This window comes from Leptidea sinapis, chromosome 25, assembly GCF_905404315.1.
Source record: "Leptidea sinapis chromosome 25, ilLepSina1.1, whole genome shotgun sequence".
Lineage (NCBI taxonomy): Eukaryota > Metazoa > Arthropoda > Insecta > Lepidoptera > Pieridae > Leptidea > Leptidea sinapis.
In genome coordinates this window covers 13121454-13265632 of record NC_066289.1, presented here as the reverse complement: position 1 = coordinate 13265632, position 144179 = coordinate 13121454, and the positions used below count along the sequence as shown (strand labels likewise).

Sequence of the window (144179 nt, the reverse complement as noted above, 5' to 3'; positions counted from 1 at the left end):
GTATCGAACTTGGGTTGCGGCGCTGGGCTCAAAGGATCCGAACTGCAAAGTTCTGAAGAGGAAATATAACCGTGCCTCCAGATTTTTTAAGCGGCAAATCGCCCGTGCGAAATCAAAGCACGTCGTCAAAATTGGCGAGCAGCTTTCCAGTTACCCGACCGGAACACGCAAGTTCTGGTCGTTGTCGAAAGCTGCTCTTGGTAACTTCAACCAGCCGTCCATGCCGCCGTTGCACATGAGGAATGACACCCTGGCCCATACGGCAAAAGAGAAAGCCGATCTCCTGTGCACTCTTTTTGCCTCCAACTCGACTCTTGACGACAACGGAAAAACACCGCCGACCATCCCGCGGTGTCAGAGCTCCATGCCTGAAGTACAGTTCCGACAGAAAACTGTTAGGCGAGCTCTGTTTTCGTTGGACGTCAGGAAGTCGAGCGGGCCGGATGGCATTTCTCCAATCGTGCTTAGAACGTGTGCCCCTGAGTTGACGCCGGTGCTAACGCGTTTATTCCGGCACTCTTATTCAAAAGGCGTAGTCCCTGATTCATGGAAGTCAGCCCTTGTCCATCCGATCCCAAAAAAAGGAGACAGTTCGGATCCGGCAAACTACAGGCCTATTGCGATTACCTCCCTACTCTCCAAAATCATGGAGAGCATAATTAACCGCCAGCTCTTGGTATACTTTGAGGGTCACCAGTTGATCAACGACCGGCAGTACGGCTTTCGCAATGGTCGGTCGACTGGCGATCTTCTGGTATACCTAACACATAGATGGGCGGCGGCTATTGAAAGCAAGGGGGAAGGCCTGGCAGTTGGTCTGGATGTAGCGAAGGCCTTTGATCGTGTATGGCACAAGGCGCTCCTCGCAAAACTTCCATCATTTGGGCTTCCCGAGAGCTTATGCAAGTGGACCTCCAGCTTCCTCACTGGGCGCAGCATACAGGTCGTTATCGACGGTTATTGCTCGAATCCCAAGCCCGTGAACGCTGGAGTTCCCCAAGGCTGTGTGCTATCTCCCACGCTGTTTCTTCTGCATATCAATGATATGTTGGACACCGCCAACATGCATTGCTATGCAGACGACAGCACTGGTGATGCCGTATACACGGGCCATGCAGGTCTCTCTCGGGAAAACGTCGACCAGTGCCGGGAGAAACTTGTGTCTTCTATCGAGTCCTCTCTCGAGAAGGTCGCGGAATGGGGTAAGTTGAACCTTGTCCAATTTAACCCCCAGAAGACTCAAGTTTGCGCGTTTACCACTAAAAAAACCCCATTTGCCGTATCACCGCTCTTCGAGAACACTTCCCTTAAAGCCTCGCCTAGTATCGGAATACTGGGTCTCGAAATCTCGAGCAATTGCCAATTCCGTGGCCATCTGGAGGGCAAAGCCAAACTGGCTTCAAAGAAACTGGGCGTCATAAATAGAGCACGGCAATACTTCAAGCCGGCCCACATTCTAGCGCTCTACAAAGCGCAGGTCCGGCCTCACATGGAGTATTGCTGTCATCTCTGGTCTGGCGCACCCCAGTATCAGCTCGATCCATTTGACCGCGTGCAACGCAGAGCAGCTCGAATTGTCGGGAACCCAGTACTCTGTGAACGGCTGGATCATTTGGCGTTGCGTAGAGACGTCGCTTCATTGTGTGTTTTCTACCGCATCTATCACGGGGAGTGTTCCGAAGAGCTGTTCAACCTGATTCCTGCCGCCGAATTCCACCTTCGCACGACACGCCACAAGTTAGGATTTCATCCCCACCATCTGGATGTGTGGCGGTCCTCCACAGTGCGGTTTTCAAGGAGCTTTCTTCCTCGTACCACGAAGCTGTGGAATGAGCTTCCGTGTGCGGTGTTTCCGGGACGATACGACATGGGTACCTTCAAGAAAAGCGCGTACACCTTCCTTAAAGGCCGGCAACGCTCTTGTGATTCCTCTGGTGTTGCAGGAGAGTGTGGGCGGCGGTGATCACTTAACACCAGGTGACCCGTACGCTCGTTTGTCCTCCTATTCCATAAAAAAAAAAAAAAAAAAAAAAGTTCGAAAGCCGCCAAATCCGAGTGGAAAGAGTGTCGGCCATAACCGCCCCCGAGGACATCGAAAACGTTGTCCTCGAATACCAGGAGGCGGTCCGACAAGCGACGCATACGCTGCGCGGCCCCAACAAGGAGGGAATTCGTCATTCGACAGTACCTAGAAGCTAGGGAGAAATATGAGTCTGCCGCGCAAGCGGCGCAGACCCATAGCTGGAAGGAGTACTGTACCGCGCAAACAGGCGAAAGCCTGTGGGACGGAATCTACAGAGTCCTCCGTCAAAGCTCGAAAAAGCAAGAAGACAAACTTCTTGTGAGAGACGGAGTGACTCTTGATCCCAAGCAAAGTGCAGAACTCCTTGCAGCTACGTTCTTCCCGGACGACAGGCTGGAGGATGACACTCCCGTACATTCTGCAATAAGGAGGGGAGCGGACCGTCCGCTGTGCGAGTTAGCCTGTGCAGCGGATGATCCGCCCTTCACCATTGCGGAACTCAGGGAGGCGGTTCATGACTTCAGTGCTCGCAAAGCTCCTGGATCGGATGCGTTTACGGCAGACATCAGTGCAAAAAGCATTGAGGCAGATGAACGGCTCTTCCTAGAGATAGCCAACAGGTGCCTCGCTGTGGGATACTTCCCGAAGCCCTGGAAGCGTGCGGCAGTCGTGACACTTCCCAAACCGGGGAAATCCGACTACCATCATCCAAAGTCTTACCGTCCGATTGGACTTTTGTCAGTCCACGGTAAGACTTTGGAAAAGATGATGGTACGCCGGATAAAGTGGCACGTACTGCCGACGATTAACCCGGGCCAATTCGGTTTTATGCCACAGCGGAGCACTGAAGATGCCCTCTTTGCCTTGATCGAGCACATCAGAGCTGAGGTCAGGGCAAAGAGGGTAGTATTGATGGTGTCTCTAGACATAGAGGGGGCATTCGACAGCGCCTGGTGGCCAGCTATTAAACATCAGCTGGCCGCCAGGAAATGCCCCCGGAATCTGTACTCCACCGTGTGCAGTTACCTCAATGACCGCGAGGTCATTATTCGTTATGCGGGCGCCGAGTGCGTGAGGCCCACAACCAAGGGGTGCGTTCAGGGATCGATTGGGGGGCCCATATTCTGGAACCTCCTGATTGATCCGTTGCTGGGCGCCCTCGAGGAAGAGGGCCTACGCGTGCAAGCCTTCGCCGACGACGTAGTGCTCGTCTTCTCGGGCTCCTCTCCGGAGACTATCGCGCGGACCGCTAACTCCGTCCTCCGGCGGGTCTACGACTGGGGCTTGGACAACAAGCTGCGATTTGCTCCACACAAGACCAACGCCATGGTGATTACCAAGAAACTGAAAGTAACACCTATTCAGATCACCATGGGCGGCGAAAGTATAAAGATGGTCACAGAAACCAAAATCCTGGGTCTTATTATTGACCACAGGTTGTCTTTTAAGCCGCACGTCGCCGACGTTTGCCGAAAGGCAACGGCCATTTATGGCCAATTGTCAAGGGCGGCCAAGACAACCTGGGGTCTGAACCCAGAGGTGGTGAGGACCATCTACATCGCCGCTGTGGAGCCAATCGTACTTTACGCTTCAAGCGTCTGGGTCCCAGCCGTAGATCAAGTCGGAGTGCGGAAATTGCTGGACGCAGTTCAGCGAGGGTTCGCGCGGAAGATCAGCCGGGCCTACAAAACCGCCAGTTTGAGTGCGGCGCTGATCCTGTCAGGTATCTTGCCACTCGACCTGAGGATCCGAGAGGCGGCAGAATTGTACCGATATAAAAGGGGTGAGGACATTGATGATATGGCAGACAGGAAGGCTGAACAGCGGGTTAGCTTCCTGGATGCTCCCCATCTAGCCCTCGCTCCTGAGGTAGAGTTCTGTTGTCTCGAGGAAACTCAGACCGAGACCGACGTGGTAGAGGTGCAGGATGACCCAGGAGAAGGAGAAGGTTACCTGCAAGTCTACACTGACGGCAGCAAGATACAGGGCAGGGTTGGAGCCGGCATCTCATACAGGCGGCGAGGCTTGGAAGTCAGAGCAAGAAAACTCAAATTGGAGAATTATTGCTCTGTCTTCCAAGCCGAAATGTGCGCAATTTCGAAGGCTATCGAGGACATCTTGAAGATGCCCGACATGAAGGTCGAGATCCTTAGTGACTCCAGGTCGTCGCTGGAGCTGCTAAGGGATCGATCTTCGTTCCACCCGATAGCCTTCGAAATCAAAAACTTGATCCGGCGGGCTCGAGAAATGGGTAAAACCATTCGGTTCCGCTGGGTTCGGGCGCATGTAGGTATTGAGGGGAACGAGAGGGCTGATCACTTGGCGAAGGACGCGGCGCTCCATTCGAAATTGAGGGCTGCATACGATGGAGTGCCGATTTCAACTCTTCGCCGTAAGATCCGAGCCAAGACCCTCGAGGTCTGGCAGGAGCGCTACACCACGGGTCAAACCGCGAGTGTCACAAAAGCGTTTCTGCCGGACGTCGTGGCGTCTTATAAGTTGGTTAGGGAGGACCCTTTCTCCGCTTTGATGGCCCAAATCATCACGGGCCATGGCGGCTTCTCGGCGTATCTCCACCGGTTTGGCCTGAAGGATAGCCCAGTGTGCATTTGCGACGGTCGTACCGACGAAAGCGCATTGCACCTGGTGCTCGAATGCCCCAGGTTCGGCCGGTGGAGATGCGACCTAGAGGTGGAAAGCGGAATGGCCGTTACTGAGGCAAACCTTCCAGCCCTTATGGTGAAGCCGTGGAGAAACGCTCTTGAAAAATTTTGTATAAAAATCCTAGCTGACGTGCTGCCACGAAATGGCAGTAATATAAAAATTAAAATAACCTAGTCCGTAAGTTGTATGTATAAAATGTTAAAAGTCTGTTAGTATAAGTCATGTAGTATTATAAGTATTTGTATAGTCTCATGTAGTATTTGTATAATCAATAAAATGTGTATAATGTATATAAAGGTTCCCTATATCAAGTATAGGGACCTGGATACAACCTTTGTCTGCAAAAAAAAAAAAAAATGTTATGTTAAGAAATTGTGTGTTAAATTATAGTTGTATATTTGAGTAGGTTAATAGTTATAATATGTGCACTTAAAATTTTTTGATTATTGTGTTTAGTCTTAAGTCTTAGTATGTAAGAATTATATAGTTTATAAATAAATGAAATGCCACCCCCAAACCCTGCAGCTCAATGGCAGGGAGGAAGTAGACGTAGCTAGTTCCTCGGCCCTGGGACGCAAGTCGCCAGGGATGGTAGGCCACTAGTTAGTTAAAAAAAAAAAAAAAAACCTAACCTAACCTAACCTAACCTAACCTAACCTAACCTAACCTTACCTAACCTAACCTAACCTAACCTAACCTAACCTAACCTAACCTAACCTAACCTAACCTAACCTAACCTAACCTAACCTAACCTAACCTAACCTAACCTAACCTAACCTAACCTAACCTAACCTTTTTTTTTTTTTTTTTTTTTTAACGAGGAGGAAATACATTTACGTACTACCCCTGTGCACTATGTGGCACAGGGAGTGTGGGACTCAACCACTTAGACCATCTTCTACGTAGCTAGAAGTTGGCCAAGTTTGGTAATACCCACTAAAACCTCCTCGAAAGCAGAGAGTTCCCCTTTTTGAGAGGTTCTCCGGGATCTTTGCAGGGCATTTCACCGGAGAACCTCGGGGAAGAGGCCATCAGTGGCCCTCTACTGGCTGCTAGGGGCTGGGGTTGAGAGGTCTTCTTGGACCCCTCTCACCCTCCTGCCCCGCCCTGCTGCCCTCTGAAGGGCAACTGATGCCCTCTCTCTGTTTCTTTCGGCTTCCTCCTTCTGTAGCATTACGTGCTCGCAGAAGGAGAAAGCCGCCTTCCAGGACTCCTCGCTGTCCAGCATGCTCTTGACCATGCCAGGCAGCGAGAGGTCCTGGCCGATCACTGTCCTCAGGTCTTGACGCCTCGTTTCCCACGCGGCGCAAATCCGGAGGGTGTGATCGGCCGTATCCTCCTCGGTGTCATCACAGTGATGACACCGAGGCGATACCTCCTTCCTCACAACCCGGCACAGATATCGTCCAAAGCAGCCATGGCCCGACAACACCTGTGCCAGGCGGAAGGAGATCTCTCCCTTTCGTCTTTTCTTCCAGTCACTTAGGACTGGAAGAATGGCGCCTATAGTGCGCGCGCCCACTTGGGAGGACTCAAGTTCCTCCCACCACTGCCGCATAATGGCAGCGTCAGCCGCGCGCCTTATAGACGCCTCGCGCTCCCTCCACATTTCGCCGCCCATTTCCGCCTTAAGGCGATATAGGGCGGCGCTCATGCGAGCCTCCAAGGCCCAGGGCGGAGTGCCCGCAATAACGCAAGCCGCATCAAATGATACCGTCCGGTAGCACCTGGCTATGCGGTTCGCTATCACTCGCTGCGGCCTGCGGAGGAGTGACCCATTGCCTTTTCTGTTTAAGGCATCTGCCCAGATGGGGGCCCCATACAGAGCCATGCTCTTCAGGACCCCGCTATACAGCCTCCTGACGCTTTGGGACGGCCCCCCCGCGTTTGGTAATAAACGCGCGAGAGCTCCAGCCGCCCCAATCAATCTCTCTCCGAGGTGCCTGAAGTGCGCCTCAAAGCCCCAACGGCCATCCAGCACAATGCCTAGGTACCTCATGCAGGGGGCCACCGGGACACGCACTCCGTTCACCTCGATGAAAGCGCCAGGGGGTGGGCCAACCTAACCTAACCTAACCTAACCTAACCTAACCTAACCTAACCTAACCTAACCTAACCTGAAAACAATAAAAACAGCACTCAACAAAATAGGGACCAAGGACATAATATTAGGCGGGGATGTTAACGCTTGGAATACATGGTGGGGAAGTAAAGACGTGGACAGCAGAGGTGAAGAGCTGACCGGGTTTCTGGATGAAATAGGATTTACATCCTGAATCGGGGCTCTTAGCCTACCTTCGATGAAATCAGAGGCGACCGAAGATATAGTAGCTGTGTCGATATCACCACCTGCTCGGGGAGTATGCTGAGGCGATTGGAGAACTGGAGATTGGATGACAGCATCTCCTTCTCCGACCACAAGGCAATCCTATTCGAAATAAAATATGAAAAATCCAAAGGTATAGACATTCAACGCACTACAAGAATTTATAATACGAAGAAGGCAAATTGGTCCTCCTTCCGAGATAGACTAAACGAAATTTGGCAAGAAAGGAAACTAAATTTAAACAAAATAGAAATAGTAGAAACAGAATATGTTAATTTTTATTAATAATTTACTTTACTATTTTTTTAACTCCTCCTTCTTTTGCATTTACCGCTTTCCTTATCTTTTCTATCACTTGCTCTCCAGTTTCCATTTCCTCCTTTGATGTTATAATTACTGAGTGTAGTGTCCTCGGCGCCGAAGTTTGTATCTTGGGCGTCGACGCCACCACACTCGCGTAGCTCATTTTGTTCATGTCTTCTTTATGTCTCTCTATTTCTTGTCTGAGTTTTGCCATTTCTTCTTTATTTTCTTTTAGTAGGATGCCATGTTCTTGCATTTTCTTTACTAACTCTACTTCTTCATTTTCCCTAACCATTCTTCTCGCAGTCCTATCTTCAAGCTCCTCCGCGTCCTGTGCTTTTTTCTGTCCTTTCTCCGCTTCTCCTTTATTCATTTTTTGTGATTTTTCTGACTCCTTTACAAGTTCGAAGAGGCGTAATGCTTCTTGTAAGATTACGTTTTTAAGTCCGTCTTAAGGTTGCGCGACTCCTTTATACAAGCCTTTAACCTAATATAGCTCTGGCGAGCGTCGTCTACTATATTTATTAAATCGTCTACTATATTTTATAAAAGAAGAGACAAGTAAATTTGTTGAAGTTGTATAAGTTAAGAATGTATACGTTTGAGTTTTATATATATATGTATGTATAAGTCAAAAACGAGAAGTAACTTAACTAATTTTGTAAAACACGAGTGTCTCCTGTCAGGTTCCTGGAACGTACTTCCAGTTGTCCTGGTTTAAAAGTATCCTAATAGCGGGGTACAATTGCTACAGAGTAAAACTTAAAAATTAAATAAAATAAATTTTTAGACAGTTGTGAGAGGTTGTAAAGATCCTCTCACAATGTATAGCAGCCTTCGCCGAGCCTAACGGTAAAAACCGCACTTCTCTGCGACGCCTAGCAGCTGAGCTAGAACGATTTTTATAATTCCAAAATGGCGGCCAATATGGCGGCGACAAGTCAATTATGCTCGTAAGTCACGTTCCAGACGCCGCACGAAGTCGTGCGATGGCTCACAGAGCTCGGCTCGACTAGCTCTACACACCTGTAATGTGGTCTCTATCTAGTAGAGCTGTCAAATTTTTTAGGTAATTAGCGCATATACCGTATAGAGCGGGCTTGGGGAAGGTCAACACAAAAAACCTCGTCTCTGTACGACCACTGGTTACTGAGTTATGGATGTTTTTACAATTTCAAAATGGCGGCCAATATGGCCGACCTCGTCTTTATTTTTGTTAACTTTTCACCTGGTTGCGCTAATTTACCCGTGATTGGGCTCGTATAATAGATCTTTTAATGACCAGTTCAAATATATACAATTTAATATTATTCCGCTGTTCCCCGATTTTTAATTTAACAAAAACACCTATTTTTAGTCTAAAAAAATTAATTAAAAACTAAAGTATAAAGCAAAAATTTTGAAAAAATTTGATTAGGTAATATTAATGCCAATCTAATTTTTGAAATAGTTTTCATTTATCTAAAACCCTTATTTCTAACCCCTCGTGTTCACCCCGAAATTTCAAAAATTCATGACTCCTAAAATATAACTGCGATAATTTTGAAATTTAAGGCGTTTATAAAGTTAATTAATATCTATTTAAAAATGTAAATAAAAGGGGGGGTCACCGATCGTTTTGATTTTTTGTGAATTTTTGAAATTTCATCTAATTTTTAAAATTTTATAACTTTTGATCCAATAATAATTTTCGAGTTTTCTAAACGGCGGGTGTCTTCTCTTCTTAAGGTTCTTCTTAAAGGGTAGATAGATGCAGTCCAGCATACACGGATCCACGACCTCCACGACCACAGAATAGAACTCGTTAAGGCGCTTCCGGCAACACAAAGAAAGTAATACCTTACAGCGCTTATTCGCGCAGCGTAATTTTTTGAAGTTTTTTAATTTTCACTTTTAGCACTTTTCTGCACTTTGTACTTTCAGAAAATGTATTTAAGAGCTGAAGTTAACACCGTTATATAAAGCGTAAAATTACGCACACTTTGATATGCAGCACTTTGACATTGGTGAAACTTTTACCACTTCTTATAATTTTTCAAAGTTTAAATGTAACAATTTTTGCACGGAGCTCACTTGTACACGAATTCTCGCTTCTGCGGGGGGCAGCGGAGGGTTAGGTTAGGTTAGGTTTTTTTTTTTTATTTTTTTTTTTCTTGTACCTCCGCCATATATGGCGCAGTCTTTTTATAACCTTATATCATTCATTCCAGTTCTCGCGTTTATTCCTCTCGCATACTCATACCTCATACTTTGTCTTTCTCTCATTCGTCATCTTTTGTTCTACGGGTGGGACTCCCGTTTCCTATTCTATTTCTAACTATTTATTCAGGTGTCTTATGTTTGGGGTACAATAATTTCTAGACCGTCGCTGTTTTTTAATTTCATAATCATTTCGCACCTTATAACTTATCTGTTTTACTTATTTCTGCAATGGTTCTTATATTCTATACAGGTTATTTCTTACAGCTATAGGTTTGTTAAGTCTCTTACATACTACATATTTCTTACATTTATTACATTTTTTATTCACTAAGTATATACATTTTTGTTTTTAATTATCTATTTAGTTTTTTAGCATATGTTTCACTAAATATTCATACCATATTTGGTAAACATATTTTTCTTAAACTCTATTCTTATTAACAACTATTTGTGCTATTTGTTTACAGTAATTCAAAAATATATCTCTATCTTTACTTTGCATTATTGATGGTATATTTTCAGTTATTATATCTAATCCGATTTTGTTCTCTAATTCAAACCTATATCTGGCGTATATAGGACACGTTATGAGTATATGTTGAAGGGTCTCAGGTTGATCGGAGTCACAGGGGCACGATGGATTGTCCTTGCATCCAAAACGATGGAGATATTCAGAGAATCCCCCGTGCCCTGTTAGCACTTGGGTTAGTATACTTGATGGTTCAATCTTCCTAACTACCCTATAGGCAGTCGCTACATCGGGGAAGAATATTTTGGTTGTGCCCGCAGTTTCTCCGTTCTTGTATCTTTCATCCCACTCCTCCAGGGTTCTCAGCCTCAAACAGCGTTTTACATAGGATATGGGGCACCTATCGTAAATAGGTCTAGTTTTGCAGTTTAGGGCCGCCTCCTTAGCTAGTTGGTCTGCTCTCTCATTACCCTGCATGCCAACATGTGCCTTAATCCAAAACAAACACACATTTTTGTTCTGTAGCATTAAGGATCTTATGTTTCTTCTGGTGTTGATGGCAAGGCAATGAGAGCTGTTTATATTCGTGACCGTTCATAGTGCCGCCATAGAATCGCTGTAGATAGCGAAAGACTTCTCTCTCCTCTGCAGAATTTCCTCACTCGCTTTTTGAATAGCTAGGAGTTCTGCCTGGTAGACGGTACAGTAGTTCGGTAGAGTAAGCTTGACGGCCCTGGTCTCAGCTCCGCCATCCCAGAGAGATAGCGAGGCCCCGACCCTGCCGTCAATCTTACTGCCGTCAGTGAATATGCGGATGTTGTAGTCACTGTTACTGTCTAACTGTTCCTGGTCTACTACGGCTTTGAACTCCAAGTGGATCTGTTCTGCAGGGTGGGGATTTTCTACGGCGGCAACCCTACGCTCTACCTCCCTATCACCTAGTTCGGGCAGGGGTACCCCTCTCCTAGCTTCATACAAATGAGCTACTTCTCGGACTCTGAGATCAAGTGGGAGTATCCCTGTTAGAACCAGCGCTGAATTCAAGGAGACAGTCCTATAGGCCTTACATATTTTTTGTACAAAACTCCGTTGTACCGCGTTCAGTTTTTTACGTACGCAAATGTTGTTAGCCGCAGGCGCCCAGGCGCTGGCAGCATACAAGATTATTGGCTCTACTGTGGCCGTGTATATGGTCCGTATCACTTCGGGATGTAGTCCCCAAGTTACCTTAGCAGCTCTATTTAGCATCTTGTATACTGCCACCGCCTTTTGGCACACGTTGTTGATGTGGGCATTAAAGGTTAGTGCGTCGTCTATCGTAACGCCTAGTAGTTTGATTTGCCGAGTGGGTGCTATATCTACTCCCCCCATGTTCAGGCGTGGGGTGTCGTATTTTAGTTTTCTTGTAATTGTCATACTATGAGTTTTGTGTGGTGCAAATTTGAGCTTATTTGCGACACCCTAAGCCCGGACATATTCCAGAGCAGTGTTAGCCTTCCGTTCGATTTCATTTGCCGTGTCGCCGTCGAAAACTAGTACGACGTCATCGGCAAATGCTTGTACGTACTCTGATCTGCCCTCAAGGCCTTTTAGTAGTGGGTCTAAAAGCACGTTCCAGAGAATGGGGCCGCCGATTGAACCTTGGACACAACCTTTGTTCGCTGTCTTCCGGAATTCTTCGCCACAGTACCTGATGTTCACATGTCTGTTGCTAAGGTAACTGTCTATGACCCTACGGATGTTAATGGGACATTTCTCTTCCGCAAGGCGTACTCGAATTCTAGGCCACCAAGCGCTGTCGAAGGCTCCCTCTATGTTTAGTGATACAACCGATATTATTTTCCTCTCGTTAAGCTTACTTGTAATGTGCTTCATCAGGACATAGAGGGAGTCTTCCGTGCTCCTTTGGGGCATAAAACCATACTGATTGGTGCTGACTCTAGGTAGTATGTGGTGTTTTAACCTGCCTACTAACATTTTTTCGAAGATTTTGCCAAAAAGTGGTAGAAGCCCTATAGGTCGGTATGATTTCGGGTTTGTGTACGTTTCGCGGCCAGGTTTTCTCAGTATTACCACAGTTGCCTCCTTCCAGATAGACGGGAAGTGGTGCAGTTCGAGACATTTATTGAAAATCGCCAAGAAGAGTTCGGGGTCAACTTGGACGGCACGAGAGCAGATGTCCGCTGTGAAGCCGTCAAGTCCGGGTGCTTTTTTAGGGTTAAATGAGCAAGCAGCTGCACTTAGTTCTGTCATGGTGAATGGCGGGTCAATGTTGCTTTCATCTGTATCCTTCGAGTTTATTTCATCCGCCAGAATCCGTACAGCCACATGCTCATCGTTATCCTCATCCTCATGATCTTCTGGGTAAAATGTCTCCGCCAGCATTTTTACCGATTCCTTCCCATCCAATACTTTCCCGTTCCTCTCCAGTGGCAAGTCCTCCTCACGATTCTTTATCCTTCCAATTACCCTATATATGCCTTCCCACATACTCTCACGGTCCTGCTTTTCACAGAAAGCCTTCCAACTCACTATCTGTGCTTTTTTTACTTCATTTTCATATTGGTCTTTCTTTTCTAGATACTCATCCACTACCTTCTTAGTAACTGCATCGCGCTTCAGGGCCCGAAGTTCGGAGGTCATCCACGGAGGTTCACATTTCAGTACTCGCTTCAGCTTTGGGATTGCGGTCTCACACGCTTGGCGAACCGCCTCCTGATACTCGAGGACAACGTTTTCGATGTCCTCGGGGGCGGTTACGGCCGACACTCTTTCCACTCGGATCTGGCGCTTTTGGAGCTGTAAGATTAGTTCCTTTCGGAACTTATCCCAGTCTGCCTTGCGTGTATTATATATCCGAGTGGTTGGTGCTGGCCCGGGTGCTTTTGCACGGCCAGCGTGGAGTCCTATCCTTAGAGCGTTGTGATCGGAACTGACCATGTCGGGGTCCACCCTCCAGGACTCCATCCTTGACAAGATACTTCGGCTGCACACCGTAATGTCGACTCTGCTTGTACAGAGCCGACCTCCCCGAACCACTTGGAATGTTGGCTCGGTACCGGTGTTGAGGATGTGCAGCTGGTTGTCGTCGAAGTATCCTGCCAATTCGGCTCCCCGGTGGTCCTCGTCTGCGCTTCCCCACCATGGGCTCCACGCATTGAAGTCACCTCCGATCACAACACTTAAAGTTCCCAACTTGGATCGGACGCTGGACAGACGTTCCAGGTATGGATCCAGGGGCTTATCCCCTTCCAGGTAGGCGGACACTATTCCAAGTGTCCAGTCGGAGAACTCTATGGTAATTGCCACTATGTTCTCCGACTGGAGGCTCGGGTCACACCTACCCTGGAGGTCTTTATCAAAGACCGCTATTGCGGCCTTTGCGGGATTGATCTTACTAATCCCCTGGTCCATCTGAAAGACGCGGACCCCCGGATACCGCTTCAAGGCACCTTGATTACCTGTGTAGGGTTCCTGCAGCAGTGCCAGGCTCACCTTCTGACTGACAGCTTCCGCCATCAGTTCATCGGTTGCCAATCGCTTCCGCTGCAGGTTTACCTGTATCATGTGCCTCGAAGCAGCGTCCCTGGGCCCGCGACCACCTGGATTTATGACCGCGGTGCCCTCAGCAGTAACTCACGCCGAGGCGGGCAATGGCATCCCATTTCCGCCTCACTGGACAGTCGCCGCTGAATGCACCGTGATCCGTCGTGTCCAGCTTAGCGTGTCGACAGTTGACACAGCTGGGTGGCTCTCCCGTGACATAATCGGGGCATTCTGCTCTCACGTGTGGCCCCCCGCAGTGGCTGCAAAGGTCCGAAGACTCTTTGCAGTGGCGCCGCCCGTGTCCGAAGGCTAAACACTTCGAACACTGGATGAGCGGCGAGAAATCCTCCACCCTTGACCGTTTTAGATCGAGGTGGACGGACCCCCCGTCGACCATGCGGCGCCACAGCGGAGGGGCCACCCGCAAGACGAGATGCATGAGGTGCGGGTTGCGGCACCTTCGACGGAAGCATGCCTCCGCCGTTTGGTGGTCTTTATGGAGGCCAGTGAAGAGCTCCTTGTTCTGAGCTCTTAGGGCCGCTATGGCCTCCTCATCCTTGAGGCAAGAGAGGACGTCCCTGATGATAATCATCGGGTTTTTCCCTCTCGCCTCTTGGAACTTGAGGCCCGAAGCAACCCCGAGCCGCATTTTCACGGCCTCCACCTCACCCTTTGTGCCGCATGTCAGCACCACCTTCCTATTCCGTACCATGCGTACGCTGTCTACTTTGGCGCCGGTCTTTGTTGCGTCAACGGCCTTTCTGATTTTGGTGACCACATTATCGCTCGTGTGTTCTGGTGACTCACTGGTCACCACAATCGAATGGCCGGACTTGACCGGTGCCTTAGCAGCCATCGCTGCGTAGGAAGGCAGCGCTTGAGTCCGTGCGGGCTCCTCTAGGAGCTTGGACGTTTTCGCTCCTAGGTTGCGCACCTCATCTAGCATCTTGACAGCTTCCTTGTGCATGCCTTTTAGTTCTTCAAGAAGGGGGCCCATTTTTGCAGCGGGTGGAGGGGGGAGCTTGATCTTACCCATTTCCGCGATAACATCAAATTCGACTACCCGGCGGAGTGCCTCCAACTCCTTACGCAACTCCGCCGTCTGTCCCCCAACATCGGCTTTCTCCAGCCGCTGCGTTAGAAGCACAATTTGCTCCGCATGTTTGGACTCCCTTCTTGCGACGTCCTCTGCGTGTTGTCGCTGTAAGTGCTCGACCTGCAGTAGGACGTCACGTCGCGCGCTATTTACTTGGAGGGTGGCCTCGTACAGATAATTGAGGCCATCCAACACTGTCGCCCTTATGGAGCCTTTCAAATTACCAGATTTCTCCAGTTCCCCCTTCGCTCGCTGGTACACTCCGTTAGCAGTCTTCAACAGGGTCGCGGTCGGGCTCTCAGGTCCCCCGATTCTACCACAACGCCCCTCGGATGGCGGAGTACGGAAAGCCGCATCTGCTTCTCTTTGGAGCGCCTGCACCAGGGTGCTACTTTCTGTTAGCCGAGAACCCGATCCCGCCCCAGACTCGCTCCCGGAGATGGAAGAACCCTCCTCCGCCTTAATTCGGCGACACGGTACTACTTTGACCCTTCCGGGCTCCGAAGATGGCCGCCTCGCTGTCGCCGCGGAGATAGCTTCCCGATCAGTGTTTCGGAGCGTTCGTGTTGGTCTGCTCATAGACGACATAGTTGTGCTGGTGAAACGGCAGCAAAATTAGAGTTGATTTGCAATAAAAATATGAGAATATATATTAAATTATTTAGTATGTATCTATTGCTAATTAATCGTATAGTTTTAGGGATTTTTTGAAGTTTTTGGGGGAGGGGAAGGTGGGAGGGGAAGTTTGTTGCGGCCAAAGTGTTCCTCGTGAGAGTACAGACAGTTTGAGCCCAAACTCGGGGGGTCTAGGATAAGGGGGACGAAAGTTAAGGATTTTTTTGGGATTTTAGGGGAGGGGGAGGTCTGAGGGGAAATTTGTCGGGGCCAAACTGTTCCTTTTGAAAGGACAGACAGTTTGAGCCCAAACTCGGGGGGTATAGGATGAAGGGGACAAAAGTTAGGCCCTGAGGGGGTGAGGTCGAAAATTTGTGGGGGGGGGGGAAGGTTTCGGGAGTCGGCCTATGGAAGTGTTTTAAGGGTTTATTGGGATTTTAGGGGAGGGGGGGGGGGTTGGAGGTTGATTCTGCCGATGCCGATCTGTTCCCCTTGAGGAGTGAAACAGTTCAAGCCCAAGCTCGGGGTGTCTAACTGTAGGGACTCCAAAGTTATCCTGATTTTTCTATTTTTTGTCAGTCTGTATGTGTGAAGGTAATGTCTAAAATTATTTAAAATTTAATATTATTTTATTCACTTAATCGTGTCACCCTTAGCCGCTTTTGAGGAGAATCTTCTAAATTCACAAAGTTTCACAAATTATTGGTAACATTCCGAAAACATTTTACTTATGTTTGGAGCCTTATTTATACTACTTGCGGTTAACTTAAAATTATGAAATTAGTGTCTTATAAAAGATTGAAGCTTAAATATTGTTTTTTTGTAATAATAGTTTAATAATTTATTGGGGTTCGGGCCCGAGGGTGTACCAAGTTAACCCTTCCTAATTTAGAAAATTTTGAATTGAGAAGTTAAATTTTGAGCAATTGACTAAGGATTTTGAAATTTTAAAAAGCGATTATATATAATAAGAGTAATGTCCAGAAGGGACTTATTTTAATTTTTTGAAAAACAGGCAGAATTAGGGGTTGGAAGAAGTTACCAACTTAATTTTGCTGTTACTAACGGTAAAGGTTAACTTGGTAACTGATACAAAGTTTATAATAGCTATAAGAAAATTTTCCAAAAATTACTCTATGTAGGGTGATATGGTATGTTCCTTTTTCCGCCTTCTCACTTGTGCAGCTGCAGGGGTCCTGGAATACCGGTCTTTACCAAGATAGTCTTTTACAAGACTAGCCGCAGCAGATATTCCCGACGGCCTAGCTTCACGTGGCGGCGTCCGATTTGAATGCTCGAAACGGCAGCTTGTTTGGCGTCTTGAGGCCTATCCACCGACGTATCGCACGTTGAGCTATTCCTGCTGGATCCCCGACCTCTTGCCACACGGTTTGGTGTTTTTCGGGAATAACTTCGCCGCAGGTGATGGGAAAAATCCAGTTAGGGTATCACTAGATAGATCTCGGTGAGACCTAACGTTTGAAGCACTTAAAAGTTTGTGTCACCGCTTTACTTTTGCGGTAAAATTCGTTTGAACGCTGCCTTTTTAAGGTTTAGGTGGTTTCCCCTAAATAACTTTTTTTCCCCACATAAGATTTTAAGGTGCGATGTGTCGTTTAATGGATCTTTTAACGGCGCATCTATTGGTGTATAGCACGTTGTGGGGCGGCTTCGTTTAATGGTAGCGAGGGCAACGCCCTATTTCAGTATTTTCCGGTTTTCTCACGAACCCGTAGTCGGAAAAATCCAGAAGTAGGCTTTAAGTGTGCACCTCGCTAAGGCGCACCCAGCGCAATCCAGAAATCAATGTGGAATAGATCTCGTTTAGGCAGCGTTCGCACTTTTATATTCATAACACGGTTTTTACACTTTTTTAAGACGGATCCAAACTAAATTTACACTATTGGATTCGCCGTCGCAAAACGCTTCGTTTGATATGTAACACTTATGAATTTGTAACAAAAAAACTATTTATTGGATTTTCCTTCTGCGGAGCAATACGATTTCGCTGCTTACTCTTTAGAGGTGCGACAGAGACTGGGTTAGGTTATATGAGGAATGCATCATGAGGACCTGCGTATTGCATATATACTTTACTCGAAAAATAAATGCAAAGCGTCGTGGAATGTGATTAAAAACAAAACTAACTCTAATGTAGGAAGTATTGATGAAATTAATTATGAAAATAAAATTATAAATAATCCAACTCAGATTGCTACTATTTTTAATAATTAGTTTATAAATACAGTCATAAAAAGTCAAGGTCAAAATGTAAAAAATAAAAAACCTGCATATAAATTAAAGCATAACAATTCAAATATTTTCTTAATGCCAACTGATGAAATGGAGATAATAACCGTTATTTAGTCACTTAATCATTCTAATTCCACGGGCTGTGATGAAATAGCAACAAAGGTATGTGCAAAGGAACTAGCTCCAGTCCTAGCCTACTTAATAAATCTATCTTTTGAAGAAGGTAAGTTCTCATCAAATTTAAAAAAGTCAAAAGTAACACCTTTTCTCAAAGCGGGAGATAAAAGGATGTTAACAAGCGATTAACATCTTTTTTAACAAAACATAATATCATTTTGGAGGAACAAAATGGTTTCCAAAAAGGAAAATCAACAACTTTAGCGTGTTTTTCGCTAATAAAAGAAATATCGGAATGCATGGACACAAAAATTCCAGTAACATTAGTATTTTTTGATATGAGCAAAGCTTTTGATAATGTTTCTCATGAAAAACTATTAGATAAATGTGCTCAACATGGTATTCGAGGTCTAGCAAATGACTGGCTTAAAAGTTATCTTTCAAACCGCACCCAATACGTTGAAATTGCTAAATTAAATAATAAAGAAGAAGTAATACCTTATCGATCAGAACTTAGACTTATAAAAAAGGTGTGCCACAAGGAAGTATATTGGGTCCACTTCTATTCATAATCTACATAAACGACTTACCTAGCATTACTACTTATAACTGTACACTTTTTGCTGATGACATCTCTATTGTAATTAAATGTAACAATTAATGGACATATGATATAGAAATTAATAAAACAATAAAGGACACAATTGAATGGCTTACTGAAAATAACCTGACTGTAAATATAAAAAAAATAATGTATATGCAGTATTATAATAAGAATGGGAAAGGAAAAGACATTAATGTTAATTATCATAATGAGAATATTAAAGAAGCACAACTTGTCAATTTTCTTGGTATTACTTTAGACAGCAACTTGTCCTTCAAGTCACATGTTGACAAAATTAGCAAAAAAATTAACCAACATGTATTTGTCCTCAAACGCGTATCAAAAACATATCATGCATTCGTGGTTTCATCTTTAAGATATGGATTGGTCATATGGGGCAACTCAGTGAACATAGGGCATTTATTTATTGGACAGAAGAAGTGTATCAGGGCGGTTTGTGGAGCCGGTCCCGGTCCCGGTTAAAAAATTGAAAAGTCTATCGCTGCCATGCCTATACATTTATGAGATAAGCCTATTTGTTCAAAAACATATGTGTGATTTATATACAAAAAAAAGCAAGAAGGTTTTAATGAAATGAAATGAAATGAAATGATTTATTTGTATGAATCGTTGGAACATAGTTGTTAACAATTAATTAGTGTACAGCACAATTCGCAATATATCGGCATACATAAATATAATATAAAATAAAAAATAAAATAATGTTTTAGGCATCTCTCTAATATTCTTTGGAAGGTGGTTAAATACCCTAATACACATAACATTTGCGTTATTTTGATGAAGCGCTGTTCTACAGTATGGCATCAGAAGGCGAGTTGGATCTCTTAATCCTAATATGGAATAGTCCTTTGCTGGTTTAAAAAGTTCTCCATGTTTTTAATGAACATACAAATTTCTAATATATATAGACCAGTAAGCGTTAACAGATGGTGCTTTTTGAATAATGGTATTTAAAATTTAAACACAAGGTATCCAAATAAACTCATAATGCCCTTCTGTAGAACTGCATCTTTTAGTAGAAATTGTTACAGCATGTCTGTGAAAATACATATTAAATTGCCCAATGAATTGAAAGATTTACCTTTCAAAGTTTTTAAAAGAAGACTGCATCTGTGGTTAATAAATAAGTGCTTCTATAGATTAAATGAATTTTTCAATACAAAATGAATTAGTCTATTTGATAATAATATACGTAAATTAGTATACTTTTATGACTAAATGAATAATTAAGTTATTTACGTCTCATATTACAATATCTAAAAAAAATTATTTTATAAATGCATTGTGAAATCCGACATGTTTCGGTATAACAGTACTGTTTAGACAATTTTGTAACATATTTTGCATGTCAATTGACGAAACATATTGTATTATCAATAATATTATGTTAACATCTTAAGTACAATGTTTCCTGCGAATAAAATTTCATTTCATTTTTCGTTTCATTTCATTTCGCTTTTAGTTTCTTAACATTTATATTGCTGCCATTCTTCGGCAGCACGTCCACCAATATTTTGAGGCAAAATGCCTCAAATAATCGACTGATCGACTACGCTCTGAGGTGACAGTCTCTACACCTACCACTAAACAATCTCAACTAATCTGATGTCACCTACATATTGTAGTTCTGTTGTGGTGGACGTCGAGATTGTAACTGTAAGTACCCATGATAATGAGCAATTGAGGAGGGCTTTGGAAGATTCGATTCTTGAGTTCAGACAAATACCAGCTTCTGGGAAACCGCGACTTCCCCGTTTTTCCACGCATAACGTTAGTTGTGGCTCTGGATCGTATACTTGATGCTTATTTTCAATCTAGCCAAGACCTTGCTGATACACACCTATGGCGCCTGTTGTTATTAGCCCACTTGATGTCACAAACACAATTAGTTTAACCCACAACTGGAAAAGCCCAGGGCCAGATGGGTTACAAAATTTTTGGTTGAAATGGTTGCGGTCTTCACACGGGTGCTAAACGCTAAACAATATCAGGAAGCCATTAAGTCGGAATCCCTCCCTTCTTTTATGACTACAGGTATCACCTTTCTGCTCCATAAATCGGGTAGTACCATGGAACCTAGAAACTTTCGACCAGTAACATGCTCACCCACCCACAATCTATAAGCTCCTTACATCCATATTAAACATGAATTATTAATAAAAATTAACATGAATAAAATTTTTTGTAAAATTAATAAAATTTAAGACCGTGCTCAAAATGGATATAAGGTTGGGTCCCGTGGTACAAAGGAGCTCCTCCTCATTTACATGGCTGTTAACAAACAGGATCGTCGAAATAAGAAGAACCTCCCTGCCGCTTGGATTGACTATAACAAGGCCTATGGTTCGGTGGTTGAGACGAGTACTTGAACTGTACAAAGTTGATTATGGTCTATGAACCTTTCTTGGGTCATGTATGAGGCAGTGGACCACAACTCTGTCTCCATGATGCGGCGGGGAATCTTAACATTTCGGAACCTATAAGGATTGAGCGGGGTATCTATTAGGGTGTTTGCGGTTTTGTCTAGCTCTGAATCCCTAAGGTGTTCTACTGAGGAATACTAGGTGAGGGTTTCAGTTTCGTAAGGATACAGTTCGATCCAGGCAGGCAACGCGAGCACACGTGCCGCGTTATCTGTCCTTTTTCGAATATTTTATTACCTGCGTTATCGCACTATCTGCTCAGGCTACCCGAGCAAGTTATTGTTCAGGCCCGTCCGCCTGTCCTTCAGGCGTACTTTAACGCGCAGGCGCCCCCGGCGACACCTACGGTCGCCGCCGCAACCACCGACCGCACGGAAGCCCCTCAGGCTTCCGGTCCATCACAGGCCCAACCGATAGATACCGCTCTGCCGTCGAGAGCGGAGAGCATCGCGTCGGATGCTGACGGCTTCATCACCGTCAGTCGCTAGAAGAGGCGCGGTCGCAAGTCGCCTTCTTTAGATGACACGCCCGCTAAGAAAGCTGCGGCCACGACTGGCTCCACTCCCACGTCCGCGCCCGTTAAAGCCCGCGTACCGCCTCCGACCAAGCGCCCGCCTCCTATTTTTATAGGAGATCGAGGCCGCTGGATGGTCATCAAGAATAAGATCCCGAAGACGTTCTCCTTTCAGGCGAGAGCGTACCAATCTCTGATCAAATTAGAGACTAAAGAGGTAGCGGACCACCGCGCCTTGACATCTCTTCTTAGAGAGCTGAGTGTGGGTTTCCACACGTACGCCCTGCCTGAGGAAAAGCGTTTGAGGGTCGTGCTGAGGAACGTCCCCAGAGAGATAGACGAGGCCGACATTCTGTCGGACCTCAAAGAGGAGGGTTACCCAGCACACGAGGTGCACCGCATGCGCGGCACCATCACCAAACAAACATACAACATGGTTCTCGTCGTCCTCGACCTCACGCAAGAGGGAAAGGATATATTCAACATTAAATCGGTTTTTTCCCTTCAGGGCATCCGGGCCGAGGTTCCTCGCAACCGCGGGAGGCCCGGTCAGTGCCACAGATGCCAGTTATACGGGCACTCGGCACGCAACTTTTTTTTTTTATGGAATAGGAGGACAAAAGAGCGTACGGGTCACCTGTTGTTAAGTGATCACCGCCGCCCATACTCTCTTGCAACACCAGAGGAATTACAGGAGCGTTGCCGGCCTTTAAGGAAGGTGTACGCGCTTTTTTTGAAGGTACCCATGTCGTATCGTCCCGGAAACACCGCACAAGGAAGTTCATTCCACAGCTTTGTAATACGTGGAAGAAAGCTCCTTGTAAACCGCACTGTGGAGGACCGCCACACATCCAGATGGTGAGGATGATATCCTAACTTGTGGCGTGTCGTGCGAAGGTGGAATTCGGCAGCAGGAATTAGGTAAAACAGCTCTTCGGAACACTCCCCGTGATAAATGCGGTAGAAGACACACAATGAAGCGACGTCTCTACGGAACGCCAAGTGATCCAGCCGTTCACAGAGCACTGAGTCCCCGACAATTCGAGCTGCTCTACGATGCACGCGGTAAAATGGATCGAGCAGATACTGGGGTGCGCCAGACCAGAGATGACAGCAATACTCCATGTTTGGCCGGACCTGCGCTTTGTAGAGAGCTAGAATGTGGGCCGGCTTGAAGTATTGCCGTGCTCTATCGATGAGGCCTAGTTTCTTCGAAGCCAATTTGGCTTTGCCCTCCATATGGCCACGGTATTGGCAATCGCTCGAGATTTCGAGACCCAGTATTCCGATACTAGGCGCGGCTTTAAGAGAAGTGTTCTCGAAGAGCGGTGATACTACAAATGGGGTATTTTTAGTGGTAAACGCGCAAACTTGTGTCTTCTGGGGGTTAAATTGGACAAGGTTCAATTAACCCCATTCCGCGACCTTCTCGAAAGAGGACTCAATAGAAGACACAAGTTTCTCCCGGCACTGGTCGACGATTTCCCGAGAGAGACCTGCATGGCCCGTGTATACGGCATCATCAGTGCTGTCATCTGCATAGCAATGCATGTTGAAGGTGTCCAACATATCATTGATATGCAGAAGAAATAGCGTAGGAGATAGCACACAGCCTTGGGGCACTCCAGCATTCACGGGCTTCGGGTTCGAGCAATATCCGTCGACAACGACCTGTATGCTACGCCCAGTGAGGAAGCTGGAGGTCCACTTGCACAAGCTCTCGGGAAGCCCAAATGATGGAAGTTTTGAGAAGAGCGCCTTGTATACACGATCAAAGGCCTTCGCTATAGCCATGCTAACTGCTAGGTCTTCCCCCTTGCTTTGAATAGCCGCCGCCCATCTATGTGTTAGGTATGCTAGAAGATCACCTGCCGACAGTCCATGGCAAAAGCCGTACTGTCGGTCGTTGATCAACTGGTGACCCTCTAGGTATACTAAAAGCTGGCGGCTAATTATGCTCTCCACGATTTTGGAGAGCAGGGAGGTGATATCAATAGGCCTGTAGTTTGCCGGATCCGAACTGTGTCCTTTTTTTTGGATCGGATGGACAAGGGCTGACTTCCATGAGTATATATATATTCCTTTGTAATAAGAGTGCCGGAATAAACGCATTAGTACCAGCGTCAACTCAGGGGCACGCGTTCTAAGCACGATTGGAGAAATGCCATCCGGCCCGCTCGACTTCCTGACGTCCAACGAAAACAGAGCATGCCTAACAGTTTTCTGTCTGAACTGTACTTCAGGCTCTGACACCGCGGGATGGTCGGCGGTGTTTTTCCGTTGTCGTTAAGAGTCGAGTTGGAGGCGAAAAGAGCGCACAGAAGCTCGGCTTTCTCTTTTGCCGCATGGGCCAGGGTGTCATTCCCATGTACAACGGCGGCATGAACGGCTGGTTGAAGTTACCAAGAGCAGCTTTCGATAACGACCAGAACTTGCGTGTTCCGCTCGGGTAACTGGAAAGCTGCTCGGCGATGTTGACGACGTGCTTAGACTTCGCACGGGCGATTTGCCGCTTAAAAAATCTGGAGGCACGGTTATATTTCCTCTTGAGAACTTTGCAGTTCGGATCCTTTGTGCCCAGCGCCGCAACCCAAGTTCGATACGCCTGTTTTTTGCAGTCAGACGCTGCTTTAACTGACGCATCGAACCAGGGCTGTGATCTGCCACCGATCGGTACTACAGAGCTTGGTATAAAAATATCCATGCCCTGCAGTATCACATCGGCTACTGCAACGGCGCAGGCACTAGGATCATCCGAAGGGAAACAAACCTTGCCCCAAGGGTAGGATGCGAAAAAGGAACGCATCCTATCCGAATCTGCTGACTTGTAGTGCCAAACGCGGCGGGTCGCTGGTGGTCTTCGACGTTGGCATAGGATAGGCACTACACTCCTGACCAGGCAATGGTCGGACGTCCCGAGAGGGTCGTCGACAAAGTCCTGGTAACCATCGGGATGTATAGTCAGCAGAAGATCTAATAAGGACGGCATGTGGCTATCCACATCCGGGAGCCACGTTGGCGACTCAACCAATTGGGACAGACCATACGCCAATGCAAAATTATGTACAGATCGCCTTGCGTAGTCTCTGGTACGTGATCAAAGCCATTCGGCATTGTGCCCGTTGAAATCACCCAAGACTACGATTTCAGCGGAGGGGATCTGTGCAAGCACGGCGTCAATTGCCGCTTGAACGCAGCCCATGAGATGATCTGTTTCTGCGTTACCACTATGGGACTTGTAGACACACGCATAGATACGGACGCGGTCCTCTAAATCTACGCGGAACCAGAAATTAGACGGGTCCCTACCCTCAAAATTGCCGAGACGGCGACAGCAGATATCCTCCCTAACGTACACACATACCCCGGCGTGAGGCAAAAAATTGTGCTCAATTTTGTACCCGGGGTACGTTAAATATGACGTATCGCTAGGTCGAGATATCTGTGTCTTAGTAAGGAAACACAAGGCCGGCTGCGCCGTCTCAAGGTGGTGGTGGACGGTGTTTAAATTGGAGTGAATTCCCCTGATATTGCAAAAGTCCACATTGAGCGTGGAGCGGTGTGCCGTGTTACTGCATCGTTTGTCCTCGGTTATGCGCGGTTCTGTGCCCATCCCAGAATACGAAGGGCAGCCCGAGCGAGAGTGCTCGGGGAGGATACCGGTACCCTCCTGGAGTAATATCTTTTTACGGACCGCTCTCATATTTTGTTGGGGGGGGGGGGGGGGGTAAGGGATGGCCTCTGGTCCTCGACACTATCCTATGCGTATAGCGGCACTAGGCCGCTACTTCACGCCGGTATTCTGTGCGAGTGTGGTAATTAACCCGGACGAGTCTGGCCCGATTGTGCTGACGTTATAAGACGGCAGCGCGACTCTCCCACTTCTAAAACTTCTGTCTTGTGCAGGGAGAAGGGGCACCCCGCGAGCTATCGCGGGTGTCCCAAGGCACCCAAACACAAGCGTTACCCAGGGCGCAGCCAGCCGCAAGGCAGAGCCGAGAAGGTGGGGTTCACTCCGACCTTCAAACCTGCGCCGCCTCCTAAGGCAAACGCTTTGGCGAGGTCTCCTCCGGCTGCCAACGCTGCTACAGAGGCCACTCCCACCACTCCCATGGCCTTCGCGCCCCACCGGCCACCACTAGCCGCCCGGCGGCGTCAGTCCCACGACCGAGGCCACCGGCGCCCGAATCCGCGTCATCAGGCAACCTAGGCGGTACCGCCATCGCCTTCATGTTTGAGTTGTCGGAGCAGTTCAACATAGATGAAATTACGGCCCTGGCCAACAGGCTCGTGACTGTCCCGGACGACCCACAGTCGCTCCTCCAACTTATGTCAGACAACGCCAAAGTATTCCGCGCGATCACCGATATAAGCAGGAAATTTAATAAAAACATTCGCGATGCATAATAACATAAGCGGACGAGTCAAACCACATACGCTCCGTATAGCGTATTTTAACGCCCAAGGCCTTAAGCCTCAACTAGACTTGGTGAAGGAGTTCGCTCACGAACATCAAGTAGACCAATTCTTATTGCAAGAGACATTTCTAAAACCACGTATACGTGATCCGCGTATCGCTAATTATAACCTAGTGAGGAATTATCGCACCACCCTTATGGGTGGTACCCCCATTTATTTTAAAAGGTCTCCACACTGTATACCTATCGATCCTCCGGTCCTCACTAACATCTAGGCCTCTGCCATCCGAGTCAGTATGGCGAATCACCAGCCGATCACTGTTATTTCAGCTTATCTTCCGCCTAAAAAACAAATATTACACACAGATATCGAAGCATTACTCGGCCACGGGGCCACAGTCATAGTGGGCGGCGATCTTAACGCCAAACACTCCAGCTGGAACAGTAGAGCCACAAATAGAAACGGAATTTTATTAGATTCTCTTACAGACACGCTGAACTTTTCAGTAATAGCACCTGACGTACCAACACGATATCCGGATATCGTCGCGCACCGACCCGACATACTAGACGTTGCGTTACTTAAACACGTAACGCTCAATGTAAATTTAATCGAAGTTTTTCACGAACTAGAGTCAGACCACCAGCCCGTCGTCCTAAATCTAGGCCCACCGGTTAACTTTCAACCACCGATGAAAACAGTGATCGACTGGCAACGGCTGGAAATGGATCTCGAGACTATCAAGTCCAACGACCTTGACCTTATACTCAAGAACTGTACCGCTATAAAAGGGGCGAGGACATTGATGGTATGGCAGACAGGAAGGCTGAACATCGGGTTAGCTTCCTGGATGCTCCCCATCCAGCCCTCGCTCCTTAGGTAGAATTCTGTTGCCTCGAGGAGACACAGGCCGAAACCGGCGTGGCAGAAGTGCAGGATGACCAAAGAGAAGGAGAGGGTTATCTGCAGGTCTACACCGACGGCAGCAAGATACAGGGCAAGGTTGGAGCCGGAAATTCATACAGGCGGCGAGGCCTGGAAGTCAGAGCAAGGAAACTCAAATTAGAGAATTATTGCTCTGTCTTCCAAGCCTAAATGTGCGCTATTTCGAAGGCTATCGAGGACATCTTAACGATGCCCGATATGAAGGTCGAGATCCTTAGTGACTCCAGGTCGTCGCTGGAGCTGCTAAGGGATCGATCTTTGTTCCACCCGATAGCCTTCGAAATTAAAAACCTTATCCAGCGGGCCCGAAATATGCGTAAAACCATTCGGTTCCGCTGGGTTCGGGCGCATGTAGGTATTGAGGGGAACGAGAGGGCTGACCACTTGGCGAAGGACGCGGCGCTCCATTCGAAGTTGAGGTCTGCATGCGATGGAGAACCGGTCTCCACTCTTCGCCACAACATCCGAGGCAGGACCCTTGGAGTCTGGCAGGAGCGCTACACCGCGGGTCAAACTGCAAGTGTTACAAAAGCGTTCCTGCCAGACGTCAAGGTGTCTTATAAGCTGGTACGGGAGGAGCCCTTCTCCGCTTTTATGGCCTAGGACATCACGGGCCACGGCGGTTTTGCAGCGTATCTCCACCGGTTTGGCCTGAAGGATAGCCCAGTGTGTATATGCGATGGTCAAACGGACGAAAGCGCATTGCACCTGGTGCTCGACTGCCCTAGGTTTGGCCGGTGGAGGTTCGACTTGGAACTGCAGAGCGGAGTGGCTGTACTAGAGGCAAACCTACCCCACCTTATAACGCGACCCACTAGGCAGCTGTTCGAGTCGTTCTGCTATAAAATCCTAGCGGATGTGCTGCCTAGGAACGGCAGCAATATTAATATTAAGCAGCTTAAATTATAATTATATTAGTTTTGTGTTTTTTCTTATATTTATAATTAGTATTGAATAGGCTGTATAATGTAAATAATGTATACATCATACAAAAGCCACAATATAGTGTTAGGTCAAATTTATGTAATTTTATTATTAGAAGTAGCATTAATTGTATAAAACGGTTCCCTATGCATAAGTATAGGGGCTGTTATACAACCTTAGCCTTTACGTAGACGTGCCTAGAATAAGATAGTATTAAGTAATTAAAACTGTAAATATTTAAGATAATAGCAGATATGTATTAGATTCATAAGTGATAATGAAGGAATATGTTGAGTAGGTAAACTTGTAGCTGTAAGATCATATGTTTAGTAAATAAGGAAAATTAAAAAAAAAAAAAAAATATTGTTAGTTTGTAAGCGATAAAATATATAAAAACGTAATAAATTAGTAACCCACACACAACCCCTACCGATCAATGGGAGGGAGAAAGTAGAGTCTTAGTAGTTCCTTGGCCCTGGAGCGAAAGCTGCCAGGGAGGTAGGCCTACTAGGAATAAAAAAAAAAACCTAACCTAACCTAACCCGTAACATCGCAATCGCCAGTGGAAGTGTACGATTTTGAGTCGCTCCGTAGTTTTAAAATCCTATAAATAGGGTTTTTCGCGATATCATATCCGTGTTGTATATCGTTGGATGCGCGCTCGGAAGTGTTAGTGAATAGTAAAAGTGTGGTGAAAATCGGTCATAATTTGGACTTTTTATTTGGAAAAAACAAAAAACTGAAACTTTACCGTTAAATTGTGCCAAAACAAGATGGGTGACGTATTGTTTTCGAACTGCAGTTTTGTGCACCTTGTCTGCCCTCACTCTTGGAAAATATGGCCAGATTTTTCTGGGGAAGAACCGAAGAAGAGGAGAAAAAAATTTAATTTGCGACTGAAACAGACTACAAAACTACTCTTTTTGAACTGTAATGCTCTGCACTACATCTGCCTCCTTCGTTTAAGACCACTCCCAGATTTTTCTGGTGAGGCTACGAAGTAGGAGAAGGAAAAATTTAATTTGCGCCTAAACAGGTTCGTCCATCCAAAATTATTAATAACGATCCTGTGCCCCTCGTTAATACCCATCATTTGAGACCCCTCCCAGAATTTTCGGTCAAGGCCTCGAAGTAGGAGAGGCAAAAAAACAACATCCAGGTGTGAGCCATCAGCCATTTGAAGAGTCCGACGGGATCCACGGGTACCAGAAGATCGACCGCGACGAGTTCTTTACGAAGACACCAATCAACAGTAATTTTAATTATTTTATAACCATAAACAAGCCTTTTTTCGTTTTGTAAGTTAAAAATTTAAATTTGTAATTAATATAAAAATAGTAAAATTAACTCTTAAATTAATTGCGGGATACTGCTGAAAAGAGCTCTTTAAGCTCTTTTCAGGCATACCAAGCAAGCTGACGTACCTTAATATACTAAAGTATAAACATCATTACCAAGTTATATTTTGCGGCTTATAACTGCAAAATATAGGTTGGTAAAATTTTGTGTTCCGAAATAAGGCTAAGGGTGACACGTTTTAGTTTCAATTTAATTAAATTTATTAATTTTTAGACAATAGATTGCCACAAGCAAACATACAAAAAATCTTCAAATAGTCATAACACCCGTCCTGGTTGACTCAGACCCTTCGAGTTTGGGTTCCAACGGAACCTTCTCTCGAGGGGAACAGTTTGGAACAGGCGGATTTCCCTTCAGACACTCCCCCCCAAAATATTTTTTGACCTCACCCCCTTAAGTCTCAACTTTGATCACTGTGCTCCCAAACCCCCCGAGTTTGGGCTCAAACTGCCTCTCATTGAGAGGAACAGTTTGACTCCGACGGATTTCCCCCACGACCTCCCCCCCCCCTTAAAAAACTAACAAAATTATTTTAATACCGCCTTAGGCCGTCCCGTGAAACCTTCCCCCCCACCGCATTTTCGACCTCACCCCCTCTAGGGTAACTTTGGCCCCTGTGCTCCCAGACCCCCCAAGTTTGGGCTCAAACAAACCCTCTCATCGAGAGGAACAGTTTGGCCTCGACGGATTTTCCCTCAGACCCCCCCCCCCCTCTAAAACCACTAATCATAATTTTCAAATAAATCAGCTAAAAAACTTATTTTAAAAATATACAACCCCGAAATATGTTGAGGACCCCCAAATAAGCTTTCCCAGTAGGAGAGAGAGACTCCCTAAAGATTCAAGATAAGGCTGAGCCTTCACAGGGAAATAATGTCAGACAAAGCATCGGTGATAGTGAACCGGCAATACAAACAGAGACCATGAGCACCTCTCAAATAAATAAAACGTTTACAATCGATATAACACCCCAAAAGCGAGAAAGCAGCAAAAATTCTGAAAGAATAAAGGAAGCAATTGCATGTGTACAAAAAGGGAAAACTGTCTTAAACAACTCGGGCAACTTAAAAAGGGAATATAAAACAGACCTTCAAATTTTAGAGCGCCTCCTTAAGTTAGTGAAGGAAGTAGATTCAGTGAAGATAGCCAAAAAGAGCGGGAGTGAGGACGAAAACAAGGAGGAAGAGAAAATACAGAAAACAGAACCAAAAATTGATGACATACTGATGAAAATTCAAGAACAATCGAAAATTATTAAGGAAAACGGAGAGAAACTGGACCATCTCAAAGAATACATAGAGAGGAGGACATACGCAAATCTAGTGGCTGCACCCAGTAAACGACTCCCAGAACAGGCAGCATTGCATTTGGTCATCGTTACCTCAAATGACGAAACGGAAACAGGAGAAGGCGTTTTGAGTCGAATAAGGAAGGCTGTAAATGCAAAGGAAGGAGGGGTAGCCGTAGAACGTGTTAAGAAAGCAAAAGACAGGAAAATCATAATAGGATTTAAGACAGAAGAAGAGCGAATGAAAATAAAAGAAAGGATTAACAAAACAGGGGAAATGAAAGCAGAAGACATCAAAAATAAGGATCCTCTGATAATACTTAAAGACGTTTTAAATTATAACAACGATGAGGAGGTTCTGCGCGCGCCGAAAAACCAAGACAAAGGTATATTCAACAAAGAATGCAGTTGGCCTATAAAAAACGCACTAGAAACGCACTGACTAGTCATCTTATCATTAGAGTTTCTCCAAAAATTTGGAAGCGCCTGGTCGAAGCCGAGGTAGTACACGTAGATCTGCAGCGAGTAAGGGTAATGGACCAATCACCGTTAGTCCAATGCTCTATGTGTTTAGGCTACGGTCATGGTCGAAGATTCTGTAAAGAAACGCAAGAGAAATGCAGCCACTGCGGAGGCGACCACATAAAAAGCAAGTGTGAACATTGGATTACCGCAGACGCACCATCATGCATAAATTGTGTTACAACCAAAGCGGAAAAGGTCAACCACAATGCCTTCAGTAATGAGTGCCCGATAAGGAAAAAGTGGGATGCTCTGGCCTGGGCCACCATAGCCTACTGCTAAAGTTGTTCCAGGCGCACAAATAAGATATAAACCGTACATCGTAGCACCAGCCAATCTCCAGCGCAAGCAACTCGCCACCGATGAAATGATTATTGAGGCCATTAAAACAAAGATGGCATTCACGATGATTCAGGAGCCATACGTGGGCGGCTTGGGTAAAATGAGGCATTATAATGGCGTAAGGATTTTCCAATGCGCGGATCAAAACGACGGTGTTGTGAAAGCGGCCATTGCAGTATTCGACGATAATATTGAGGTTACCCAATACCCGGAGTTCACGAATCACAACATTGTTGTTCTAAAAATGAAGACTAAAGAGTGGGAGTTCACAGTAGCCTCATTTTATTTCGAACCCAAACCAAAACCTATAGAACCATATCTAGAACAACTTAAACGAATAACGAAAAATTTGGCCGAAATATGATCATCGGCGGCGACGTGAACGCAAAGAGCCTATGGTGGGGTAGCGCTGAAGGGGCAACGAATTGGCTGGGACACTGGAGGAAATGGGCTTACAGGTACTCAACGACGGCGATACTCCAACGTACGACACCGTCCGCGGTGGAAGATTTTACACCAGCAGCGTAGACATCACAGCGTGCACACAAGACCTGTGGAATAGAATTGAGGATTGGAGAGTCGACACACAGCTAACGAGTTCTGACCACAACACAATAATATTTAACATAACACTTACCAAATCTAAAGGCAGTACCATAAATAGGACCACTCGGAAGTTCAACAGCAAAAAAGCAAACTGGACCCGATTCCACGAAAAGTTGACCAATTGCTTATAGAAAATGAAATTAATATACATGAAATTAATAAAATTTACACAACAATACAACTAGAGCGAATATTAGAAAAACACATGAAAGTAATAATTGATGCGAGTAATGACAGTATACCACTAAAAACAAATAAAACCACACCCGCCTTTCCATGGTGGAATGAAGAACTCGCCAGACTGAAGTCAGAAGCGCTCACCAAGAGGCGCAGAATCCGATTCGCAGCACAGGTCCGAAGGGAAAAAGTCGTAGGAGAGTACCTGGAAGCAAAGGAAAGATACGAAGAAACGGCACAACAACACCGAATTGACAGCTGGAAGCAGTTTTGCGAGAAACAGGATAGAGAGGGGCTCTGGGAGGGAATTTACAGAGTCATCAAAAAAGTAGAAAAAAAGAGAAGAAGACCTACCACTTAAAAAAGAAGGCAAATATCTAGACCAAACAGAATCCGCGCAGTTGTTAGCCACAACATTTTTCCCGGTAGATGACGAAACCATTGAAAATGAAGATCACAGAAGCACAAGGATATAGGCTGCGCAAGTAAACACATCAGATGACAACGAATATTATGACCCACTGTTTACACGGACAGAACTTGCAGTAGCCACAATGAGTTTCAATCCCAAAAAAGCCCCAGGATCTGACGGACTAACAGCAGACATATGTCAACATGCCATAAATCATGACCCCGAAATCTTCCTCGCACTAGCAAACAGATGCCTGCAATTAAGCTACTTCCCAGTCATATGGATAAAGGCAACGATAGTAGCTCTCAGGAAACCCAGGTAGGAAAACTATACAGAGCCCAAATCCTACAGACCGATTGGACTTCTGCCAATAATGGGTAAGATTCTGGAAAAGATGACAGTAAACAGACTGAAATGGCACATTCTACCCCGATTAAGTGAACATCAGCATGGATTTATGCCCCAAAAAAGCACAGTCCTAATCAACCAAATACGATCAAAGCTAGCGCAACACAAAATAATCACAATAGTATCACTAGACATAGAGGGAGCCTTTGACAGCGCGTGGTGGCCGGCAATCAGAGTCCGTCTTGCCGAAGAAAAGTGCCCAATCAACCTAAGATGCATAATTGACAGATATTTACAGAATAGACAGGTGAATGTAAGATAAGGGGGGCAAGAAGTCACGAGATCAACAAACAAGGGATGCGTGCAAGGATCGATTGGAGGCCCTATTCTGTGGAACTTGCTCTTGGATCCGCTTCTTAAGGAACTTCAACGAAACGGTCACTATTGCCAAGCTTTTGCAGACGATGTCGTCCTCTTATTCGATGGAGATACCGCTAGTCAAATCCAAGGCCATGCTAATGCCGCTCTCGAATTAGTGCGGGCGTGGGGTGTCAGGAACAAGTTAAAATTTGCCCTGCAAAAAACTAAAGCTATGACTTTTACCAACAAACTCAAATACGATACCCCACGTCTACACATTGGAGGGATCGACATTTGCATGGTTAAGGAAGTCAAAATCTTAGGACTCACAATAGACAATAAACTCACTTTCAATAGTCATGTCGGAAATATATGTAAAAAAGCCTTAATCTTCTATAAGAAATTAGCAAAAACAGCCCGAATAAGTTGGGGACTTCATCCAGAAATAATAAGGACCATCTATATAGCAGTAGTAGAACCAGTCATCTTATATGCCGCAGGTGCGTGGGCGGAAGCAGCAGATAAAATGTGCGTTCAAAAGAACCTAAACGCTGTACAAAGAGGCTTCGCGCAAAAATTGTGCAAGGCATACCGGACCGTTTGCCTCAATGCAGCGCTGGTGCTGGCTGGGATACTCCCCCTAGACCTACGGATTCACGAAGCAGCCGTTCTGTATAGGGCAAAGAGGGGTGTTCCCCAGCCAGCACTCTGCGACAGGGAAGTAGAGCGGAGGGAGCCCTACACAAATCTTTCTCACCCAGCGGAACGTATGAGCCTGAAGTTCGTTTGCCTAGAAAGACAAAATGAGGTTGAAGCAAATAAACACCAACAAGTGCGCATATTTACGGATGGCAGCAAAATAGCGGACAAAGTCGGAGCAGCACTGTCCGAATGGAGTGATGACAATGAAATCAAAAGTAAAAAATTTAAGCTGTCATCCTATTGCACAGTATATCAGGCCGAGCTTTTTGCCATACGCGAAGCTATGAGAGAAATAGAGAGGAACCCGGGAAGCACCTTCGGCATATACAGTGACTCAAGATCAGCACTTGAGACTATCACAAGTCACCACACTACCCATCCTCTAGCCATAGAAATAAAGAAATACATAAACACTTTGCAAAAACACAACAAATCAGTTTCCTTTTTCTGGGTCAAAGCTCATGCAGTGCTACTGGAAAATGAGCGTGCTGACCAGCTAGCAAAAGAGGCAACTAATTCAAAAAAGAAACCTGAATACGACCTATGCCCAGTTTCATTTGTTAGGCGACAAATCCGATTAGAGTCGCTTGAAAAATGGAACTGGAGATATAAAAACAGTGACACTGCAGGCACGACGAGAATGTTCTTCCCGGACGCAATAATTGCATATAAATTTACTAGAAAAATAGAGACGACTGGAGTTTTAACCCAGACACTAACGGGTCACGGTGGGTTCGCTGCATATTTGCATAGACTCAAGTGTAAAGAGAACCCATCATGCCCATGCGAACCCGGAAAGGCCGAAAGCGTTGAACACGTCCCACTGGAGTGTCCAATTCACGCAAAAGAAAGATATGAGACGGAACAAAAACTAGAGATAGATATAAATTCAGAAAATATTTGTATTTTAATTAGCAATAAGAAATATCAGTGGATATTTATAGAGTTTTGTAAAAACATAGTCAATAAGGTAATAAAATAAAACTAGTTAAAAATTTATAGAAAACATGTAAATAAAGATAAGTTTAAGTTATATAATATCAGAAATATTAAGTTACGTTTAAAAGTACTGTACTACATTGCAAGAAAAAAAAAGGATATGAAAATGCTACAGTACAAAAGAAAGATATAAAAGATTAAAAGAAAGGTATAAAAAAAACAGTTAAGTTAAGTAGTTAAGTTGCTATACTATCAGTCGTATTAAGATAAGTTCATTAAAAGTTATGCATTACATTATAAGAAACAAAATAGGACAAGTCAAAATGTAAATATACTAGGATAAGACATTGTCAATAATTGAAGTTTGTACTACATAGATAATAAAGATACCGAAGGGCCCCGATACTAACATCGGGGGTTTAACTCGCGGGCCGGGACATGAAAACTCCCGGACAGGAAGAAAAAAAAAACCTAACCTAACCTAACCTTTTTTTTTTATACAGAACGGCTGCTTCGTGAATCCGTAGGTCTAGGGGGAGTATCCCAGCCAGCACCAGCGCTGCATTGAGGGAAACGGTCCGGTATGCCTTGCACAATTTTTGCGCGAAGCCTCTTTGTACAGCGTTTAGGTTCTTTTGAACGCACATTTTATCTGCTGCTTCCGCCCACGCACCTGCGGCATATAAGATGACTGGTTCTACTACTGCTATATAGATGGTCCTTATTATTTCTGGATGAAGTCCCCAACTTATTCGGGCTGTTTTTGCTAATTTCTTATAGAAGATTAAGGCTTTTTTACATATATTTCCGACATGACTATTGAAAGTGAGTTTATTGTCTATTGTGAGTCCTAAGATTTTGACTTCCTTAACCATGCAAATGTCGATCCCTCCAATGTGTAGACGTGGGGTATCGTATTTGAGTTTGTTGGTAAAAGTCATAGCTTTAGTTTTTTGCAGGGCAAATTTTAACTTGTTCCTGACACCCCACGCCCGCACTAATTCGAGAGCGGCATTAGCATGGCCTTGGATTTGACTAGCGGTATCTCCATCGAATAAGAGGACGACATCGTCTGCAAAAGCTTGGCAATAGTGACCGTTTCGTTGAAGTTCCTTAAGAAGCGGATCCAAGAGCAAGTTCCACAGAATAGGGCCTCCAATCGATCCTTGCACGCATCCCTTGTTTGTTGATCTCGTGACTTCTTGCCCCCCTTATCTTACATTCACCTGTCTATTCTGTAAATATCTGTCAATTATGCATCTTAGGTTGATTGGGCACTTTTCTTCGGCAAGACGGACTCTGATTGCCGGCCACCACGCGCTGTCAAAGGCTCCCTCTATGTCTAGTGATACTATTGTGATTATTTTGTGTTGCGCTAGCTTTGATCGTATTTGGTTGATTAGGACTGTGCTTTTTTGGGGCATAAATCCATGCTGATGTTCACTTAATCGGGGTAGAATGTGCCATTCAGTCTGTTTACTGTCATCTTTTCCAGAATCTTACCCATTATTGGCAGAAGTCCAATCGGTCTGTAGGATTTGGGCTCTGTATAGTTTTCCTACCTGGGTTTCCTGAGAGCTACTATCGTTGCCTTTATCCATATGACTGGGAAGTAGCTTAATTGCAGGCATCTGTTTGCTAGTGCGAGGAAGATTTCGGGGTCATGATTTATGGCATGTTGACATATGTCTGCTGTTAGTCCGTCAGATCCTGGGGCTTTTTTGGGATTGAAACTCATTGTGGCTACTGCAAGTTCTGTCCGTGTAAACAGTGGGTCATAATATTCGTTGTCATCTGATGTGTTTACTTGCGCAGCCTATATCCTTGTGCTTCTGTGATCTTCATTTTCAATGGTTTCGTCATCTACCGGGAAAAATGTTGTGGCTAACAACTGCGCGGATTCTGTTTGGTCTAGATATTTGCCTTCTTTTTTAAGTGGTAGGTCTTCTTCTCTTTTTTTTCTACTTTTTTGATGACTCTGTAAATTCCCTCCCAGAGCCCCTCTCTATCCTGTTTCTCGCAAAACTGCTTCCAGCTGTCAATTCGGTGTTGTTGTGCCGTTTCTTCGTATCTTTCCTTTGCTTCCAGGTACTCTCCTACGACTTTTTCCCTTCGGACCTGTGCTGCGAATCGGATTCTGCGCCTCTTGGTGAGCGCTTCTGACTTCAGTCTGGCGAGTTCTTCATTCCACCATGGAAAGGCGGGTGTGGTTTTATTTGTTTTAGTGGTATACTGTCATTACTCGCATCAATTATTACTTTCATGTGTTTTTCTAATATTCGCTCTAGTTGTATTGTTGTGTAAATTTTATTAATTTCATGTATATTAATTTCATTTTCTATAAGCAATTGGTCAACTTTTCGTGGAATCGGGTCCAGTTTGCTTTTTTGCTGTTGAACTTCCGAGTGGTCCTATTTATGGTACTGCCTTTAGATTTGGTAAGTGTTATGTTAAATATTATTGTGTTGTGGTCAGAACTCGTTAGCTGTGTGTCGACTCTCCAATCCTCAATTCTATTCCACAGGTCTTGTGTGCACGCTGTGATGTCTACGCTGCTGGTGTAAAATCTTCCACCGCGGACGGTGTCGTACGTTGGAGTATCGCCGTCGTTGAGTACCTGTAAGCCCATTTCCTCCAGTGTCCCAGCCAATTCGTTGCCCCTTCAGCGCTACCCCACCATAGGCTCTTTGCGTTCACGTCGCCGCCGATGATCATATTTCGGCCAAATTTTTCGTTATTCGTTTAAGTTGTTCTAGATATGGTTCTATAGGTTTTGGTTTGGGTTCGAAATAAAATGAGGCTACTGTGAACTCCCACTCTTTAGTCTTCATTTTTAGAACAACAATGTTGTGATTCGTGAACTCCGGGTATTGGGTAACCTCAATATTATCGTCGAATACTGCAATGGCCGCTTTCACAACACCGTCGTTTTGATCCGCGCATTGGAAAATCCTTACGCCATTATAATGCCTCATTTTACCCAAGCCGCCCACGTATGGCTCCTGAATCATCGTGAATGCCATCTTTGTTTTAATGGCCTCAATAATCATTTCATCGGTGGCGAGTTGCTTGCGCTGGAGATTGGCTGGTGCTACGATGTACGGTTTATATCTTATTTGTGCGCCTGGAACAACTTTAGCAGTAGGCTATGGTGGCCCAGGCCAGAGCATCCCACTTTTTCCTTATCGGGCACTCATTACTGAAGGCATTGTGGTTGACCTTTTCCGCTTTGGTTGTAACACAATTTATGCATGATGGTGCGTCTGCGGTAATCCAATGTTCACACTTGCTTTTTATGTGGTCGCCTCCGCAGTGGCTGCATTTCTCTTGCGTTTCTTTACAGAATCTTCGACCATGACCGTAGCCTAAACACATAGAGCATTGGACTAACGGTGATTGGTCCATTACCCTTACTCGCTGCAGATCTACGTGTACTACCTCGGCTTCGACCAGGCGCTTCCAAATTTTTTGGAGAAACTCTAATGATAAGATGACTAGTCAGTGCGTTTCTAGTGCGTTTTTTATAGGCCAACTGCATTCTTTGTTGAATATACCTTTGTCTTGGTTTTTCGGCGCGCGCAGAACCTCCTCATCATTGTTATAATTTAAAACGTCTTTAAGTATTATCAGAGGATCCTTATTTTTGATGTCTTCTGCTTTCATTTCCCCTGTTTTGTTAATCCTTTCTTTTATTTTCATTCGCTCTTCTTCTGTCTTAAATCCTATTATGATTTTCCTGTCTTTTGCTTTCTTAACACGTTCTACGGCTACCCCTCCTTCCTTTGCATTTACAGCCTTCCTTATTCGACTCAAAACGTCTTTTCCTGTTTCCGTTTCGTCATTTGAGGTAACGATGACCAAATGCAATGCTGCCTGTTCCGGGAGTCGTTTACTGGGTGCAGCCACTAGATTTGCGTATGTCCTCCTCTCTATGTATTCTTTGAGATGGTCCAGTTTCTCTCCGTTTTCCTTAATAATTTTCGATTGTTCTTGAATTTTCATCAGTATGTCATCAATTTTTGGTTCTGTTTTCTGTATTTTCTCTTCCTCCTTGTTTTCGTCCTCACTCCCGCTCTTTTTGGCTATCTTCACTGAATCTACTTCCTTCACTAACTTAAGGAGGCGCTCTAAAATTTGAAGGTCTGTTTTATATTCCCTTTTTAAGTTGCCCGAGTTGTTTAAGACAGTTTTCCCTTTTTGTACACATGCAATTGCTTCCTTTATTCTTTCAGAATTTTTGCTGCTTTCTCGCTTTTGGGGTGTTATATCGATTGTAAACGTTTTATTTATTTGAGAGGTGCTCATGGTCTCTGTTTGTATTGCCGGTTCACTATCACCGATGCTTTGTCTGACATTATTTCCCTGTGAAGGCTCAGCCTTATCTTGAATCTTTAGGGAGTCTCTCTCTCCTACTGGGAAAGCTTATTTGGGGGTCCTCAACATATTTCGGGGTTGTATATTTTTAAAATAAGTTTTTTAGCTGATTTATTTGAAAATTATGATTAGTGGTTTTAGAGGGGGGGGTCTGAGGGAAAATCCGTCCGAGGCCAAACTGTTCCTCTCGATGAGAGGGTTTGTTTGAGCCCAAACTTGGGGGGTCTGGGAGCACAGGGGCCAAAGTTACCCTAGAGGGGGTGAGGTCGAAAATGCGGTGGGGGGGGGGGAAGGTTTCACGGGACGGCCTAAGGCGGTATTAAAATAATTTTGTTAGTTTTTTAAGGGGGGGGGGGGGAGGTCGTGGGGGAAATCCGTCGGAGTCAAACTGTTCCTCTCAATGAGAGGCAGTTTGAGCCCAAACTCGGGGGGTTTGGGAGCACAGTGATCAAAGTTGAGACTTAAGGGGGTGAGGTCAAAAAATATTTTGGGGGGGAGTGTCTGAAGGGAAATCTGCCTGTTCCAAACTGTTCCCCTCGAGGAAAGGTTCCGTTGGAACCCAAACTCGAAGGGTCTGATTCAACCAGGACGGGTGTTATGACTATTTGAAGATTTTTTGTATATTTGCTTGTGGCAATCTATTGTCTAAAAATTAATAAATTTAATTAAATTGAAACTAAAACGTGTCACCCTTAGCCTTATTTCGGAACACAAAATTTTACCAACCTTTATTTTGCAGTTATAAGCCGCAAAATATAACTTGGTAATGATGTTTATACTTTAGTATATTAAGGTACGTCAGCTTGCTTGGTATGCCTGAAAAGAGCTTAAAGAGCTCTTTTCAGCAGTATCCCGCAATTAATTTAAGAGTTAATTTTACTATTTTTATATTAATTACAAATTTAAATTTTTAACTTACAAAACGAAAAAAGGCTTGTTTATGGTTATAAAATAATTAAAATTACTGTTGATTGGTGTCTTCGTAAAGAACTCGTCGCGGTCGATCTTCTGGTACCCGTGGATCCCGTCGGACTCTTCAAATGGCTGATGGCTCACACCTGGATGTTGTTTTTTTGCCTCTCCTACTTCGAGGCCTTGACCGAAAATTCTGGGAGGGGTCTCAAATGATGGGTATTAACGAGGGGCACAGGATCGTTATTAATAATTTTGGATGGACGAACCTGTTTAGGCGCAAATTAAATTTTTCCTTCTCCTACTTCGTAGCCTCACCAGAAAAATCTGGGAGTGGTCTTAAACGAAGGAGGCAGATGTAGTGCAGAGCATTACAGTTCAAAAAGAGTAGTTTTGTAGTCTGTTTCAGTCGCAAATTAAATTTTTTTCTCCTCTTCTTCGGTTCTTCCCCAGAAAAATCTGGCCATATTTTCCAAGAGTGAGGGCAGACAAGGTGCACAAAACTGCAGTTCGAAAACAATACGTCACCCATCTTGTTTTGGCACAATTTAACGGTAAAGTTTCAGTTTTTTGTTTTTTCCAAATAAAAAGTCCAAATTATGACCGATTTTCACCACACTTTTACTATTCACTAACACTTCCGAGCGCGCATCCAACGATATACAACACGGATATGATATCGCGAAAAAACCTATTTATAGGATTTTAAAACTACGGAGCGACTCAAAATCGTACACTTCCACTGGCGATTGCGATGTTACGGGTTAGGTTAGGTTAGGTTTTTTTTTTTTTTTCCTAGTAGGCCTACCTCCCTGGCAGCTTTCGCTCCAGGGCCGAGGAACTACTAAGACTCTACTTTCTCCCTCCCATTGATCGGTAGGGGTTGTGTGTGGGTTACTAATTTATTACGTTTTTATATATTTTATCGCTTACAAACTAACAATATTTTTTTTTTTTTTTTTTTAATTTTCCTTATTTACTAAACATATGATCTTACAGCTACAAGTTTACCTACTCAACATATTCCTTCATTATCACTTATGAATCTAATACATATCTGCTATTATCTTAAATATTTACAGTTTTAATTACTTAATACTATCTTATTCTAGGCACGTCTACGTAAAGGCTAAGGTTGTATAACAGCCCCTATACTTATGCATAGGGAACCGTTTTATACAATTAATGCTACTTCTAATAATAAAATTACATAAATTTGACCTAACACTATATTGTGGCTTTTGTATGATGTATACATTATTTACATTATACAGCCTATTCAATACTAATTATAAATATAAGAAAAAACACAAAACTAATATAATTATAATTTAAGCTGCTTAATATTAATATTGCTGCCGTTCCTAGGCAGCACATCCGCTAGGATTTTATAGCAGAACGACTCGAACAGCTGCCTAGTGGGTCGCGTTATAAGGTGGGGTAGGTTTGCCTCTAGTACAGCCACTCCGCTCTGCAGTTCCAAGTCGAACCTCCACCGGCCAAACCTAGGGCAGTCGAGCACCAGGTGCAATGCGCTTTCGTCCGTTTGACCATCGCATATACACACTGGGCTATCCTTCAGGCCAAACCGGTGGAGATACGCTGTAAAACCGCCGTGGCCCGTGATGTCCTGGGCCATAAAAGCGGAGAAGGGCTCCTCCCGTACCAGCTTATAAGACACCTTGACGTCTGGCAGGAACGCTTTTGTAACACTTGCAGTTTGACCCGCGGTGTAGCGCTCCTGCCAGACCCCAAGGGTCCTGCCTCGGATGTTGTGGCGAAGAGTGGAGACCGGTTCTCCATCGCATGCAGACCTCAACTTCGAATGGAGCGCCGCGTCCTTCGCCAAGTGGTCAGCCCTCTCGTTCCCCTCAATACCTACATGCGCCCGAACCCAGCGGAACCGAATGGTTTTACGCATATTTCGGGCCCGCTGGATAAGGTTTTTAATTTCGAATGCTATCGAGTGGAACAAAGATCGATCCCTTAGCAGCTCCAGCGACGACCTGGAGTCACTAAGGATCTCGACCTTCATATCGGGCATCGTTAAGATGTCCTCGATAGCCTTCGAAATAGCGCACATTTCGGCTTGGAAGACAGAGCAATAATTCTCTAATTTGAGTTTCCTTGCTCTGACTTCCAGGCCTCGCCGCCTGTATGAATTTCCGGCTCCAACCTTGCCCTGTATCTTGCTGCCGTCGGTGTAGACCTGCAGATAACCCTCTCCTTCTCTTTGGTCATCCTGCACTTCTGCCACGCCGGTTTCGGCCTGTGTCTCCTCGAGGCAACAGAATTCTACCTCAGGAGCGAGGGCTGGATGGGGAGCATCCAGGAAGCTAACCCGATGTTCAGCCTTCCTGTCTGCCATACCATCAATGTCCTCGCCCCTTTTATAGCGGTACAGTTCTGCTGCCTCTCGGATTCTGAGGTCGAGTGGCAAGATACCTGACAGAATCAGCGCCGCACTCAGACTTGCGGTTTTGTAGGTCCAGCTGATCTTTCGCGCGAACCCCCGCTGAACTGCGTCCACCAGCTTCCGCACTCCGACTTGATCTACGGCTGGGACCCAGACGCTTGAAGCGTAAAGTACGATTGGCTCCACAGCGGCAATGTAGATGGTCCTGACCACCTCTGGGTTCAGACCCCAGGTTGTCTTAGCCGCCCTTGACAATTGGCCATAGATGGCCGTTGCCTTTCGGCAAACGTCAATGACGTGCGGCTTAAAAGACAACCTGTGGTCAATTATAAGACCCAGGATCTTGGTTTCAGTGACCATCTTTATGCTTTCACCGCCCATGGTGATCTGAATTGGTATTAGTTTCAGTTTCTTGGTGATCACCATGGCGTTGGTTTTGTGTGGAGCAAATCGCAGCTTGTTGTCCAAGCCCCAGTCGTAGACCCGCCGGAGGACGGAGTTAGCGGTCCGCGGGATAGTCTCCGGAGAGGAGCCCGAGAAGACGAGCACTACGTCGTCGGCGAAGGCTTGCACGCGCAGGCCCTCTTCCTCGAGGGCGCCCAGCAACGGATCAATCAGGAGAGCGGCCTAGAGCAACGAGTGGAAGATCTGGAAAAGAGAGAGGCTGTAGAGGTGATTGAACTACGCCAGACCGTAACTCAATTAAAACAACAAATTAACGACCGAGATCAGGAGGCGTTGCTGAGTGATCTCGACATTGGCCTTTAAAATTATGATGAGGCTGAGGGATAAGGCTATGATGGATTTCCAAAAGACAAGGTTACCTTCAAAAAAGAGTATTATAAAATATTAAAATCATCTGTAAGTATAGCACTTTTCTTTGAAAAATCTGCATTTTTTAAACATCATATAAATAATAAGATAAATCAACCGAAACTACTATAGAAAAACTTAAAAAATGTTTTATAACCTAAAAAAATAATATTTAATTGCCAATGTACTTTAGTGACCCTGATATGATCAATAATCATTTTTTAAACATACCAGGTTCTTCAAATGTTAGTATTACGCAGTTGACATACTATGAATACCACAAATACAGTGATGCTGTATTTCACATTGAGATGGTTGATCTGGATGAAATTTACAAAATTATACAGAGCCTTAAGTCAAATGCCGAGGGTTGTGATAATATTACTCTGGAAATGCTTATTATGACATTTCCATACTCACTAGAGGTAATAAAAAACATTATATATAAGTCTTTTAGCACATCCACATGCCCAGATACATGGAAAACTGCAATTGTGAAGCCTATTCCAAAAAAACCAAACCCATGTGAGTTAAAAGATCTTAGGCCTATAAGTATATTGCCATGTTTATCAAAGGTTTTGGAGAAAGCTGTTTGTACACAATTAACGAAATATCTTGAAGATAATAATATTTTACCTGAAGTACAGTTAGGATTCAGAAAAGGTCGAAGTACAGTAACAGCTTTGCTTGATGTTACTGACAATATACTCCATGCACAAGACAATGGGATGTGTACACTTCTAGTGTTGTTAGATTTCTCTAGGGCATTTAACTCAATAAATACCACTTTGCTGCTTTCCAAACTTAGATACTATGGAGTTGATAACAGTGCTTTGAAATGGTTTAACAGTTACTTGAGCAATCACTCTCAATATGTGAAATTACAGAGAAATGATTGGACTACAATATTTTCAAATAAGGTTAGTGTAAATCGAGGAGTACCTCAGGGTTCTATATTGGGTCCAATTCTCTTCATTCTATATGCTGCCGCTATTAAAAGCCATATTCAGTACTGTAATTTTCACATTTATGCAGATGATATACAGGTGTATATCTCTTGCATACCTGCCGACATTGATCAAACCATTAAAAAACTTAATGAAGATCTAGCTAGGATAGCAATGTGGTCCAAAAAAAATGACCTTCTACTCAATGCAGATAAAACCAAGTATTTGATATGTGGTAGTAAGCAACTAGTAAATAAAATAAATACATTAGAAAAAGTAAGGCTTAACGGTGAATTAATTGAGCAAATATATGAAGTAAGAAATTTAGGGCTGATAATGAACACTGACTTGCGATTTGAGAAGCATGTTGCACAATCAGTTCAGAACTGCTTCTATAGGCTGAAAATTTTGTACCGATTAAGATCCTATGTAACTGACAGACTGTGTGTTAAATTAGCTGAGTCACTAATACTCTCAAAACTCAACTACATGGACACAGTAGTTGGACCCGTCTATTAGGGAAAACCCAAAATCTTATCCAACATGTTTAAAACGTGTGTGCTCGTTTTTGCTTTAACATTCCATTAAGGGCCCATGTGACAACATACCTTAATAAACACTGTATCCTAAAATTGAGACACAGGCGTAAGCTTCACTTAGCTAGCCTGCTCTTTGATGTAATAAAGTACAAGGTTCCTACTTATTTATATAAAAAGCTCTCCTGGTTTTCCAGTCATAGGTCCTGTGATACTCGAGAGGCTGTTATGCAAATCACAATACCACAACACAGTTCAGCAACCTTTCGAGGGAGTTTTAGCTATGCTGCTTCAAAGAGTTGGAACAATATTCCACCGCCACTGAGGAGCCTGAAATGCAAGAAATACAGTTTTAAATTAAAAATCAAACAGTTTATGCTAGATCATCAAATAAAGCAGGAAACACTGAGACATGAAACCAGTATTTTATAAAAGTATATTGCTTTCTATTTAATAATTATATTATAATATAAGGTGCAAGCATACTCACCAAGAGTGTCTTCTCCATTATCTATGTCCGGTAAAGTTTTATTTTACATCTCAGTCCATAAACATTAACCCATATTTAAGTAGTGCAATAATTATGAGTAGGTACAGTACTTTAGTCGTTTTTAGTTATATATAGCTGGTTACTTTTAATTAGTTAATATTTTTATGTATATTCTTTTTGTTTCACTCAAAAACAAACAATAATGAATAAATAATGTAAATTGTAAACTGATCTGTGATCACATATTATTACTTCTATTCTATTCTATTCTTCCTACTATGGCTCCTGTGGAAGGTATACCACAAGTTTGCCAATGTCACGTTAAGGTAGACCACCAAGCTTAGAGTATTCTTTTACTAATTTTAATGGTATTGATCGGTGCTTAAGATTGAAACAAGTTTTATTTTCTTATACCTGAAACAAATATACATGCTGTTAGGACTATAGACACACACAAATATTATTACTTAAATTATTTGATATAAGTACTTAGTGCTATTTACAACTTAATCTTATTTATTTTAATATATTTACACAAAATATATACAAAAGGAGTGAAAACTAGGGAGAGGAGACATTTAAAGGAAGTTGGGCGGGGAATTTCAGGAGGTATAAAATTGTATAAAGAAGGTTGTGTTAAAGGGCAATTGAAGAATAAATGATCCACGTTTCCCTCATCTAGACCACATTCACACAAGGAATTGTCCCTAATTCTTATTTTAGCCAAAAATACTGGGGTACAAGCATGATTAAAACGTAGACGACAAATAGTTGAAATTACTGACTTGTTGGGAATTTTAAATTTCGAGAACCAAGGTTTCTGAGGAATTACGGGTTGTAGATCTCCATAAAATTTGCCTTTAGAGTTTTTGGAAACTTGCCAAATACTGGACCAATTCTCATGCAATGTGGGTTTCAGGATGGTGCGCAAGTCATGGGAGAAAATTTTTGAGTATTGGAGGGAACCTGTTGCAATAGCTGTCTTCGCACAGGCATCTGCATTTTCGTTACCAAGAATGCCTGAGTGACCTGGAATCCATGCTAAAACGATGTTAATATTGAGGTCATAGCATTCTTTCAAAGATTCCCTTATTTTAAATATAATTGGAAAATGACTTTTAGACCTAAATGGATTTGACAGTATTGATTGAAGGCAACTTTTGGAGTCTGAAAGAATAATAGAGTTGTTCATGCCATGAGCCTTAACAAATAAAATTGCTTCAAGAATGGCAATTGATTCCCCAGTGAAAACAGAAGTGATAGATGGGCAGCTGTAACTGAGTATAATTCTTGTTGAAGGAATCCATGCTGCAGCACCAACAGGGCTCATGTCTGTTTTTGAAGCATCAGTGTAGATTTTATGCCAATTTTGAAAATACGAGTACATTATCTGAGAAAAAGTTTTATTGGCTTCTATGGAAAAGTTATCTATACCTAAGTTTAAAATTACAGATGGTTGGAAAGTGAGTGCACTAAAAGGCATAGTAAATAGAGGCAATTTAGAATATTGGAAGAGGGGGTAAGAGAGGTGAGAGAATAATAAGTAACTGTGGAGAATGCAGGGTCTTTTGTCTTCAGGAATATTATTATTATTGTATAAAGCAAATAGTTGGTCTAATTTTGGAATCAAGGGATGTCCACAACATTCAGCTAATTTGAGAAAAAATTTATTGGCAAGAAATTGACGGCGAAGTGAAAGGGGGGGTTCCAGACACTCTACTTGCATGGCATTAATCGGGCTAGATTTCATGGCTCCTAATATTATGCGCAAGCATTTAGCCTGAATTTTGTCCAGTTTATTCAGACCTGCTTTATTTCCTGGGATCAAAAACATAGTGCCGTAATCCATGTGGCTGCGAATGATTGCATTGTACAATAATTTTTGGGTGAAGGGGTGAGCTCCCCACCAGACACCAGATACAGAGCGCAGGATATTAATGTTTTTCTCACATTTCTGTGAGACATAATCAAAGTGCTTTATGCCTGATAATTTTTGATCTAACCAAATCCCTAGAAATTTAACATTGGTAACAACAGGTAACTCAACATTATAAATTTTAATTTTAATATGAGGAAAAAGTCTTTTATTTGTAAATAAAACTACTTTGCTTTTAGCAGTTGATAGTGACAACCCATGTTGCATTAAATAATCAGCAAGATATTCAAGTGCACAATTTAACTGATTGGATGAATCCTGTATGGACTTGTTGGAAGTATACAGAACAATATCATCTGCATATTGCAGTATTTGGCAGAAGGGGGATACAGAGCTATTGAGGTCATATGTATACAGATTGTAGAGAAGGGGACTAAGGACTGAGCCTTGAGGTAAGCCTTTCCAAACTGACTTAGGAGGGAGGTAAGAGGATGGACCTTTGATAGTGATTGTTCTTTCCATTAACATATTACATATGAAACGAGATAGCTTCACGGGGATACTCAGCTGGTTGAGTTTACTCCTGAGTAGAGGAAGTGATACGTTATCATATGCAGATTCTGTCAAGGAAAACTCCCAAAAGGTGTTCTTTACTGAGGAGTGCTATTCTTATGTCAGTTGTAAGGATGCCTAAGCTATCTAGGCAACTCTTGCCCTTTCTGAAACCATATTGAGAGTTGGAAAGGAGATTATTTTTTTCAACAAACCACTCAAGTCTGTGTTTTATCATGATTTCAGAAACTTTTGCAAGAGTAGAAGAGAGGGCAATTGGTCTATAACTTGTGGCTTCAGATGGATTCTGACCAGGTTTAAGAATTGGTATTATTACCTGATTTTTCCAGGGTGGAGGGATGACCCCAAAATCAAAAAGGTTATTTATAATATCTAGGTAATATTTCTTGGATGTAGTTGATGAGTTTTTGATGAAAGAATAGGGGATTCCATCTGCTCCAGGAGCAGAATCAGCTAGACCGTCTAAAGCGAGAAGGAATTCAGAAAAAGAGAAAGGAGACTCTAAACTATGAGTAGAGGCAAGAGGGCCTGGAGGGGATGGAAAATAGTCCATGTTTGGAGCTGAAGGGGGGGACATTCTATCTGAAAAGTATTCAAGCCACAAAGATGAATCCACACTTAAATCATGCTCTTGAGCACAAAATGAACCTCTAAATTTTTTAATTTGTTTCCAAACCATTGAGGATGAAGTGCTTGAAGACAAATTTTGGCAAAAGTTAATCCATCCTTGCTTTTTCTTTTTTTTAAATAAATATGTAGCTTTAGCTGCAACTTTTTTATAGTGAATAAAGTTAGAAAGTGACATGTTTCTGTTATAATTTTTTTCCGCTAACTTCCTTTCTTTGGCAGCAGCAGTGCACTCAGCATCCCACCAAGGAGTTGAAATTTTATTTAAAATAGGTTTCTTCAAAGGGAACTTATTGTCAGCACAAGTAATCATAGCGGTTGTAAATTTCATATAGTTATCTACTACATTAAGATGGTTAGTGACTGGCAACTCTGCAATTTTTTTATCTAGACAAGAAGAGTAATAAGGCCAATTTGCATCTACTAATTTATATTTAAAGGATGAGGAAGGGTTTTCGGGGGGGATTACTTTGTCAGGGATAAATATGGTTATAGGGAAATGGTCACTGCCATAGGAATTTTGTAAAATGTTCCAAGAAAGGAGAGGAGCCAGACATGGAGAACACAAGGTGAGGTCAACTGCACTTTTGGGATTTTGAGAAGGTGAAACCCTGCGGGTAGGAGAGCCATCATTGATAATACACAGATCACACTCATCAAATATGTCTAACAGAGAGAGGGCAAAATAATCACTGTGGCTTGAGCCCCATGAAGTGTGATGAGCATTAAAGTCTCCCATAATTATAATAGGAGGGGGAATAGATGAAATTAAAAAGAGGATATCAGCAATCATGGTTGACTGAGGTTGAGGTACATAGATTGAGACAAGAGAGATGTTCATAACCTTTGCTGCAACAATATTTATACCTGGATGAGGACTAGGAAGGGTAATCGAGGAGAAGGGAAGGGTGCGTCTTATTAATAAGGCGCAACCCGCACCAACACTTTCTGCTCGATCATCTCTAAGGCATACATAGCCGGGGACCCTGAAGTGTGAACCAGGGACCAGCCATGTCTCAGAGATGGCGATGGCAGAAGGAAGGTATTTATTTATGAGATGTGTAAGGCTGGGTTTTTTAGGACGTAGGCTTCTGGTGTTCCATTGCAGAATGGACACTGGGGCCATGGTTATTGACTAAGGACAGAATTTGTGAAAGTTGATGGGCAACGTTGGACGGTAAGCTTAGACTGTTTTTAGTTATCAGGGATAGAATGATGGACAGGAGAGCCTCCAAGAGGTTATCATCCTGCGCTGATGATGAAAAATTGGATTGATGGGATAGTGCAGAACCATTCGGGAAGGATGAAGGAACATCGGCAATGATGGCCTGATGAGCAGCACGATCATAGGACTTACTTAAAATGGGTCTGGAGCGTGAAGGGAGTGTTACAGTTTTCCTGTAACTGACAGTAGGAGAAATGGATGGCTGAGTGGTATGAGCTGGTTGAGAGGAAAAGGGGGGTAGTTAATTATGGGGTAATGAGGGATTAAGGAGAATTTCAGAGTAAGGCTTTACTGATTTCGGGCAACGGTTTGCTGCCTTCTCATAAGATAAGTTTTCCTGAGACATGATTGCTTTAATGGATTTTTGTCTACCATGTTCAGGACAAGCTTTGTTGGTGGCAAAATGTTGACCTGAGCAATTTATACAAGAAGCATCTTTATCAGTAACCTCACACGTATCACCAGCATGGGATTGGGCACATTTGAAGCACCTTGGCTTAGATCTACATACTGTTTTTATATGGCCAAAGCGGCAACAGTTCTGGCATTGGATAGTAGGGAACAGGTATGTTTCTATGGGGAGGGAATTGTGGAAGAGGAAGATTTTTCCCGGAAGCAATTGGCCTTGAAATGTTAATACAATGGTTTGGGTTGGTACCCAAGTCACTCTACCCTCCTCAATTACTTTCCTATTGAGTCTGCGAGCCTTTAAAATCTTTCCACAACCAGTGGGAAGATCAACCGACTCCACAAACTCATTCATAGACAGGTCCACTGGGACTTGACGAACTATACCCATCTTAGTGATGTTATAGTTGGGAATTGTTGCGGTATATTTATTAGCAGCTAAAAGTGGGTTATCCAGAAAACTGTTGGCATCTTTGGCTGTTTTAAATACTACTGAAATTTTATTTCTACCTACTTTTTTTATTCCGTCAGGGCAAATATTAGCAATTTTGTGCCTGTGGAGAAGCTGGCCGAATTTAATTGGCTTTATAGTGAGACCTGAGGCAGGGTCTTCTTCCGTGCGGGAGACGTGGATCAAAAAAGGTCCTTTATCAAATGTTGTATACTGTTTGATACCAATTATTAACGATGGATCACTATATACATTTTGGATAGAGGCAGAAGCCATGTCCGTATCGATAATTGTTTTTTTAGGCGCTGCGTTTCCTGAAGAACTATCTTCTAGCCGTCGTTTCGAGCCGGTTAGAGCAGGAATATCCGGTGGATCCGGAGGTTCCGGAGGAGAGATCTCCATAGTGTAGAAATTAGTTGCTGTTAGTTAGGTTAGATGTATTATGAACTAATATCTATATTAAAATGTTAAGACCACTCACCAAAATAAATGTATAATAACAGAAAAGAAAACTGCTGCAATCAATTTTACAATAGGCTGCAGTAGGTAAAGCCTTTTTAAAAAAAGTGGTAACTAAAACTCGACTCACGCGTGATAGCTACCCGTCCAACCAAATCCACGGAAATATTTTCTATTATTACTTTTATGTTTCGAACTCAGATTGACATTTAACAGAGTTGTCAACTTAGAAACATCAGAAATTGACAACTCAAATTGTTTACTCAGTCTACGCATTAGGTAGTTACTATATTAAAATAATTATCTTTAAGGCGATGTCACCAAATAGCCCAACGGAAGACCAGCGCTGGTTTTCAAACCAGCAAATATGCTGAGTTGGGACCACTTTGTGACGTATAGAAAATAATATTTCTCAATTTTGTTTTATGTTTTATTGTACTATCGTCATGAATAAACTTTTTCTTTATTTTCTTTCTTTCTTTCTCAGTCGCTTAGTACTGGAAGAATGGCGCCTATAGTGCGCGCGCCCACTCGGGAGGACTCAAGTTCCTCCTGCCACTGCCGCACAATGGCAGCGTCAGCCGCGCGCCTAATGCTCTCCTCCTGCTCCCTCCATATTTCACCGCCCATTGCCGCCTTATGGCGATATAAGGCGGCACTAATACGAGCCTCCAGGACCCAGGGCGGAGTGCCCGCAATAACGCAAGCCGCATCGAATGATACCGTCCGATAGCACCTAGCTATGCGGTTTGCTATTACTCTTTAAGGCATCTGCCCAGATGGGGGCCCCTAACCTAACCTAACCTAGGTCATTGTCGACGGATATTACTCGATCCCGAAGCCCGTGAAAGCTGGAATGCCCCAAGGTTGTGTGGTATCTCCCACGCTGTTTCTTCTGCATATCAATGATATGTTGGACACGTCCAACACATCATTCGTGATGATTCACGACAGCACTCGTGATGCAGGATACATGAGCCATGCAGGTTTCTCTCGGAGTTCGATTCAGGCAGGCAACGCGAGCACAGGTGCCGCGCTATCTGTCCTCCTTCAAATATTTTTATTACCTGCGTTATCGCACTATCTGCTCAGGCCACCTGGGCTAGCTATTGTTATCGCGCGCTATTGTTCGGGACTCTTTGAGTCTCGCACCTGTTACGTTCCTTCGCGGAACGTAGCTTAGTTATTATCAGTGTTAATTACCCGGTTTTACGATCGTAATATAATTTAATATTATAATATTTAGTAAGATAATTTTTGCATATTTTGTTATTACTAATATTATTTATTAATGTGCAAGTGTAAAACTTAACTATAGTTGTCCACTTAATTATTATATTCCCCCTCTGCCTGACTTGGGCAGCGGGGGTTGTTCCCCGCTCAACCTAGTTAATAAATATGACAACCATGGCTTCACCAATGGTTGCCGACGAGGGCCTTCTAAGCGCCCTACTAGATAGGTTATTCACGGAGAAGATCGCTCCGCTAATGAAAGAAACAATCAACGAGACAGTGGATGCCGCTATTAAAGCGAAATCCACAAACTATAACTCGTCGTCTAACGTTTCGGGTTCCGACGGGGAATCCGAAATGGAATTAGGCAACATCTCCGATGTTACTTCCGTGGCCTCGGTCAAACCGAGGAAAGTGATCACCCGATTAGCCGGCCCGCCTGTCCTTCAGGCTTACTTTGACGCGCAGGCGACCCCTAAGGTCCCCGCGGTCACTCCTGACCGCACGGAAGCCCCTCAGGCTTCCAGTGCTTCACCGGCCCAGCCGGAAACCGCTCTACCGTCGAGAGCGGAGAGTGTCGCGTCGGACACGGACGGCTTCACCACCGTGAGCCGTAAAAAGAAGCGCGGTCGCGAATCGCCTTCTGTCGATGGCACGCCCGCCAAGAAAGCCGCGGCCACGAATATCTCCACTCCCGCGCCCGCGCCCGCTAAAGCCCGCGTACCGCCTCCGACCAAGCGCCCGCCCCATATTTTTATAGGAGACCGAGGCCGCTGGTTGGTGATCAAAAATAGGACCCCAAAGACGCTCTCCTTCCAGGCGAGGGCGTACCAATCTCTTATCAAATTAGAGACCAAATAGGTAGCGGACCACCGTGCCTTGACATCTCTTCTTAGAGAGCTGAGTGTGGGTTTCCACACGTACGCCCTGCCTGAGGAGAAGCGTCTGAGGTCGTTATTAGGAACGTCCCGAGAGAGATAGACGAGGCCAACATTCTGTCGGACCTCAAAGAGCAGGGTAACCCTGCACACGAGGTGCACCGTATGCGCGGCACCAACAACAAACAACCATTTAACATGGTTCTCGTCGTCCTCGACCTCACGCAAGAGGGAAAGGAAATTTTTAATATAAAATCGGTTTGCTCCCTTCAGGGCATCCGGGCCGAAGCTCCTCGCAACCGCGGGGGGCCCGGTCAGTGTCACAGATGCCAGTTATACAGGCACTCGGCACGCAACTGTGAACACACCCCGAGGTGTGTGAAGTGCCTCGGCAAACATGGCACGCCGGTGTGCCCTCGACCAGCGCAATGCGCGGAGCCCCCGGCCTGCGTCTTGTGTGGGGAGAAGGGGCATCCCGCGAGCTATCGCGGGTGTCCCAAGGCACCCAAACACAAGCGTCACCCAGGGCGCCGCCAGCCGCAAGGCAGAGCAGAGAAGGTGGAGTTCACTCCGACCTTCAAACCTGCGCCGCCTCCTAAGGTAAACGCCTGGGCGAGGTCTCCTCCGGCTGCCAAAGCTGCCACAGAGGCCACTCTCGCGGCCCCCGCACCCCTCCGGCCACCGCTAGCGTCCCGCCCGGCGGCGTCGGTCCCGCGACCGAGGCCACCGGCGCCCGCGTCCGCGTCAACAAGCAACCAAGGCGGCAGCGCCTTTGCCTTCATGTTTGAGCTTTCAGAGCTGTTCGACATTGACGAAATATTCCGTGCCCTCACCGATATAGGGCGAAAGTATAAAAACATTCGCGATGCCTAATTACGCAAGCGGACGGGTTAAACCACATACGCTCCGTATAGCGTATTTTAACGCCCAAGGCCTTAAGCCACAACTAGATTTGGTGAAGGAGTTCACTCACGAACATCAATTAGACCTATTCTTAGTGCAAGAGACATTTCTAAAACAACGTATACGCGATCCGCGTATCGCTAATTATAACTTAGTCAGGAATGATCGCACCACCCGTATGGGCGGTACCCTCATTTATCTTAAAAGGTCTCTACACTGCATACCAATAGATCCTCCGGTCCTCACTAACATCGAGGCCTCTGCCATCCGAGTCAGTATGGCGAATCACCAGCCGATCACTGTTATTTCAGCTTATCTTCCGCCTAACAAACAAGTATTAGACACAGATATAGAAGCAGTACTCAGCCACGGGGCCGCAGTCGTAGTGGGCGGCGATCTTAACGCCAAACACTCCAGCTGGAACAGTAGAGCCACAAAAAGAAACGGAATCTTATTAGATTCGCTGACAGACACGCTGAACTTTTCAGTAATAGCACCCGACGAACCAACACGTTATCCGGATAACGTCGCGCACCGACCCGACATTCTAGACGCTGCGTTACTTAAGAACGTAACGCTCAATGTAAATTCAATCGAGGTTTTTCACGAATTAGAGTCAGACCACCGGCCCGTCATCAAAAATCTAGGCCCACCGGTTAACTTTCAACCACCGACGAAAACAGTGATCGACTGGCAACGGCTGGAAAAGGATCTCGAGTCTATCAAGTCCGACGACCTTGACCTTATACCGGACGTCATCGACTCGGTCGAGACGGCTCACAGTGTGTGACGTGTGTGTGCTCACGGCTCATGTGACGTCACATATACAGAATAGGATCAAGGCCTGCTCCAGGAAGGTTCTGACGATGCAACCGCATCGCCTAAACCTGCCTCCAGAGGTCAGGAACCTACTCACACAGAAGCACAGAGCCACTAGACTTTACGATAGGTATCCGTCGGTAGAGAATAGGCGCCACCTCCGCTACCTACAGCGGGTGGTACGGGAACGTATCGCGGAACTCCGCGGCGAACGTTGGGACCGCTTGCTCGGCAACCTTAAGCCATCACATGTGGCTTTCTGGAAGCTGCCTCGCGCGTTCAAACAGGAGCCGCCTACTGTCATGCCTCCTTTGGACAGACCGGGACTGCAGCCGGCGCTCGATGACGATTAGAAGGCTGAATGCCTTGCCGATAGTCTCGAGAGTCAGTGCTCTCCAAATGCAGCAGCCGACCCGACACACGTTGACGAAGTTGAACGTCGCTCCGCTCTGAGCCTTTCAGGCGATGTAATAAAACCCACCTCTTACGAAGAGGTGAAGCTAATCATTAAGGAGCTTCACTCCAAGAAGGCCCCGGGGTCTGACACTATAAACAATAGGGTTCTTAAAATCCTACCCTCGACTCTTATTACTTTATTGGTTACCATTTTTAATATTCTATTGTCTAATAGCGCGTTCCCCGAACAATGGAAGGATTCCATTGTTATCGGTATCCCAAAACCCAATAAACCTAAAGCTAATACGAGTAGCTATAGGCCTATTAGCTTAATTAACTCGATCAGGAAACTTTACGAAAGATTAATCCTCGCGCGTCTTAATCATTATATCGCGGAGCTCAACCTGATACCCGACATACAGTTCGGATTCAGAACCGCTCACTCGTGTTCCCAGCAGGCTCACCGACTCACCGAGTACATTCTCGTACGGCGTCAACTTCACGCTACCACGGCAGCCGTGTTTTTCGATGTCGCGAAGGCATTCGACAAGGTATGGCACAACGGCTTAGTATTCAAGCTGTATCAACTGGGAGTGCCAGACAGGCTCGTGCGCATCATGCGAGCCTACCTTACTGATCGCTCCTTCCGATATCGAGTAGAGGGCACCCTATCCTCACCCAGACACATCAAGTCTGGCGTGCCACAGGGTTCAGTCCTCTCTCCCATTCTTTTCTCGCTCTTCACGAGCGATATTCCCAAGTTTCCGAGTGTCCAGCTCGCTCAGTACGCTGACGATACGGCACTCTACTTTGGCTTCGCTCTATTGAACCGCTCAACCTTGAGCAGGAACATTAAAGTGCTTCAAGCCGCCGTCGATGAACTAGGCAACTGGTTCAGAAAATGGCGGATTGAAGTGAACCCCACCAAGAGTGCAGCGGTACTCTTAGGTAACGTGAATAGCATCCGCGCTAAAAAACGACCGACCGACGTCATTAAATTGTATGAAACACCCATACCGTGGGTGAAGGATTACAAATACTTAGGAGTCACGTTCAACAGCAATAGGAACTTCAAGAAACATATTGATACGGTATGCAATAGAGCCCGATTTGTCCTCAGTCGCCTTTATCCACTTGTGTGTGGGCGAAGCAAACTTCCGCTCAAACACAAAGTGACGCTGTACAAAACCATCGTACGGCCCATACTGTCATACGCAAGCGTCGTTTTCGCGCACACCCGACCGAGCTATTTACGTCGTTTGCAAGTAGTTCAAAATAAATTCACGCGCATGGCAACCGGAGCCCCGTGGTTCATCCGAAACGTTGACCTTCACCGTGACCTAGAGCTTCCGACGATAGCTCAACACTTTAAAGAGATCTCGCGACGCTTCTTTGACAAGGCGCCTAACCATCCCAACATCTTGGTTAGGAAGGCATGCGGGTACACCCCCCTTCACCATAGTCTCAACCCAATAAGACGTCCCAGACACGTAACGGTAGACCCGGATGACGACATCACCATCGCGAACGCGACACCCACACAAACACCGACACAGACACGCACACACCGCCTTCGCAGGCGTAGGCGCGGTCAACCACCACAAACCACTGGCACTCGTCGCTCTGACGATGGCCAGCGGCCCGCACCCTAGATACACCACACATTGTTTTGATACCCGACGAGACGTTAGTCCTCGTCCTGTAATCGTTTCACTACATTCACTCACACACGGACTGACTGACGGACTGACATACACCACTTACACAATCACAAACACACTCCACAAACGGACACAAACACAAACATACATGCACACAAACATTTACACTACGTACATACATACAAACACACATACATACAATCATAAACACGTACATACACACTTACATAAATTACACAAAACATCACCACACTCGCCGGGGAGTGTGTTTTTATCACCTTTTCATCTTTCATCTTCATTTCATCTTCATTTTCATTCTCTCTCCTTCCCACAAGCACACAGCCGGTCTGAGGTTCGAGTCTCCTTAAGAGACGCCCCGCGACTGTTGTTGCGTAGTCTTTGCGGCCTCCACGGCCCACGTCCTACTTCGCTGTGAAAGCCAGGGCTGCTAACAGCTCAGAGGAGGTTTTAGTTGGTATGGAGTGTCCGCTTACGCGGACACTCGAGTCCGACATATTACGCCCCGTTCCGGGGCGTAAATACGTAACCGTATTTCCTCCTGTCCAAAAAAAAAAAAAGGTTTCTCTCGCGAAATCGTCGACCAGTGCTGGGAGAAACTTGTGTCTTCTATCCTCTCTTGAGAAGATCGCGAATTGAACCTTGTCCAATTTAACCCCAAGAAGACTCAAGTTTGCGCGTTTACCACTAAAAAAACCCATTTGTCGTATCACCGCTCTTCAACAACACTTCCCTAAACGCCTCGCCTAGTATCGGAATACTGCGTCTCGAAATCTCGAGAGATTGCCAATTCCATGGCCTCCTGGAGGGCAAAGCCAAATTGGCTTCGAAGAAGCTGGGCGTCATTAATAGAGCACGGCAATACTTCAAGCCGGCCCACATTCTAGCGCTCTACAAAGCGCAGGTCCGGCCAAACATGGAGAATTGCTGTCATCTCTGGTCTGGCGCACCCCAGTATCAGCTCGATCCATTTGACCGCGTGCAACGCAGAGCAGCTCGAATTGTCGGGGGCTCAGTGCTCTGTGAACGGCTGGATCACTTGGTGTTGCGTAGAGACGTCGCTTCATTGTGTGTCATCTACTGCATTTATCACGGGGAGTGTTCCGAAGAGCTGTTTATCCTGATTCCTGCCGCCGAATTCCGCCTTCACAAGAACCGTCACAAGTTAGGAATTTCCACTCAAATAAAAAGACAATCAATTATATATCAATATAAAAAATAGAGGTTTTCATTTGTGTGCGCATCATGGAAAAACTATTGGATATGTTTTAATAATTGAGTCTTCTAAGTTTTATTCCTTAGACACTTGGCCCTTATCTATAAAAAATTATTGCGATATCTTCATTTAATTAAAGTTTTAAGAAACAAAGATTTTTTATAAGTACTATGTGCTTAGTCATCTGTGTACGCGGACGAAGTCGCGGGTATCAGCTATGATGTAATAAAACGTGACGTCGAATGGAAGGAACTACTTATGAGATTTGAACAAAAACGTGCAAAAAAATTACTCAGAAAAGGTCTAGGAAATTATCTCAAATAATTATTTATTAAAAATAATTTTCTCGCAACAGTGGATCAATACGTCTACCACAGCAAAAAAAAAAGTGTGTGTACTTATGTACACACGCAAGAAATTATACTTCTTTGGCCTAACAAAGCAAAAATGCTTAAAATTATTTATTCCTCGTGCTATTCTACATTTGTAGAAAGAACAATATTGTAAAAATCTTGAAACGATGCCTTTGACAATTAATTATTAAATAACGAATACGGTTGTACGAGGTTGAACCCTTTGCTTATCCTAATAATGGACGAAACAACCAAAAAAAAAAGAATGTCGCAAACGTTACAAAATTTTAGGAACCAACTTCACCCTGTTACTTTTATGTTACAGTGATGCGCGCGCATCTTAAAATTTCACTCTCATAATTTTTTCATAACGCGCCTAAAGATGTACAACTTCAGAAATATGAATTTCCTGCTCAAGGTTTAAATATATTGCAGAGTTTTATGTTAAAATAAACGACGAAAAAACTACTGCAGTAAGTATACAGTATTTAAAAAGAAATTGGTAATAATTGTGGCGCTGCACTCTGACACCGATGGAGTGACACTTATAGCTGTTGACATAAGAGCGTCGAACTAATTCGAGAAATGATAATTTATTTAGTGCCGTTATTAGATTCTGGGTGACAACAATGTTTCCATCGCATATGGGATTTGATGCCTGATAGTTTTATGTAGCAAAAAAATAGTTGCAATCAGATGCTAGATCTAAATTTCAGGCGCAAATTTTCGTATATCACCCTACTTAACTTTCGCGTTTTTTACGGCGTTGTCCGTCACAGGCTATCCATGTCTAAAAAACGATTTCTCCCTACTGTGTATATTTTTATAATAAAATTTAAAGGTTAAAAAAACTAAAATTCCCTCCCAACTAACTTATATAGGTACACCTGCACAAAACGAATGTTTCATGCCTAATACCTATATTCATACCATTTTAAGATGAGTTTTATGATGATGAATCTTATGAGGAACATAATAAAATAAAAAAGCCTTTTATTCCCATACTCAATTACATTAACAAACAAAACAAAAACAAACTTATAATTATTGTTAGTAAACTTACTTAACTTAAGCCTTATATTATAAGAACTTAAAAAGAGAATAGTTTTATGTTAGTATTTTTTTTTTTCTATTTCTTAATAATAAATGTTAATTAGTAGTATGGGCCCCTCTTTGGGTGAAGACCTCCTCCATGTTTTCCACACTATTCGGTCTTTGCCCAATATTAGCCAGTCTTTTCCAGCGTGTTCAATCACATCATCAGCCCACCTTTTACACGGTCTTCCAACTTTTCTAATGCCCACCGGCCCTTTCCATTTCGTTGTCTTTATCGTCCATCTGTTGTCTGTGAGTCGTGGGTCAGTGCATCTTTTATTTTTGTTCTTTGTCTAATTATAACATTTCTTATCTTTTGAATTTTTCTTATTTTCAATATGCTTCTTTCTATTGCTCTCTGTGTCGTTCTAATTTTTTGTTTTACTTTATTCGTGAAAGTCCATGTTTGACATCCATATAGAAGACAAGGTAATAAGCATGTGTCAACTACAGTTTTCTTCAGCTTTAGATTGAAGTCTCCCTTTAGAATTTCTTTCAAAGACCAAAATTTTTTCCAGGTTAGGTTCCTTCTTCATATTTGCACGAAAAGGATTGTATGACAATTGGTGAACTGCAGTGGACTCACAGTGTCTAATAAAATCATAAACGTTACTTTATGGAATGAATGTTCAACCGAATTTCGACCTACTTGTTTAATTTGAATGGTAAATGACACTAAGTTCGGTCACGAATCAATTTGTAGATAGTACCTACAATCACTTAAGGCGAATTTGAAATATTGGCTTTGTTACATAGATGGCGGGCCGGCAGCCGTCAACTCATATCGCTCAAGGTCGCTGGCATTTAGTGTCGCCTTAAGTTATATAATTACTGATCAATGACCGTAAGGTAATTGTGGAAAACCAGGTCTACAAACCTAGTAGTACTTAATCGGGTAAATATGTACTTTCATATACATTCACTTGACAATTTATAGTGTAATAAAACAAAAATGCAATTCAAAAACATATAATTCTTTAACGCAGTTATAATAAACTATTCAAATAAAATAATGAGCAATTATATCATAAGGAACGGTCGGAAACCATAAACAATCAACAATGGAACTTAAATTTAGTATCACGTAAAATAAAACTAATTATTATAAACTAATTAATAAAAGTAATGATAAAAAAATTAAAACAATTTTGTAAAAAATATTAACGAAGAAATAATGTAACTCTAAAATATTGCACAAATCTCTCGTATTGACATAGAATAAGAAATGACTGATACTAATAACAAATTAATTACATGTTGCTATTTTTCTTAACTATATTAATGCATCTTCTTAGGTACACTTCACTTCATAAATAAAATGAATTAAATGACAAGAAATAATTTATAAAACTATGTAATATATTATATTCTTTTGAGAAAAAGTGAGGGGACAAGCAAAACTATCCACGTTATGGTAAGTGATACGTTACACTGAAAATGTTTAGAACTGGCCATTTAGAAACATTTCTAATGAAAACTTTTATGAATTTAAATTTTAGAACTCTTTGGTAACCGAATGTAGTATATTGCATTCATATGTCATTTGTTTTTGTGAATTGGCGGCAAATCTATAACTCTTATTACACTTGAAAATGAACCTAACGCGAGAAAATTTTCGGTTAATGATTTATTATGACTTTCGTTTTGGGATTACTCAACAACAAAGCTATGATAGGCTGCGATTAACATTTCTTGATGAAGCCCCATCTCGTGCCACTATTTACAATTAGTTTAACGAGTTTAAGCGTGGACGTAGCAATCTCAATGATGATCCGCGTGAGGGACGTCCTTTAACAGCGACTGACTACTGAAGATAACATCAGTGCTGTGCGACGCATTTTTTTTTAAGAAAATAAGGGACGAGACGAGCAAGACGTTCAGCTGATGGTAATTGATGCGCCCTGCCTATTACAATGTAGTGCCGCTCAGGATTCTTGAAAAACCCTAAAAATTCTGAGCGGCACTACAACTACGCTCGTCACCTTGAGACATAAGATGTAAAGTCTCATTGCCCAGTAATTTCACTAGCTACGGCGCCCTTCAGACCGAAACACAGTAATGTTTACACATTACTGCTTCACAGCAGAAATAGGCGCCGTTGTGGTACCCATAATCTAGCCGGCATCCTGTGGTCCGGTAAACTGGTGTAACGCATGATAGATGAAGATAAGAGAGTGACCTATCAGCAGATACGGGCAAGCCTAGGCATTGGTATGAGTCAAGTTCAAAAAATATTACATGTACATTTAGGCGTCAGGAAGCTTTGTACCAGATATATTGCCCATACTTTAACCGACGACCAGAAACACCTTCGCATGGACTGGTGTCGCCAAATGTTAGATAAGTTCAATGGCGGTGACTCAGGTGCTGTATTTGACATCGTCACAGGTGATGAAAGCTGGATATATTGCTACGAACCCGAAACCAAAAGACAATCAGCTCAGTGGGTGTTTCCTTTCGAGGATCGGCCAACTTAGGTAAAGTAAGGAATAAGTCAAGGAAAAAAGATGATTGCCTCATTCTTTGGTCGGATAGGTCATTTCGCGATAGTTGTGCTAGAAGATGGAAGGACAGTTACTGCAGACTGCTATGTCAATCGCTGTTTGCCTGTTGTCTTGGAAAAAATTCGACAGCAGCGCCCTCGTAGCAGGATCCTCCTTCACCACGACAATGCTTCAGCGCACTCCGCAAAACGGACTGTTGAATATTTGACTGTGGGAGGTGTCGAGATAATGAGTCATCCGCCATACAGCCCTGACCTGGCGCCCTGCGACTTTTATTTATTTATTTAAGCAAACTTTACAGCATTTCTATTCTACAAATTAATACTTTTAACTACATACATGTATTGCGTTTGACAAAGTTTGGCATGTTAAATTATAATGAAATAATAACGCTGGTAAATAAATGGTAATTATATAAAAAAAGAAGAAGTCCTGAGTAATGTGTGCTTATGATACATAATTAATAAATAGATATGCGTGTAGTGTGTGTGAGTATGTGTTCCGAATATGTGAGAGTGTTGTGAGTTGTGAGTAGTGTGTAGTGTTCAGTCTAATGGGCATCGTACGAAAATGCCATAGAAGAGAATAAGGAAGAATGGGCACAGCGCTTTTCTTTGTGGTTCCATCGAATTCCACGATGTGTAGAGAGGAACGGAGATTACTTCGAAAAACAATAAAACTATCGGCAACTTTCTACATTAAGCCGTTTTTCATTTTGTAAACATTTTCAGTGTTACCTAGGTATTATATGTACTTTGATATCGTGTGTATAGCACCCTCTGGTAAAATTTTATGCCCTCGTTATTACCACAGTCACAATGTTAAAAATTGTCCAGTTATGATTGTAAATTTCACAAAATATAATATTTTTTATTTCGATATTGGCATCAAAATTTATACAAATGATTTGAGTTTTCTTTAGTGTTAAAACCGCCAACCGTCTTTAAACAATTCGATACGTGTTTCGCCTCTACACGAGGCATCCTCAGGACGTGCTGTCTCGCTAAAGTCTTGCACGAGACTGCAAATTTTACTGTTACTTTTAATGACGAGTGACGATTAGTAGCAATAGTTACATTTACGGATATAGAGTGTCAGACAAAATTCAAGTGAAGTCAAGTGACTTGTTAACTGGTACAAGTAATTTAAATACTAATTTAGTATTTCAGTTTGCCTTGAGCAATGTGTGTAGTTATAAGTTATAAATAACTTGCATGTTATAATAACCTATTCATGTTTCATTTAAAATCTAAAATTTTGAAGAATTTTATCATCAAAATTTTATAAAATAAAAGCATCTAAAATATTCGTAAAATTTAACAAAATTGTAAAACATTGACTAATTCTAACTAAACTTATTAAATAAACAACTAAAGTAATTATTGAACTTTAACACATGACACGTTTCTTGTAAATCTTTCGTGTAATTTTAAAAATTCATCTAAAATCTTGAAACTTCATTCGATCTAGCGATCTCTTCTTTCTTGCTTGCATCTCTGACGATTATTTTATTTCTTTTCCTTACGAGGGTATAAATTGCTCTGAAATAAAGTAAAATTATATCACATACTTATATAAATTAAAAAAAAAAGATGTTTTACCTAATTTTCAGTGTACATAGATGGTGCTGGAGCTGCTGCCTCAACTGATACATCGGTCTCACAGTCCTTTTTATATAAAAGGGGCTCACGTTAGTAGTGAGGCAACCGTCCACAGACATTCGTACAGACATTTCCTAGGGAGTAGGGACTATGAGATATGTTGCCGGTCCTTAAGTTGGGAGTATGGTCAAAGCTTGAAAGTCTCTAATTCGTATCGGTTCGAGTCGGCGGCAGCCTAAGTGTTGTACGAGTATCTCAATATATTATTTATAATGTTCTATATGTTCATAACCACATTGAGGAATTTGATATAAACTGTGACAATCACAATGTTAACACGAGGAACTAATATAAACTTGTTATACCTACTACTCGGTTAAGTCGAGTAAGTAAGAGTAGTAGGGATTCGCCGGTTCTGGCTCACAGTAGTAGGGATTCGCCGGTTCTGGCTCCTCGATTCTGGCTCACTTGCTCGTGATGCCTACTAAAAAAAAAAAAAAAGAAGTTTGGTGTCAAACTGGGGGTTTTGATGTATTTCCGAGCGATTGCGCTGATCCGTTTTTAGATATATCTTATAGTTTCAAAGTTAGCTTTTTAAATTAAACAGATCCATAATCATTAATAATCACTGGCCATTTAGCTAATGATTGGTGAGCGACTCAATGTCTAAATTTCCATGAACGTGATACAGGTAATTTACTAATTACCTCTATCACATTCGTTACTACGATTAAAAAGACAGTTTCTGTATATATTATTTATTTTTAAAACATGATTTAAATAAAGTATATAATAAAACACCATTGCAGATTGTATCATTTTCAAAATATTTGATGAAATCATTCAAACTCTTCTTATTAAACTTAAAGTATAGATACATTATGCAGTACTCGCCACACACTGCGGTATATTCATTCTGTACTCTTGCAGTATTGTAGTTATACATTCTGCAATTCCTTTGTAAAAACATCAGCTGGAATCCCTGAGGTGGACGACCATATGAATCGAAGTATTGTCCAATACCCTGCTCATCAATGTGTATTGCAACCCAGTGAGTGCCTGGCTTATTATCACTATCTAAATTGCTGACAATATAACAGGGCGTTACAACATATATCGGCAATCGGTTTGCCGCGTAAACATTATTTTTAATACTGGGATCGATTTTGTTCAAATAATTCTGTATCTCGATTGTATTCATATTAGTTGAGAACAGAGTCTTGTCAGTTGCGAGGATTGAATAGTTATCTGGATCATAATAACATAAGCACTCAATAAATAAGGCTTTAATGTATCTTATTCATGTATTTAAAACTTATATGGTTACAATAAAACAAAATATCATTACAAGCGATTCAAATATAAATCTATGAACATTTGATGAAATTATATTTTCATCAATTTTATTATAATATAAAAGCTGATTGAAAACGAACTTTGTACCTACATACTTACGTAGTCATTAGTACAATCTGGAAATGTTGACTCCATTAAACTATCAATAATTGAACTTATCATTTAAGTGCCATTATGTTTCATCACAATATTTAAAAACCAGTACTAATCATAAACAAATTTACTTTTACGATATTTTAGTATAAAATGCTAGAACTGTTCAGAAAAATAATCATTGAAGTGGCGTATTCAGTCAAATTATTATATATTTTGTGTGTTGTGTAATTGTTGAGTGATTTGCTGCAATGGAGGTAAGTTTTATCTATTATTCACTTTGAAATTAAAAAGTAATATCATTTGTTATATTAAGATATGTATGTATAATACTATTCTAAAGCAGTCTTATTGTTGTTGTAGAATGCATTCAACCCAACAATGGAAGAAAATACATATAAAACATTTTACTATCCATTGTCTGAAGATAGTCAGGATTCATTAAAAGTTCCTCAACTTAAATCCTTGAAGAGGGCCAGCTCAAATGAAAATATAGATGCATTATTCGAAGTGAAAAAAACAAAACAAAAGAAAATATCATCATCAATATCCAGAGCACATGAGAATGGAAGTATTTACATTACAACTAATGCAGATGACGGAAGAAATGCATCACATTTGGTTAAAATAGAAATCTATGATCTCAATAAAATAAAAAACACGCCTGCACAAGAACAATGGAAATACGCTGATTATAGATTAAAATATTATACAATCGACAATAATGAAAGTTATAAGGACATAAAAAAGATTTTATACAATGTTACGAAGAAAATTTTAGAAACAGAAAATTATAAGAAATATAATTTTAACAATAAGTAGGTAGCTATGAAGAAATACATAAATATTAGTTCAGTTTAGTTATTAGTTTATTTATTCTCTTATACAAATAATATTATTATATTCTCATCATTTGGAAAATTAAACATAACGATATGGAACTCTGCTTTGTATGTAATGAGGTTGAAAAAATGATCAAGTGAGTTATTTTCTTTGTAAATTATTTAGTATTATATTATTGATGAAATGTGGTTAATATCATTCACTTATGTTGTAGTCAACCTGTTCTACAAAGTGTAGGAGGTTTTAAGAGAGGAAGTGCAGTATTACAAGACAGTGAAGACAATGATATAAGTACAAAGAGAGGAAGACAAGGGGAACCATCCACATCATTGGGGCTCACCAGTGTGAACGATGAAATGGTGAACTGTTCTTTATGTCAAATCTTAATACGGAAAAGATATTATGCAAATCATCTTAGAAGTAACCTCCATAAGAATAACGTAATGCAATTACATAGTACTTTAAAAAATGTCACAGTACACGAATCGGCTTTTGGTAATAGAATTATCTCATATAAAATAAAGAGTAAATCCAACCAATTACAAACATTCGAAACACCAGAAATGTTTTTGAATTCTATTAAAAATGAAATTATTTCACTATTTGAGGAATCTGTTCGATTGCTTACAATTTTTAAGGTTAATTTTATTCTGCACGCTAATTTTGTTCAAGAAACAAAAAATATTTCTAATGAATTTGAATTTCAAACATTTAGTTATACTATAATGCAGGGTGAGGATTTAAATTTTTTCTTTTCGTCCTTATGTGATATGTTGATGACTAAAATTAGCACATTTGAGAAAAAAGATAGTGGTTGGAGTCTTAAGAAAATAAATGCATTAGACATGAATATAAACAAATTCAATCCATTACGTGGAAAATCATACATTGAATTACCTAAAGAAATCAAATTAAAAAAAAGTGTTATAAATGTACAAAACTCGGATGATTTATGTTTTAAATGGGCTTTGCTTTCTGCATTGTATCCAGTTACTAAGAACTCTCAGAGAGTTTCATCTTACAGTAAATATTCAAATAAATTAAATTTTAACGGAGTTACGTTTCCTGTTAAAATGACAGATATACAAAAAGTAGAAAGGCTAAATAATTTAAGTATAAATGTTTTTGGTCTTGAATACAATTGTAAAAAGAAAGTACATGAATTAGTTGGTCCATTGTATTTAACAAAATCACGGAAAATTGTTCATATCAATTTATTATTTATTTCGCACGGAACAATTAATCATTTTTGCTACATTAAAAACCTATCGCGTTTAGTAAGTGGTCAAATTTCAAACCATGAACATGCAATCTACATCTGTGACGGTTGTCTTTTACACTTCTCAACAAATGATAAGTTATCAGCCCATCAATTGAATGATTGTTGTCATATTAAAGTGGAATTGCCTAGTACAGAAAAAACTTTAAAAGATTGGTTTGGACAACCAATTTCAAACAATGTCTTAAAATTTGATAAATTTAATAAGATGTTACAAATACCCTTTGTTATATACGCGGATTTTGAAGCTTTCCTTAATCCAATTCAGACATGCTTTAACGATCCATCAAAACCTTATACAACTAATGTTCACAAACACGAAGTTTATAGTTTTGGGTACTATATCAAATGTTCATATGATGATAGTTTATCAAAATATGAAACATATAGTGGTCCTCATTGTACTCATGTCTTTATGAATCAGTTGTATAAAGATTTAGAAGTGATTTGCGCAAAGAATTCTTTTGTCATAAGTCCAAAGCCTTTGACTTCCAATGATAATGAAATTATTTCGCAATGTAAAGACTGCTTTATATGTCAATTTAATTTAAATGGTGAATGTGCATTATACTTTGACTCGCATACAGGACATTTTAGAGGAGTTGCACACGAAGTATGTAAGACAAAGTTTAGAATCCCCTATCACATCCCAGTTTTTTTACACAATCTTAGTCAATATGACTCTCATTTTATTGTTCATGCATTAAATTCTATTGAAGGGGAAATTGATATTATTCCACAAACGAAAGAAAAGTACATTTCTTTCACAAAAACGATAAAATTTAATAATCATAAAATTCAATTGAGATTCGTTGATTCGTTTAAATTTTTGCCTTGTAGTTTAGACAAACTCGTTCAAAATTTGAAGGAAAAACAATTTCAAACATTAAAATATAATTTTCCAAATAATAATGATTTTTTACGTCTTAGAAAAAAAGGAATTTATCCATATGAATTTATGTCATCACATGATTCCTTAAAACTTTCAGCACTCCCTAGTCGCGATAAATTTTACAATACATTAACCGACACACATATTTCCAATGAAGATTATGAACATGCCAAGGATGTTTGGCAACACTTTCATTGTCAAAATATGTCAGATTATTCTGATTTATATCTTAAAACCGATGTTTTACTTTTAACAGATGTGTTTGAAAATTTCCGAGCCTTATGTTTGCAAACATATGGTCTAGATCCAGCTCATTATTATACAGCACCTGGGTTAAGTTGGGATGCTATGTTAAAATGCACAAAAATTAAATTAGAATTACTTCAAGACTTTGAACAAATAGCTTTTATTAGATCGGGCATTCGAGGAGGTGTATCTCAATGTAGCAATCGTTATGCCAAAGCTAATAACAAATATATGCAAGAATATGATAAAGACACACCAAACTCATTTTTAACTTATCTTGATGCTAATAACCTTTACGGATGGGCCATGTCTCAATTCCTTCCTACAGGAGGTTTTGAGTGGGTAGATGTCACAACTAATTTTGATGTCCCTGATGATTATGAATATGGTTTTATTTTGGAAGTAGATCTAGAATACCCTATTGAACTGCATGATTTACATTCTGACCTACCCTTATGTCCCGAGAATATATGTATTGGTTAATACCAAAGACATAAAATTAGTTCCAAACCTTCGTAATAAAATTAAATATGTGATTCACTACAGAAATTTAAAGCAATGTCTGACAATGGGTTTAAAATTACAAAAAATTCATAGAATTTTAAAATTCAAACAATGCGCATGGTTACAATATTATATAGATTTAAATACAAACATGCGTAAACTAGCCACATCTGATTTCGAAAAAGATTTTTATAAATTAATGAATAACTCAGTGTTTGGAAAAACAATGGAAAATATCGAAAAAAGAGTAAATGTAAAATTATTGAGTCATTGGGAAAATCAGGGTAAAATTCTAGGCGCACAAGATTTAATTGCTAAGCCAGAATTCCATAGTTTATCTATTTTTAATGAAAATTTGGTTGCAGTTCAATTACGAAAGACGAAATTGTTCCATAATAAACCTATTTATTTGGGATTTTGTATTATTGTACACCGATACTGATAGTTTAATATATCAAATTTTTACAGATGATTTTTACAGAGATATAAAACCTGATTTACATTTGCGTTTCGATACCTTCAGAGGTATAGTCAGCTATACAGAAAAAAAAATATATTTGGCTATCCAAAACTCAATAAAAAGAAGTTAGGCTACTTTAAAGATGAAAACAATGGTAACATATTTAATGAATTTGTAGGACTTAGATCTAAAATGTATGCATTAGATGTTGAGGGAAAATTCACAGCTAAAGCTAAGGGGGTTAATAAAAGTGTTACTAAGAATATGAAAATGGAAAATTATAAGACTTGCTTATTTGAAAATAAGAACGAATATTGTTCAATGCTTAGATTTAAGTCAATACAGCATAATATTTTTACTCAAAGAATAAATAAATCTAGTCTGTCATTTAATGATACCAAACGGTACATTTTACCAAATAATATTGATACCTTAGCTTGGGGACATCATAAAATAGAATAAATATTATATTAAATTTTAAGAATAAATTATTATAGTTTTAAAAAACCAAATGAGAGATTATTGTATTTAGATGTATAAGTTGCGGAGTAAAACATGATGTACTGTATATTGTTTCAATTATAGATTTTTCTGTTTAAATAAATGGTGGTTTAATAACAGATTGTTTCATTACTATACTAAACCTTAACACACATAGACGTAGTAGATAATGCATCATTTCAATCATCCATTCACTGCAATAGTTGCTGGTCCAAGTGGATGTGGAAAATCAGTTTTCGTAAATAATTTTATATAATTTTTGAATGATATCTGTGATACAAATTTTACCCAAATCACCTGGTGCTTTGATGAAATGCAGCCTTTATATAATCTCAACCACATTAATTATCTTCAAGGTTTACCTGATTTATCTATGTTTGACGGAAAAAATCCGCAACTTGTAATAATTGATGACCTGATGAGGGAATCAGATGGTCGTATTGTTGATATATTCACGAAAGGAAGTCATCATAGAAACTTAAGTGTGTTTTATTTATCTCAAAATTTGTTTCATCAAGGTAAAGGACAAAGAGATATATCACTCAACTCAAGTTATATAATATATTTCAAAAATCCTCGAGATAAAACCCAAATTCGATACTTATCTCGTCAAGTATTCCCTGAAAATCCGAAATATTTGGAAGATTCTTACAGAGATGCTACCAATGAAGCTCATGGTTATTTAATGATTGATTTGAAACAAGAAACAAATGAATTGTGCCGCGTTAAGACAAAGATATTTCCATCCGATGGATATTGCACTGTTTATGTACCCACAAAAGGGTTTAAATATGGTAAGAATCAAGAAATTTCGATCATTTATAAATGATGCATAGACGTTTAAAGACGCATAAAGATTTGTTAATTGCTCTACATAAACTGAAGCCAAAATATCAAAAAGCTTTATTAAAATCATGTAACAAAACAGAAATAAATAACATTTGTGAATGTATTCATAACGTACTGCGGGGTAACGTTGAATTGGCCGAGAAAGAAAAATCTAAATTAAAGAAATATAAAAATATTCTTCGAAAATTGGTAAGAAAAGGTACGAATAAAATTAGAAAAAATACAATTGTACAAAAAGGAGGTTCATTTCTACCGATAATATTTGGTTCTATTCTAAGTGGGTTGATTAATTCATTTATTTAAGAAAATGGATAATGCTAAAAAAATGTTACTTATTGAACCATCATTATTGGAGAAGTTAAAACAACACAAAGAAAATGATACGCCAAGATCTCGATTAGATACTGATATGCAAAATATCTTAAGCAGTGACATAGAAGATCGAAAGAAATGTATTTTATATTTGCAAACCCTTCAAAGATATCTAAACTTCGTCAAAGAGGATCGACAACCATACCACATACCACTTATAAATGATAATGATTCATATATTGGTTTTAATCAAGGTCATAATGAAATCGATACTGATTATATAAATCATGATGTGAATAAAATAAATGTAGTTCCTTCTCAAACATCAGTGGAGGCTAACAAAAATATTGGAGAAATATACACGAGCTCTGAAATACTGAAACTAATACCGAAAACATATGCTAAAAAAGGTGAACTTTTACTAAATTTGATTTCCTTGAATAAAAATAAAATAAGCTGGGATGAATCTGGTACCGTGATTATAGATAATGAAAAAATACCTGGGAGTAATATTGTGGACTTGGTGAGTGATACCTTGAGAGCTCTTCAGAAAAGTAAACCTATAGGTTGGGAAAAAATCGCAACAACTTTAAAGGAAATAAAAGTACCACTCACTTATATCGGGAACCCAAAGCGAGTGGATTTTATAAACCATTTGCAATTAAAAGAGGTTGAAGCTAAATCAGTACCTGACGAAGAATTTTCTACACCAACAAGTAATAAGTACACAGGGAAACTAAAAAAAAGATCGGACTGGGAAAAATGGACCCCATATTAGAAATAAATAAAATTTATTATGATGCATCACATCCTGCTGGCTACAGCACTATTGATAAATTGTCAAAAGCAATGAAGGGTAAAATGGACAGAAATAGTGTCTTAAAGTGGTTACAATCACAAGAAACATATACATTACATAAACCTGTTCAAAGAAAATTTCCTCGTAACAGATATATTTTGTCTAATATTAATGAGTTATGGCAGGCCGATTTAAGTGATATGAGATCTTATTCTGAATATAATGATGGTTTCAAATACATACTTTGTGTTATTGATGTCTTTAGTAAATATGCGTATGTTCGAGCAATGAAAAAGAAAAACTCTGAAACAGTTAAGGAATGCTTTGAAAGTATTTTTGCTGAAGCTAATACTACACCTACACATATACAGTCTGACAAAGGAACTGAATTTGTTTCCAAATATGTACAAAAATATTTTAAATTAAAAAACATAAATTATTATACAACCAATAATCCAGATATTAAAGCAAGTATTGTCGAAAGATTTCAGAGAACTCTTAAAATGAAAATGTGGCGCTATTTTACACACAAAAATACTCATAAATACATTGATGTTTTACAAGATCTAGTGCATTCATATAATCATAGTTTTCATTCTAGTATAAAAATGTGTCCATGTGATGTTAATAATACAAATATAATGAGTGTATGGCAAAATTTATATGATAGAGAAAGTAAGATAAAAACATCAATTAGTATGGTGAATCCAAGAATTCACGTTGGAGATTATGTTAGAATAACAAAACATAAACATATTTTCCAAAAAGGATATGAATCAAATTGGAGTGACGAAATATTTATCGTATCTACCATAATACACCGATCTCCGTTTGTAGTATTTACTTTAAAGGATTTAGAAGGCGAAGAGATAGTTGGTACTTTTTATGAAAAAGAGTTACAAAAAATCATATTCGACCCCACTACTAAATACAAAATAGATAAAATAATACGCTCTCGATATACCGGTAACAGAAAAGAATTGTTGGTGAAGTGGAGAGGTTATCCAAATAAATTTAATAGCTGGATATTAGCTTCTACTTTGAAAAAAATATGAATAAAGATAGTTTTTATTTAACTTTACTAAGCAATAGTTCTATGGATCTGCCAAAACCAACAATACTAGAAGGTGAATGGAGGGTTGGAGTAGTAGAATTTCAGTACCCATGCACTATGTTCACCGTTCAAGAACATGAAAACATTATTTATATAACAAAGTTGATGCAAGTACCCAATGAAAGTAAACCGTCATATGTTTATTACAAGACACATATTCCAGCCACAAATTACGATAACATAAATCATATTTTGATGGCACTGAATAACACTCGAGAAAAAATTAAATTTAAGTGCGATGAGGTTTCAAGGATTGTAGTTGCTACAATAACGGATGAATCCATAAAATCTGTAACTCTATCACCTAAATTATGTCTTCAACTAGGGTTCGAACCAAACAGGAACCTCGTTGAAAAAAATTTTGGAAAGTGTCCAGCTAATTTGCATTTGGGTTTACCGTCTCAATTATTTGTTTATTGTGACATAGTGGAGCCTCAAATCGTTGGAGATGTTATGACACCCCTTTTACAAATAATACCATTGGATCCCTCAAAATACATATATGGAGCGTACAAATTGCACGTTTTCTCTCCTCCCCATTACCTACCTGTGATGCGTAGAGAATTTGATACAATTGAAATAGATATAAGAACAAGCACCGGTCAAAAGATACCATTCCAATTTGGAACAGTGTGCATTAAACTCCACTTTCAAAAATTATAATGTACGGCAAACGTGATAATATTTCATGTCCATATGAACACTATTATACTCACCAGGCCGGATCGGGTATCGGAGTTATTTATAAAGGAGCACCGTATCAAAGAGGTCATGGAATCGGAAGTTTTCTTGGGGGGCTGTTTAGATCTATTTTACCACTACTGTCTAGTGGTGTTCGAACTATTGGTAAAGAAGCATTAAGTACCGGTGTAGGTATATTATCAGATATGGTTAATGCACGCCCCATGGAAGATTCAATAAAAACTCGTCTAAAAGAAGTCAGCTCAAATTTGAAACGAAAAGCTGATGCTAAAATAGATAATATCAACATGTTTGGATCTGGGTATATAACAAAACGAAAACGTCGTTCTGCGATCATTCCATCATTGACTGCGAAAGCGAAAGCTATTAAGAAATTAAAATTGAATCAAAAACAAATCAAAGATATATTTACTGATTAAATATGTCATTTTTACATAGTCAGTCTTGTGAATGCATTAAGTCCGAATTGGATTTATTTGCATTACCATCAACTCAAACTAGCATTGAAAGTGGACTATGGATTCATTATAAGCCCATTTCATCACTTGCTGATGATGGACCAATAGAATTTCAAGTACCTGGGGCAGGTGATGACTATGTGGATTTATCCCATACTTTACTCCATATAAAAGCTAAAGTTTTGAATCAAGATTATACAAAACTGACAGTACCGACAGTTGTGGCCCCAGTTAATAATTGGTTACATACACTTTTCAGTCAACTTGATGTATATTTAAATCAAAAACTTGTATCGCCACCGAATAATACATATGCATATTGAGCTTATATTGAAACTCTATTGAATTATGCACCTGCTGCAAAAGAATCTCATCTCACTTGTCTAGGTCTATGGTATGAAGATACAGCTGGAAAAATGGATGCAACTGATGAACAAAATAAAGGATTTATTAAAAGACAAGAATTGGCTAGTGAAAGCAAAGAAATAGAAATGATAGGACATTTACATGGAGATTTATTCAACCAAGAAAAATTTTTGATTAATGGCGTTGACATGTGCGTAAAGTTAGTTCGTTCTAGAGAAAATTTCAATCTCATGGCTTCATCAACTGACCATAAATTTAAAGTATCTATTACAGATGCAACTCTTATTATTCGAAGAGCACGAATCAACCCAACTGTGCTACTTGCACATCAAAAAGTTTTATCATCTACCACAGCAAAATATCCAATCACGCGAGCAGAAGTCAAAGTTTTAACTATACCATCAGGCATTCAGGGGAAAACCCTTGATAACATATTCCTTGGTCAAATACCCAAAAGGTGTATAGTCGGTTTTGTGAATAATGCATCCTTTAATGGTAGTCTCACAAAAAACCCATTCAATTTCGAAAATTATGATATTAATACATTTTGTTTATACATAGATGGACAACAGATACCTTCAAAAGCCTTACAGCCATCGTTTGACAATAATATTTTTACTACGGTCTATCATACGTTATTCTCAGGAACAGGTATACATTTCCTAAATGAAGGCAATGGAGTATCAAGAGAGCAATATGCCAATTGGTTTTGCTTGCTAGCCTTCGACTTAACACCCGATTTATCAGCAAATTCTTCAAGTCATTGGAATCTTATAAAACATGGTAGTGTAAGATTAGAAGTTCGTTTTGAATCAGCTCTTACACAAACAATTAACTGTATTGTTTATGCGGAATTCGATAATGTTATTGAAATTGATAAAAATCGTAATATTTCTGTAGATTACAGCAGTTAGAATATAATAATTAATGTTTGAATCGTTTGTATCCTTGTGTATTTTTTATGTTGATTAAATACTAGATTACCTTATAAATTTATATAATAAAAATATGTATATAAAATGATATTTTGTTTTATTATGGTGAAACATAATGGCACTTAAATGATAAGTTCAATTATTGATAGTTTAATGGAGTCAACATTTCCAGATTGTACTAATGACTACGTAAGTATGTAGGTACAAAGTTCGTTTTCAATCAGCTTTTATATTATAATAAAATTGATGAAAATATAATTTCATCAAATGTTCATAGATTTATATTTGAATCGCTTGTAATGATATTTGGTTTTATTGTAACCATATAAGTTTTAAATACATGAATAAGATACATTAAAGCCTTATTTATTGAGTGCTTATGTTATTATGATCCACATAACTATTCAATCCTCGCAACTGACAAGACCCTGTTCTCAACTAATATGAATACAATCGAGATACAGAATTATTTGAACAAAATCGATCCCAGTATTAAAAATAATGTTTACGCGGCAAACCGATTGCCGATATATGTTGTAACGCCCTGTTATATTGTCAGCAATTTAGATAGTGATAATAAGCCAGGCACTCACTGGGTTGCAATACACATTGATGAGCAGGGTATTGGACAATACTTCGATTCATATGGTCGTCCACCTCAGGGATTCCAGCTGATGTTTTTACAAAGGAATTGCAGAATGTATAACTACAATACTGCAAGAGTACAGAATGAATATACCGCAGTGTGTGGCGAGTACTGCATAATGTATCTATACTTTAAGTTCAATAAGAAGAGTTTGAATGATTTCATCAAATATTTTGAAAATGATACAATCTGCAATGATGTTTTATTATATACTTTATTTAAATCATGTTTTAAAAATAAATAATAAATACAGAAACTGTCTTTTTAATCGTAGTAACGAATGTGATAGAGGTAATTAGTAAATTACCTGTATCACGTTCATGGAAATTTAGACATTGAGTCGCTCACCAATCATTAGCTAAATGACCAGTGATTATTAATGATTATGGATCTGTTTAATTTAAAAAGCTAACTTTGAAACTATAAGAGATATCGAAAAACGGATCAGCGCAATCGCTCGGAAATACGTCAAAGCCCCCAGTTTGACACCAAACTTCTTTTTTTTTTTTTTTAGTAGGCATCACGAGCAAGTGAGCCAGAATCGAGGAGCCAGAACCGGCGAATCCCTACTACTGTGAGCCAGAACCGGCGAATCCCTACTACTAGTAAGTCTTTTATTGGGCGATGTATATGCTCTTACAATATGATCAACAAATGTGTTACGAAATTTAAAAGAATTGTTGTAAAACGTTTGTGTGGATATGATTATTATAACTTAAATGATTTTTTAAATAATAACACAGACTGTGATTGGAGCAGACACCCTCAGGGTCTTTAATTATAAATATTAATTGTACGTTATTACATTGTAATCCATATTTTTATTTAAAAAAAAACCCGGTGAGTTTCTTGCATCCATTCTTCTCAGGTCTGAGGCAGTCTATTTTGAATGGTTCGTTCGTTCAATAAGTGATTTTGAATCTGTCTGTACGGAGGCAAGATGTGCCTCACAAAACGCATGATTTGAAACAACATGAAGCTGGTGGAATTTCTCATTTTGTTGTAATTCCAGGTAGAAATGCGGTAGAAGTAGAGAGAACCCACATCTCTACTTAGAGATTGGAGATGACTTACGGCCGGTTTCAATAACCTATCAATCCTTAGTTTAACTTACTAGACGTAGACAAATCTATCCTTTTAGGCTTACTTACATTTCAATAACCTATTGACATAGAGCATTCGACTATAACTGTACTGGACATAACTATGGAGAGATAAGATCTTGTCATAAAACGGTGAGAGCATCCGTAAGTTAAACTAAGGGTAGATAGGTTATTGAAAACGACCGTTAATCGTTGATTATTCGCGCCGCTTGACTTTGAATACAGAACATTATATATTTGAATACATAACCGTCTTCTCTTAAAATAAATATAATTAGCCGTTCGAAAAATATAGATATTATAGTATATGATATTATAATACAATGGATAGTTGTTGTATTTTTTCTTTTATCAAATCACATGCTGTAACTAAAAAAATATAAATTGTCCACGGAATCTTAGTTTAAACCGATACATTCTGTTAATATTATTACAACTGTAATAATTGTTGTTTCCAAAAATGCAGAAAAGAAATCCTTATTTTTTTATGTAGACATCAGTTATTGTTAATAAATAATTATTTTAACGTTTGAATAAATCCGTACGGTCTGGTCGCCCTGCTCGCCCTATGGGTAAGGTAACTGGCATGTATTAACGCCGAAACAAATAAAGCTTGCATACTACCTACTACTTGATGGTATATAAACGCGATGTAAACTTACTACAAGTTTAAAATTACTTCTTCCTGTCACGTAATTTTGTAGTGACAAAGGTAAGATAGAAAGTTTTAAATTTAGAATAACTTTACTTGGCGTTTATTAATAACACAGATGAAGGTACAAGTCTAGAACTTATCATAAACTCAAAAGATTGCTAAGTTGTTGACAGCATCACTGGATGTTTATTTTTAACAAAATCCATATCAATCGTCACATTGTAACGTACTCTTTGAACAATGTTGGTATAAGACCATAATATAATAATGAGCCACGCTGAAGTACCTTTGTCTAACTAAAGGTAACATTTATAACATCCTGTACAAACCAAACCGTCCGACCCGACCCAAACCAGTTTTCTCGAAATGATAAAATCCAAGTCTTATCGATGAAGGGACCTCTTAATATTCAAGAAAGTTTTTGTATTTTAAGTTTTTACTTTCACCATTACGTTATAATTTATTATACCGATTTAAAAATTAAACAATATATTATATGAAACCAGTTGTTGGTCAGTGCATAATATTGGTGACATTTTACTCGTTTGGAGTATAATTGGCAAGTTTAATATTTGAATGATAATTACTATATTATGGCCGTTCATTAAAAATATTTAGCATTTACTCTATTATCTATTGTAATAACTTAAATAAATCTACTTTAAATTATTTGGAATTCAACGCTGTGTATGTTTTAAGTGGTTTCTTAAACTATCATTGTATACACTTCAGGATTGAGATAATCAATTCTTAACTTTGATTGCTAATAATTGTTAAAATCACTTGTTGCATCTCAATTACTTATAACTGAATGGATTCTCAAATTGAATGAGCAATAATGGTAATATTAATAATTATGTTGACATATTAATGTGGTTGAGTATCACATTCAATAGTTTTAGTACGTAGGTCTAGGTATCTTCGTATACATTTGTTACCCAGACAACATTCGGTGTTTGAGAATGATATACTAACGCACACATAAATAATTTAACATTGCAATAGCACACTTCATTACGATTACAGGTCAAAGAAGGATAGTACTGCAATTATCTCAAGCGAAAAAGAGATAAATCTAATTTGCTTATTGCTTCGCATTTGTATAGAAAAAATACAGTTTATTCATCAGATATGATTTTTTACCGTACACCGTGATTTATGCCTAAATAACGACTCATTAATGAGTTCATGTAGTAAAAGCTATAAAGTAGTAAAACTGCATTGAAATTAGGTACTTTAATAAAGTGTCATTGATTTTATAAATATTTAATTTTACCCTTTACTTGGCAGAGAAAAAGATGTTTGAATAACACAATAATTTTTATATGGCGTAAATTTTATGTCCCAAAGATGCCTAGAAAAATATAGAAAAAAATCCGATGTGAGTAGTTTTAAAAAAGCACATATATCCTATGAGATACAGTGCCAAGAGTCCTTTATAATATGTTATGATTTCAATGTATCTCTAAAGATACATAGCCAGGCTACCTATGACTTCATTGTTAAATAACTTGGTTATAAAAATAAGTAAAAAGATTGCATTTTTAATCAAAAATAAGTTAAAATATTAAGAATATAACATAATCTGTCATTCCTGTTGAAAAACCAATAAAAATAAACAAAAATACAAAAGCTTCTCTGAGAAACAATATGACAAAATGAGATTTCCTCAGGTATGCTTGCTATGGAAATTAAAAAAAAAACAATTTCTGACGGGCAGAAGGCATAGTCTCATGATCATATTATACATGATCATATATTAAATCCAGCCATTATTAACGCACATAACAAACAAGATCTATGAAAACAAGAAAATGATCTATTGATTCTTCTGCATCTAGCAAGGGATATACCGAAAGGGAGAGTGTTACTGAAAAAACTCCTACGTAAGCAAATAGCACTCACTGTCTACGTCCGCTACCTACCCTAAGACTTGTTTTAGTAATTTGATAGTTCAGCTACCTATATACGCACTTGTTTATTAAAAATTATTACATTTCGTATTACATTTACTGCAACAACGACTCTTTTACATCATTTCCTAAAATATTCTACCTCGATCATCCCGCTACAGACAACATCAATATGTCGTAATTTCTGTACGTTACTCTATGATCGGCTTGGCGGCGATCGGCGTTGTCATGGCGTCATATTTATTTTGTTAGATAAATAATGAAATTAAATAAAATGTTATTTTTCATGATTTCTTAACTGTGGTATGTAATTCTATGATTTTTGTTTGCTTTCTTAATTAGTGCATCTTCCTATAACGCAAGATGGCATTATATTGTGGTACCTATACCAAATTGTAAGCAATTTTTTGAACAACATACGCGTGCGTACCGTTTTCGTATCGAGAGAGCGACTATGACCAAAGGGACCAATTGTCTCCATTTAGGCGGTTCATTTACGGCGCGCTAGTGACATATCTACCTCTTTTAATACTATAATATCATTGGGTAGGTACTGTTTATGTATTAATTTTATATAGTACAGAGATATCACAAGTAAAAGTAAATACAAAATTATTACATGTAAGAGACAGTAACTAAATGCGTTGGCACACTGATACAAAATTATAATTTTTTAATAAGGCGCTGCCGCAAAATATACAGAAGCATATATACATAATTTCATATCAAAAATTGAAGTTGGTAGTTAACCTCTATTTTGAGCACTGCACGCACACTTACACAAAGTGTCATACAAATCGCGAGTGTAAGAAGTAGCTTGTTACGCTCACTGAAGTAAATAATCTTCATCAGTCGTCTAGCAGCAAGAGTATCTATCTAGACATATAAATTATATAAGGGTTCAAAATATAAATTAATAATAAAAATACTATAGTTCGAAAATATAAGACTTAAAACGCGGTGGGAGTTATTAAGGACGTAATCCTCGTGTTTGTCAAGAGTAAGCTGAGAGTCAAGTTTATGGCTGCCTACAGTAAATTTGGACATAATAGTATTCGCTGTTTGCCACGAGCTGATTGTTGCATTTGCAACAGTCGTCGAATTTAACTAGATCCCCTTGAATACAACACACGTCAAACAGGGTGAGTACTTCTTGATACAGTTAAGGTTATCGGCATAGTGTTAATATTTGTAATGTAAGAAGCAGTGAGATATCTTATAACAAAATATAAACCAGTAAAGAATACAAGGGCCAACAGATGTTGATATATTATTATTGTTATTAGAACTACGTGTGCTCAAGTACACGGAAGTCATCATCATATTGGGTAACCGTCGGTTGTAGGTAGGTAGGTTTCACCGTTACATAGTCCACATAGGTACTGACATAGGAATACATTAATGAAGCTATTATAAAAACAGAGTCAATCCTTTGTATTACAATTAAATAAAAGCGTAAAATATTATTATTTTTTCCTTAATCACGATTAAAGTGACTTGGTGTATTTAGGGTTCTGTACCCAAAAAGTAACCAACGGGAATTTACTGGTTTTTATTAAAATTAGATAGTGGTAACGCAGAAACCGATCATCTCATGGGCTGCGTTCAAGCGGCAATTGACGACGTGCTTGCACAGATCCCCTCCGCTGAAATCGTAGTCTTGGGTGATTTCAACGGGCATAATGCCGAATGGCTTGGATCACGTATAACAGACTACGCAGGGCGATCTGTGTATAATTTTGCATTGGCGTATGGTCTGTCCCAATTGGTTGAGTCGCCAACGCGGCTCCCGGATGTGGATAGCCACATGCCGTCCTTATTAGATCTTCTGCTGACTACACATCCCGATGGTTACCAGGTCTTTGTCGACGCCCCTCTCGGAACGACCGACCATTGCCTGGTCAGGAGTGTAGTGCCTATCTGATGCCCACGTCGCAGACCACCAGCGACCCACCGCGTTTGGCACTACAAGTCAGCAGATTGATATAGGATGCGTTCCTTTTTTGCATCCTACCCTTGGGGCAGGGTTTGTTTCCCTTCGAATGATCCTAGTGCCTGCGCCATTGCAGTAGGCGATGTGATACTGCAGGGCATGGATATTTTTATACCAAGCTCTGTAGTACCGATCTTTCTCGAGAAAACTCGACTCTTGACGACAACGGAAAAACACCGCCGACCATCCCGCGGTGTCAGAGCTCTATGCCTGAAGTACAGTTCAGACAGAAAACTGTTAGGCGAGCTCTGTTTTCGTTGGACATCAGGAAGTCGAGCGGGCCGGATGGCATTTCTCCAATCGTGCTTAGAACGTGTGCCCCTGAGTTGACGCCGGTGCTAACGCGTTTATTCCGGCACTCTTATTCCAAAGGCGTAGTCCCTGACTCATGAAAGTCAGACCTTGTCCATCCGATCCAAAAAAAAGGAGAGAGTTCGGATCCGGCGAACTACAGGCCTATTGCTATCACCTCCCTGCTCTCCAAAATCATGGAGAGCATAGGCTGAGGCTATTGAAATCAAGGGGGAAGGTCTGGCAGTTAGCCTCGATATAGCGATCGTGTATGGCACAAGGCGCTCCTCTCAAAACTTCCATCATTTGGGCTTCCCGAGAGCTTGTGCAAGTGGACCTCCAGCTTCCTCACTGGGCGCAGCATACAGGTCGTTGTCGACGGACATTGCTCGAACCCGAAGCCCGTGAATGCTGGAGTGCCCCAAGGCTGTGTGCTATCAACTACGCTGTTACTTCTGCATATCAATGAAATGTTGGACACCTCCAACATTCATTGCTATGCAGACGACAGCACCGGTGATAACGTATACACAGGCCATGCAGGTCTCTCTCGGGAACACGTCGACCAGTACCGGGAGAAACTTGTGTCGTCTATCGAGTCCTCTCTTGAGAAGGTTGCGGAATGGGGTAAATTGAACCTTGTCAAATTTCAGCCCCAGAAGACTCAAGTTTGCGCGTTTACCACAAAAAAAAACCCATTTGTCGTATCACCACTCTTCGACAAGACCTCCCTAAAATCCTCGCCTAGTATCGGAATACTCGAAATCTCGAGCGATTGCCAATTTCGTGGCCATCTGGAGGGCAAAGCCAAATTGGCTTCAAAGAAACTGGGCGTCATTAATAGAGCACGGCAATACTTCAAGCCGGCCCACATTCTAGCGCTGTATAATGCGCAGGTCCAGCCAGACACGGAGTATTGCTTTCATCTCTGGTCTGGCGCACCCCAGTATCAGCTCGATCCATTTGACCGCGTGCAACGCAGAGCAGCTCGAATTGTCGGGGGCCCAGTGCTCTAGCGTGCGTAGAGACGTCGCTTCATTGTGTGTCTTCTACCGCATTTATCATGGGGAGTGTTCCGAAGAGCTGTTTAACCTGATTCCTGCCGCCGAATTCCACCTTCGCACGATACGCCACAAGTTAGGATATCATTCCCACCATCTAGATGTGTGGCGGTCCTCCACAGTGCGGTTTACAAGGAGCTTTCTTCCACGTACTACAAAGCTGTGGAATGAACTTCCTTGTACGGTGTTTCCGGGACGATACGACATGGGTACCTTCAAAAAAAGTGCGTACACCTTCCTTAAAGGCCGGCAACGCTCCTGTGATTCCTCTGGTGTTGCAAGAGATTGTGGGCGGCGGTGATCACTTAACAACAGTTGACCCGTACGCTCGTTTGTCCTCCAATTCCATAAAAAAAAGATAGGCATCAAAAGTCCCTTTTTAGCGTTAGTAAAAATTGGTCACTTACGCAAACAGGCCAAGGGCGAACACTGTGAGAGTCGCGTCAAATAAATAAAAAGCACCAGGAAATGACTGTATTGTGGACACGTATATGTAGCTGGATGTAGGCATATATATCGACGGAGCCATGGCCTCCATTACACCCATTATTGAGCTTAGTTTAGCTGAAACAAAAGAAACTTAATGACAAAATATAACATTTTTAATATGGGTCCTTTGACACTTGGGAACGTCAAAGAGCACATATAAATACATAAATAAACAACCTAATCTAACCCCACTTGTGAGAATGTAAGTTCCTTTCGTAAATATGACCCGTGGAAGAGTTAGGCCTTTGCATATATTACCTGAAGTGATTCAGTTACTTCGGGGACACAATATTAACACATCTGCAGTATGGCTTTGTTAAGTGTTACCCTCGAAACTGTAACCTTACTTAAATATTAATGAATCAAAGTTAAATACATACATTTCTAGTTAAAGTCAAAGTCAAATAAAAGTTATTCATTTAGGCTAAAAATAAGCGCTTTTGAATCGTTACTTGAAATATTTCTTTTAAATTACTTAATTTATTATAATATGTTTTTCACTTCCGCCCGAACCTCTTAGGCCACTGTACATATACAGTATCTTATTTTGTTTGTTTTAGAGAATGTTGCAAATTAAGTATAATCTATTTTAACTTCTTTAATATTCAGTTTGAAATTAGAAATAAGTTTTAATTGCTACTGATCAGTGAAAAACCACTCACCAGTCACTTACAATTATAAAGACGACATTCACCGGAACGTTCTTCTACGACGAGCTTTGAAAAGTGTGGCACTAAACAGAAACACTTCAAAATATAGCACAAAACGTAGAATAATAAAATGTGGAAATTAATCAGATCTCCTCCAGATGTCAGACTCTGACGGAGCACAAACTAAGACTCATGAAACAGCGACACAGCACAGCAGCAAGAGACGCAGATGATCCCCTGATAAGTCATGCACGACGGAGGGTATCAAAAATATACTGCCGGAATAGAAGAATAACGAAAATTCTCTACTAAATAAGCTGGTAAATGACGTAGCCGAAATCAAACATCAATATACTCAAATAAAAGAATCTAACAATGAAATTGAAAAAGCCTTAGAATTCTTGAATTGTCAGTATGAAGGTATGTTTAAGAAAATGGAATTATTAGAAAGTGAATGCAAAGAGTATATTTAACACATCGAAATTCTTGAACAAAAAGTAGAAGAGTTAAATCGTACAATAAAATCATCATCTATAGAAATAAGAAATATGCCTTCTATGAAAAACTATGAAAGTAAGGATGAGGTGTCCAGTATAGTAGTTAAAATCTGTAAGGCTCCAAAATATAGAAACGAGAACTAAAAGATATATACGTAATACGTGGCAAAGGAGGCAACAATACCATTGTGACTGAATTTCACATCTAATCTAGTAAAACATAATGTCATCAAAGGTGTAAAATTGTATAGTAAACAACACCCCAACTCTCGCTTGAATAGCTTTGTTACAGGACTAGACGGTGATAAAAAACCTATCTATATATCTGAGGCACTCACTTACAAAGCACGAAGACTATTCTATCAAGCGCGTGACTTAGCCAAGACAGAAGAATTTAAGTACTGTTGGGTAAGTAACGGTAAAATATTTCTGAGGAAAACCGATCATTCGCAACACATGGATATGAAAAACGAATTTCAGTTAACCAGCCTCAGAAGCAAAAAGTGACTAGATTCGATTTTGTTGATTACAAGTAATTTTCTATTATTTCTGTATAAGATGTGCATATACTCATATTTATTGTATTTCTCTCAAGGAAAAAAACTGTTAGTAAAAACACCAAGTAATCTAAACATAGAGCAGGAACTGGGTACACTCTGGTATACACTTAGGGACATAATATATAAAATCAAACCCTTACCGATAGGATTTCTAAAGTCATGTTTTATCAAATACAAAATTCAATGTCACAAATAATAAAACTCTAGCTAAAGACCTGGATAAAATATCTGCTGGGGACGCATATGAATGTCATCCTGAATCATGTAAAGAATTGCTAATATCCCCGAATGATACCTCAAACATTAAAATACTTACGCAGAACATAAGAAGTATCTCTCGTAATTTTTAATAATAGCCGTGGGGTATCCGGCAGAGTAGAATAGACCTCCCTCACTCTTACCGAGGCGTCGTAAAAGCCGACTTAGGTATTTTGACGTCCGTAATATCATCAAGATTTTGACGTCTCCGATCTTAGAGAAGGAGAAACTTGAAATAAACCCGGTATTCTGTCCCGCCGCTTAGGGCTCGCTGTCAAACCCCAAAGACATCATACAGCCTAACAAACAATTACCGTCGGGAACATGGCTGTAGGAAAAAATACTATAACTGTACCCCAGGGGGGTACCGGCAGAGCCGGAGAATCCCCTCCTCCTCCTGTATCTGCAGGACGAGGCTGCCCCTCGTATTCTGGGGGGAGCAACCTAACAGCTGTAGGCGGCGACGATATTCGTCATACGTCACGCCAAAACCTAAGTCTAAATTGTTCTCGCCGGGGCGGAAAGTGGGCATCGGAATGCCGTTTTGCGACGTTGAGGAGGCGAGACGAAGAGGAGGAATGAATGAGAAACTGGATGAAATTTATGAACAGAGTAATGAATGTAGAGGAAGCGCGTGAGGTTTGTAAGGATAGAAGCAAATGGCATTCTATTGTCTCTGCCTACCCCGACGGGAACAAGGCGTGAGTATGTGTGTGTGTATTACTAACAAGAATTGATGTGAACTTTGATATTTACATATTAACAGAGTCCTGGAATTCTAAAACAATTTATTTTCCCTCTTTGGTAGGTCGTAGATAGAATACCTACTATACTGAGAACAATTCCAATCAAAATGATGGGATCGTTGTATATCGAGGGTATTCTGGCAGAACCGAATAAGTGCAAAATTTTGTAAAAATTTGTTATTTACATAGGTATACTTCTTTTTTTCTGCTTTTTTTATCTAGCAAAACCGTATAGCCGCAGAAGCTTGTATCACGGTTTTTTTGTTTGTGCAAAGCTATTATCTACGATATTTTCTTTTAAACCTAAAAGCAAAAAGTGATAAAGTCACTTATTACAGCACATGAATATTTAAATACAGTGATAATAAAATAAAAGAATTTATTCTCTTTACTCACAACAACAAATATTAAACATTAACTTTTTAACTACAGACAAACCTGTACACTGTCACTGTATGTAATAACTAAATCACTCCTTGGTTTTATCAACAGGTAGAACGGAATAAGTGAGCTTTTTGTGTTTTTCGTGTTACGAGTAATGAAATTTGTTGGTTTACTTTAATATCAAAAGCATATAAGTCTCATTTAAACGGTTTTGCTTGCTAAGGTTTTTAGTCTCATTTCAAGAACTTCGCGTGCGCACGTGCTTCATTTAATAGAAATTTTATTAAATATCCTATTATAGACTGTGAGTGTGTACCTACAACAAGATCGTATACTTATGTGATAATGTCGTCCAGAACAAAAAAGATTTTGGCTATGGTAACAACAAAATTGCGCAACACAAGGTATTAATATTCTTTACTATAGAGTTTTGAGTTTATAATTTTGCTTTATTCAAAACAAAAGTCATAGGTTGGTATAGTAATACTTCTTTTTAGTTTCCAGAACATAACTATTCTTCTGAATGTGATACTGAACCAATTCAGCGTCGCACTGTCATTGTTGCAGATGTTCACGAAACTAAGAAAACTTCTCTAAATGTCAAACAACTGGTATGTGTTTCGCCCATTGCCAAATATAGGTCTCTCCAATCAACCGTCATATAAAAACCGCTACTCTGTGATATTATACCTATATAATCAAGAAAAATCTAGGCATCGTGGGTTATGTTTGTTACAGATCGACAACCAGTACCAAGAGCCTCGCTATATGAATGTGTTAGTGATGATATCGAGACAGATGTAGAGCTTGTTTGGCGACGTGTCCGATTAGGAAGATTTACTTGAAGAAGATAATTCTTCTTAAGAGGTTGAAAATAAATATTATTTTCAAGCCTCTCTATTAGAGGAAATTTATCAAAAAATGTGGAAAAAAGTCAAGCCGATGAAGAGGTGGAGAAAATCAAATACGTATTTAACTTCACTATTTACGAATCAGGATTAACCAATAATGCATACTGTTTTCAATGGTCCTAATATAAGTGGTAAAAAGGTAGTATGTCAGGCCAAAATAGAAACCAATATATGGCTGTTATGATTCTTTGGGCTATTCACAATATTGAAAATCTGCATATAATTGAGCAAAAGTGTTTGGAATCTGGATATAGATACATGGAGGTAGATTCTATGCACAGTGCTATAGAATCACAAAAGAAAGAAACTTCAGTATATTCTGCAAGGCGTAGAAGAGTACCTGTTATTCAAAAAAATATGGTAGTTGAGGAGCCATATAAAACACAAGAATTGAAATATCATGAATTTTTCGATTTAAAAGATCTGGCTTCTAAAATAATTCATAACAAAGATAAGGACAATGTAGGAAAAAGAGTGCAGTGGCTTAAAATTAATAGATTTTATTTTACGACATGAGTGAGAATTTCAGTTCCATAGATATTACCGGCAAAGATAGAAATACTAGAACTACACGAACAAAAAGGAAGGAAAGTTTCCAAATTAATTAAAAAAGATGTATGATGAATCAGAGGTCATAAAAGGATTAACTTATTGTATTTGATTAGAAAGAATATAATACCGGATGAATTAAAGCCTTGTTATAAAAATTAAAGACGTTGTATACTGTTCCTTATGATATTAAAGAGGATAGTCTGGCGAGGAAGATTTTTTATCATTTTCTGTGTTCTTGATTTATTTTGATATTATTACTTTTTATTACCATTATATACATGCGACAAAGCTGTTCCTATTAATCAAAGCATTATAATAAAAAAATATACCACTTATTTCTTTTTAACATTCAGTAATTTTCAAAATATTTACAGGTAGAAACAGGCAACAACGAATAATTCTTTTTATTGCTCTCTTAAATACATGATTATTTTAGTTTTTTTAACATATGTCACAGTCATACAGTGATACCTTGTTAGTATTACAGGTATTAATATTTGATGTTTTTAAGGATTTATAGCCAAATAACGAATTTCAGGTAAAACAAAATAACTACACCACCTCTACGCATATTTTACCTCTTTTCTTCTCTTTTAATGATAATTTACATAAAATTAATGTATTACATATTTCTTAGATAACATTTCTAACTATAATAACTGTTACGATATTTATATTACGCTTCTACGTTTAACTATGATCACTCAAAACTTTAAGTGCGTTTTTCTCATTATTGCACAATGTGCACTTATTCCGTTCTGCCAGAACACCCTCGATATGTTAAGCAAGGTTTAAATTATGTAGTAAAAGAACACATACTAAGTGATGCAACTTGCATATTAATTGAAGTCAATACAGATACAGTAGTTATAGGCTTCTGCCATTCTCCTTCTTTCAAAAACACAAGCAATTTTGTGAATTCGCTTGAAAATCTACTTGATACTTATAAAACCCACAAAACGATTGTTATATTGGGAGATATAAATATTGATGTTAGAAATGACATTGATTGTAATTCTGCTGATTATTTAAACTTATTGGCAAGTCACGGGCTTATGGTCACAACTATCCTACCAGAGGTAATAATTGTTTAGACCACGCTAAGAAAAAAGCGAAATTACTATCCACGATTCTTGTTATAACACCATCAATGACAGACCACTCAGCGGTCCATTATTAAGATTAGTTTAAATTCTAAAAATACTCATAATACCAAGATAGCAAAAAACAAATTAAGATATAATTTGATCGCTAAAGAAATTGAGAAAATTTCTTAGGCCTATCATCAACTCAAATGATCCCAATTGGTGTTCTAAAGAAATAGCTGTTGATACTTTAACTAAAACAATTTCAAAATATATAACCACAACATTAATTCCCAAGAAGTATCAATGTATCAAGGCTTGGATTACTCCTGGTCTAATACGTTGTATCAAAACCTGTGACAAAATGCATACAAAGTCTAAAAAAGAACCTGTCAATCAAATTCTCATAATTACTTACAAGCGATACAAAAACCACTGTAACGATTTATTAAAAAGATTAAAAAAAACATACTTACAAAATAAGTTAAAGAAACACGCTAAAAATCATAAAAACACATGGGACACTAATAAGAAAATACACAAGCACAACTAACAAAAAATAATTACAACAGGATCTTCTGAGGATTGACACTAAGCCTGAAAACGCTGTTGAGAAAGCTAATAACTATTTTGCTGGTATTGGCAAGGACCTAGCAGACAAAATTCCTCACGTTCAATGTCCCGTAGATTTAAATTGTTCTAATAAAAAACCAACGACGCCATCAAACTCTATGGTGATGTTGAAAACAACAGAAAAAGAAATAGAAAACTTAATAACGAACCTTAAAAATGACTCTGCTGTTGGATCGGACAATATCACACCAAAAATAATAAAATTGAGCAGACATATCCTTGTTCCACTTTTAACACACATCTTTAATTTATGTATTGAAACGAGTACTTTTCCACAGGTTTTCAAACTCTCCATAATTCTACCCATATATAAATCAGGAGAAAAATCATGTGCCAATAGCTATCGCCCTATTTCAATTTTATGTACTATTTTCAAATTATTTGAAAAAAATTATGAGTAAAAGACTTATGTCCTTTCTAGATAAAGAAAATATTTTATCTAAGCATCAGTATGGCTTTAGCGCAGAAAGACCAACAGGGGATCCAGTACCACATCTATCAGAATTTGTGGCAGCCAGCGATTTTCTTGACCTTGCGAAAGCCTTTGACACAGTTTCTATACCACTTCTTTTAGACAAAATGGAGGCAATTGGATTAAGAGGAAAGGTGCATTCACTTTTTAAGGATTACCTTACAAACAGAAAGCAAAGTGTAAAAATAAATAATTTTGTAAGCTCTTTTCATCCAGTAACTCACGGTGTATCTCAGTGCAGTGTGCTCGGTCCTGCTTTGTTTCTGATTTATGTGAACGACCTTTGTCATCTTAATCCAATAAACTGCAAAACATTTATATATGCCCATAATACGGCCTTAATTTTTCATGCCGATTCTTGGGCAGATGTCAAAACCAAGGTTGAAATAGGGCTTCGAAAAACTTTTCAATGGCTTCAAGAGAATTTGTTAACTCTAAACATTCTTAAAACAAAATATATCACCTTTGGTATTACTACATAACTAATTCCCTCAGACGAAAATTTCTCCGTACAAGTTCATAATTGTAAGAATGTCTTGAATCAAAATAAAGGATGCTCTTGATAATTAAATACCTAGGAGTTCTAATAGATGAGACACTAACATGGAAACCGCAAATTGATCTACTGTCAGAAAGGACTAGAAAACTTATTGTCGTATTTAAAACCTTACGTCAGATTGCTGATTTCACTCTTTTGAGAAATGTTTACTTTGCATTAGCACAATCCTTATTAACTTGTTGTATAAAATCGTGGGGTGGCGCACGAAAAAAATGTCTTTTGAAGCTTGAACGGGCCCAGCGTGCTCTATTAAAGGTTATTATTTGCAAACCCTTTTGGTATCCTACTTGTGAACTATTCACTAAATGCAATGTCTTGTCTGTAAAACATTTGTTTATAAAGGACATTGTAATGGCACAACACTCAAAACTGATATTTGTTCCAGAAGCAGTAACAAAACGACGTAAATATATAGTCTGTCCGACAAACACTTTTAAAACTTTTCTTATACGTAAATTTCAAAGGTATCTTGGACCCATGCTCTATAATAAATTTAAAAAAAAGCTAACAGTTTGGTTAAGCAATAAACTTACCTTACCGATATACGCAAAAAATACAGAAAAAAGTATTGTCTTTAAATTTCATTGTTTATTTTATTACCCTTTATCTTATAAAATTATTGTATGCATAATAATAGCTTATATTTCACATCTACAATAAATTAATATGCATAGAATAATAACGCATAGAACGGGAGTAGGCCTAAGCACTTTCAATGTGGACGTTTATGACCACATATGTTTCCCGCCGCGTCAGTGTTATTCTGTCAACTTCCATGACAAACAGCGAGCGAAATTTAATTTAAAAATGACTTACTGTGCAGTGAAAGGTTACAACGCATCTAAAAATAAAAATAAAGATAAGAAAATCACATTTCACTACTTTTAATTTAAGCTAATAGTTTCGTCAAAACAGCAAAATATTTTGTAAACAAAACAGATGCCATGATATAATGTACGACGCCACATGATGTTATAAGTATTCAAAGTCAAAGTCAAATAATCTTAATTCAATTAGGCTTAAACTAAGCGCTTTGAATAGTTACTATAAATATTTCTTTTAAATTACTGAATTTACCATATTATGTTCGGAAAAAATTGAGCTCGTGAGAACTTTAACGGCCACTCTTTTTAACCGACTTCAAAAGAGGAGGAGGTTTTCAATACGTCGGTATGTTTTTGAAGAGTTACTTCTTTATCGACGTATGAGAGAAATTTTATAGTCATTCGTCACGGTTTTCGGTTATGCGCCATTTTTTTTTAAATCCAAGATGGCCGCGCACCAAATTATGATTTCAACAATATGGATATCGTATCCAAGGTTCTCGAGGGTGCAGAGAACGAATTTGGGATCATTTTTGAAATCCAAGATGGCCGCCGCGCAAATTTATGATCTGAACAAAATTGATGTCGAATCTAAGGATCTCGAGGGTACGGAGAACGAATTTGGCATCATATTTGAAATCCAAGATGGCTGCCGCGCAAATGTATGATATCAACCATTTTATTTCCATGTGGCACAACAATTTCCAAAAGATGCCTATAAGTTGTTTGGCATTAGGGTTATCATTATAACCACCACGCATACGTATAGCCCAAAACGAATTTTTCACCGCAGCCATCTTCGATTTAAAAAATGATCCCAAATTCATTCTTTGTACCCTCGTGAACCTCGGATACGATATCAATATTGTTCAAATCATAATTTTGCACGGCGGTCATCTTAGATTTAAAAAATTATCCCAAATTCGTTTTCGCACCCTCGTGAACCTCGGATACGATATCCGTATCGTTCAAATCATAATTTTGCACGGTGGCCATCTTAGATTTAAAAAATGATCCCAAATTCGTTATCTGCACCCTCGAGAACCTCGGATACGATATCCATATTGTTGAAAACATAATTTTGCATTGCGGCCATCTTGGATTTCAAAAATAATCCCAAATTAGATCTCTGCACCCTCGAGAACCTCGGATACAATATCCATATTTTTGAAATCATAGTTTTGCATGGCAGCCATCTTGGATTACAAAAATGATCCGAAAATCGTTCTCTACACCCTCGACAACGTCGGATAGGATATCCATATAATTGTTGTAATCAAAATTTGGCGCGTCGGCTTAAATAATAGTTTTATTAATAATAGCTGGCAGGAGCTCTATCGTCTCTCTTTTTCGTTTCATCGAGTTTCAAATCACAACGATTCTAAAAAAGTTTCAATTCAATAAAATAATACATATACATGTAATGCAATACATTATAATTATAGATTAATATAAAGTAATATGTAATGTTATTGTCATTCCCTATAATAAATAAATTTATTTCTATTACTACGTGTTGTTTTTATTAAATTATAAATTTATATTTTATTTCTTCTTTCTTATTACATATAATCTAGTATTTCTCACCATTTACCGATTTGGGGAAATGTCTTTTCACTTGCAACATTATTTGGTTGTGTGTGCTCTTTTTTATGGAATAGGAGGACAAACGAACGTACGGGTCACCTGGTGTTAAGTGATCACCGCCGCCCACATTCTCTTGTAACACCAGAGGAATCACAAGAGCGTTGCCGGCCTTTAAGGGAGGAGTACGCCCTTTTTTTGAAGGTACCCATGTCGTATCGTCCCGGAAACACCGCACAAGGAAGCTCATTCCACAGCATTGTAGTACGTGGAAGAAAGCTCCTTGAAAACTGCACTGTGGAGAACCGCCACACATCCAGATGGTGGGGATGATATCCTAATTTGTGGCGTGTCGTGCGAAGGTGGAATTCGGAGGCAGGAATCAGGTTGAACAGCTCTTCGGAACACTCCCCGTGATAAATGCGGTAGAAGACACACAATGAAGCGACGTCTCTACGCACGCTAGAGCACTGGGCCCCCGACAGTTCGAGCTGCTCTGCGTTGCACGCGGTCAAATGTATGTAATATATTTATTCATTAAAGTTACAATTTATTTTTCACCATGCCCCGCAAAACTGCTTACGCAGTTTGACTGCAGGTAACTCGCTTTACATAAACATAGCTTATAAATTATTAAGTAGGTAAGTTATTGATACAATTAATTTACATAAATGGTTATAACATATTTAACAAGTATTTTTTAAAAAACTTTTAAATTTAACAAGTCTAGGCTCACGTCTTATGTCCTCGGGTAAACTGTTGAGTAAGTATGGAACTCGTTTTTTTAATGTTCTATCTCCATAGTAATTTTGTACCATGGGTATTTCAAATTTACCTATGGACAATGAACTTGTGCCAGTCTTATGTTGCACCAAATTAGTGAAACGATCCAGTTTACTATAATTGTTTACAAGTAGAAGATATTTATGTTTCAGGCTAGCCGGTAAAATTTTATATAGTTTAGAGTAATCTCCTTTACATTGATTATTTGTCTTTTTATTTACGAGTAATTTTAAAAATCTTGTTTGCAATGATTCTATTTTATCTATATATGTTTCAAATGTTAATCCATAGCAATCAAGAGCGTAACTTATTGCTAGTGCAAAATATAAACATTTTAGTATTGGTAAGGGGACTTTAATACTTAAATGATAAAACTTTTCTAGTAATATTCTTAATTTTTTACATACGTATTCTATGTGGGAATCCCAGGAAAAATTTTTACTCCTAGGTAATTTACACAATTAACTTTTTCGATAGGATTACACGTGCAGTTAATTTTCTTATTATGGAAGCAATCAAAGCCGTGTGCAATCAGAGGAGGTGGATTATCAATAAATCGTAAATACGGGGAGTGAATAATTATCAACTTTCTTTTGTCAGCGTTTATTATGATGCCGTTATCATGTGACCATTTAACTACCGCATCCACATCCTCTTGAACCCGGCGACACATTTCTGCTAGGTCGGTACTAGCGCTCAGAGTACAAAGATCATCGGCAAACATGTGGGCGGAGCAGTGACGTAATACTCCACAGAGGCTATTTACGTGCATCAGGTAGCACACGTGGCCTTGCCCTCCAGATGGCCACGGAATTGGCAATCGCTCGAGATTTCGAGACCCAGTATTCCGATACTAGGCGAGGCTTTAAGGGAAGTGATATCGAAGAGCGGTGATACGACAAATGGGGTTTTTTTAGTGGTAAACGCGCAAACTTGAGTCTTCTGGAGGTTAAATTGGACAAGGTTCAATTTACCCCATTCCGCAACCTTTTCGAGAGAGGACTCGATAGAAGACACAAGTTTCTCCCGGCACTGGTCGACGTTTTCCCGAGAGAGACCTGCATGGCCCGTGTATACGGCAGCACCAGTGCTGTCGTCTACATAGCAATGTATATTGGAGGTGTCCAAAATATCATTGATATGCAGAAGAAACAGCGTGGGAGATAGCACGTAGCCTTGGGGCACTCCAGCGTTCACGGGCTTGGGATTCGAGCAAAAACCGTCGACAACGACTTGTATGCTGCGCCCAGTGAGGAAGCTGGAGGTCCACTTGCATAAGCTCGCGGGAAGCCCAAATGATGAAAGTTTTGAGAGGAGCGCCTTGTGCCTTGTTGCCGTGTTGCTTTCAATAGCCGCCGCCCATCTATGTGTTAGGTATACCAGAAGATCACCTGCCGACCGACCGTGGCGAAAGCCGTATTGTCGGTCATTGATCAACTGGTGACCCTCTAGGTATACCAAAAGTTGGCGGCTAATTATGCTCTCCATGATTTTGGAGAGCAGGGAGGTTATAGCAATAGGCCTGTAGTTTGCCGGATCCGAACTGTCTCCTTTTTTTTGGATCTGATGGACAAGGGCTGACTTCCATGAGTCAGGGACTACGCCTTTGGAATAAGAGTGCCGGAATAAACGCGTAAGCACCGGCGTCAACTCAGGGGCACACGTTCTAAGCACGATTGTAGAAATGCCATCCGGCCCGCTCGCCTTGAAATGCCTTCCTGACGTCCAACAAAAACAGAGCTCGCCTAACAGTTTTCTGTCTGAACTGTACTTCAGGCATAGAGCTCTAACACCGCGGGAGGGTCGAGGCTGTTTTTCCGTTGTCATCAAGAGTCGAGTTGGAGGCGAAAAGAGCGCACAGAAGATCGGCTTTCTCTTTTGCCGTATGGGCCAGGGTGTCATTCCTCATGTGCAACGGTGGCATAGACGGCTGGTTGAAGTTACCGAGAGCAGCTTTCTACAACGACCAGAACCTGCGTGTTCCGGTCGGGAAACTGGAAAGCTGCTCCCCGATTTTGACGACTTGCTTTGACTTCGCACTGGCGATTTGCCGCTTAAAAATTCTGGAGGCACGGTTATATTTCCTTTCAAGAACTTTGCAGTTCGGATCCTTTGTGCCCAGCGCCGCAACCCAAGTTCGATACGCCTGTTTTTTGCAGTCAGGTGCTGCTTTAACTGACGTATCGAACCAGGGCTGTGATCTGCCACCGATCGGTACTACAGAGCTTGGTATAAAAATATCCATGCCCTGCAGTATCACATCGGCTACTGCAACGGTGCAGGTACTAGGATCATCCGAAGGGAAACAAACCATGCCCCAAGGGTAGGATGCAAAAAAGCAACGCAACATTTCCCAATCTGATGACTTGTAGTCCCAAACGCGGCGGGTCGCTGGTGGTCTGCGACGTTGGCGTCGGATGGGCACTACACTCCTGACCAGGCAATGGTCGGACGTTCCGAGAGGGGCGTCGACAAAGACCTGGTAACCATCGGTATGTGTAGTCAGCAGAAGATCTAATAAGGACGGCATGTGGCTATCCACATCCAGGAGCCACTTTGGTGACTCAACCAATTGGGACAGACCATAAGCCAATGCAAAATTATGCACAGATCGCCCTGCGTAGTCGTAGTAGTGCGGTACGTGATCCAAGCCATTCTGCATTGTGCCCGTTGAAATCACCCTAGACTACGATTGCAGCGGAGGGGATCTGTGCAAGTACGTCGTCAATTGCCGTTTGAACGCAGCCCATGAGGTGATCGGTTTCTGCGTTACCACTATGGGACCTGTAGACGCACGCATAGATGCGGACGCGGTCCACTAAATCACTTTACCCTCAAAATTGCCGAGACGGCGACAGCAGATATCCTCCCTAACGTACACACATACTCCGGCATATGGCATAAAATTATGCTCAATTTTGTACCCGGGGTACGATATGACGTATCGCTAGGTCGAGATATCTGCGTCTCCGTAAGGAAACATAAGGCCGGCTGCGCCGTCTCAAGGTGGTGGTGGACGGCGTTTAAGTTGGAGTGAATTCCCCTGATGTAACAAAAGTCCACATTAAGCGTGGAGCGGGGTGCCGTGTTGTTACTGCCTTGTTTGTCTTTGGTCATGCGCGGTACTGTGCCCTCCCCAGAACACGAGGGGCAGCCCTAGCGCGAATGCTCGGGGAGGGATTCTCCAGCTCTACAGGAGCCGGTACCCTCCCGGGGTAATTTATCTTTTGATACCGCTCTCATTTTTTTGTTGGGGGGAAGGGGAGGGGAGGTGGGAGGGAATGGCCTCCGGTCCTCGACACTAACCTATGCGAAACATAGCGGCACTAGGCCGCTTACTTCACGCCGGTATTCTGTGCGAGTGTGGTAAGTAACCCGGACGAGTCTGGCCCGATTTTGCTGACTTCAAAAGACGGTAGCGTGACTCTCCCATTTTCAATAAGCCCGTAGTCGCCTCCTACGACACCCTAGGGCCTGGGACTACCATATTCTTTTAACGCTCCGGGGAAGCACAGGCAAGTGCTTGTTGGCGAATGTAATTACGTGACGTTCACGCACACATTAATCATAATGTTACTTCTTTAATGACAGGAACTATGAATGAAACCATCGTTCTGAGCGTTATTATTCTATGTTAATATGTATATTTATCTATATGTATACATGTACCCTTATAATATTTTTTTTTAAATTTATTATCTTTAATACTTTATTATATATTATTACTTTTAAAAGTTCAAAATAAACCCTATCAATAATACCTTACTATTTTATTCTTTGAAAATAAACCAAGTCAACAGTTTGTAGTCAAACCAAATGTTTTTATGAATACCCTCAATTTTATTACTGACCGCTCAAGTACTAACCAGTAATATGTATGATAGACAAATGTTATTTATTTACTCGTACAACTGTTAAAAATGTATTTCATAAGTTATATTCTTATATACGCTTTTATGTACTGAAGTAAATGTAAAAAACAATGTATCTGGAAGTAACTAGTATTAAAATACAGGCCTGGCCTAGTTTAATGCTAGTGACAACTAAAATAATATAAAATATTTTAATTAATTATTAGAAGCATTGTAGCATTCATGTAAAACTATAATTACTTTCGACTTACGCTTATTTCTTCTGATAACATTCATACGAGTATAACGTCTTCACAGCTATAATATTATGTGTTATTTTTATCTTTGTATTTATCAGCTGTTCGTATTAAATTTGCAAAAAAAATTATTGTTAAAATTTAGAATAATTATTATTTCATTTAAAGTAATAAATAATTAAATGTATAAATATAAATTATCGTATATTGGATGCATCAACCTTTAAAGCTTGAATCCATTGTTTGTGTAAGGATACTTTGATGAACATGATGGTCGTTATAACTGTCATAATTAGTAATTTAATCTAACAAATACAATGATTCATTAACTATAACACGTTGACCTGGCACCACTAGCAGCACTCGTTCACGAGTTGATGAATGGACCAGCCATCATACCCCCGCATATATTTAAGGGAAGGAGATGAGTGTGCCGGGTACACGCCGCCTTCGCAAGCAATGCCATTCAGTGAGCATGGCGAATCATGCTATACCATACCTACGCATGATAAAAATTACAAATTTAATGCTCACAAAGCAAGCCCACAAATGATTCTATACAAACCAAAATAATATATTATTATTATAGGTATATTCATGTTACATGCACACACAAAGGAGACCCGCTATCACCGAAGCTTTTTACGTCTGTTTTAGAGGAAGTCTTCAGAGCACTAAACTGGGAAGATAAAGGGCTCCAACTTCACGGCAAAGTTCTCTCACACCTCAGGTTTGCAGATGATATTGTATTATTCTCAGAAGATGCAATAGAAATGCAATTTATGATAAACTCACTCTGCCAAGAAAGTAAGAAAGTGGGCCTCGAAATAAATCAAGACAAGACAAAAATAATGACTAACAGAGAACAGGTACCTATGAGTCTTAATGCAAAATTTATTGAATATGTTGACGATTACATTTACCAAGGGCATGTAATATCCTTCAAATCCTGCAATGAGAAAGAAATAGAACGTAGAACTAAAAGCACTTGGAATAAATACTGGTCGATGAAGGAAATTCTCAAATCAAATTTGCCAACGAAGCTTAAAACAAAAGCTATGGAGACCTGGAGCTATGGAGACATGGCCTCTAACCTATAGAAACTTAGAAAAAATTAAAGTTTGTCAGAGAGGAATTGAGAGAAGCTATATGGGGCTAAGAATAAGAGACAAAATTAAAAATGTCACAATAAGAAATAAAACAAAATCAAAAAATTTAGCCTTATCTGTTCTACGTTTAAAACGGAAATGGGCTGGTCATATACAAAGAACAAAAGACGAAAGATGGTCCAAAGTAGTAACGAATTGGTACCCTATAAATAGGAAACGAAATCGAGGCAGGCCTAATAAGAGATGGAGCGATGACATAGTAGAAACAGCAGGAAAGATGTGGACAAGAATTGCAAGAGACAGGAACTAGTGGAAATCAATGGAGGAGGCTTTTAACGCTGAAGGCGGTCCTTATGTCGAAATCAATAACTAATTATACTAACAAAATTTATATTTTTATTTAAATTAGTGAAATACTAACACATACTAACAAATACAATTTATAAGTAAATATCTTAATGTATAGATGTAAGGAAATAAAGCTATAATTAAATAAATTCATGTTACATTCGATTATACAATCTTAATATAAATAATTGTTAGGTGAACCAGGAGCATTCTTTTTTCCATACTTCTTTATTCTCTATATATTCTTTAATCTAATAGTAGGCTTATTGTATAAGGCGATTCTTTATACGTTTATTAAATTTAGAAGGCAATAGCAATGTGATATTATTTTGACTTTTATTAAAGAACTGCACACTGAGACAAACAAACAAATTTTGTATTTAACTGAGACTCGTTTTTGGAATAGCGATGTTATTTTTATATTTAGTACTGATGGTATGTATACCTTTATTTTGAATGTATAATATAATTCTTTCTATTATAAGTTAAACATATATTATTATAAAGGATTTGGAAAGTTTTTTAATAGAATTCCTATGTGTTTAAAGTGATTTTTAAGGGATTCTCTAGAATTCAGATTATAGATGGCCCTAATCACCCTTTTTGCAAAACAAATATCGTCTCGATATCTGCTGCTCCCCCCCTAGCAAAATTCCATATAACATAGTGCCATGGAAATAACTGAAATAAATCAATCTCGCTGTGTTAGTATCAGTAAGATCTTTAATTCTTTTGATAGCACAAGTAGCAGAACTGACTTTATTTGAGATTACCTCAACATGACCACCCCATTGTAGTTTTTCATTTAATACTATTCCAAGAAACAAAGTAGAATCTACAAGTTTTAAAGGTTCCCCATTTAATATTATACTTCTTGATATTTTTTTACATTTGGTAGGTTATACAGATTAATAATGCGGAGCTGAAATTGCAGGAAAATCAGGACGGGAGACGTTATATGAGTTGAGTACGGTCGAGTTGAACGACGATTGGTCGAGATTAACAAGCGGCCAACTTTCACAATTATCTTCACTTGAAGCTGACAGTAATTTAAAAACCCTGGTTTTTCAATATCGGTTAAGTAATCTTCTCTAGACTAGGCGTCTTTGCACAGGCTACCACAGGTGGGTACCTACCTAATGGACAGGACGTGTCATACTCCTAAAGCCAAGATACACCACTCTATACAAAAGTTACGGTAGAAACTCTCCAGTATTGCTTTTACAATATTAATGCAAACTATACCTTGCTGCCATAACATAACGTTCAATTGAAAATGATATCTAAAAAAGTGACAAAAGCGACAAACATAGTGTTCTTGGCTACCATATAATAATATGATAAATGTTGAAAGTTCTTTTATCTTGATATTCTAAACAACAACAGAAGTACTTACCAACTTCTTTAGTGGACACACTCTTGGTTGCAATCGACCTCACAGCAGTGAGCCCCGTATGACTAAAGATATTGAACACTGGCGCCAGATAATACCACGTCCGCGATGGAGCAAAAGCGAATACGAAGCAAGCTGCTATCCGGCTGACGGCTGCTAAGGCTCCGATAATGCTGTCTTCTACGCGATATTTCTTACTTAACACTGTTATACAAAAGAACGTTCCTGTAACAAAAATGTTGTATTCCATTTAATCTTTTCTAATTGTTTAATAATCTGTTTTGTCAAACGCTAGATCAACAATAAAGAGTACACAGGGTGTACTTTGTAAGTCCGACACAATATCCAAGTTGTAAATGACTGCTCACCCGCAATTAGAAATGTGTTATCATGTCGGCGATGCTCCTGTGATTCCTCTGGTGTTATAAGAGAGTTTGTGCAGCCCATATAGACTGTAAATTGTTTACCCTCATAGTCAATTTTCAATGGTAATATTATTTCATTGAACAATGATTCAGCACTCGGGTATTTACATACCTACACTTATACGTCTCGTCAAAGATTGTTAACAAAAATTCTAAATTAATTTATACATTATGTTATTCTGAATGTAAATGTCAATTAAATAAGTTGTAATTTTTCAACAGTATTTATTATATTGCTCTTTGTGTTTCGCTAAGCAACCAAGCGCTTTGTCATTCAGGTGATCATTTAGAGTGTAATAGCCTTTTAATTAAAATGTTCTTTATTACAAATTTAAACCCATCAAAGTGAAATTCTCGCAGGCAAATTGGTATTTTATCATAAATGCGGAGACCCATTCCCACAAAAGAAGAATGTATTTGCAATGGTTCGAATTTTTTATTTTGTCAAGCCTTGCCCTCAAATCACTTAATGTTACACTTTTTCGCCTCATTTCGCTTACGAGGGTCAATCTTACGGATTTAAATTTCACCCGGGACCCTTCTATTAGTTACTTCTTAAAATGTAAGTGAATATCCCATCACAAATTTTATTGTAATAAATCTCACTTTTCTTCTGCGTGCAATATATTACCAACAGGTTTCTTTGCTCAGCCATTCAAGCGGAAGAAATATACATATTCTAAAGTTTATAGTTTAAGTTCGGTTTACAAATAGTGGTACATTTACTGCGGAGATGACCCATGAGGTCAAGATATATAAAAATGCAGCTTGTTATCTGAATGCGTAGTAAGAACTGATAATTTTGATAAAAATGTCGTGACTGATGACTGGTGACCTACGACAACATTGTCATACGTTATATATATATAATATTATAACTATGTAAATACGATGCTCTTAATAAAAATATTCTCAATAAAAAGGTTAATGTTTTGCAAAATATGGAGTTGATTTGAAATAAGATTTGAAAAATCCGTAAATTGCTATTATAATTTTTATATATTTAAGTCATTGAGAAATTTATTGATTACTTTAAAGCGAAAACTTTGTATTCTTTTAAAAAAAGGAGATGTAAGCGTAAAGTTAATTTTTATATAAAATGCCTTATAAATACATTAAATACATAAATGTTACACAAACTACTGCTTGAGTGACACACAACATACACACATACATTATAGAGGTATTTTGAGGTATAACATATAAAGACTTAATTTAAAAAGTTCAAACTTAAAAATTGAATGAATTATGGTCGAATTTCGACCACTAGGCGACCACTAGGTTACTCTAATGCATCAGGAAAATGGCAGGCAATTATGCTGATCTTAAGCTAAGTCAGCCCAATGCCAAAGTCAAGTTCTTGTTGGATCACACACAACTAAGTTATACGTAAGTAAAGTCTGAGCAACGTCTAAGTATGCTCAATAGATCTCAGTCAGAGAATGACGAGTACAATAATAGTGATGGCACACGTCGTCCTTACTTTTTCTCATAAAACATTCTTCTTTTGTTCAATAATATGTGGTACCTGTCAGTTGAACAAGAACTAACAAGACCTACGGTTGATGCGTCATTCGGACGGCTGGCTCAGTGTGTCGGATGGAACCCGAGAGGTGCGAGTCTGAATCCCACATCATCCATAAATGTTGGAACAAATTATAATTGGTACATGTTGTGTGGTAGTCTAATTATTGTGATATACTATACAGCCTCCTTGTCTCAACATAACACAAGGCAGTGAAAGTTCAACAATATAAAAGTATCAAATCAAATAAAGCCATTTGGTGAACATCCAGAATGAACAGAAACATGTTAAGAAAGTGATATTTATTAGTGCCATGGTTCCGTGCCCTGAGTAACCAACGGGAGCCATTCTACTAAGGTTGGGTTGCATATTAGCTGTTATAGTAAAGGTTTACGTCAAATTTAACGTTAACAGTAACACTGACTAATATAGACTGCGGAATGTGTTGCAGCATCGTATTCCATGGCATAGTTATAGACTCGTCTGTCCGTCTGTTCGTTTGTCAGCGAGCGAGTGTCTTGTCTCTATTACAATCAAAATGGCCAATAGGGTTGGCATGTTATATATTATATTAAGTTAAAATATTTTCTTTATCTCTATTATTATTGATTTTATTTGAAATAGATTTTATTATTAAAATTTTGCTGAAAAATAAATATGAAATAATAAAAACTGGAATAAATATAAAACATCGAAACGCAATGCTATTGGTTGAAGCGCAGTGTGACGTCAAAGTCTAGATAAACACAATCATTGTTATTTTCGGTGGTTCGCGATCTATTAAACTAGCTGATGCCCTCGACGTCGCGTCGCCTGCGCGGACGCTATGAAGCAGCAAAAATAAGGAACCATAAGGCGTAGAGACTTGAAATTTGGTAGAAATATTCCTTTTGCCGAGTCAGCTAAGGTCAGTCAGGTGGTCAGCTAAGAATTCTACCCGCAAGAGTTTTTTTTATTATAAACAGAACAACGTCTGTCGGGGCAGAAGAAGAAACAAACACACACACACACTCATAAACATTCACCATAATAATATTAGTGTGTTAAGCAATTATATTATACATTATTTCATATTGATTTTTGTAACCCTACAATTGTTGTACTTATTTCGCGAGAGTGAGAGAGAAGTGGTGTGTAAAAATCACTAATTTTTTCTCGGTCAAATTATTCGCCGATTAATATATTATTATGAGGAATAATTCAACTAAAACTTAAACTTAAAACAAAAAACTAAGGCTTAAACTAAGCGCTTTTGAATCGTTACTAAAAATGTATCTATTTTTATTATTTCAATGAAATTTAACAAAACTTAAATTAAATATCCAAAAACCAAAAAGTGGTAGTTAATGGTAAAACAAAACTGACTAGAACGTATCTTATTATACTTCCATGTTAACCGATTCGATTTTATTCGGTTTGCAAGCTTTATGAGTGATGACACTGCTCAAGGTTCGTACCGAGGTTCATACTTACCAATCAATCCCATTACAATGTTGACAGTTCCGTATATACTGTACTCCACTTCGTTGAAATTAAACTTACGAATGGCGTACAGGTAGCTGACTTGAGAGTCACCTGAAACAAAAACAAATGTAACTTAAAACCCATCTTTATAATTATTATCACATCTCATCATCCTTCATGACCATGTCAGTGGCGCAGTAGCTAGTACTGTTGACTCTCACCACCAGCCCCCGGTTCGACCCTCGCCTGCCACCTACCAATGTGACGCCTACGGTCTGCTGTAAGGTCGGCAACGCTCCTGTGATACCTCTGGTGTTACAAGAGGACATGGGCTACGGTGATCACCTACCATCAAGTGAACTAATCGTAATCGTCTCTGCCATGGTTACGACATCGCCTGCGAATCGAAGGAGAGTGATGTATTCGCCGTTGATATTGATGCTCAGCCCGTTCCAGTCCAGAAGCTTAAAGACAACTTCCAATGCAGCGGTGAACAGCTTAGGCGGTGTAACATCGCCTTGTATTTTTTTTTATGGTGTTAAGTGATCACCGCCGCCCACACTCTCCTGCAACACCAGAGGAATCACAGGAGCGTTGCCGGCCTTTAAGGAAGGTGTACGCGCTTTTCTTGAAGGAACGAATCGTCCCGAAAACACTGCACAAGGAAGCTCATTCCACAGCTTCGTAGTGCGAGGAAGAAAGCTCCTTGAAAACCGCACTGTGGAGGACCGCCACACATCCAGATGGTGGGGATGATATCGTAACTTGTGGCGTGCCGTGCGAAGGTGAAATTCGGCGGCAGGAATCAGGTTGAACAGCTCTTCATTAGATACATAATAGCTTTAAGGGTAAAAGTATACACTTCTACAACAAAGACCCAGCCACTGTTCAGGCATTATCTATAAATAAATTTAAATGTTTTATAAAAAAATGACTCTGTCGTAAATCCTATTACTCCACTGCTGAATATCTAAATGATCGGACAGCCTGGGACTAGATTGTGATTATTTTATAGCGACTGTACAATATTGTATATTTTTATTGAAAAGAGCGCATAAAAAAAGAATGCTGGGAGAGTTTCTTGCGCCGCTTCTTCTCTCTCAGAGCGCCATTTGTTTCCGAAGCGGTAGTAGTATCTAGTAGTATAAGAAATGACATCAAAAAGAATTCTAATGGAATCAATTTTGAGAAAATAAATGCCTATATGCCTTTTTATGCCTTCAGAACACTCCCCGTGATAAATGCGGTAGAAGACACACAATGAAGCGACGTCTCTACGCAACGCCAAGTGATCCAGCCGATCACAGAGCGCAAGGTCCCCGATAATTCGAGCTGCTCGGCGTTGCACGCGGTCATATGGATCGAGCTGATACTGGGGTGCGCCAGACCAGAGATGACAGCAATACTCCATGTGAGGCCGGACCTGCGCTTTGTAGAGCGCTAGAATGTGGGCCGGCTTGAAGTAAGTGAGGAAGCTGGAGGTCCACTTGCATAAGCTCTCGGGAAGCCCAAATGATGGAAGTTTTGCCAGGATCACTTTGTGCCATACACGATCAAAGGCCTTTGCTATATCCAGAGCAAGCAATAGCCGCCGCCCATCTATGTGTTAGGTATACCAGAAGATCGCCAGTCGACCGACCATGGCGAAAGCCGTACTGCCGGTCAATGATCAACTGGTGACCCTCAATGTATACCAAGAGCTGGCGGTTAATTATGCTCTCCATGATTTTGGAGAGTAGGGAGGTAATAGCAATAGGCCTGTAGTTTGCTGGATCCGAACTGTCTCCTTTTTTTCGGATCGGATGGACAAGGGCTGACTTCCATGAATCAGGGACTACGCATTTTGAATAAGAGTGCCGGAATAAACGCGTAAGCACCGGCGTCAACTCAGGGGCACACGTTCTAAGCACGATTGGAGAAATGCCATCCGGCCCGCTCGACTTCCTGACGTCCAACGAAAACAGAGCTCGCCTAACAGTCTTCTGTCAGAACTGTACTTCAGGCATGGAGCTCTGACACCGCGGGATGGTCAGCGGTGTTTTTCCGCTGTCGTCAAGAGTCGAGTTGGAGGCAAAAAGAGTGCACAGGAGATTGGCTTTCTCTTTTGCCGTATGGGCCAGGGTGTCATTCCTCATGTACAACGGCGGCATGGACGGCTGGTTGAAGTTACCAAGAGCAGCTTTCGACAACGACCAAAACTTGCGTGTTCCGGTCGGGTAGTTGGAAAGCTGCTCGCTAATTTTGACGACGTGCTTCGATTTCGCACGGGCGATTTGCCACTTAAAAAATCTGGAGGCACGGTTATATTTCCTCTTCAGAACTTTGGAGTTCGGATCCTTTGAGCCCAGCGCCGCAACCCAAGTTCGATACGCCTGTTTTTTGCAGTCAGATGCTGCTTTAACTGACGCATCAAACCAGGGATGTGATCTGCCACCGATCGGTACTACAGAGCTTGGTATAAAAATATCCATGCCCTGCAGTATCACATCGGCTACTGCAACGGCGCAGGCACTAGCATCATCCGAAGGGAAACAAACCCTGCCCCAAGGGTAGGATGCAAAAAAGGAACGCATCTTATCCCAATCTGCCGACTTGTAGTGCCAAACGCGGCGGGTCGCTGGTGGTCTGCGACGTTGGCGTCGGATAGGCACTACACGCCTGACCAGGCAATGGTCGGACGTTCCGAGAGGGGCATCGACAGAGATCTGGTAACCATCGAGATGTGTAGTCAGCAGAAGATCTAATAAGGACGGCATGTGGCTATCCACATCCGGGAGCCGCGTTGGCGACTCAACCAATTGGGACAGACCATACGCCAATGCAAAATTATGCACATATCGCACTGCGTAGTCTGTTGTACGTGATCCAAGCCATTCGGCATTGTGCCCTTTGAAATCACCGAAGACTACGATTTCAGCGGAGGGAATCTGAGCAAGCACGTCATCAAATGCCGCTTGAACGCAGCCCATGAGGTGATCCGTTTCTGCGTTACCACTGTGGGACCTGTAGACACACGCATAGATGCGGACGCGGTCCTCTAAATCTTCGCGGAGCCAGAGAGTAGACAGGACCCTACCCTCAAAATTGCCGAGACGGCGACAGCAGATATCCTCCCTAACGTACACACATACCCCGGCATGAGGCATGAAATTATGCTCAATTTTGTACCCGGGGTACGTTAAATACGACGTATCGCTAGGTCGAGATATCTGCGTCTCCGTAAGGAAACACAAGGCCGGCTGCGCCGTCTCAAGGTGGTGGTGGACGGCGTTTAAGTTGGAGTGAATTCCCCTGATGTAACAAAAGTCCACATTAAGCGTGGAGCGGGGTGCCGTGGTGTTATTGCCTCGTTTGTCTTTGGTCATGCGCGGTACTGTGCCCTCCCCAGAACACGAGGGGCAGCCCAAGCGCGAATGCTCGGGGAGGGATTCTCCAGCTCTACAGGAGCCGGTACCCTCCCGGGGTAATTTATCTTTTGATACCGCTCTCATTTTTTTTGTTGGGGGGAAGGGGAGGGGAGGTGGGAGGGAATGGCCTCCGGTCCTCGACACTAACCTATGCGAAACATAGCGGCACTAGGCCGCTACTTCACGCCGGTATTCTGTGCGAATGTGGTAAGTAACCCGGACGTGTGTGGTAAGTCTGGCCCGATTGTGCTGACGTCATAAGACGGCAGCGTGACTCTCCCACTTTCAAAAACCCGTAGTCGCCTCTCACGACACCCTTGGACCTGGGGCTACCCTATTCTTTTTACGCCCCGGGGCAGCACAGGGCAAATGCATTACAAAAGCATTACAAAAATTGTATGACTCTCTACTACAGTCGATAGGCTTCGAGGACTGATCCTCGACACGGACTGACATGATGACATTTCTATACAATTACTTTACGCTTCGATCTATCGATAATCAATGTGGCACCTCTGGAGAGACTGCAGGACCACCCAGATGGCTGGTTATTCTCCTCCGTCAGAAGACGGCAGGTTATACAGAAGTATAACCTGCCGCAGCGTTTGTATGTGGTGTGTGGTACTAAAGCCTTTTCGGAAAATAGAAATCTTATAACTACTAACAGTGGTAAAATGTGTATAGTCGGCATTTTGTTGGGAATTTTAAATTTTGTGAAGAGTTCTTCAGAGAAGAGTACTTCTCAATCACAAGAGCAAAGCGAGGTAGCCCGTGAAACGGATCGATTGGCATTGCGATATCGTCGAGTAAACCTCAGAGATCAACAACTAGATAATTTTCGAGGCACAAGATGAATTTTATCAAGTACTGATTACTGCTTACATACTAACGTTTGCATTGGGCCACTGGTATTTTCCGGAGAAACGCCAGGATTGTGCTGCCTTAGTGGGAAAGTGAAATTGTCATTAATTGACTCCACTATGTGAGTCATTGAATTCATTATGTCGTGGTGAAATTCCCGGATCACGACATTTTCTAGGAAAACACTCAAAATACAATGTTTGTGTACAAATGACCTCATTTGGGACCTCAACAATGTTCGCCGGGCTTATTTTTAGGAATAACTTTATACCAAGTTTATTTGTAAGGCCGTTAGTACGTAACGAGACATGGCTTGGTGATGTCACCGTTCTATATATAAATAAAATAAAAACACTACATTTATGTTCGTACGAAAATGACTAATATATAGCTTATTATAGCTATAGCTTCTTCTCTCTCAGAGCACCATTTGTTTCAAAAAGAATTCTAAAGGAATCAATTTAAGAGAGAAAATAAATGCCTCTAATGCCTTTTATATCTCAAAGTAATAATCACTTTATTTCTGTAATATGATTTCTAAGGCACGTATTCGTTGACGTTTGATAGCCGAACTGGTTCTAAGATGTTATATCATTGAGTTCAAGGTAATTACGGCTTGTGTAAGCCACTGGCTACATAAACTAGATCAAATAGTCTAGTAATACACTGTAATGTAGACCAGTGTTATATGAAACTAAGTGCACGCAACTTGCTGTAAGCAGAGAGGTGATTCCATTTTGTTCATTATAATGAAAGATGAAACGGACTTGTATATCGTAATATTATGTCTCTTACCTGTTCTGTGATAATATCTATTCTAATAAATGGACATTAGTTTGTACTGAACCTATAGTAATAATGCATAAAAGATGCAACGTGTTTCGGAGAAATAGCAATACAAATAATTCAGTCAATGTCATTTCATTACATAATATTAAAATTCATTCAACGAGCGGCCGCGAGGTATTAACTTACAACTTACAGCACATTATATGTTAAGAAAAATAATTGGTTGTTTGTTTGTTGCTGCTATTTTTTAAATTTAGTGGTAATTGGGTCAACAGAAAGTGTGGCCGGGTTTTTTCTAGTATTGAATAATCTAATTATAGGAACGAACAGTGTGTGCTTAATTATTAGTTTGACATTGTCAGAATTAAAAGCATTTATATTTGACTGTAGTATGTATTATCATTACTGTTCTCTATGTTAAATATAACATACACGCACTATCAAATGGATTTGTCTATGTAAATAAATAATTGAATAATAATAATTATTCAATTATTATCACAATAGTGAGAATCAAAATTTTTGTCTGTCTTTTTATTTCGGCTAATCTACGAAATTTTTAGACCGACTTTGTCGGGACTTTCACTGATCGTTTGCTATACCGAGACTTTATACCGAAAGGTAAGGTAGATAAACTAAATAGTATTAAGAAATATAATGGATTATAAGTCAACTCAATTTTCTATTATATCGTATAATTGTGAATCGATCTTTTGATCGATTTAACGTGTTAAGAACTTAACTAGTAGAGCAGATTGTGTAGTTCTTCAATTCCACATGATCTTAATTTCGTTAATGAGATAAGTAAAAATTAGTAGTATTGCCAAATCATCACTTGACACATCCGTAGGAATGTTAAAAGGTCGGCCTAACGGCGGTTTGCAATTGTATGGAATAATAATAAATTCCATGCAGTAACTCCGAGTGGACCAAATCAACTATAATACTACTACATAAAAAAGGAGACGAGACAGATATATCAAATTATAGACCAATCAGCTTAATGTCCAATGTTTACAAAGTGTTTTCCAAAATAATATTATCTAGAATAGCCAATACCCTTGAATCAGCCTAAGGAGCAAGCTGGATTTCGTAGAAATTTTTCAACTATAGACCACATCCACACCCTTCAACAAATACTACAAAAATTAAAAGAATTTAAGAAAACCTACTTTATCGGATTTGTTGATTTTAACAAAGCATTCGATACCTTAGAACATGAATTTATCTGGGATGCATTACATTTTCAAGGAATACAAACAAAATACATTCGAATCCTGAAAAACGTTTACAAAAAGAGTACTGCACGAATAAAGTTTGAATCTACATGTGAAGAGTTTGACATTGAAAGAGGTGTTCGCCAGGGAGACCCTATCTCACCTAAACTGTTTTCAGCCGTCCTAGAAATGGTATTCAGGAATCTGAATTGGTCAAAGAAAGGACTAAATATAAATGGCGAAAATCTGAATCATCTACGTTTTGCTGATGACTTAATCGTATTTTCTGATAGCCCAGAAACTTTAAATGGAATGTTACAGGAGTTAGCGGATGAGAGTATTAAGGCAGGCCTTTCAATGAATTTAACAAAAACAAAAATAATGACAAATTCTGCACAAACAGTGTAAATAACTGTTAATAACGAGCAAATAGAATACGTTCAGGAATATATATACTTAGGGCAGTTAATATCTAATGAAGAATGTATGCAAAAAGAAATAGAAAGAAGAATAGTTAATACGTGGAAACGATACTGGGTCACTTAATTCAGTTATGAAGAATAAAGAAATGCCTATGAAAGACAAAAGGAAAGTATTTAATACGTGCATACTACCATGCTTATTGTACGGTTGTCAGATATGGGCATTGGCAGAGCAACTAGCCAACAAAATTAAAATTTGTCAGAATGGAATAGAAAGAAGCACAATAGGAGTAAAAAGAAAGGATCGTGTGAAATTAAAAGCAATTAAAAATAAGACAAATTTTAAGAATGCATACAAAACATTCAAACAATTAAAATGGAAATGGACAGGTCATATGATAAGAGAAAAGACAGAGAAATGGGCAAGACTAATAACTGAATGGCAACCACTAGATAGCAAAAGAAATAGAGGTAGGCAGCCTATGAGATGGGAAGACGACATCAAGAAAATAGCGGGGCAACTATGGACTCGTATAGCAAAAGATAGGACAGAATGGAAATCTTTGGAGGAGGCCTATGTCGGAAGACAAGCTGTACCACAGTAAAGACCGTTTGCCGATAGTATTTAGAGGCACTTTTTTTTTACTATTTTAGTACCTAGTATGTAAAATTTGTACAGTAATAAAGGCTTTTTTATTTTTTTATTTTAATAAACTTAAATGGAGCCAACAAAACGAAGAATCCATTTAAATGAATATTCTAGCAACACATCAGAATGAGAATAATTTTATCGAACACATAGTGTGGGCTACAGATAAAGTATACCATCATTTATGTACATTATTTAATCTATGCATAAAATATAATTTTTTACCGGTTTCTTTAATAAAAAAAATAATAGTTCCTATCGTTAAAAATAAGACAGAAAATTTAAATGATTCTAAAAATTACTGGCCCATCTCGCTCGGCACAATTATTAATAAAGTTCTGGAGCGTCTAATATACGGAATTACAAAGATTCATCAATATTGATGATGCACAGTCTGGTTTCCGACCAGGATTGTCAACGGATTAAGCTATCGTCACGCTAAAGAATTGTGTGAGCAGAAACAGAACGTAAACCTCGGTATATGCATGCTTTCTTGACCTAAGTAAAGCCTTTGACCTGGTCAATTATGACATTCTTTGGAAAAAGCTTTCTGCTACGAAAGCTCCAACTGAGGTCATAAATTTACTAAAACCAAATTAACTACGTTAAATGGGGGGACACCCTATCTAGTAGCTACAGACTAGATTGCGGTGTGCGACAAGGAGGGTTTACTTCTTTCTCCTGATCTGTTCAATCTTTACATCAATGATTTGATCGTCGAACTCGCGAGGGCCAGAATAGGCTGTCACATGAGAAATGTATGCATCAATAATTTATGTTACGCTGATGATATGGTCCTGCTGAGTCCGTCGGTCAAAGGGTTACGTAAATTAATATCAATATGTGAAAATTATGCTATCAGTCATGGATTGAAGTATAATGTTAATAAAACCGTATTTATGGTATTTAGATCTGGGAAGGGACTAGAAAATATTCCTGAGGTATATCTGAATGAATAATAAAATTTTTAAAATTGTAAATCAATTCAAAAATTTTGGTCATATCTTAACGGAATATCTGAAAGACGACTGCGATATTGAGAGGGAGCGAAGGGCGCTCTCGGTACGTAGCAACATGATAGCACGAATGTTTGCAAAGTGAAACAATGAGGTGAAAACAGCTCTGTTTACGACTTATTGCTTGTGGATGTACATCTGCCAACTGTGGTGTAATTATTCAAACAAGACCTTAAGTTCACTAAGAGTCCAATATAATGATTCCTATCGATGAAACTATCTTATGAAACTTCCCATATATTGCAGTGCTATAAATATGTTTGCGAGAGCGAGAATACCCGACTTCTTCGCAATAATTGGCACAAGAATTGCATATTTTGGGACCGAATAAGACGCTCCAAAAACGAAATTCTCATGACTGTCTGTCACAATGTGTATAATAACGATATTTTCAAAAGATGGATCCATCCATCATCCAGACATCCATCTTGATGAAAATAGAAAATTATTTTTTTAAATAACTAAGTAAATTGTAATTAATTTAATTTAATTTTTTTCAAAATTAGTGGTTAGTTAATTTAATTGTAATTCTGATTTCATTTGTATTTTCTATGGGTTATGCCTGAAATAAATGAAGATTATTATTATTATTATTATTAAAACTCAGATTGCCACGTAAAGAAATCAATTATCGTATTGAATATCCAATATTAATTATACACGGATCCTTAGAACCTAACTTAATATCTAACTTAAATTTCTCCATTCCATGATGTTTAAGGACCAACCAAGGACAACCGATTAAAAAAATATTTTCAAATAATTACTGTAGAACAAAATTAATGTGAAACAATACGGTCCTTATAATAGAATATCTACAACATTCAATGATATCAACGATCATGACGTTGACATTTTATGATTTTTCAAGACACGTTTAAGTTATTTGGAAACGACCACGGTAAATAATAGTTTGTATTAGATTGTAAATGACTTATTAATTCTTACTTTTATTTTTTGTAATTTCACACTTACCACATTATACTTATTTACATTGTATAGATTCTAGAATTAAGATTTATTACTAAGTAACTTAATATTTTCATAATTAAAATGTTGAATGTACCTAATTAGAATAACCAACCTAGAATTAGTATGTAAGTGCAAATCAATTGTTAATGTTGAGTTATTGTTGGTACATCTTAACCCTAGACGCCTAACCTTCGTTGTTTCGACGAATACGAGATACAAATATGTCTGTCTCTTTATATTGCGTGGGTGTACAGTCTTGTTGCCTCAAACCAACTCAGTTCTTGCCCCACATACCGGAAGTAAGTATTCTATTTTACAAAATATGGCCATTTTACTCTGGTGAATGGTTAGGGTTTGTGTTATATTGGGATTAAAATATGTGTAATTTATTTTGCAGTTCTTTGGCTGTAAGACATGTACTATCTGATGAGGAAATGACGCGTTTGTTGCTAGAAAAAGATATTTCGGAAGATATTAGTATTACTGACAGTGAAGTAAAAGATAATTTGGAACATGATGATATACAAAGTGACCTCCAAGGTGACCCATCTGATTATGAAGGAGAAGAGTCTTCTGCAGCTGGTCAGTTGGATCAGGTCGTGTCAGAGCCACAGTCACTGCCCGTTTCAGAAGTAACTTCCACCTGTGGAGGTTTCATGCTAACATTATCGCAAAGTAACATCCGCAGCCGGAACCGTCATGTTTGGGCCACAAGCAAAGGGCGTACGTCAAGAAGAGCATCGGCAATGAATATTATTGGAGTTGGATAAACCACTATGACTCGTCGTGATATTATGAAGAAGTTACATTCAAAACTTGTAGAACCCTAGCTGAAAATTAGATTGGAAATACGTACAATGCCAACGCACATAAAGTAAAATATTGAAGATTTTCTGGGTGCCAACAAGGTAGAAATCTCAACTGCAGCCCCATCTACATCTAGTACTCATACTTCTACCATCAAAACCACTAGAAATGAAGAGAAAGAAAAGTTTGTGGGCTTTGTTCTTATAAAAAAAGGCGTAGGACCAAGAGTTACTGTTCTAATTGTAATACCGCAATTTGCTGAGAAGATAAAGTTGACATTTGCGTAACTTGCAATGAAAAGTTTTAGTTTTTTTTTTCATTTTTTTACTTACGTAGGATCTCACGATATTAGATTGCTAAAAAGGAAAAGGCGATATATAACTTACTTTTTTTTGCTATTTTTAAAATAGACTGATTATGATTATGATCTCATGTAACTTGTGCCTTACAAATCGGTTAAGAAAGATAGATATTAAATATAAAAATGAATAAAAATTGTTTTATTTTACAATTAACAGTATACCTCACATATATATATATATATATTACTTACATGTATATACATATATAATTCACGGTTAATAACTATTTTCTTAAAATAATCTTAAAATATTCGACGAATGGTTAGGCATAGAGGGGTACATACAAAGGTTAGGTGACTAGGGTTAAATAAATAAATAATCTATACTAATATTATAAAGAGGAAAGATTTGATTGTTTGTTTGTTTGCATTAAATAAGCTCCGCAACTACTGAACCGATTTGAATAATTCTTTCACTGTTGGGAAGCTACATTATCCCCGGGTGTTATAAACTATATTACATTTTCAAAAAATTTGGGGTCCCTACTAAAAGTCCAGTCATGTAACCCAAGGTGTAAAAATACGTACGCGAACAACGTCGCTGGGTATTGGCTAGTATTTTATAAATGTAGAAGCATGTGACAAAATTATTTTATATCATTCATTAATATGGTTGTTGTCGTGAATGTGACATAACAAGTGTTACGTCATCACTTTAATATGGGCTACGAAGGAAATAACTTAATAGACAATATTCGTATTGCGATACATTATTGGCAAGCACGTGCTATTGCGGTATTTAAGAGGGGACGCCAGCAGCGTTATTCCATACAAACGTAATCTCCTTTTTTCTCCCTGGATAATACTTCTAGAGAGGAGATTTTTGTCAAAAAATCTAGATATGCTAAAGCTATGTCTGTACTTTTTATTTTTTTTCGAGCAACTATCGACATAAGAAAATATGACTCCTCAAACATCGTTGAAAATTCAAATTTTATACCACCCTGTTCAGACGAATACGTAACAATTTTTAAAGGTTTTTAAGAAAAAAGAAAAACGTACCGACACAGACTCATTATTCTTGAAAATATTGCATCAAAAATTTTTTTGGTAGGTTCAATATTCTAGAGGAAAACAGGGGAATACGAAACCTCTATTTAGTCAAAATTTTGTAGGCAAAATCGGTCTGACCTGCATTTGTCCCTATCGCACTCTTCGGGGGAAGGCTGGAGGTGAGGGGCGTTGGTTGGCCAGTCCGGAGTATAACTTATGAGTTATGCACATAATATATAGTGCATCGCCCAGATACTATGGGTTTGCTTGTTGATATAGTAGAATTTACTTATTGGATAATTCTTCGTGAATGTGAGATGTATGTAGTGCGTGACTGATGATTATATTAATTTATATAGAATAAACAATATAAGTTGCCTACGGATAGACAAGCATGTATAAATTATACACGCAATCGCAAGTATATGGGCGTGTTTCCACTGACACGGAGCTGGGCGAAACTGAACTTGAATGGATCAATCACAGCTGCTCCCATTAGCGAAATGGAGTAGAGATTTTGAGTAGGTAGACTGTGATTGTTCAACTCATGAACCGATAATGTAAACATACTAAAATAAAATATGCAAAAGGGGGTGATTATTATTACACACAAAGCATAATATAGTAATTTTCCAAATAATTAAGTCATTTATTATATCGTTGTGTCTACTCTTCCCCGTACAGGTAAATTTCTTGGAATACGGATGTCAATCAATTCGGGTAGCAGGCATTCGTAGAAATGTTTTCTAGATATGCTTCCACGTTTCGCATAGATCCGTCATCTTTTTCAATTGTTTCATAAAGTTATTTCCTTGGGGCTCCATAGAATTTCGACTGTGTAAACATGAGAAATGAAATGATAAAATATAAGGCCTTTGTCCAGCAGTGGACGTCATCCGGCTGATGATGATGATTATCATAGATCTTTAAAACTACGTAACGGATATTGATGCGGTTTTTAATAGATAGAAATGTAGTGTTGGTAGGCACAAGATGGTCCGGAACAGTTTGGATGAGGGCATCGCTGGATCGACTGGCGATCTTTGGTGGAGGTAATTTGTCCAATAGTGGACGCCTTCCGGCTGAATGATAATGATGATGATTATACTAGAGAAACGCTGATCATTTTAGAGTGTTCTAATGTGATATCGTAAATATCTCTTAGTGATAACCCACAATAATCATTTTTTATCCTTTAAGGATTTACTATTTACGAGAAATAATGGCTTATTTACGAAGCGAATTTAAGCAGTACAGCATAAATCCTTATAAAATTAAGTATACATTGTGCATTTAATATAAGTAGATCAACATGGCCTTTTACAGCATTAAATTTAAAAGAATACTGTCGAAGATATTAAAGATTTAAAATTTATTGATACATAAATTTTTCAGTAGGTAGTGAAAACAGTTACTCAAATTCCTATTCACAAGCCGAGTGCGAGCAGAGTCAAAGTATAGCAATGTTACAAATCCACCTGACACCTGAAATTATACTGAGCTTTAATTAAGACAGCCCAATGTAAAAGTCAAGTTCACATTTTATAACACCGAGCTAAGTATTACGTATGGCTGTCTGAAAGTCTGAGCATAGTCCAAGTACGCTCTATAGATCTGTGACCTGAGTACTTAATATACTTTTATTGTTTTGTAGGTGAGTTACTGCAATAGTCAAAGTAAAAAAATACGGCGCTTTTTACTATTGTAGACCAATCGAGAACATATTTTAATAATTTTTAAAGACTAGGCATATCGCAATCTATTTGTATTTCAGCGTTCATCTGTTAACAAGAAAAAGGACAAAAAAAGAAGCTCATATACCTAGTCTTGCACTAAATACTGAAACAATGAAAAAATCTATTGCAAATAACATTTATTACTTTTACAGTGTGTTAGTTTAATAAATAAATATAAAACAATTTAAAATATAAAAAGCTTAATCGAAGTGGTCTTCATTGGCTGCAATACAGTCCCTTAAATGTTCAATAGAAGTACGCACTGTTTCCATGGAAAAATTCTTCACTACCAATCGTACATATTGTTTTAGGGAATCCAAATTATCATCGCGTTTAGAGCATTTTTTCTCATCCGTAAACAAAAAATTTCTGTGACCTCCCTTTGCGTACCACTTTAGTAGTTGTTTAAATTTTACCACCCTATTCTTTTTTAAGTTATCAGTTAAGAAATGACCAGTACGTCTCTTAAAGGCTGCGAGTCCTAAGTCATCTTTTAAAATGTGCGACATGGTTCTATGTGCTATCTTCATCTCCCGACCTAAAATCTTTTGCTTTCGGACAGGATTTCTTCGAATTCTTTCCCATACTGCTTTGACCACCTTTTTCGTACGAATACTACGTGGACGGCCAGATCTTTTTCTGTCACAAACAGAGGAGGTCTCATTGCACCTATTAATAGCCCGGTACGCAAACATTTTAATGATACCAAGTGTATGGAGAGTTTTAAAAATTGCATTTGGCTCCATACCTACTTTGTGTAATGCAATGCGATTCAGTTCTCTTTATCACCCCACTCCATTTTAATGTTGCAAAATATTGTACAATGTATTGGCGCCAAAATGAGAAAACTCAATGAACAATCATATAAAAATGACAGTTTCCTAACTAAAATGTAAGATTTTGTTTATTTTTAATTGTAACAGTATTTATGGCCAGACTAAGTATATAATAATATTATAAAGGCTTTAAAGGGCATAAAGGCATTTATGTTCTCAAAATTGATTCCTTTAAACTTGTTTTTGTTGTCACAAACACTGCCACCGCTTGGAAAACAAATAGCGCTCTGAGAGAGAAGAAACGGCGCAAGAAACTCTTCCAGTATTATTTTTTGCGCTCTTTTTAATAAAATATTGTACTGTCATTGTAATTGCTATAAAATAATCATAATCTAGTCCAAGGCTGAGATATTCGGCAGTGGAGTAGTAGGAGTTACGACAGAGCAAATTTTTTATAAAACAGTGGCTCGGACATTATTTTAAAAGTGTATACATTTACCCTTAAAGCTATTATGTATCTTATTTAATAATAAAAATCCAGGAAAGGTACCCCATTCCCCTAACGTGTCTGAGTCGGTACTTACTCGGTGTCAGATAGTATACGCTTGTTATTTGTTATGCATTTTTTATTTTATAATCCATTCAGAATCCAAACACTGCAAGCCAGCTATCATTTAAATATACGCTTCTTGCCGCTGTTCTTGTATGTCACAGGCACAGCCTTATCTGTTCTGTGGTCACAGGAGTCTAGGAGATCCTCCATATCTATTGCTTGTGACATTATGACAATATGATCAAATATTTAATTAATATCGGGTAGCGAGAACATTATGCACTTTATAAGCTCTCCATGCAACGATTAAATTAAATCAAGGAATTTTAAATGGCACCAACTTGTGTACATATTATTAACAAGTACATTCGGCACTTATCAGCAATGATAGTTTCTTTTGTACGTCACTTATAATGAACTCGTCGTGTCTTCATTATATCTGTGCCATGTCTTATCATTGTCAATATTGGGGTAATTGCTCAAAATAAGTGTTTTGTGATCGCAATATATAAGTTGTTAAATAATAAATGAAATGACGTTGAAACCAAACAACATTTGGTATTACTTTACTTTTTGGAAGTGGTGAAGGTTACAGCTCACCTCTTGTTATGTAAGAGGTGATGGTAAGTGATCAGCGCAGCCATTACAGTGTTGTAACACCAGAGGAGTCACAGGCGCGATGCCGACCTTGTAGAGTTCACATAAACGTACCATTTAATTCCAAAAACCGAATACACATTGGTAGGTGGCGGGCGAGCAGGTTTGTGTCTCGACTATTCATATAGCGAGTGTTCGAGCGCTGCCGACCTTAACATGACGTACTGTATGTATATTATATACTACACACACACGTTATCTCTGGTCCTCGCTGGAACGTAAAGCCCCCCGTTCCCGTTCCCCTTCACCCCGTCGCGGTCGTTCTGTTGCGTCAATACGGTTTGCAGTTTCATTACCGTTAGGTACATGCCGTGATACTTTCGTGCTATCACTGCTTTGTTTTTGGAGTTTTCATTGTTAAGTTTTGACTTTTGTTCTTAATACTTCTGTAGTTTCTGTTGTTCTGTGTCGCTATAATAGTTCTGTCAGAAAATAAATACTTTTTGTACCTAAAACAGATACTTTAATTGATTTTTCATCATTATAATAATAATAATCAGCATCACATCACAACACCTTTACATGAATCTATAATACTGACAAAATAAATCGTTGTTTATTTATTAATCATAATATCGTACTCTACATTATATTTTAGTATTTTATTCTTGAACAATCCCTATCACAAATATTGGTAAACGACGTCATATTCACGTATACAATATTTTATTTTCTTTCACATATTTTTTTAAATTAATCTAATCTTTAGAAAATAGAGTGTTTACTGCGTATGTAATGTAATACAAAATAATTTAGTGAATATGTTCTACGAAAATAAGTGCCACGAAAGCAGTGTAGAAGTATCAGTATTTATCTGTGAAACAACATAAACTAACACAGAAATCAACACCATTATGTTTTTTAATTAATATCCGTCAAAATACAGAACAATTACGATAAAACCACTAAAACTAAAATACGGTCCAATTTGACAGGAGACATCTGTTCCGTCTCTTTCTCACACCTAAGTTTTGGATAGTTATCTAACTCTAACACAGGGTTAGTCTAGTCCATAGGTAATGTAACCGGGTGGCAGGTAGGAGTAGAAAATGATCTTTGGCAGTCGCTGGCCGAGTGAAGTTGGACTGACCAACACTGGAGAGAGTCCTGTGGGTAGTGGGAACAGTCACCACTCAACTATTATGTATCTGTGTCTATTTTATTCACATGGAATCTATCTTATCTGATAAACGATAATTCTTTAACGAAACAATTGTTTTCGTAATTTTGTTACGTTTACGTAACAGAAACAAGTAAAGTGAAACTAGTTCAAATTTAAATTTAAATATTTTTATTCAAAATAGTATTAAAACTGAACGTAAATAACTACCGCCCATTAGAAATAAGTAGTATTCTTATAATTTAGTCGTGTTTAAAGAAAAGTAACTTTTCTTTTTAAATGAGAAAAACTTAAATCCATATAAATTTAAAAGATAACTCAATGACAGAAATGTTGCGGTTCTCGTCTTCATTCAATTGAATGGCCTTGATTCACTTTTTATGGTGAACTAATAAAATATAATGGCTCTTATTAAAATATACGATCATGATCCACTTTATTATTGCTTAATTAATGATAAGCATGTTTTATGTAATAATAATAATTATATATTATTAACAAACAAATTATCTTGCCCCAAACTAGGCATAGACTGCTATGGGTGCAAGACAACGATATATTTAATGCAATATACTTACTCAAACATACATAAATACATAGAATAATAACGCTCAGAATGATAGTTTCATTCATAGTTCCTGTCAATATATAGAAGTAACATTATAATTAATGTGTGCGTGAGCGTCATATAGTTACAGTCGCCTAGACTTACACAGACAGCCAAATAATGTTGCAAGTGAATAGACATTTCCCTAAATCAGTAAATTGTAAGAAATACGAGATTATATGTAATAAGAAAGAAAAAATAAAATATAAATTAAGAATTTAATAAAAACATCACGTATTCAATTATTGTTGCAACAATTTTTGAAGTGTAAGTAAAGAAAGTTATTTAGAATCGTTGTTATTTGAAACTTGATGAAACGAAAAAGCGAGACTGTAGAGGTGCCTTTCGTCGTGCAAAATCATGACTTCAACAATATGGCTATCGTATCCGAGGTTGTCGAGGGTGCAGAAAACGAATTTGGGATAATATTTGAAACCAAGATGGCCGCCGTGCAATATTATGATTATTGTTGAAATCATAAATTTAAGCGGTTAAATTTCTCTCATACGTCAATAAAGAAGCTTCACTTCAAATACATACCGACGTATTGAGAACCTCCTCCTTTTTTTAAGTCGGTTAAAAAGAGTGGCTGTTAATGTTCTCACGATCTCAACTTAGTTTAAGCCTTATTGAATTAAGATTATTTGACTTTGAATACTTATAACATCATGTGGCGTCGTACATTATAGCCTCCTTTCAATATCTACCAATAAACACAAAAAAGTATCCAGGCGGAGGAACTCGGGGTATATGTACTTTCATAGCTGGCAACATATTTTTTTATGGCGTCTGTTTTGTTTACAAAATATTTTGCTGTTTTGACGAATGTATTAGCTTAAATTAAAAGTTGTGAAATAGTACTTAGGTGTGAAATGTGATTTCCTTATCATAATTTTTATTATAAGATGCTTTGTGACACCATTTCACTGCACAGTTAGTAATTTTTAATTAAATTTCGCGCACTGATTGTCCTGGAAGTTGACAGAATGACACTGACGCGGCGGAAAACGTATGTGGTCATAAACGACCACATTGAAAGTGCTTCATTTCGCTTGGTTCTACTCACGTTCTAAGCATTATTATTCTATGCATAAATACATATAAACATTTATTTAACAAGAAATTATTATGTTAAAAATATTGTTACATACAAAAATATGCAATACATACTGTCTGCACTAAGGAGTGAGAGTTTTATTTAGTTTCAAAGCTTTTGTAACTATTTTATTTCATGTTTGTTTAAAGATTTTTAGCTTCCAAATAACTCTTATCATTCGCCAATGCAACCGTATTAATCATTTCACTGAGACTAAGAAGTCTAGGGCAAGAGCCCTAGAGAAAACATTGGAGGTATTAAAGGAGCGTTGCCGGCCTGGAAGATTGAATACAAAATCAATTGAGTGTCTCTATAGAAGTTTATAAATTTTTTGATAAATTATCTTTTTGTCCAGTGTTACATAGAACAGATGTTGCGTGTTCTAAGACTAGTTTGCCTCGATCAATGAAGCAGAACGACCTAAATGCAGTCATACATATTTGATCGGTAGATATTCATGAGAGAGGTTCGTTGAAAAATATATGTGTCGAGTTTTTCTACTAAATTTAACATTTTGCGTATAATTGCATACTTCAAAAGTAGAAGATAAAATTTATTTTTATAAAACGGTAGCAAAAACTTAAACAAATGAATTCATAATGAGTACATAAACTTTTTATTACCTACTATTCGGCAAAGTCGAGTTAATAAGTCTTTTGTGGGGAGATGTGACATATGCAAAAATGTTCATTATAAATGTATTACGAAATTCAATGTTGAATTCAACTTTTAATATCATACATGATCCCTGACACAAATAATATAAAATGAACAATACAATATGAAAATGTGAATGATATTGATATTCAAAATTATCAGTATATATATAAATATATAATACGCTCTTGAAAACAATATATCGATAGTATACAACACAACCTGTCATAAATAGCGGTAGTACTCATGTACAGGTACCACCTATATGAGTAATACACACTAGGCTTACGAGATACAAGCTGCTGACAGACAGACGCACGGCTCCCTTAAAATATTTCAATTCTTATTCCTGAACTCATAGTTAAAAGCCAGTTCAAGAGTTATTCTGTACCCATAACGACATTTAATCTACAATTCAATTATAAGAGTATTTCTCTTCTAACTTCTCGTCACTAATCTATATACACACAGAGACATGAGTAATAGCTAGTTTAAATATAATCTTCTGATGAAGTTCGATAACAGTGTTGGATTGTTTGCAGAACTATTAATAAATGAGTTTTTATACGTTGTTTGCACTTACTTGTTAGTAGAGTACCGAATGATTATTGTTAGTAAATACTGGAGATTATTAATATTATCTTGTAATTGGAGGCTAAAATGTTTCATACACACCGAACATAATTTATTTTAATATAGAAATAATTGTTTCTTAGTGATTATTCTTAAGACGTTCAATTAAAAGTTTAACATGAATCAGGTGAAACAGCTCTTCGGAACACTCTCCGTTATAAATGCGGTAGAAGACACACAATGAAGCGACGTTTCTACTCATCGCCAATTGATCCAGCCGTTCATAGAGCACTGGGTCTCCGACAATTCCAGCTACTCTGCGTTGCACGAGCTGATACTGGTATGTGCCAGACCAGAGATAAAAGCGATACTCCATATGTGGCCGGAGCACTAGAATGTGGACCGGGTTGAGTCTTCTGGGGGTTAAATAGGACAAGGCAAAATTTACCCCATTCCGTGACCTTCTCAATACAGGACTCAATAGAAGACACGAGTTTCTTCCGGCACTGGTCAAATATTTCCCGAGAGAGACCTGCATGGCCCTTTGATACGACATCACCAGTGCTGTCGTCTGCAAAGCAATGTATGTTGGAGGTGTTCAACATATCATTGATAAACGGTTAGCGTTTCGGTTTCCATATTTGTTGCGCACATCCGTGCGAGGGGCATAATTAGTGGTTCTTAAACGTTCAAATAATAAAATACGATGGAGCATTCACACCTTGTCTATTCTGTTATATTAATTTATTTGTTCAGTACATACTGAAATTTTTCAAACACAGATGATTGTACGCATTGCATTTTATTCATTTTGGGCAACACCCTCCGACAAAAACAAAATAATTGGAAACTTCGTTTAAAAAGTAAACAGAATATATTATTTTTTCTTTTTCTTGAACTAATCAATTTTCCAGACTAACATTCAATCAACATCATTCTCGCTATTATTTGAACACCCCTCGTACAGCTATTTTAACATTTGGAAGATTATTATGAAAACAAACTTCTAGTTGTTTTACTTTCCGTTGATTGGTAATAATTTATTGATACTCTATAACAAATATCTTAAAAATAGAAAATTGGTTGGTTATTTCATCCTGTATTTCAGTTCATTTCGTACGCCTTTAGTTTCTATGTCCGATTTTGTAATAATCAGTTACTTTGATTTTAATTAAAATAGAGGCTAAGTTCGTATAACGGGGGCGAGATCTATTGTTCAAGTGATATTCATTCAATTTGTTTATCAACGACTTTGTAAAGTGGTTGAGTGTTGTAAATGTTAGATAACATTCGGTTAGGTTAAGTTAGGTTAGTTTATTATCTTTTTCATTTTCCTCCATTTATATTAAACTGCAGAGTCTGTGTGTCTGTACATTAAAATTATTTTCTACAAACCGATTGTAGATACGGCCCTACGGTTCTACGCCCTACGGCCTACCTAAAATAATTTACAGAATCAACAAATAGACAGGCAGACTAACAGACAAGTTTTGCAATTGTGTTCTAAGATTTAAAATTGAAACTTATGATTATGATGATGAAAACGATATAGATATTGATACCTACTACAACGCTGTCAATAATCCTTATGCAACTAGTTTAAAACTTCAGAAATTTAAATAAGAATAAGAACAGTATTAATTATGAAATTATTGCATAAAGAACAATATTTATAATTAATTATGAATACTAAAACACCGGTAACGACATGATATTGTATAATATGTTCTCAAGTAACATAACAGTATCACGCTACAAGCATTAAATTACAAAATCTGTTTGATATATAGATACTCTTACATAGAAGTATATGTAAGCGCGTTTGTTTGGGACAATTTTCCTAATGAAACAACCACGTATGTATTTGAAAGGACACCAATACACTGATTATATTGTTTAAAACAAAGGAAATATTTATATAATAATAGTATAAGGCATTATAGTTATTGGAAAATAAATGACACGTTAATAAATAATAATTCAAAAATGTTAACACGGTTCAATGAAGTCCAAACTTCCTTACTATGTTACGACTAGCTCTAATTAATAAAACTAAAATATAATTCATTATGACTCACCATACAACGGTCCCACCATGAGAAAATACAGAATAGCAACAAATATAATCTGCGTTCTCAATCCAAATGCCCTTGGTCGTAAAACAACCATCATTGTGTTAGCCACAAGCCTCAACACTTCAATACATTTTCGATTGCAGCTATTTTTCTGTTCGTTATGAAATCTTAGTTCTTCTTCAACTGGTAACACGTCTTCTAATCTAAACAAACCATACAGAAATGACAGAATATGCAGCACTAGGAGAAGAGAAAATACACCATAGTAGCCGAGAGTTTTGAGCGCGATACCGCTTAGTGCAGTTCCCGATGGCGTACCGGCGCTCACACAAAGAGTTACAAGACCTAACCTAAAAGTTCTATTCTCAATTGTAGTCCGATCGGCCATAAAACTGTACATACCAATAAATATTATAATATAACTGCCGGTAAACGCAGAAGGCAATGCTTCTATCAACGCAGTTGATGTTAAAGATACTTCGTAGAAGTAATACGTTGCCAATAGTAACCCAATGTTCGCAATAATTTCTCCAATGAACGGGAGCAGTATACAAATCTTTCTTTTTTTTGTTCTGTCACTCCACGCCCCAACAAACAACACCATGACGGCCGGTATTGCTGTCTGTAGAGGGAACTTCCAAGCAACAACCTGAGCCACTAAAGACTGCACATTATTTAATTCTTCATCTAAGCCGGTCGTGTTTCTTGAACTTATTCGATTACAAATATCATCGCCAAGCCTATAATTAACTCGGCACGATTTTTCCAAATGCATATTCTGCACGGCGAGTGATGAGATACTGGTACACAGCATGTATGTAAACAAGCATGGCTCTACAGTCGTCTCTCGGAGTAAAACTCTTATTTTTTTTACAAATCTCTTCGATGTATCACGCCATGTCGGTTCCTCTGTGTTGTCCGTCAGCCGTATGTTAGACTTGGTAATATCCATCGAGCTGCAGGTATCAATCGCGGCCGCTCGTCTCAGGCGCCACTAAAGTGAGAGTAAGTAAAAGTGTTAAGGCACTGTTTGATATTTAATGAACGCACAACACTTCACTTGGTGCCAGCGACCGATAGCGACTATTTAATCCGTGGCTTTCCGTCTGTTGTTTCCAAAAACCAGAGTTGTTAATGTGAGGCTATATTACGGTAAGGCGCAGTATGAGTGCGACGGCGCACACGAAACGATCGCATCTCGTTTGCTGCGATAAAGGTCTGCTGTTTGAGTGTCACTCTCGTGTATCAACACCTCGTGCTACAGACGTCAGACCTACTACTAAAATGACAGAATAAATAAAATGTATCATTGTTAATAATATAAACGTAAAACTGGTTATCGTTTTTAATTGTTATCATTTGAAAGTGTGCAAGGTCGATGAGATGGAATATTAAGTTGTACTTACTTTAAGCCTGCGATTATTGGACGAGCGTAGCGCCCATGTAATTATCCCCGTCAATTACAACGATAAAGGTCATCGCTCATTAGATCGACCCGCCATCCGACCCGCCGCACCGCACCAGTGTGCGCTTAATATTCGTTATAATACGGACTACTACATGAACTCTGTTACAGGGAGTGAGATATGTCCCTCCGCTATTTAGAAAACATACGTAATGGGACCCTGACGCAATTCAGGAAGATTGGGAGTTGGTTGTTAATCGATGTATATTGTATATATATACTTTAACAACAAGATCTCAGAAAATGTTCGAAACAAATGTATTTTGAATGTAAAAACGAAATTCATAAGAATAATTAAAACCGTATGTGGTAAAGGTAATTATAACATGAATGACTTTCTTAATGATACCACCTGATTGGAAATGGAACAGCCGCCCTCAGGCTACCTATACATATAATAAATCTGTAGAGATTAAATTTTTGTTCGAAGAAAAAAAATATACAAAACCGAATCAGGAGGATGTAAGAAGAGAAATAGAACAAATCCTTGTTTCTCTGTCTGTTTGTCTGTATGTCTTTTTGTACGGGCAAATCTCTGAAACTATTGGACCGTTTTAATTGAAATTTTGCATGATGATACCTTACATCCCCGGTCAACATCTTAAAAACTTTTCATCCCGGAAAATTAAAGAGATCCCATGGGAAAGTTAAAATCCTACAGTTACTTATATAGCGTAGTACACAACAACTTATGCACATAATTTTATAAAATTTGGCAAGTTGACACCTTATATTGCTGATCAACATCTTAGATACTTTTCACCCCAGAAAATTAAAGAGTTTTTATGGGATAGTTAAAAAACTAAAGTAACTTATATTGCTTAGTGCACAATAACTTATGCACATAATTTAATAAAATTTAGCATAGTGATACCTTAAATTGCCGGTAAATGTGTATACTAAAACTTACATATCCCATAACCACATAAGTGACGGGCTCCCGCGGGAAAGTAAAACACTACAAAAACATAGCCCAGCATAGCGTCATTCATATTAAATCAATTGTGTGTGGCGGACGTCATATGACGTCACCTGAGGCAAAGAGTGAGAACAACAAGTCATTTAGGTCAGACATAATAAATAAGTACATCGATACAAACTAAACTTGATCATACAACCCTGTGAAAATCTTACCCTACCTTCTGGCTTTCCAAAGAAGTATCTACTAATATTATAAATACGAAAATTTGTAAGAATTTATGGACGTATGGACGTATGGATGTATGTTTGATGTTCTTTCACGCGAAATCTACATAATGGATTTTATTGAAACTTTACAATTACATATTAGAATAACACTTACATAACAGATTTATAGTAGATAAATTTTGTCTATTATACATTATTTGAACAAATATTTGAAAAGTTATGAAGATGAAGATAAACAACCGAGTGCGCGTAGTTGTAGGGCGGCCCGGTGGCAAGTGGTGGGACGGGCATGCGGGTGATCGGTGGATTGCGGGTGGTGTCACAAATTTCAAACGCCTGCAGTTCCAATTAATTTGCATTATCAATGACTATCAACAAATCGCAGGCTCAAACTATAAAAGAAGCAAGCATACATTTGGGCATGTCATGTTTTTCCTACGGCTAACTCTACTTGACTTGCTCACGCGTTTCTAAATCGCAAAATCTGCGCGATCATGCTGACTGAAATACATCGTTTAATATAATTTAAGGGGACATAGGAGTATATTGCAGTAGCTACCTATAACTTTTGCATCATATACATAAATCCGTTCCTATCTATCCTTACAAACTATAGTTGTTCGTACACTTATATCTGGAGAACGGCTGGACTGATTTGCATGATGTTTAATTTATTGGATTTGCCTCCGTCCCGAATAGCAGAATAATTTAAAATCATTAAAAATTGACGAAAAAAGGTAATACTTTATATCGTTTCAAATAATTTTCACAATTTCCTAGAGGGTATTTTTTTTTATGGAAAAGTAGTAGTTTTACGTACCTTACGTACTAAAGAGCGTACGTGGTGATCTGTAAGTGATCACCGCCGCGCATATTATCTTGCAACATCAGAGGAATCATAAGAGCAATGCCGGCCTTTATGTCTGGATCTACTAAACCGATTTTGAAAATTCTGTTACAAATAGAAAGCCAAATTTATGTGAGTGTCATATATATCGGCGCAAATACTACAACACGAATTGAAAACACGTGCACGTGCACCAAGCCTCATAAATACGGCCCCATTTCAAAACACGTGGATTAGCACGTGCACCGAACCCCATAAATACGGCCCCATTTCAAAACACGTGGAGTAGCTCGTGCGCTGGGTCCTATTAATACAGCCGCACGGTCGACACGAGTCAGTCGTGCTCGGGCTGTCGTACGATACGGACCTCTCTGGGACGTCGTAACGCTGCCCGTTGAATAAACGAAAGTAATAAAATACAATTGTGATGTGAACAGTAAAGACTTCACACCTTTTAAGAACAACACAGAGGTTCTTTCCTCGTCATATATTATGTATATGTTATATATTAACCTAAAAAATTAAAAGACTTATTCATAGTTGTATTTGTAAAATACGTCTGCGAAAAAAACCGTTGAACACTAAAAAAATTATATGGCAAAACAACGTTTGCCGGGCCAGCTAGTAAAATAATAAATTTTATTGTACCCGTTGTTGCGCCCGTTTTTTTCAGGTATGAGGCATACTTTTTGGAATGGGTAGTTTTTGACTTTCAATAAGTGATATCATATACTGCTTTGAATAAATTAGCCCGCTTTCATTACAGTTATAGGCACATATTATTTATTTGATCGAAGTACCACTCCTCTCAAACATGGAGACGCAAAAAAGGTTTAATTAAACAATACATCTAGGTACCAAGGTAAGAAGGTAGATAATTATTTGTTTGTCATCGTGCGAGTTGTAACTTGTAGGGTAGCTTTGTCCTTGTCAGATGTAGGGTCCTCGACCTTACAGTCACTTATACAGAAGTAAGTAACAGAAAACATCGCGGTATGCAGCCGTGGATTACCTGCAGACAAGTAGTTAACTTTTTATGACAGCGCCAGCAGATGCTCCAAAGTGTGAGAGTGATATTGAAAGAAGAGTGAATGTAGGAAACATGGTGAATGGAGCTTTTCACTCCTTTATGAACAGGCAGAAGGTGTCTAACAAGGCTCGTTTGGCTGTGCATAAAGGGGGTGTTATTTTCAACACTCATGTACGTTGAGATGAGAGCGTTGAGAAGTATGATAGGAGGTCAACTAAGTGACAGGATAAAAAATAGTAGGATAAGGAAACGTTGTGGTCTGAAAGAATATGTAGTGACAAAAATTAAGAAAGGTTTACTGAGATGGTTTGGCCATGTCGACAGAATGAATGAAGAACGATTGAGGAAAAAAGTGTATACCCAGGTGGACATTTCGAAACCAAATCAGAGACGTCTTGTAAAAAGGCTAGGTCAAGAGTACCCGAAACCGAAGAGCATGTATGAAGGGAATAATGAAAGTGGACGAAGCGAAACAAGTATGTAAGGATCGTAGCAAGTAGAGAGAAGTGGTCTCTGCCTACCTCTATAGGAAAGAAGCGTGATTATATTATGTATGTAAGTATGTATCCTCTGTATATACCATAACACAGTACAGACAGAACTGCTCCGCACGAATACTACACAGTCACTATATTATCCTCTCAAATATATAATTTAAATACATTTCTTATTCTATTTTTTATGGAACCGTTCTCTTCTACATCATCTCATTCTCTTGCAACGCCAAAGGCACATGAGCGTTGCGGCCTTTTAGAAACTTTTTTGAAGTGAAACTTCTTTAGAATTGTTGTGATTTGAAACTCGTTGAAACAAAAAAGCGAGATGATAGAGACACAAACAGATAAATGTATAGGATTCAGCTGGCGAGAGAATGAGACACACATAAAAACATAGGATTTAACGTGGGAGAAAATGATATAGAAAGCATTATACAGTGTTTTGGAACCAGGCTATCATAGTTGAAGAAGAGGGGTCCTGATAGTGGGGTGCGCCAGACCAGAGATGACAGCAATACTCTGTGTGGACGGACCTGCGCTTTGATATAAATAATGTAGTATTTATGTTCAGATTGTGATATAAAAAATTGACGCAATAAGATATATTCTTGTCTAGTGAGATTGAATTATATTGTAATATCTATTGGTTATCATTTGGGATTTTTTTATCTACCTACGAGAGACGATATTACACAGACTCAACGAACACGACGCACACTTTCGGTCATTTTGTCGGCGGAACTGAATAGAATAAAAATAGAAAAGAACAAAAATTTATTGATAACAAGCCACCACCCCACAATTATTAAATAACAAACCAGAATTAGTAATAAATTCTTAGAATTAAAAAATAAAACCAATTAAATAATACAATTTATAGCTAATAACGAAAAAGGTACTGTGCGGCAGCGAATGTCACCAAATGGAGCTAACTCAGTAATAAGGTGCAATGGCGTGGCGCCAAAGGAGCACTGGTTTTCAGTAGCCCCAACATTATTAAGTCCTGGAGTAGCAGTGACTAGTAACTTTTAAATTATAGTTATGAATATAAGTCAATAGAAGTTAAAATCAGTAAATAAATGCAGTATAGATCTATTTTTTGTAATTTTAACTCTTAAAAAAATGAATAAAGGAAATTGAACGTAAAAATAAAATCATTTAGATCTTAACGATTGAAAAATAAAAAATATGAGGTTATTAATAATAAATAATGTAAATATAAATTATGGTTCGTATTAATGTTAATATTACAATATAAAATTTAAAAGAGGTACAAGCAGTTACACAGTCTTAAAAATGTCATTATGTAGGTAATTGTTAGTTTTCTTTTGAAATTTTGAATGGTATTCCGCAGTTGAAGTGGAGGTGGCAAATCATTCCAGCAATTGGTGGCTTGCTATCTAAAACTTCCCCGAAACGCAGCAGTGCGGTGACTAAATATAGCTAATATACGAAAAGCACTGCAGGGATGTACAGAGAATGTAAGTACAGAGATTGCGGTGTATTATTTCATACTTGAGATATAAAAAAAGAAGTAGAAATAGAGAATTTCGGGTTCATCCTATTCTTTTAGAAAGATTATTAAAGGGACTGTTTCATATTAAACATTCAGTTCTAAAACTATATCCAATAAATTGTTCAAATTTATAAAATGTCTGTTACTACTTTTCACGAGCTGTTAATTATTTTGAAACCTGCCTTAAAAAATTTGGAAACAAGAAAGATCATCGACCCAGAAGATAGGCTCTTAGTGACGCTTATTCAATTAAATATGTAGGTAATTTATATTTGGCCCAGTTTATGTTAGTTATCATTTAATAATATCGCAATATAATACAATCATCACAACAATATCATAATTTTTGTTTTATTGTCCTATTCCTATGAAAACATTATTCCAACATACTTAAACTTTTATTAGTTAGGTATGCACCAAATTCTTTATAAAATAATTACTTATAATAAATTTGTGTCATGATACTCTTCCATAGATGTTATCGCACAGTGCTGGTCTGTTTTCTATTTCTTGTATCAACATCGATACATCGATGTCTAGCGCCATGATATACGTCAATCACTAGCAAGTGCCGACTACACTTGTGCGTCGTCTGCGTTACCGCGTGTATACGCGAACGTTATTTTTTTTTGGCGCACTAATTGTGCGGTGCTAACGGCGCGGTGCGGTGCGGTCTGTCAGATCTACGAGGATATTTTGTGTGTCAGACTTTTTGCACGTCATCTGCGTTACTGCATAATATAATTCTATATTATGTTCTATTACCACGGACTAAAACTTGCGTCACGGATAGTCTGTTGTCTGCGATAGGCCTAAATTTACCATGGGATTCCAATGCTGCCAAATGCATATAATAAAATATATAATATTTCATATCAATTTAACGTATGGTTCAAAAGATCAAAGCCACTGCCACCAAAGCCATCTATCCGGCACTAACGTAACTATGTTATAGTCGTCATGTCGCCCTCTTTAAGTGTGCAAAGTTTCATTTCAATTGGGCTAACGATTCTCAGGTTTTAGGTGAACATACATACACATACATCCATTTTACATACACTTTATTATAGATATACTTCTACATGTAGATACAAAATAATTATATTTGTTGGCACTACGTCGCATTCTTAAAATGAATATCATCTTTACCTTGAAAAAGTCAAGTATTGACGATAACTAGATATATTATGTATTTTTATATAAAATACTTATATTTTAATATTAGATTTTCACATTTACGATTATTTGTGCGGTTCTTTGGTAAATTTGGTAAATAAAATAATTTAAAAACAGCCAGGTTTGATGCAGTCTCGATAAGGTTGTTGACTTCAATATCTCGTCTCATTACAATCTTAAATTATCACATTTACGATACAGCTCTTCAACGTTTTATGGGTTTTGTTATCAAGTATTCAAAGTGAATGACGTCAGCCATAATTAGTTGGCAGAAACAAAACGAATGAAACGTAAGAAGCCATATAATATTATAATTATAAGTATAATATTTTTGCATAACAACTGGCGTAGCTAATGCGGTAAGAACGCAAATTTCACGAACACTTAATCAATATTATATGGATACTTATTTGTAAAAGATACCGTTTACTACTTGAAAAAATATGAGTACAGGGTTTTGTTAAGAAGGATGTTATTGTGAAAGCTCTCGATATATCTGAGGTTCACGTAACATTTATTATGTAACATCAAAACTGAGTCCACGACACTAACAATGACCGAATGTCACCTAGATACCTTATTTGACGCAATCTCGCGTAAAATATTTTTGACATAGGAACACACTAAAACTTTATGAGAGGCACAAAAAATAGTCAATAAAATTAAAAAATGGGTTTAGAAAAATAACTCTTTAGCAATTAGCTTTTTAAAAATGCAGAGTTTCAGCTCCAATACGCTTCAGTGCACAAGCGTTCACGGCATGTGTTTCTATGGTCCTATGGTAGTGTCCCCGTCGACACAGCAAGGCAGTCAAATAACTACCGATATCTTATCATCCCTAAACAAAACACCAGAGATAATTTTTTATCGGGTGTAATATTAATTGCTCTTGGTTCTAAGAGCCATTAAACAAACGCACAACTTTTGATGACGAAATATATTAGTATTTATTTGGCTATAGCTGGCGGTGGTCTTTTTTGTTTAGCATACAACGGGAACATTATATTGAAGATTTTTGAAAAAAATCTTTATTAGAAAGAAATCATAAAATCGTATTATTTTAACGTCCACTATAGTAAAATTAGTACAAAGAATTCAATTGTAAAATTTTATTTGTATATATTTTTTTGTATTTATATATTTTTATTTTGACGCGTTTAGAGGCGATACTCGTATAATAGCACGAATCTTTCATAAATCACGTTTTTTGTTTACAATGACCAAGCTTATTTATCTAGCAACATGTGACCATAAACCGCATAATGATACCTCGAATATTGTAAACACAAGTGGCGGGCGTTGGATTTGGCGCCAAAACAGCTCAGCAGGTGGCTTCTGCGGGAGCGCCATGTAAAGTGCTTTTTTCACCGTACCAAAAGTGCTCAAAGTGAAAAAGAAGTTTAAAATTTAAACTTTTTTTTTTCACTTCAAATGATGGTTCCGCCAAGGGCCACGAGTTTGTTATACATATATTTTTTACGAAGATTTCATTACTTCTATTAGGACAGTATGTGAACATACTTCATTTTATTTACTTTGCATATATTGTAAAAACCTTGAATGATTAAAAGGATCCGCATGTAATATCCCGTTAATAAAATATAATATTGCTGCCAAGTTTGTTTGAAAATTGTAGCCAGTATTAAATTTTGTACTTGACCTGCGAGTTTAGTATGTATTACCAATTACTGAGTTTACTGTAAAAGCCGGCTACATATTCACAGAGCATAAGCCACGAACTATACGGATGGGGTCACGTCTTCAAGTTTTCGCTTCGCGGCGTCCTCGATAATTTCGGTTTTTTTAGCTGCAAAGTTGGGATAAATGAAGCGTTGTAATTTGTAACTTCATCAATCGTAAACATAATAAGTAAAGTTGTGTTCTAAATAGTAGTGAACGCATGTATGTAAGTCTTTTACGTTACAATCTAAACAGTAAATTAATTTTTTTATGTAATAGGGCACAAACGAGCGGACTTGTCTCCTGATGTGATCACCGCCACCAAATTCCATTCTCTTGCAACACCAGAGAATTCACTTTTCTATGAGTTAACGTGCTTTTTTTTAAGGTACCCATGTATTATTGTGCAGATATATATATCATCACAGAGCCCCGAGCCAGTGGATCCCTGACAATTCGAGTAGCTCTACGATGCACGTGGTCAAATGGTTCGAGCTGATACTTGGGTACGCCAGACTAGAGATGACAGAAATATTTGATTAGCTTGTAGTATTGCCATGCTCTATTTATGACACCCAGCTTTGCCTTCCACTTCTTTGAGCATGGAGTTAGCAATCGCTTGAAATTTAGAGATCCAGTATTCCGATACTAGGTCAGGATTTAAGGGAAGTCTTGCCGAAGAGTGGTGATACGGCAAATGGGGTTTTTTAGAGGTAAAGGCGCAAACTTAAGTGTTCTGAGGGTTAAATTAGACAAGGTTTATTTTTCTTAATTCCACGATCTTCTTTTCTGCATAGCAATGCATGTTTAAGGCGTCTCGCATATCATTCGTATGCAGAAGAAACAGTGTAGGACTCATCGCACAGCCTTGGCGAACTCCCGCGTTTACGGACGTCGGGTTCGAGCAATAACCGTCGCCCTGTATGCTGCGCCCAGTGAGGAAGCTGGTGGTCCACTTGCATAAACTCTCGAAAAACCCAAATGAAGGAAGTTTTGAGAGATGTGCCTTGTGCCATACATCATGAACGGACTTCGCTATTTTCAAGCCGACTGCCAAGCCAGTGGGATTCTCCTTTGCACAGGATGCCGGCTAGATTATGGGTACCAAAACGGCGCCTATTTCTGCCGTGAAGCAGTATTGTATAGACATTACTATGCCTCGGCCTGAAATGCGCCGTAGCTAGTGAAATTACTGGGCAAATGAGACTTAGCATCTTATGTCTCTAGATGACGAGCGCACTTGTAGTGCCCCTCAGTAGTTTCGGGTTTTTCAAGAATCCTGAGCGGCACTGCATTGTAATGTACAGGGCGTATAAATTACCATCACTTAAACGTCCTGCTCGTCTCGCCCCTTATTTTCATAAAATAAATAAATAAGCCTTCTCTCCTGCTTTCGATTTCCGCCGCCCATCTATGTGTAAGGTATACTAGAAGATCACCCGCCAACCGACCATGGCGAAATCTGTACTGTCGTTCGTCTCGGTCTCCTTTTTAGGATCGGATGGAAAAGAGCTGAATTCTATCCGGGACTACGCCTTTTGAATAAGAGTGCCGCAACAAACGCATGAGCATCGGCGTCAACTCAGGGCCCCACGATCTAGGCACGATGCGAGAAATGCAATCCAGCCATCTCGACTTCTGTACGTGCAACGAAAACAGTTTTCTGTCTCAACTGTACTTCAGGCATAGAGCTCTGACACCGCGGGATAGTCGGCGGTGTTTTCTTCGTCTTCGTCAAGAGTCGAATTGAAGGCAAAAAGAGTGCACAGAATATCGGCTTTTCCTTTTGCCGTATGGGCCAGGGTGTCGTTGTCACCTATGTGTAGTGGAGGCAGAGACGACCAGAACTTGCGTGTTCCAGTCGGGTAACTTGAAAGGTGCTCGCCGATTTTGAAGATGTGCTTAGATTTTCCGCTTAAAGAATCTGGAGGCTCAGTTGTATTTCCTATTTAAAACATTACAGTTCTGATTCTTTGTGCCCAGCGCCGCAAGCCAGACTCGTGCCTGTGCTTAGTCATCAGCTGTTTTAACTGACGCATCAATTCAGAACTGTGATCTGCCACCGATCGGTACTACAGAGCTTGGTATGAAAATTTCCTTGCCCTGTAGTATCACATCGCCTTCTGCAACGGCACAACGGCGGAACTGCTGGTATCATCCGAAGGGAAACAAACCTTGTCCCAAGGGTAAGATTCAAACAAGGAACGGATCCTATCTCAATCTACTGACTTGTAGTGCAAAGTAAATGCGGCGAGTAGCTGGCGTTCTGCGATGCGGCCAATTTAAGTTCTGACAATGGTTGGACGTTCCGAGAGGCTTCGACAGAGACCTGGTTACTATCGGGATAACAGCAGAAATTCCAATAAATGTTAAAATTACAGATACAGATCGCCCTGCGTAGTCCGTGGTGCGCGACCCAAGCCATTCGGCAATATGATACTACGTTTTCAGCGGAAAGGATCGGAGCAAGCACGTCGTCAATTGCCCCTTGAACGAACCCCATAAGATGAACCGTTTCTGCGTTAACGCTGTTACGGTAGATGAGGTCCTCAAAACCTACGCAATTTTAATCACGCTTTTTCTTGTATCCAATTTTTTTTGCGAAAATATCTAATTCAATTTCTGTAAAGACAATATTTTAACAAAGAATATTAAAAAAAAAATTCAAAGGTGTTTGTTTATTTAACATTAGGTAGGGCACAATATACTAGAGGTTGATGTTTATAATTGCGGTTTTGCACTGATAAACGTAAACTTATTTTTGTAATGTAAGACATTGTTACGAGCTAGGGGTTCATGGATAGAAAATTCATTTAAAAATAAGGATTTGCTAAAAAATATACAAGAGGGATTTTAATACACGCAAAAGAAACTAGATTCATAACACATACACAAGACAAAGACACTAATTACTCTAATATACACACACTATACACTCACTCAATAATCAATCACTTGTCACAATATTCTCCCTTTTATCTCTTCGACGCTATTCGCTTGGTATCGCACTCGTAAGTCTATGTTCGAGTGCCGGTTCGCTAATATTATATGCCTGGGGACAATATTCGAGACCTTTCTAGGCAAGCTTAGTCAATGTTCTATTTTGACACATAACTCTAAAATGTTTCATCTTCCATCTCTTTCCAGACATCATTCCGTCCTTAACGCATAATCTAGAACGTTCTTTCCAGCTTCTAGATAGTGCTTATCTTTCTTCCGCCGCGTCAGTCTGTTAGTCTGTTCGCGATAAACTCAAAAACCCTTTCAGATATGACAAAATAATATATGGTGGAATTTGTATCTTATATAGGTCTACAGTAAAGTTCGCGAGGGAATATTTCTATATTTCTATCTCTTAAGGATAACATACTGTATCTATTTTAATACTTAAAAATTTGGCAATAATAAAGCGGTAATGTAAAAGCTGTTTACACAAATAGGATATTAATCCTGATCATTTTATTACTACATACTATAAAATCATTCGGAAAAACGTTTATGTTTCATACTTAACTCATTAACTTTAAATGTATATTTCCCATAGCTTTAGACCTCCATTACAAAATAGTTACATCTTTTTTTCTATTGACAGAATAGCATCTCTCTTTTTTGGGGCAACTAAGTTAAATTTCCAGTTCTCGAGTATGTGTTAGATTCTAATAATTAGAAATCATGTTTGCTGAAAAAGCCTCGAAGTTCTAGAAAATTCGAAAAAATGTTGTTTTACCTTGTCTTAGTAACACTAACCCCTTCTTGGATATACTCGTCCTGAGCATCATTTTCATCTCTGTAAGATGCCAATCAATTAATTTATTAATGTGTACAATTGTCAGTGCACTCCTCGTATTACCCATCTTCGTAATCCGGTCAGTACGTATCTTTGTTATTATCGTATATGGACCATTGCAATTAAGCTTGAAATTTTGGAGATTTTTCTTTGAATTTTGTGTGTTATGGAGCCGAGCCTACTGTATAATCTATATGATGCGCCTTCCTGTTATTTCGAACTTTCATGGTCTCACTTACTTTGTTATCTGAGGCTCAAACGCAGTCATAGCTGTTATATAGTTTGTTACAGAAGTCTGCAGCATATTGTGCTATCAAATTACATTACATTACAATCGTCTAATAAAAGTCCAAAATGTTCGAGCGGCATTGTATATACGTATACATTAACTTATACAGATACTCGTAACATTCATTAAAATTAAAACCGTATTTCGTGGCAGTAATGTTCATAGTCTATTAAATTGTATACGCTCATAAGAAGCTCATTTACTATGCTGCGATGAATTTTGTTTTAGCAAATGAATTGTAATTATTTAGCAAAATGATTAAGAACGTCAAGTTAGTTACACAATTTTGGTAATTTAAAGGGGCACTTACCTAAAATACGACACTCCAACATTTTAAGTTTGGATATGCTGTTATTTGTTGAAACAGGGGCAGGTGCCTTATGTAAACGTGTTTTAACGTTACTTTAAGCTTATTGTTAATAAGCTCATACTTGACTATAATTGTCCTTTAACACATTTTCCACCTTTAAAACATTTTAGAGTATTTTTTTCACAATTACAGGACGGTGGCCACTTCGCAGTACGTCAATTCTTTTGCGCCACCTGAACAAACATTGGAACTGAACAAAGAACAAACTCAAAGACTTGCGTATCAGATCTAATATTTTAACAGAATATATTATGTAGAGCAATTAAATATTTCTTTTCCTATTCTAACCAAATCTATAAGTGATTGAGCTAATTTGAAGATTGACTAGAAATTTTATCAAAATAGACCCTGTTTTGGAACGCAAAAAATTTTTGGGTGCAAAGGTTTACCCACTTACAAATTTTTATGAATTTCGTTGACGTATTTCAGTGTTGGTGGTGGCTGGTGGTGAGTTACGATAATGTTGCTACTCGCATTTAAATATTTTCCCTGAAATACGTCATTTATTCGTAACTGTTATCTTAGAAGTAATGAAAAAAATATTTTTGAATTTGATTAGGCCTGTAACCTCCGCGAAAAATTATCAATTCTTTAAACAATAACTTCGCAAAGTTTCATGTCGCAATCAGATGAACGGTGTCGCAGCTTAAATATGAGCATAAATTTTTTTTCAGATAAAGAAGAATAAGGCTGCATATGACATGAACCTTCAAAATCAGGCTTTTAGGCCCGCAATAGGCAGCTACAATATTCTTCTTCGAGTGCTGCCAGTGTGGTTGCCATGCCTGGGAAATAAAAGAGATAGCGCTGAGTCATAAACCACATTTAGTTTAAGTTTGCAAGATCCCTAGTGCTCGAAAATTTAATAAACCAGTTGGGCGGGGCGAATATGCTAAGTAATTTATTTTATATCATAGAGCAAACGGGCAAGCTGCCCTTCTGTTGTAAAATAAAAACAAGCCGAAAATGGAAACCAGCAATATCAAAAGTAAAGAATGTATTTACTATTTTTCATGAAGCTTAAAAATTATTTAATATTTTAATGGAAACCATTATATTATGTAGGTCGCACTTAAAGTTTTGCGAAACTTAAAAAAACATCATCTTATAACCAAAACATTATGTTAATTGCTTTTCAAAATACTCTCCTTTACAATTTAAATATGTTTTCATGCGATTGATTCATTTTTTAAAACAGGAGGACTACAGATCTGAATGTTCCTATGTGCTGATTGAACGCTATCACTGCCTCTTCGGAATTGGTAGAGTGAAACCTCTCATCAAATGTTTGATTTTGGGGCAAATACAGAAATCACACGACCCATTAGTATATCTGTGAGCCATCCATTCCACCCGAGCCCGCTTCTGCTCCGTTGTCAGTTCATAAGGGTTCCAATGACAACAAAGTTTCCTAACTTTCAATTGTTCGGGTCAAAATCTTCTGAATTTGGCTCATACCAAACCCCAATAGTTCTCGAATTGTCTCATAGGTATTCCCCGGGTTTTCTTCAAAAGGCATAAAAGGCATAGAAGGCCGCCCTTCATGAAATTCGTCATGTAAAGAAACCCGACCTATCTCAAATTCAGCAAACCATCGTCTCACGCAAGTTGCTTCTCTCCCAAAAGCATTTTGAAGACGAGCCACAGAGAACGAGAGAGAACTTTTAAAATCATAAAAAATCATCGCTCTAAAATTGTTTCGTATTAATTAAATTTTCATTGCGTACGCAGAACTTTGATGTGTGATAAAAAATGATAGACAAATGATTTCCCGCCAATTGTGTTTTTATTACTAAGAAGGTTCATTACAGGAACATTCGAATTTCGAATGGTTCCGATTAGCTAGAAGTGCAAAACTTTTAGTGTGCCCCATGTATTACATATATGACAAATTCTGCAGCTTTGCAAACAAGTCGCTTGAGGCATATGTTATTCGACCTCCATCTCATGAACTTACTAATTTGTTGTACTCAAACTTACTCTTCACAGATAACAAGTCGAAGCAACCCATGCATTTTATATGGTGACATAGCGATCTCACCACAAAGTCAGCTATATATCAAACTTTTTTCTATATATATTCAAGAGCATGGTTATATTCTAGTTAATAAGACATTCTGCCTTAATTTTTATCTAAGTTATCTATAATTTAACCGTCATTTTCATTCACATTTGCGTCATCAGTCCGTGAAGATGGAGCAGTTGAATAGGAGGACAAACGAGCGTACGGGTCACCTGGTGTTATGTGATCACCGCCGCCCACATTCTCTTGCAACACCAGATGAAACACAAGAGCGTTGCCGGCCTTTAAGGAAGGTGTACGCGCTTTTTTAAAGGTACCCATGTCGTATCGTCCCGGAAACACCGCACAAGGAAGCTCATTCCACAGCTTTGTAGTACGAGGAAGAAAGCTCTTCGAAAACCGCACTGTGGAGGACCGCCACACATCCAGATGGTGGGGATGATATCCTAACTTGTGGCGTGTCGTGCGAAGGTGGAATTGTGTTTCGTGTTTGTGTTCGTTAGCACATAGTTTCCTGATTTCAATTATTTTAGTTTAGCAACGGCGCCTCTGTCATCTCGCTTTTTCGTTTCACCAAGTTTCAAATCACAACGATTTTAAAGAAGATCTACTTCAAAAATACAATATAAAAATATTTTGCTTCTATATACTTAAATAATATTTTTTTTAGTAGCCGATGCATACTTTATTATGTTTTAATAGTCTTCAAGCTGCGGAAATAACGGAATGGTTTAGGTGAATCATTCTAGCACTTGATGCCACTATTGTACATGTTGGAGTTTGTTGAATAGTTTCAACAAATTCCTACAGAACCGAGCGCATGCATTTGGCACTCATTGGATGTACTATTTTGTTTTGTATAGTAATCTTGGCCTATACACCACGTCACCGTAATTGAGCTTTGATAGTACAAGTATTTCACATAATCTGACTCGAAGTTCTGTACTTAGATATTTTCGAATTTTGTAAATAAATTTAAGTCTTAAAAACAATTTGATAATACTCGGCTAACATATTTTTCGAAACGCTTGTTTTCGTCAATTATTAAACCTATATTTCGCGCCTCGTGGACCCTCTCAATGTCCATGTTGTTGATCATCACCCTTCGGATTGTACTGCTCAGTGGTTTTCACAGACGTAGGAGTGCCAAGGATGATAAATTTTGTTTTTGCGTTACGATCTGACCAACTGATAATCTAATTTAGATCGGAATTTAACAGATTAGTTGAATGTAATGTATCCTTGGGATTAAAGGAGATATACAATTGAATTTTGTCAGCGTACATATGATACTTTGTATTTTTTATATTGTAGATTATATCTGCACTATATAAATTCAAGAGCAGAGGTCATAAAATTGAGCCCTGGGGAATTCCTGTGCTAATGAGAGCACAACTAGATAATTTATAGCTACCGACATCATCTTTGACTGTAACTGTTTGGGTTCTGTTATTTAAATAACTACTGAACCATTGTACAGCCTCGGCTACAGTACCATAATTTTGAAGTTAATAATGATGTATCAACATATCGTATACCCGGGAATAATCAAGGAGTGCTTGAATTGTGGCCTTACCTTCCTCCTGAGCATCCAAGATTTTGTCAACAACACCCAGTAAAGCAGTGGTAGTACATCTTTTTATACTGAAACCTGATTGATGGTCCGGTAATATATTATTCGTCTCAAAAAAAAGCATTAATTGTTTGTGGACAATTTTTTCGATAATTTTGGATGCGCATATAAGGATGCTTATTGGGCAGAGGTCTGTGTACAGCCCAGGGATATATAGATATAGGGACTGAAACGAGGTGTTAAATCAAATCAATCAATCGAGGTGTTATCAAAAGACACATCATCCATTTAACTGCCTGTGATTTTATTTCTTTAATTGCTGCTTAAACCATGTTTTCATTTACGTGTTCATTTAAAGACCGCTGTGCCATGACAATGAGACTCAAAATATGTTCGGGTTGCAAGCGTTATTTTGTTAGTACCTGGAATGTTAAGAAAATGGTTATTTATGTCTTCGGGATTGTTGTGTTGAGAGGGTAGTAAATTGTCATGTTTACGTTTTAATCTTACCTGGTCCCTTATATGTGTCCACATTTTCTTAGGTTTGCAAGCATTAGCCTTTATGTATGTACTGAAGTACGCTTGTTTGTCTCTTTCTAAAGCTTGTGTTACATATTTTTTTAAATGTTTGTTTATTTTTTTTTCTATCTATCTCTCAACATTCACGTCACGTTTCCTTTTTTTTTGCCAAGATATGAGCTTCATCGCTACACTTTATAATTATTTCCATATCATAAGTGATCTTAAAATTCAAATAATGATAATATAATATAAAAGGTCAGGTGAGAGGCAATGTCATGTACATTATATATTAGCAATAAGTTGGTCCAATGTATGTTGTCTAATGACTGGTTAAATGAATGGCGCGCTCGAGCTCTGCACAGGCTATTTCAATAGAGAGGCCCACAATATCTTCCCACCACCCACATTCTCTTGCGATATCAGAGGAGTTACAGGAGCGTTGCTGGCCTTGTAAAAAAGTGTTCGCGCTTTATTTGAAGGTACTCATGTCGTATCGTCCTGGAAAGACCGCATAAGGAAGCTCATTCCAAAGCAGGTTTCAGATCAGATTCAAATTTGTGTCAATTTTTAAAGTAAAAGTCGCTTTAATAAGCCATAACTTTGTCGGACAATAATGTTGTTATGAAAAATACAAGTATGTAACATACACGAGTGATTTTGTTATTTCCTTTAAATTCAATATTTAAATTTAAAATAATATAATAAATATTATGTCCTTTCGACGTTATTCGACGCCTAATAATCAATATTGAGATGACATCTTATGTTTTCGGCCGTCTTTAGTTGTTGTAGTTCCTTTAATTTTCGTAAATGTGGCAATTTCCAGCCGCCATGTTCACCAGGTGAGTGCCATCATTGGCGTCTTGATTTTCGTGCCG

General features: G+C 39.2%; 1 protein-coding gene across 3 annotated transcripts; it reads right to left on the bottom strand.

Annotated features, from left to right (window-relative positions):
• Window positions 1–60151: 60151 nt before the first annotated feature.
• Window positions 60152–126644, bottom strand: LOC126971941 (uncharacterized). Of its 3 annotated transcripts, XM_050818460.1 has the most exons (5): window positions 125381–126644; window positions 104043–104144; window positions 100623–100844; window positions 83082–83238; window positions 60152–63243 (listed from the first exon to the last, which is right to left on the bottom strand). In XM_050818460.1, the coding sequence occupies exons 1-5, from the start codon at window positions 126327–126329 to the stop codon at window positions 63144–63146; spliced, it is 1530 nt and encodes a 509-aa protein (XP_050674417.1). In that variant the 5' UTR covers window positions 126330–126644; the 3' UTR covers window positions 60152–63143. The 3 variants fall into 3 exon arrangements, with proteins under 3 accessions (XP_050674417.1, XP_050674418.1, XP_050674419.1); XM_050818461.1 differs by lacking the exon at window positions 100623–100844; XM_050818462.1 differs by lacking the exon at window positions 83082–83238 and having other exon boundaries at window positions 63127–63243.
• Window positions 126645–144179: the final 17535 nt, after the last annotated feature.

Coding starts and splice junctions, on each gene's coding strand:
- LOC126971941 (XM_050818460.1), bottom strand. CDS start 126,329: ATGGATATTACCAAGTCTAACATACGGCTGACGGACAACACAGAGGAA. Junction 104,145..125,380: donor CATGGTGGGACCGTTGTATG/GTGAGTCATAAT, acceptor TTTTTGTTTCAG/GTGACTCTCAAGTCAGCTAC. Junction 100,845..104,042: donor CATTGTAATGGGATTGATTG/GTAAGTATGAAC, acceptor TTTTTGTTACAG/GAACGTTCTTTTGTATAACA.